The 144,179-nt window shown below is 38.0% G+C and overlaps 9 protein-coding genes, 1 long non-coding RNA gene and 2 other non-coding genes across 21 annotated transcripts in view; 3 read left to right on the top strand and 9 right to left on the bottom strand.

The window, feature by feature from the left end:
- LOC135775678 (N-fatty-acyl-amino acid synthase/hydrolase PM20D1.2-like) overlaps positions 1-1,526 on the top strand; it is a 12,389-nt gene extending 10,863 nt beyond the window's left edge. Inside the window, exon 13 of the mRNA XM_065286079.2 lies at positions 1-1,526. This exon is cut by the window's left edge and continues 1,378 nt beyond it. The gene's annotated coding sequence lies outside the window, so the exon portion shown is untranslated.
- A 500-nt stretch (positions 1,527-2,026) lies between these two features.
- LOC135775680 (acidic mammalian chitinase-like) lies at positions 2,027-12,797 on the bottom strand. The gene is made up of 12 exons (XM_065286081.2): positions 12,646-12,797; positions 9,860-9,927; positions 9,747-9,773; positions 9,457-9,661; positions 9,315-9,371; positions 8,877-9,042; positions 6,373-6,497; positions 6,146-6,269; positions 4,858-5,040; positions 4,629-4,745; positions 4,212-4,344; positions 2,027-2,634 (listed from the first exon to the last, which is right to left on the bottom strand). Exons 2-12 carry the CDS (start codon positions 9,885-9,887, stop codon positions 2,282-2,284), a joined length of 1,518 nt encoding a protein of 505 aa, XP_065142153.1. The 5' UTR covers positions 9,888-9,927; positions 12,646-12,797; the 3' UTR covers positions 2,027-2,281.
- Positions 12,798-18,096: 5,299 nt separating this feature from the next.
- Positions 18,097-40,676, bottom strand: nfascb (neurofascin homolog (chicken) b). Of its 2 annotated transcripts, none has more exons than XM_065286083.1 (28): positions 40,470-40,676; positions 40,299-40,333; positions 39,295-39,415; positions 39,071-39,176; positions 36,599-36,789; positions 36,383-36,505; positions 35,688-35,858; positions 35,282-35,393; positions 32,228-32,412; positions 31,902-32,033; positions 31,679-31,822; positions 31,490-31,601; positions 29,665-29,828; positions 27,987-28,134; positions 27,772-27,896; positions 26,257-26,358; positions 25,953-26,165; positions 25,544-25,620; positions 24,211-24,436; positions 23,898-24,013; positions 23,384-23,594; positions 23,179-23,301; positions 22,219-22,392; positions 22,010-22,141; positions 21,160-21,226; positions 20,735-20,746; positions 19,263-19,298; positions 18,097-18,891 (listed from the first exon to the last, which is right to left on the bottom strand). In XM_065286083.1, exons 1-28 carry the CDS (start codon positions 40,474-40,476, stop codon positions 18,660-18,662), a joined length of 3,597 nt encoding a protein of 1,198 aa, XP_065142155.1. In that variant the 5' UTR covers positions 40,477-40,676; the 3' UTR covers positions 18,097-18,659. The 2 variants fall into 2 exon arrangements, with proteins under 2 accessions (XP_065142155.1, XP_065142156.1); XM_065286084.1 differs by having other exon boundaries at positions 40,299-40,357; positions 40,470-40,675.
- A 259-nt stretch (positions 40,677-40,935) lies between these two features.
- Positions 40,936-50,896, bottom strand: LOC135775683 (calcium-independent phospholipase A2-gamma-like). Its single transcript, XM_065286086.1, has 10 exons — positions 50,781-50,896; positions 48,375-49,801; positions 47,726-47,875; positions 47,479-47,636; positions 46,012-46,106; positions 45,616-45,787; positions 45,474-45,531; positions 44,886-45,080; positions 44,439-44,634; positions 40,936-43,560 (listed from the first exon to the last, which is right to left on the bottom strand). The coding sequence occupies exons 2-10, from the start codon at positions 49,650-49,652 to the stop codon at positions 43,298-43,300; spliced, it is 2,565 nt and encodes an 854-aa protein (XP_065142158.1). The 5' UTR covers positions 49,653-49,801; positions 50,781-50,896; the 3' UTR covers positions 40,936-43,297.
- A 774-nt stretch (positions 50,897-51,670) lies between these two features.
- On the top strand, positions 51,671-53,968 carry LOC135775685 (uncharacterized). Its single transcript, XR_010543917.2, has 3 exons — positions 51,671-51,869; positions 51,975-52,134; positions 52,388-53,968. It is a non-coding gene; the product is annotated as an uncharacterized lncRNA (long non-coding RNA).
- A 154-nt stretch (positions 53,969-54,122) lies between these two features.
- LOC135775684 (uncharacterized) lies at positions 54,123-55,312 on the bottom strand. The gene is made up of 3 exons (XM_065286087.2): positions 54,976-55,312; positions 54,716-54,895; positions 54,123-54,435 (listed from the first exon to the last, which is right to left on the bottom strand). Exons 1-3 carry the CDS (start codon positions 55,093-55,095, stop codon positions 54,250-54,252), a joined length of 486 nt encoding a protein of 161 aa, XP_065142159.1. The 5' UTR covers positions 55,096-55,312; the 3' UTR covers positions 54,123-54,249.
- A 2,361-nt stretch (positions 55,313-57,673) lies between these two features.
- On the bottom strand, positions 57,674-66,626 carry naca (nascent polypeptide associated complex subunit alpha). Of its 8 annotated transcripts, none has more exons than XM_065286090.2 (10): positions 66,538-66,626; positions 65,582-65,657; positions 60,550-61,880; positions 59,886-60,519; positions 59,132-59,217; positions 58,951-59,028; positions 58,658-58,804; positions 58,294-58,422; positions 57,996-58,118; positions 57,674-57,794 (listed from the first exon to the last, which is right to left on the bottom strand). In XM_065286090.2, the coding sequence occupies exons 2-10, from the start codon at positions 65,649-65,651 to the stop codon at positions 57,780-57,782; spliced, it is 2,613 nt and encodes an 870-aa protein (XP_065142162.1). In that variant the 5' UTR covers positions 65,652-65,657; positions 66,538-66,626; the 3' UTR covers positions 57,674-57,779. The 8 variants fall into 8 exon arrangements, with proteins under 8 accessions (XP_065142162.1, XP_065142165.1, XP_065142161.1 ...); XM_065286093.2 differs by having other exon boundaries at positions 59,886-60,801; positions 60,928-61,880; positions 66,538-66,625; XM_065286089.2 differs by having other exon boundaries at positions 59,886-60,801; positions 60,832-61,880; positions 66,538-66,625.
- Positions 57,870-57,946, bottom strand: LOC135776158 (small nucleolar RNA SNORD59). The gene has a single exon (XR_010544084.1). It is a non-coding gene; the product is annotated as a small nucleolar RNA SNORD59 (small nucleolar RNA).
- On the bottom strand, positions 58,501-58,576 carry LOC135776157 (small nucleolar RNA SNORD59). The gene has a single exon (XR_010544083.1). It is a non-coding gene; the product is annotated as a small nucleolar RNA SNORD59 (small nucleolar RNA).
- tfip11 (tuftelin interacting protein 11) lies at positions 66,608-71,951 on the top strand. Its single transcript, XM_065286101.2, has 14 exons — positions 66,608-66,680; positions 67,062-67,280; positions 67,436-67,589; positions 67,667-67,820; positions 67,929-68,056; positions 68,460-68,615; positions 68,695-68,886; positions 69,117-69,431; positions 69,540-69,646; positions 69,739-69,907; positions 69,994-70,237; positions 70,315-70,457; positions 70,823-70,988; positions 71,425-71,951. The coding sequence occupies exons 2-14, from the start codon at positions 67,066-67,068 to the stop codon at positions 71,784-71,786; spliced, it is 2,505 nt and encodes an 834-aa protein (XP_065142173.1). The 5' UTR covers positions 66,608-66,680; positions 67,062-67,065; the 3' UTR covers positions 71,787-71,951.
- A 280-nt stretch (positions 71,952-72,231) lies between these two features.
- prim1 (DNA primase subunit 1) lies at positions 72,232-77,061 on the bottom strand. Its single transcript, XM_065286102.2, has 13 exons — positions 76,856-77,061; positions 76,335-76,492; positions 76,093-76,199; positions 75,911-75,984; positions 75,682-75,818; positions 75,513-75,571; positions 74,405-74,519; positions 73,809-73,895; positions 73,585-73,720; positions 72,869-72,938; positions 72,648-72,754; positions 72,435-72,533; positions 72,232-72,312 (listed from the first exon to the last, which is right to left on the bottom strand). Exons 1-13 carry the CDS (start codon positions 76,962-76,964, stop codon positions 72,293-72,295), a joined length of 1,278 nt encoding a protein of 425 aa, XP_065142174.1. The 5' UTR covers positions 76,965-77,061; the 3' UTR covers positions 72,232-72,292.
- Positions 77,062-88,183: 11,122 nt separating this feature from the next.
- Positions 88,184-100,678, bottom strand: rnd1a (Rho family GTPase 1a). 2 transcript variants are annotated; one of them, XM_065286104.2, is made up of 5 exons: positions 100,387-100,674; positions 100,002-100,089; positions 91,362-91,471; positions 91,149-91,283; positions 88,184-91,060 (listed from the first exon to the last, which is right to left on the bottom strand). In XM_065286104.2, the coding sequence occupies exons 1-5, from the start codon at positions 100,504-100,506 to the stop codon at positions 90,815-90,817; spliced, it is 699 nt and encodes a 232-aa protein (XP_065142176.1). In that variant the 5' UTR covers positions 100,507-100,674; the 3' UTR covers positions 88,184-90,814. The 2 variants fall into 2 exon arrangements, with proteins under 2 accessions (XP_065142176.1, XP_065142175.1); XM_065286103.2 differs by having other exon boundaries at positions 91,149-91,471; positions 100,387-100,678.
- Positions 100,679-144,179: the final 43,501 nt, after the last annotated feature.

Genomic DNA, 144,179 nt, shown 5'->3' on the forward strand with positions numbered 1-144,179 from the left:
TGTAATGACGCCATTTTGGGCTAACAGGAGTTTTAGTGTAGTGAGCATTGGTTGCCATGGGTATGTTGCGCAGTGACTCATGTGAAGCTAGTCGGAAGCTAGTTATTATAGTTTATAAAGTTTAAAATATGGACATTTTTCTTACAATATTGCATTGATAAAAGTATTTTGTGGGTAATCAACCCATTGTAGCTGTTTGGATTATTTCTGACTTTAAAAATGAAAATTCTGTCATCATTTACTCTCATGTTGTTACAAACCTATATCAATATTTTAGTTCTGATGAACCCGAAGGAAGATATTTTGAGAAATGTTTGTAACCAAACCATTTGTGAACCTCATTCACTTCCATATTATTATTTTTTCCTACTATGGAAGTAAATGGGGTCCATTTAAAAAGTGCATGCATCCTTTACAGAAGTTGTTCCCTGATCCCTATTTTCTCCCATTATAAGCTTGGAACTAAAATACTAAAAAAACTCCAAATGTGTTTGTCTGAAAGATGATGGACATATATATCTCGGATTGCTTGAGGGTGAGTAAATCACAGGGTAATTTTGATATTTGGCTGGAGTATCGTTTTAACTCAATTTTGACCTAATGTTTAGTTACTGTGCTTTACCTTTGTAGGGCATAATCAGGATCATCCTTTTGAGGTGTATATGTGTTATAGAAAGGGGTCTTGGGACATATACATTTTGGTGACGTAGATAGATTAAAGTGATAGGTAAACAAAGGGCATCATTTCAGACTATTCATTCATTAACCTGAACTCTTAATGGAGTGATATCATGAACAAGGCATTGCACTGAAAATATTAATGATTGCTATGAGTAACTTGGCTGAAATATAAAACTCCTTTAAAGTGACTGATCACCAATACAGTTGCAAGGGAGTAAATAAAAATGGCCATTATGATGATGGTGCAGAGGAATGTTGGGCTTCTCTGCAGTCAGTATAAAGATAGAAATCACAGCCAGTGTTGGGTATTTTAGGGATACAAGAATGCAGTTTGAAAAAAAATCCTACCAGTTTGAATTGTTTGGATTTTCTTTATATGTTTATTTTTACGGCCTTGCAGATATGCAGTGTTACCGGTTTGGATGAACCCTTTGTCTCAGACATACCCTGAGCACTTCCTAGGTATTCACAAATGTGTTTTGCATTTTTATGGTTGCTTTTCAAATGGTTGCATTGTGGGCCAGCAGGTTTTTGTTAGATTCAAACTTTCTAATAATCATCTGCCTTAAAGACTGCAGTGCTTTATTCCACCCTTAAAGGAAGGTAAATAGTTTTAGTCTGGTGAAAGGTTTAAAGTGTGGGTCAATAAACCCAAATTTGCTTTTGGAGAGCAGTTACATAAAGTTTGGTGTCTGTACTGAGCTAAACAAGAGTGCTTTTGATTTTTGGACGTTAACTTGAATTCTTAATTCTGTTTTGCACTGATCTGTACTGTAATTTTGTAATGTATTGTTTTGATTATCTTAACATTTCATGATAAATAAAAAGTAGTTAAAAAACACAAACATATGTAATATTTTTACTGATTCAGAGGAATTCATCTCTTATACGGTACTGTGCAAAAGTGGCCACCACCACTAGACTTCTTGTTTTAGAAGTTTTAATGTCCATCCATATTTATTTTTCAATCTATTTTATTAAGATACAAACAGAAAATACAGGAAATATGTACAAAAAATACATTTTCAGGACAAAATGTCTTCTTTAGGCATTGTCGGTGTTTAGTGTGACCTCTCTTGGCACTAAACACATATTGAGCGTTTTTGAGCAGAAGACTAATTTCTTTAAAATTATATTTCAGATACGATATATAGATGGTTTCATCGGATGCACATGCCAAAGTGTTTTTTTTTTGTGTGTGTATAGAGTTAGCAGGCTTTTTGGGATGAAACCAGTATTCCACTAACTTCTAGGTTAACCTACAACAATATGTCATCCCTGCAGCAGTCTGTTGCAATCTAAATCACACTATACAGTATGTAAAATCATTAACTGTACAATAATCTTGCAAACTAATTAGCCTTTTTTATTCAGGTTAGTATAATCAAACAAGTTAGACTGTGTAGCATAATATTAGTATAAAGAAGTATTACAACACAATACCTAAAAGCATGTGGTTTCCCCATCCCAATTTAAAGAAAATATTTTAACAAAGCACACGTTTGTGTGACATTGTTACAAGATGCACTGCAACAATAACATTGCACACATTTCTCCTACAGGAGTGTTACAGTACTACACATTAGATTACATGGGGCTGTCACTGCACATTCACAGCCACATTATAAGGCCAGTCACAGCACAAACACTTAATATTAAAGATAGTTCTTGCAGGACATTTCTGAACAAATGTTCTCTCATTGGAACAATGATAAAAGGATGCCTCGTCATCTGGGTTCGTATAAATACCATCTGGCTTGTCTACACAGAATCTTCCTCCAGCTGCACCTGTAGGCAAAACATAAGGTCCTGTAGGCATATTTGTTGGCTGATCATGAGGTGGTATTGTTCCTGTTGGCTGATCATTAGGTCTTGTATTTGTTGGCAGAGCGTAAGGTTTTATCGTTGTCCCGCCAGGCTGATGTGTTGCATTTGAAGAGAGAGGAGGGAATTCTGGAGAACAATTAAAGAGATTTCACACTTTATTTAATTTCATAATTACTTTGGTTTATATGGAAGCCCATTTCCGCCATATACGAAAAAAATCATGTTCTTGTAAAAGTTGAAATTATGACAAAAAGGCATAATTATCAGATAAAAAATTGAAATTAGGACTTTTCGACTTCATAATTTCGACTTTAACCAGAACATGATTTTTTCTCATTTGGCGGAAATAGGTTTATACCATCTTTGTATGTAAAAAGGGATGTCAATCTTTTAAAGGGATAGTTCACTCAAAAATGAAAATTCTCTTATATTAAAGTATATTCTCTAATGAACCTACACTGTAAAAAAAATCCTTGTTGCACTTAATTTTTTAAGTTTAAACACGTTTCTTGACTAGTAAGAATTTGGTATAAATTAAAAACATTAAGTTGAATGGGCTTAAGTTATTACAACTTTATTTTTATAATTTATAGCAACTTCTGAATAGTCAGAAAAGTTTATATTAATTTTAAATTCAAGTTGATTAAACTTATTTTTTACAGTGTATGAGATTTGAAGCTGACATGCCACCATAATTAAATGTTTGCTTTATTTCCAGTTTCACTAAAAAGCTCAAAATATTAATAATTTTCTTTCACAAACCTTTAGGGGCTGTTTACACTTGGTATTAAGATGTTTTCATCGATCGGATCACAAGCGGACGAGAGAGACACATTACGTTTACACCTGGTATCCGTCTCTTTTGTCCACTTTCGAGCGCATCTGTCCTGAATACTGTGAGGGGGTGGTCTGTGAGACGGTGGGCGAGTCTCTCTGTTGTCATTCAAACCCAAGCGGGAGTAATTATGAGTTTATATGGACGCAAACTAATATTATGTCGGAGTCCACTGCTTGTTTAGGAAGTAAACATGCTGCACAGAGTTTTGTTCGTGTGTATGTAAGAGCTTTCTCTGAATTTTCAGCGCAATTGATGAAATAGGATCGCGCAACTTTCACACGCTTTGAAAACGAAACTACGGAGATCCTCCTTTTTAGTTTTATCAATGAAAGGCTAAAAATAGCGCTGTTCACCGTATGTTCACGCCAGAAGTCAAAAAAAGACGTAAAACTTGTGTTTAATACCTCAGATTAGATAAATGGGCGGAGAGAAGGCGGTCGCGTGTGGCTGTTTGAACACATTCAACCACATATGCGTTCCGCAACTCCAAAGCGATCCGATCGAAAGTGGTTTCGACTACCTCTGGATGTGGTTGAAAGTGGTCGAAAGTGGACGAGCTCAAAACGTTTTGAACACCGTTTACACCTGGCATTAACGTCGTCCACTTGTGATCCGATCGACGAAAACGCATGTTAATGCCAAGTGTAAACAGCCTCTTATATTTGGCATTTGGATAACATGAATGATGAATGGATTTGCTTTTTAAAGATTTTCCCAGAAGATGAAAAAATGGCATTTTAGTTTAACCGAATAATAGGAAGGCGTATAGGGGAAAATATGGCATGAGGGTCAATGGTCAAGAGAATTTTCATATTTAGGTAAACTATTTCTTTAATATTCATTATTCGTCCGTTATGAAGATTACCGATGTTTAGAAGTTGATGCAGGTGACCGATGAGAGGGTTTTTGCCCTGCCCGCAGAACTGTCCTGAAAAGTCATCGAGATCCAGAGCCCAGACCATGGCTCCTCCGAACGCATTGTCCTTGAGGTAGCGGACCTGAAGCAGAACCAGATTTCATTTTTTAGCACCTGTATATTGTTTGACAGACATCCAATGTAGTGCAGTGTGTAGGCCAGAGGTCTCGACCCTGTTTTTGGATGGCTACTGTCCTGCAGAGCTCCAACCCTTTTAAAACACACCTAAACCAGCTTATCAAGTTGTTCAGGGCTATCTGAAAATTGCAGGCAGGTGTGTTGGAGCAGGGTGGTAACCAATGTATGCAGGAGAAGAGGTCAGGGTTTATAATCCCGGCTGTAGGCTAACGTCGTATACACAATTACCTTTGTATCAAAGCTGTCCTTGTTGTCAAACCCCACCCATTCTTGTCCTTTTGTTGCATATGGAACTTTTTGGTCATCGATGAGTTGCACAGAGGCACCTTGAAGGAAAGTGCAGACCTGATGGGAAATAAGCAAATTATTATATTGCAATTAAGCTGCATGTATAAAATACTTCAGACAAGAAAATAATGCATTATAATTAAAGCATATGTGAGTTTATAGACGAGACCTCGTAATAGGACCAGAATCCGGCCTCTCTGGTGTACGTTCCAGCTGAAGCCGGACCACCAGCTGGATCTCCCACTCCACTAGCCGAGGACGACAGACGGAACGTTCGTCCATATGTTGCAAACCCCATCCTCAGCTTCTCCACAGGAGCACCCTGATCTTTCCAGTATGTCATTGCAAAATCCTGCGTTGTCATTGTGAGATAATTATTATTACAAGATCGTACTTAAACATACAAATGAGATTGATTGCTAGAATTCATATGAAGTATCCACCTTGTTAAATACAAATTGCTTTGTGAAATTGTGCTGGTATGTCATATATTATTTACATTTTGACATAGGGCACCTATTACGCACAATCCACTTAAAGTGTTTGGACATAAATGTGTGTTGGCAGTGTATGAAGACAACAACCCTAGAATGCAAAAATCCACCCTTTCCTAAATTTTGATTCTCTTTTAAACAAATAAGACATGCTATTTTGATTTGTTTGTTAATGTGACATCACACAGACAAAGCCCCTCCCACGTCTACTGACTGACTGGTATTTTTTTTACCCAAAAAGCTTTTTTATGTGTTTGTTAGCACACTGTAGCGCTAATGCAGATAAATATACTATTGTCTCAGACTGTATTCACAGAAATCAGATCTATTTTTAACTGAAAACACTTATCGTCTGTTAGTAAGGGAGGGAGGAGCAGTAGCTCTTTTGCATTTAAAGGTACAGACACAAAAAAGCGCTATTTTGCTCCAACCCAAATAGGGGCATTTTGGACATGCTGTAACAAATGATCTGTGGGGTATTTTGAGCAGAAACTTCACAAACACATTTAAGGCACACCTGAGACTTATATTACATCTTGTAAAAATGGGCGTAATATGTGACCTTTAAAGGCGCTCTAAGCGAATAATGTGCGACGTCACTTCCTGTTGATGTTTGAACTGTTTTCAAACAGACAGAGCGTAGCTAACTCCTCCCCCTCCCCCTCCCTTCCGTGCTTTCATGAACGCGCCAAACCCCCACCCCCAAATCCTTCTTGTCGTTTATTGGCTGGAATACTTTGTTTTGTTTTGTGCTGGCTAGGTTTGGCCGTTTGTTGATATTGCCGTTTGTGAAGCCTGGGCTGTCTACAGAGATCGCGTTTTTTTACAGTTTGATCAGCGGACAGGCAGCAAGCAGATAGTGAGGAGATGTTTCCGGTATGTAACAAAAAATGTTTTATGGTCTAAAACGCTTCAATTCGCTTAGAGCACCTTTAAATTAGAAATATTGTAAAGTATTCTTACGGTATTAAAGTAGATGTTGTCTCCTGTGTCTTTAGACCCACGATACAAAGGACTGTTGTGTCCGGTGGAACTCTCCCATGAGCCGTGGAAGTCGTAAGTCATGACACTGATGAAGTCCAGATACCTGCATTACAAGTTTATGGTATCATTTTTTACATTCTTTAACAAGTAGATACTCAGGATTCAAATCTGATCTAAATATCTTGTAAACAACACAAAAGACATACTTGGAAATTTCTGCAACTTCATAACCACCATCAATGGTCGCTTTCCCAGCAGCCACTGCAGCAGAGACCATGAGTCTGGGCTTTCCAGTAGCTTGACTCTCTGCCTCATAAGCTTCCAGGAGCTCCTGTTAAGGTCAGAATTATAATGGAAGTTGAAAAGTGTGGATTTAAATCCCTAAATGAACAGAATATACAAGTAAACAGTATGATGCAAGACAAACTGTAACCAATGTTTCTTTATACCTCTGGACAGCTGTTTCAGTCATACAATACCAAGTCCTACATCTACTTGAATGGGGGAAAAGCGAGTGATCTTTCAAAAATTGCTGGCTAAAATTGTAATTAAACAACATATTTCCGACCTTACATCAACTGTACCATTAATTTAATGTTTCTTTACCTCAAATTTGCAATAAAAAATAAACGATTTTTGAGGTTGCTTCAGATACTATGCATATCGATTGATAATCGATTGATAATTGGCTCTTTGTACTTGAGGCGGGACTGATGTCACTAGAGCAGCCATATTGAGAGTTGCAATTCCCCCACTCATAATAATATTTTATACCACGTGGCTGTTGAATGCTTGATTCTGATTGGCCGACAAATGTTCCATGGGTGTGATTATTTTTTCAATAACCCCACACTTAAAGGAATAGTCTACTCATTTTCAATATGTTATTACCTTAACTAAGAATTGTTGATACATCCCTCTGTCATCTGTGTGCGTGCACGTAAGCGCTGGAGCGCGCTGCGACACTTCGATAGCATTTAGCTTAGCCCCATTCATTCAATGGTATCAAACAGAGATAAAGTTAGAAGTGACCAAACACATCAACGTCACTTCAAACTTTATCTCTGAGTGGTACCATTGAATGAATGGGGCTAAGCTAAATGCTATCGAAGTGTAGCAGCGCGCTTACGTGCACGCACACAGATGATAGAGGGATGTATCAACTCTTCTTAGTTAAAGGAATAGTCTACCCTTTTACCATATTAAACTATGTTATTACCTCAACTTAGACGAATTAATACATACCTATCTTTTTTCAATGCGTGCACTGTACACCGTGTTATGAATGTGTTAGCATTTAGCCTAGCCCCATTCATTCCTATGGTACCAAACAGGGAAGCCATCAAACACTTCCATGTTTTCCCTATTTAAAGACTGTTACATGAGGAGTTATACTAGTAAGTATGGTGCCACAAAATAAAACTTTTTTTTGGTACCATAGGAATGAATGGGGCTAGGCTAAATGCTAACACATTCATAACACGCTGTACAGTGCACGCATTGAAAAAAGATATATGTATTAATTCGTCTAGGTTGAGGTAATAACATAGTTTAATATGGCAAAAGAGTAGACTATTCCTTTAAGGTAATAACATAGTTTAATATTGAAAATGAGTAGACTATTCCTTTAACCTTTAAAATGTCTTGGGGGGGAGTTCAATGGTATTTCAAGCATTCTGACTTATTAACACAGTTATAGAGTTGTTTCCTCATGCTAAACGTAGGCAAAGTGTCAAAAAAGCAGTTGGACGTGTTACAGAGTATTTGTACCGAATGCACTTCGCCAGGGTTCGCACAAGTTTCGAAAAGTTTTTTTCGATTACAGGTCCAGCTGACGTTTCAGGGGTTTTCTATAAGGGCACTTCCCCCGGAAAACCCCGCCCACCCGTCAATCAGCGGGAGACGCTAGAACTTGCAAATCTTATCACGTGACAGCTTTGTTTAATTTCAAAACTCAACAATGGCACGAAAGAAGAAGTGTGTTTTTGGATGTAAGGAGAAGAAATCCAGCCTTTTGAAAACAATGGACATAGTTTATTATCCAGGGTAGCAGCGGAGTTTTGCGTGTGTGTTTGATGCGCTGGATTTTCCCAACCGGGTCACGAGTTGCATGCGGTAAGTAAGACTTCTGTCTTATGTTGAAAATAGGCGTGTGCATATTATATAAATGACACGAACATGTATTGAATCATAAGTTATAAGTGTTGTATAGTGTTGCATGACTTGAACTCGCTCCTCCCGCGGAATTAACTCCTTTTTCGTACGTTATCGGAAATATTCCGTAAAGCTAATCTCTCTTTTATAAATCTGATTAAACTAAAGACTCTTTGGAGATATAAAGGATGTAATACTACTCTATAGGTCCTCTACATTAACATCAGAAATACAGAAACAGTGTTACGTGAGCTTTAAAAATAGGCACAAGAGCAATATTTTTAGTAAACGTGGTATAAGCGGAATAATTTACTCCATTCCTTTGAATTATTTGAAAATAATGCACACCCAAGGTGTTAATGCGGCACGCATGTAATTTAAAGGCCCGTCGTTAATTATTCCTTACATGTTTTATCATTTTTATCTTTGTTGGAACCAAATTTAATTTTAATACTATTTCTGAGCTTTTTACACTTACAAAATCGTTATAATGTTTGTGTACAGGTCACAGACAACGTGGTGCCTTGATTGTTTCAAAGAGTAAACGCTGAAGTACCTTGCAGAGCAATGTGAACCTTTGCTTGTCTTCTGGTGGACTTCCACGGGAACCAGGATATTCCCAGTCCAGATCCAAACCATCAAAACCATGTTGCCTCAAAAAACTAATTGTGGACTGAATAAACGTCTGCCTGTTTTGTGGGGTGGACACCATGGCACTGAACCTGAAATAATGGCAACACTATAAAAATTACAGTATTACTGGGTATTACTGGCAACTAGCTGCCAGTAACTTACTGTAGATTTTACATAAATGTTATTTACTGGCAACAGTTTGTTCAAAGTTAAATGAACATGAAACATTTTCAGTCTTTATCTTCTACAGTAAGTTACTGGCAACCAGCTGCATAATTACACATTTTTTACAGTGAAGAATAAATCCTATTCAGTTTGATGAAAACTATTCAGTGTTTCAGTATTTAAGCAAGACACTTACTGAGTTACGCCAAAGTTCCAGCCTCCCACAGCCAAAAGTGTTTTCAAACCAGGGTTTCTGTCGAATATTTATCTCATTATTCAAACATGCCTTTTGGAACGGCAAATAATCACTTTGCTATATGATTTAATTTGACACTTACATTTGTTTCAATCCGTTAAAAGATTGGTAGAGAGTTTCATCGTTCCATTCATAGGTGGTCAGCTGATTTGCCTGATTAATTACTGAAAATGCGTAAATCAAATGGGTGCATAATTGTGGGTCTATGTTTGAAGGCAGGTATTTCCCAACATCAGTCCTGTACTGGGACCAGTTTGTGAAGTAGCATACGAGATCGGAACCCAATGCTGGAATAACAAAAAGGAATTTATATAGTGTGAATTTATTAAAATGAACATAAAATTTTACTTAACATTTTTAAAAGAAACTTACCAAAATGACAGAATGCCAAACAAAACCCTGAAAAGATGGGAAATGTTAAAACATTAAACACTCTATGAAACTCAAAAAAAGTAAATACATCACTAAGGAAACAATACACTCACCAGCTAAACCAATAAATTTAGCCATCATATGGTTGTGGTTGTGTCAGGCACGAGACTGCTTGTTACTGCTGTAAGAAAGACAGTGACATTGGTTATATTTTTCCTCTTATTTCCCAACACACACCCCCGGGATGACACCAATGATTAACCAAAATGCAAATGAACCAAAATGTCCAAATATAGCTGTTGTGTCGTCATCCACTTCAGATAATGTCGCAAATTACATGTTTAGTAAGCAAACGTTGCACAATAGCTGTAGGCTTTAGTTTAGGTTTTTTTTCTGTAACATAATTAAGGGGAACTCTGTTACTGTATTTAAATAAATCTGTAAAGGTCATAAGCAAATTGCTGTTTCCTATCACGCAGTTGATGATCGAATCGATTAAAAAATGACACAGTCAGTGTGGTGTAACTAATGCAATAATTCAGATTTCACCACAGCTTTCCTTAAAAAATACCAGTAAGAGTGATGTATGCTGTTTTCTGCCTCAAGTGCAGGGAGTCATACATTCTTGAAAATAAAAAGTTGTTAATTACGAAATCAAAGTATTCATATTTTGAAAATAAAGTCAAAACATTTGTAGAATTATAAGATTACAGTTTTAATTTTACAAGAATGAGTTAAATAAAATTATTCTAAGAATTAAGTAAAAGTAACACAAATTAAGTCATAGCATAAAAGTTACAAGAATGTACAAAAGTTGTCACATAACTGTACCTTTTCAAAAATATATATACTTTTGTAAATAAAAGGTGCATATTGGTATACAGTATTAGGACCCTTTTAAAAAGTACAGAGTAACTTTTATACCTTTTATTTTTAGATTGAAGTATTGCCAAAATACCAAGGATATCTTATTACTTTTTTCTTAAAATATAATTTAACCAAATTCTCTGCACCAGTGTTTGAATTATGTCAAAGATTATGGGGGGTCTCCTAGCTAAGTTCCCACAGCCAAGCAACCCCTCGCCCTCCATTATAGGGTCGCCGTGATTTCATAAAGTAAGATGTAATCCTGTATTAATGTATTAATCAAAGAATACATTGATACCCTTTAAATAAGTGTGAAATAATAGTTTAAGAAGCCATTTTTAAAAGCCCGTAACTTGGTGTGCGTCCCCCCCTGTGTACGATGCATCTCTTCGTGCCCCCCCAAAGAAAATGTATCACTTAAAACAATCTAAAATGAAACAAAACATATTAAATAATAGCCTTTTTTTAAAGGTTTAATTCACAGAATTTATGATAAATTAATGTATTTTATAAAATGTTTTTTGCATTGTTTTCAAATCAAATATCAAAAAAAAAAAAAAAAAATAAGATGGATTGTCTAGATGAGCAAAATATAGTGTTTAGACAAAAACATTCAATTTAAGTGAATTTTTGCTTAAAACAGGCCAATTAATCTGCCATAAAACTTGGGGTCCCTGCCACAAATTGGGACAAATAATGTACAGTATTGTTTGTGGCATCCCAGCACAAGAATTTTAAATTCATGTAGTATTTTAATTTTAATAAAAACCAGGGGACCCCTCTAATTAATATTTTTGTGCTTTATAGGGGGTCCAGGCCTATTATTATTACTGTTTATTATTACAAGTTTTATATAGCACATTTCATATATGTAATTGATGTAGTAATTAATGTAATTCACCAAATGCTATTCAGAGACGTGAGTTAAAAGAGAAAAATATTAAATAACAAATCACAACAAAAGCCAAATATACAATGATTGCAAGAAGTGAAAAGTTGGATCAACTTAAAAAAATACTTCAGTTGGTAACACTTCAACTTAAATCTTTCACCAGTAAAACTTGAAATAAAAAAAATTACATTTTTTAAGTGTTACCAATTGAAGTAGTTGATCCAACGTTTCACTTTTTACAGTGCCTAAGACTTTAAAATGAAAATAAATAAAATGGATTATAAATGCACATAAAAAGACTGAAGTAAAAATGCAGTATGTGTGAGCAGCCCAGTCCTCAGTCAGTAAATGCACAGATAGAAAAAAAAGTTTTTTTTAAAGTGATACTGTTGATATTATCTCGTAGCGGCTTCCCGCTGCGGGTGGCAAAATGAACAAAACTTCCTTCTTAAAAAGTTATTCTCCAACAATTTTCCATGACATCATCTAAAATAAGTTATACAACTATAAAATGTATAAAGTATCTGATTTAACACAAGTTACAGATTGGTTCAGTATCTGCTTGTGAGTCATGATGTGCTTCATTAGACAGCATTCAAATGGAACAACCAAATCTGAACATTAACAATTAGTCCTTTAGCAGATGCTTTCATCCAAATCAAATCATAAATGAGGAACAACAAACAATAACCTGTTATACATGCAGAACTTTCAGAAGTCTAGAGAAGTAAAAGCATGAGAAAAGAGAAAAAAGATACAATCATATACAATACACAGAAGTGAAAATAGGGTGGCAAAACTATTGTAGCGTTTTAATATGGATGTGAAAGATGCTTTGTTTTGAAGTGACATCATGTTCTTATAAAGGTACCGATACCATTTACTTACATGGGTAATTAAGTAATTACTGTAGATACAAGCCCTGAACCTAACCCTAAACCTAATCTATATTAATCCAAACATGTAGTTACAAGTAATATTTTGTTGGGTAAGTGCGCTATAATTATGCTCATACTATTAAATAAAGTGCCTTTATAAAAGCAATGATGGAAAATTGTTTATTTATATCCTGAATAATAGGCAATTATCTATATATTTTAACCTAATAACAAACAGACCATGCAAATTATAACTACATACCTTTAAAACAGCTGAAAATGGCACCACACTGTAGTCTGATTTTTCGGATTATAAGTCCAAAAACACACTGGTAAAACCGAAAGCTTCGAGACTAAAGCCTGTCAGCACACTGTCAGCTATTTACATGTGCAGACTATACGTGCCTGTGCATTACAAGCTCGTTCTCTTCCTGTATTTATATCCTTAAAACTTACTTTCATGTAAACTCGCCCACATGACAACGTAGGAGATTGTTAACAATGATACCAAACAAGGACAGCTTACGGCAGTTTTGATTTGTGAACTGATATACTGAGACAATGGGAAAATGTATATTTCCTCATTAGATATGGTAGTGGTTTGGTCTCTGTGTTACTTTCCCTCTGGACAATGCACACACCTGACTAATGGACTGGTCTATTGTATTTCATACCAGAAAAAAATTGGCTGTGTTCCAGAAATCAGCTCACTAGAAAAGATTTGACAGTCTTGGGATTTTTGTCAAGCGCTCAAATGATCATTATTTAACAGGAATCTTGCTTTACCAGTTCTGTACTCTTCCTTCTTTGGTAGAAAATACTGTGAAGCACTGAGCCTGGAGCTATAAACATTCACTATTGCACAGAGAGGAGCACAACCTTACACATTTTGATTGGGCTCAGTCATTCAAAATGAATCATATTTGTACACAGACAATATCACATGTTTGATACAAATAAACACTTAAAGTTGGTTACTACAATCTACCGTTCTTGTACGATTACACTGAAAATGACAGAAGTGCAAATCAGTGGCGACCGGTGCCTTTTTTTTGAGGGTGCTCGGTGCGAAGTTCGTCACAACATGTATGTAGCCCGTCATGTGTGTGGTTCGTAATTTCTAAATATGTGTTCTGCGCATCGAGTGAACCTATGTGCATCACGTGTCTTGTCAAAATAAGTCCCTGCTGTAGACGTGTCTAAAGGGTTTATGATAAAAGAGACGCCCATGTTTGCCAGATGCTCGCATAAGCTCATGCATAATCAGAGTTTACTGTTAAGTGAGTGTCTTGCGTGTATTTTGTGAACGTGAGCGTCTCTTTTTATCATAAACGGTTTTGACGCGTGTGCAGCAGGCACTTATTTTGACAAAACACGTAATGCACATGGTTCACATGACGCAACAAACTACGTACATAGGGGCATTGCATATTAAGGGCCCTTTATTGAAGATTTTGAAATGATGCTTATTATTTAACAATAATACTGCGCTTCTGTGCTACTCTGTTCTGCGCTTGTTTGACGCACTTTAGTCGTTTGTAAAGGCACGCAACATGCATTATTTGATTGCTTGTCAATGAATGATGATGAATGGCCATTGTTAATAACATTTATTCTATACAGGACTATTTTTACACTATTACATGTAACTGTATTTGTTACTGATAAATAGTTTGGAAATGTTGTAATGGTTTGGACTATAAAGCTCAATGTCTTTGTTAAGAAAACACACAATTCAAATGAAATATTGCTATATTTATGATACCGATGTGCCCCCTTTATATCCCTAAATATGATTTAGTAGTGAATTATGGATGCAAATTACAATTTATGTTATATTGTGCATCATATACAACATTTTAAAATATGTTGTATTAAATTATATCAGTAACTTACCAGCAATTACTTTGTGAGAGCTACTTTTACAATAATATACATGTGTATATACACTAATATTTAAAAATCTATGATGATTAATGTGGATAGGGGCCCCCACACACCATCTATGCATAGGGCCCAAGATTCTGTGCTACGCCCCTGCATACACTGTAAAAAAAGTTTAAAGTTAATTCAACTTAAAAAAATTATAAGTAATACGTTTTTCTTTTTTCTTTTCACTTATTACAATGTATGGATAAATATTTTAGAAATGGCAGCACAGTTATTAAAAAAATCATAATTGCCACTTAATATTGTTAATACAGTTAACATAAATGGAATTTGTTGCTTCCAAATAGTGCTTTGTTGTTGAAGTGATTAAAATACTAATGTTTTATATTATACTTACACTCACAATTTAGAAATAAAAACAGGACTTAAAATGTACTTTCATGTTCTCAAATTAAGCACAAAACAGGATGGTGTTAAAATTATCCCAGTGTTGGGTTGTGCCCTGCTCACGCCTACTTTTAGTTTTTACTTTATCTTATTATACAATAATGTATATGTACAAAATGAATAACATAAATATGAATGACAGCCATTCAAGTCATGACATGCGTTTTCTGTTTCAAAATGTAAAAACATAATGCTATTAACGTATCATTAGGGCAAATGTCAGTATGCACAAAACAATAATAACAAAACAAAGTAACACCCATTTAACGTAGCACTGATGTCAAGGCTTTGTTGAATTGCATAACATCTGCTAATTTTAATTCCTAACATCAGAAAGAATTGTTAATCCCTTCAATAAATACAACCTTAATGGACAAACAGTATGTCAAAGGACTTTAATAATGATGCTCTTGTTATATAAAAAAATAGAGCATGAAGTTAACTCTTTCCCTGCCAGCATTTAAAAAAGTTGCCAGCCAGCACCAGCATTTTTTATGATTTTCACAAAAATCTAATACCTTCCAGAAAATGTTTTTTTGTAAATATATAAGTATACAATATATATCAAATAAAATAACAGACACTCTGCTTTCAAACAAATATACATTTAAAAGTTTCATCCATCTTTATTTTTTCTGTTTTTATCACCTCTAAAATATGGGTAGGTTTCTTTAAATTTTTGTTAGCGATCAGATTCAAAGTGATAATTCAAAACAAACATGGAGATTTTACTGTTTTTGAATCAGTGGGTGCTTAAAGCTCCACTGTGTAAGATCTACTCCCATCTAGCAGTGAAATTCTATATGACAACCAACTGAATATTACTTTCTAGCCCCCCCATTCGGAACGCGTTTTAACTCGTACGGTGGCCGGCCGTGTCATGACAAGGTTAACATGGCTTCCAGTAGCTACAAAGCAAAAGCAATGAAAAAATGAACAATTTACAATGTCCTTTGCCTGTGATCCGTCAAAGCACACAGATTTATGTTTAACATGGAAAAAGTCTGATTTTCATATGTCCGCTTAAAATCACATACAAAAAGCAACCATAAACGTAGCTTAGACACTCCTTTTTCATCGACACGAGGAAAAATATCCCAGGGGCTGTTACACTTGGTATTAAGATGCGTTTTCGTCGATCGGATCACAATTGGATGAGAGAGGCACATCACGTTTACACTTGGTGTTTAAATCGGTCTCTTTTTGTTCATTTTTGACCGCTTCTCTCCAGATTACTGAGGGGATGGTCTGTGGACGAGTCCCTCTCATGTCATTTAATCTTGAGTGGGAGTAATGACGGGTTTAAATGGACGCAAACTAATATTATGTCAGAGTCCAATGCTTATGTCCACCTAGTGGATAATAGCGGAAATATAGATTGCCGTAAAAACTAGCCAGGAAAACGTCATTGGCCGTGAAAAATTTTCTCTTAAAGGGATTTTTTTTGAAAATATGACATTTTTCAGCTCATTTAAAGTTAAACATTTGATTTTTAGCTTTTTGGAATTCATTCAGCTGATCTCTGGGTCTGGCGCTAGCACTTTTAGCATAGCTTAGCACAATCCATTAAATCTGATTAGAGCATTAGCATCACGCTCAAAAATAACTAAACAGTTTTGATATTTTTATTTTATAAAACTTGACTCTTCTGTAGTTACATCATCTACTAATAAGACCGACAGAAAATTTAAAGTTGCGATTTTCTAGGCAGATATGGCTTGGAACTATACTCTTATTCTGGCGTAATAATCAAGGACTTTGCTGCTGTAACATGGCTGCAGGAGGCGCAATGATATTACGCAGGAGCCGAAAATAGTCCCCTTAGTAACTTTCAATGGAAGGGGACTATTTTCGTCTCTGTCGGTCTTAGAACACGATGTAACTAAAGAAGAGTCAAGATTTAAATAGGAAAAATATTGAAACTCTTTGGTTATTTTTGAGCACGATGCTAATGGTCTAATCAGATTCAACGGATTATGCTAAGCTATGCTAAAAGTGCTACCGCCAGACCCAGAGATCAGATTAATGGATTCCAAAACGGTAGAAATCTAAAGTTTAACTCTAGGGGAGCTGGAAAATGCTTTTTTTTTAAAGTGGAGTGTCCCTTTAATTGACGAGATAACTAATGGCAGGGAAAGAGTTCAAACAACTTGGTTTCGCAAGTTGCAAGTTTCAATTCAACCTACTATTTTAAGTCTTGACTAATAAGTTGACATAACTAATAAAAACAAGTTATGTATTGTTAACTTAATTTGTTAAGTTAAAGTAGCATAAAATATATGTTGATTTTACACCATGTTTTACAGTGTATGTTTATCTATCTTTCAAGGCCTAATTAACTTACAAGACAATCAGATTTTGATTCTTAGTGTAATTATACATTTGTGTTTTACCCTTAAAAAAGTGTACCGCATAATTAGATTTTTGAACGTAATAGGCACAATACCCATACATTTACCCTTTTATTATTTATTAAGTATCTTAAATATAGACCTGGGTAACCAATATTTAAAAAACTGAACATTGTCTGCAAAAGTAAATTCTCAGAACCAAGAGTCGTGTAATGACTAACTTTGTCTTTCATTTTTGAAGATAACTACTTTGCCACGTCAGAGACTATTCATAGCTTTGGATGAATGTGTTACATGACAAACTGACCATATGGTCATAAAACAGTGTGGGGTCATTTATTCCTTTACTCATTCACATGTGTGTTATTGGATCCATTTGGCTTTAACTAAATCGCTCATTTAGTGTTTTAACTCGATGGACCTTTAAACTAATAGCTGCTGGATTAAGTAATGAGGAAGTGTTGCAAGAAAATGACGTGAAATACCCTGTTTAGCACAAGAAACTTGAACAAAAATCATTAAACTTTATCTGGATAATTTCACATTTAAGAATGTAAATCTCATACTTTTTTGATGATTGTTGTAAACCTGTATTGTGATCAAATGAGACATGATACTAGATCAAGGTCTGCCATCTAGTGGAGAGTATCCGGTTAGTTAGTAGTAATAGTTAACTAACAGGAAAATCCTATTAGTTAAAAATAAAACAATGTATTGATTTTGCCGACAAATTGCATTGTCTCTGATGTGTGTGACCAAATGCCATTTAACAAAATACTTAGTTGTTTTAACTCAATATTGAGTGAAATTTCTGATTTAATTTAACCCAACGCCTGGGTTTATCTTTTTTTGACCCAACACTGGGTTGAAAATAACCTTTATAGAGTGTACATATCTATACACAAATGGTACGAAGACCTTTTAAAAGGTTACTTCCCCAGTGACCATTTTTTTTTAAAGTTTTCTTCTGAAAATGTACAATCCAGTATTGCATAAAAAGTCATGACATGCACATGACGCCTATATTGTAGGTCTGCTAGCTTCACGCTGACACAGTCATTTATTCAGCTCATGCATTTTAATGACTAAAGCACTAAAACACCTTTGAAAGATAAACACAATGCACAATAAATTAGTGTACAACAACCAGCAGCTTAGGGGTAGACTGTATCTTATTAATGTCACCAACATTAATAAAGAATTAACGTACAAATACAAATGTATCTTGCAATATAAAATAATCAAGCATTAGTAAGAACTATCAGTGATATTAAATGCTTTTTAAAGGACAAAGCATTGCTGAAGTTCTTGACGCAAGTAAACGTGAACTTTGGTGAACAAACACAGGTTTGTCCAGCTTATCCATCAGTCAAAGTTGCTCTTCTGTCTTCTTATCAACATGATAAAATCATCAGGACATCCTTGTCTCGCTTCCTTGATTTCAATCATAACATGATTTGTGATTTGGAAAATCCCCAGGAACACTGCCTCATTTAGCTTTATGCCCAAATACCTTTGAAAACGCTGTTCGACAGGTCACGTGGAGCATCGTATCACTCTCAGTTCTGTAATTTGACCACCGTGAGCTCTAAGCAAAAGAATAGATGGCCACAGGAGATGTGGGCTCAGAGCTGTCATTGTATGGGCTCCTGTCTATGTTCCTCTTGCTGACGCCCGTGTACTCTCCAATGAAAGAGCCGTCTTCATTAAACTCGATCTCGTCCCCCTCTCCATACTCCATCAGGCTGTCATCACTGTTCGCCCTTCTTCCAATGTGCTCGATTGAACCTTGACTGCGTCCTTGATAGCTTTCCTCCTCTCTGGTTAGGACGATACAAATGTTATTTATAACATATTTTATTAATTTATACATCATTAATAAAATATAACAGCTATTGGGATGCATTTGGGCGATTCATATTTTCAATCAATGCATTTTGTTTATGCAGTAAATGCAAATGTGACGGCACATCGATAACATCAAATCTCATTGGTTCTTGCATGTGACATGATGACTAGTTGTCACATATATGTTTTATCATGTGATATACATCTAGAATGGAATGAGTGCGTGCGTGTACATTGAGAGAATTTTCCACTGAACCATTCCTTTAAGATGACTTTTAACAGGAAATGAGGTAACTATTATTTTAAACAAATTGTGTGAAACAAAGCTTGAAAAGATACGTACCGTCTGGAGTAGGGCAGCGTGGGCATTCGTGATATCCTGCAGTAGATATCAAAGTCAAATGCTTTAATAATGTAATGTCTTAATGGAAGAGCAGCACACAAAGGAATTAAGAAATAAATTGTACGACAAATTCTATAAAATCAGAAAAAATAAAAGCTTAATATTTTATAGATCAAAATATCCCTTGCAGTTATTATGTTAAGTACTAAAGCAAAACAAACAAGACAATTAAAGGGATAGTTCACCCAAAAAGCATCTTTTCTGTTCTGTCATCTTATTTACTCTCATTTCTTTTGTTTTGATGAACACGAATTAAGATATTGTGAGGAATGTCCGTAATCCAACAGTTTGTGAGCCCCATTCACTTCCATATTCTTTTATCCTACTATTAAAGATGCAGTGTGTAAATTTTAGTGGCATCTAGAGGTGAGGTTGCAAATTGCAACCAACAGCTCAGTTCACAGCTCATCGCTCACTTTTGAAACGCATAGATAAGCTACAGTAGCTAACAAAGGACAAACATGTCATCGTTGGAGACAAGCATGCCGCACAAGCCCTGAAAAGTGAAGCCAAAACGTCTCGATCGCCCCCCAGTGACTGGTCCCAGTATAGGTCATAAACCCCGCCTTCCGATGTTATTCAATAGGACTTGAGACCAACTAAAAAAATTAATTACAATTCAATTATCTCTTTTCCGAACCTGGTTTCTTTCATTTATTGTAGTTTTTATCACACTGATGTAAATTCAAATGTTTGTTTTTAAAATAAGTTTGTGTTTAGTTAGTTATTTAATGATATAAAAACGGTGGTGTCACGTCATGATTGACAGCTGTGATATCGTGTGATATGCGCATTCTGCGAGGGCGTGGTTTTGATTTCGCGGCTTCACTTCCTGCTCACTACTCCGCATGACTGGTCCCGAAATCGCTACTGCGCAGACTCAAGACCCAAGATGTCAGCGCCATATCGGGACACTGGCGGCTTCACTTTTCACCAATGGAAGGGAGCGAACAGGCGTCGTCCATCTTTTTTTACAGTCTATGGTTGGAGACAACTTAATAAAAACGTTTGTCCGTTGAGAGCTTCTGTAGAAACATGGCAGCACAAAATGGCGACTTCCATGTAAGGGGACCCTCGGTGTATGTAGATAAAAACATCTTATTCTAAGGTAATAAAAACATAATGGTTCATTATGAAAGGTCTTTATACCCCTGATAATATAGTTTTGTATATTTTTTACACCATTTTACCTTCAAAAAAATTACACACTGCACCTTTAAAGTGAATGGGGCTCATGAGTGGTTTGTTTCAAACATTTTTCAGATGATCTTCCTTTGTTTATCAGAACAAAGACATTTATACAAGTTTGTAACAACACGAGAATACGTAAATGATAACAGAATACAACTTTTGGTTGAACTATCCTTTAAAAACATACGGTTAACACTTGTTATGTATGAAATGTGTCATACCTCTCAAGAGACCTTCAGTGGTCCAATTGCAACACATGGAGTGAAAAATAAAAAGAGGGATGAGAGAAGTAGAGATGATGATGTTGATGAATGAATGGATAAATCAGGAGGGGAAAGAGGGACAATTATTGTGACATACAGTGTGCACTTTAAATCTGTGCTAATATGATATTGTTATGATGTATGTATTTATATGACAGGATTACATTTACACATTTGGTGGACATTTTCATCCAAAGTGTGTGTGTGCACCAAGGGTTTGAACCCGTGACCTTTTGTGGTGCTTATGCAACTCTACCACTGGGTTGTACAGGGGCACAGGATTCATTTTCATCACTAATGCAACCCTTATGCTTGATAGACCAATCACTGAATTTTGACTTTGGTGTTGTTACCTTACAGGCATTATCTTATCAAACACTTACCTGTAGTCAAATGTCCCGTTCTCTCTATCATCCATTGGTTCCAATGCAAAATCTTTCTTGTCTCGCACTATCAATAAACAAAATACCAAAAAAAACAAACATTTGTGACCCTGGACCAGAAGTTTATTTGTGAAATCTTGATTTTTTTAAAATAAGCTTTCCATTTATGTATGCTTTGTTAGTATAGGACAATCTTTGATTGATATACAACTATTTAAAAATCTGGAATCTGAGGGTGCAAAAAAAATCAATATTAAGAAAATCGTCTTTAAAGTTGTCCAAATGAAGTCTTTAGCAACTGCATCCACTCACAAAAATAAAGTTTTGATATATTTACAGTAGAACATTTACAAAATATCATTTTTACATAATATCCTAATGACAATCACAGGTGACATGGTATAGTCTAACATGCATCCGCCCTTCTCCTCATTCTCCATATCCCAAACCTTTCCAGACGAGTGCTGGATAAGAGGGAGATGTTGTAACTTTCAGAGAATCCTAACCCTAACCCTGACCCATACAATGTATATTATTTGGCTATATACCCATGCTACTTAAAGGGGGGATGCAAGATTTTTGAGAAACACTTTGGAAAAGGGAGTCAGGCCGACTAACAAAACACACTTGTAGCCAATCAGCAGTAAGGGGCGTGTCTACTAACCGACATCTTTGCCTGGGTTGCGTATGTGTGGGGCGGGTCTATCTAAAGAAGGACCAGATTCTATTGGGGTAGGGGTGATTTTAAATGTCAACATTGGCTTTCAGAGATCATGCATCCCGCCTTTATCATTGGTTTTGTCTGTATCAGTATAACTGATGATTTTTTTGAGTGACACAATTTCTGTACCTGGGTATTTTCCTCCACGGGTTCTCTTGATGAAAAACACTATAAGCATGATAAGAACCAGTAGGGCAACCGCACACATCAAACCAATGAACCAGCCCTGCGTCACGATGTCCACCTGCTCCCGAGCGTATTCTGTTCATGAACACAAACACGTGATGAGGAGCTTACAATCATTTAAAGAAAGTATCAGTAAAATTGTAGGCTCTTACCCTCAGTTGTAAAATGTGGCGATTCTTCCGTAAACGCCTCCCCGACTCCGACCTGCGTTTGTGCCGCCAATGAAAACTTGTATCGTGTGTATCGGTCAAAGCGGTGGAGAGAGAAGTAGGTGATGTTTGGAGGAATGTCTTCTACCTTGATTCGGTCCCCAAGTGTTACGTTCACTGAAGAAGAAATTTCATCACAATTTTATTCAAAGAGAAGCACGTATGTTCAAGCATGTGTAACATTTCCGGAGCCACGCTGTCAGAAAAAATGGCAGAAAATTGTGCCAAGCTGGTATGCCTATTTACAGTTGATTTTAAAGGGACACAAGGGAGCATTTTTATGTTAATAAATCATCTTTGTAAGTCGGTATATGGTTAAATGACTCATTACCCCACTTGCAAGTTTGCTGTATCCGACCCGGTGTCCTTCAGTCTCGCAAAGTCTCAGATATGGCAATGAAGCAGGATCAGTTTACGGCAAACAACACAGAGGCAGGCGAGCTAAACACGGCTAGCGAATGTTGCAAATGGCAGAGCCGGGGAAGAAGCATCGAAAACCCTTGACGGAAGGGAAACATAACTGGGCTGGAAATAAGCTGATAAACTTGGTTCCGAGGGGGGAGGGACAACAGTTTGTTTTTACGACAGTGTGTTTGAAAGCATTTACTTTCAGACACTAGGGGGAGCTCGTAGAGAAATATTACGCAGACTTGCCTGGTTTCCCTTTAACTTTTTGGAATCTCAATCATATGTTTAGTATGTTCTACTTCATAATATGATCACCCTATTTACCTTAGGGGCGAGGTTTACTGCATTTTTGCCAATAATCATACGTTTTTTTGTGCAATTCACTTTGTACGAATAAAAAAGATCCATCTTGTTAAATGTGAATTTCAGTGAGATCATACAGGGGCCCCAAAATTGTTACCTATATCCCTGCATGTGCGCATAAATAACACTTACAGGTCTGGTATTTAAGAATATATCCGGTCAGAATGCCATTGGGTTCTGCAGGCTCCTCCCAGTCCAGATAGATGGTGTCATAGTGCCGGTGCATTATCCTAAACGATCTGGGAATGGATGGCACTGTGGTGGAACAGAAATATATTTTTGTTCACATTCATGAGTGTGTACAATTAGTCAAAATGTAAGTTTCTGCTGTGAATACCTCCTTCGGGCGTCTGAAACTCAATGGTGTGGCTAGGTGGACCCTCAAAGCGATTATTGGCCACTACAATATACATCTTGTAGTTACTATAAGGGACAAGACCAGTCAATGTTCCAGACAGACGTGGCCCATTCGCTTTAAAACTTTTCGTCTTAATTCTCCTGCTCACAATGTGCGACGTCAGGCGGCTGCTTTCTCGCCAGTAATAAACCTGAAACATCAAACACAGCTTATATTACTTACTGTGTGAACATAGCTTTACATTTAGATTTACACATTTGTCAGATGCTTTTATCCAAAGTGACTTACAGTGCATTCAAGCTATACATTGTTTTTCTTTTTTTTAGTATGTGATTACCCAGATTCAATACCATGACATTTGTGTTGCTAGGGAAATTCTCTACCAATTGAGCTATACAGGAAAACAAAAAATCTCTTCTGCAAGAAAAAAGTAAGAAGTATGTACTAGTCTCATCTCTGACTCATAATGATATCATTGTTTTAAAAGTCTTACCTTGTACTCCTTTATTTCACCCATGATGTCAGCTCGTGCCACTGGTTCCCAATGAACCGTCAGCTTTGTGCTTTCAATGTCATCTACTCTTAGATCAGATGGAGCGGCAATAGGACCTGTTTGAAAAACACAAGTTGAGTAAAGCATTTTTTTCTATAAAAGGCAGTGTGTGTTATTTTCTTTTGAGAATCCCAACTTGCAAGACACAGCAAAGCTGGCCCACCAGCTCATGTGAGTTTAGGGTGGGACTATCCCCTTGTTTGACCAATGGCAAGTCTTTGGAAATGTTAAAGAATTGTGTGAGTCAACGTACGGTCCTCTCCGGAGTAGCCAAGGATGACAGGGGATTCTGGGCCATAGCCGAAGAAGTTGATGGCCTGAACTTTAATCTCATAGGGTGTGAAGGTGTCGGTGTCATAGACGATGTAGCTGCACCACCAATATGTTGTGTAGTTCTTCCACTCCTCCCTTGAATCCCTGCGTCTCCACCAAACCATGTAGCCTAGTTTCGGGCCGTTCCACTCCCTGTATTCCAGTGGCTTCAAACAGGAAAAAAACATCAGGGCCAATATTATGCTCATTTTTACAAAATGTAATATAAGTTTCGGGTGTGTCTGTGAAGTCTTAGCTCAAAATACCATGCAGATAATGATCAAGCCATATCAAGTCCAAAGTGCCCCTATTTAGGCGGAAGCAAAAAAGTGCTGTTTTCATGTGTGCACCTTTAGCTACTGCTTTCGGTTAAAAATAGATCTGATTTCTGTGAATGCAGTCTGGGACAATAATATCATTAACCGCATTAGTGCTACAACGGACTAACAAACACATTTAGAAAAGCTTTTGGGTAAATTAACCAGTTAGTCAAGCAGGGACAATAATGAGACTGTTTCGGTATAATGGGGATTAAAAAAGGAGTTGGTGGATTTTTTCATTGTAGGGTGGTTGTGTTCACACACTGCTGACATACATTTATGTCCAAACACCTTGTAAAAGTGGATTTTGCATAATATGGGCCCTTTAATTTAAATCACAAAATGCAAAAAATTTACTTATGCAGTAGATGTGACTAAAAGAAATGAATACAAACTACATAATAAAAGCTAAAAGAATCAGCCACTGATCTACTACTGTTGATGAATTTCCAATAGTTTTTAATATCAATATGGATTACGTTTTATTATGCATTGCTAATCTTACACATCATGTCAAGATTTGGTCCTGAAACAGGATATCTTTAGGGATGCACCGATACCACTTTTTTGGAATACGAGTACGAGTACGAGTACTTACATTTCAGTACTTGCCGATACCGATACCGAGTACTTAATAAAAAACATGATTTAAATTTACAGGTAACAGCTTTAGTCATATAATTTAACAAGAAAACAAAGGACTAGTTTTCCAGTTTGTGGTAAACTCTGCATCTTTGGACAACACAAGAGGCATTAACCCTTTACACGCCGCTCAAACATAGACATTTCTCAAACCGTGGTATCGATTCCAGGAATCGGGGGACTTTTAACGAGTACGAGTACTTTAGAAAATGTGGTATTGAGGCCGATACCAGTATCGGTATCGGTGCATCCCTAGATATCTTAGAATAAATTACAAAAATTATTGACATTTGTCAATCATCCTTCAATCACCTCCCAGCTGATTTCCATGTTATTTCTGAAAACTCCTGTACCCAGTCCTTGGATGTTCCTTGGAATGGCATCAGGCACTAATGAGAAAGGTTAAATACAAAAATAAAAGTTAAATAAAATAAAATAATGTCACTTTTAGAAAAACGGTAAAAAGCTGTTACTATGATGGTACCATTTCACAAAGTACACCTTACCTAAAAGGTGCATGTTAGTACTTCAAAGGCACATATTGGTACCTCAAAGATACACATTGGTACCTAAATGATATTAGAATCTTAAAGGGTACTGTCCCAATGACAGCTTTTGTATTTTTTTCTGAGAGCATATAACACACGCACTCACACGCACAATATATGTGTGTGTCATAATATGATACCATGGATCTTATAAATGTCAACAGGATCTGTACCTGCTCCACCAGTCTGGTAATACGCAGATGGCCAACTAGGTTTACTGGGTCCGATACCATTTATAGCAATGACCCGGAATCGGTACTCCACAAATGGTGTCAGCTGTAAAACGACAGAGTTTAGGCTGCCAGGATAACTGGTCAGGTTCTTCCAGCCACTGGGGATCAGCCAATAGTCAGCAAGGAGATCTTCAGTATATTGAACCAAGTACTCTACAAAATAATTAATGTTATTGTATAGCTATAGAGTTCTTGACATTTTCCTAAATATTTGAGGATTTGGATGAATCTCAGTATTGTGTACCTTTTATAGGATTGTGGTGGCTCAGTCCTGGTATCCAGGTGAGTCTAACACTCCTCTCTGATGGGTCAGAGATCTCTAAATCAGTGGGGGGATCTGGACGGTCTAAAAGAAAAAGTATACAGTATATGTGACCCTGACGATGAAATCCAGGCTGAAGTCTCATAATCTAATGATAAGATTAGGAGCTTCAATCTTTGACATGACCTTACTCAGTCAAGATATCAAGGTTACATTTTCTGATTTTATGTTAAAAAAATTCCTAAAAAGATTACTTTTAGATAGGTTTTCACAGACTGGGTGACATGTTTATATATTAGAAATATTGTTTGTTTTCACTACTACAGTTGATGTACAGTATATGCAGGGTTTAAATTGGGCCGGAGCCGTCCGGGGCTAAGCCCCGGCACATAGGCTGAAGGTCTCGCTCTGCTCTTGCCAGTGTACCCGCTGCGCTGGTGCGTGTGCACTGACGCGAAGGGAATAATGTGTTTTCATTCATTATGATGCATACTCACCAACGCAAGTTCAACGATTTGCGCGAGCAGATTACATACAAAGTCAATGCAAAGACGCAACCAGGCGCGTCCTCGCACGGGGCGATGAAAATGACGCGAATTGGGCGCCGCAATTGCCGCGAAAACACGCGCTTTTCCCTTTAAATGCGTCTTCGCGCAAGTTATGCAGCTCAAGCGAAAACACTCAGAACTTCAAGAACGCGCTCTCACGCAGGATCATTTGACGAGAGACAGAGAGAGAGAGACAGAGACAGAGAGAGAGAGAGAGACAGAGAGAGAGAGAGACAGAGAGAGAGAGAGAGAGAGAGAGAGAGAGAGAGAGAGAGAGAGAGAGAGGTAAGAATGGTGCCCACGTCGAGAAAACTTCATAGAAGACTAGAAACGTGTAAAGGATTAAAGTATGTATGTCTCTCATCTAATTACATTATGTTAAGGATAACACTGGATATAACTATTGTATAGTTGAATAAAATAATGTATTTTGATTACACAAATCAAACCTAACTATATGATTGTTTTAGCTGCTGACCAGCATAGGGAATCTCTATGGCTCATTTCTAAGACATGTTGATGATACAGTACTGTGTGTTGTACCTCTTCTTGTTAATTGAGTCTTTTGGGGTAGCCTATCTTATGCCTAGAATTATTCAAGGAGGTTGATTCTTTTAACTTCCTTTAAAGTTTGATCAATTGTGCATAATGACATGTGCAACAAATGGATATAGGGTGTCAAACTCATAGATTTGCATCATTTAAAATTCAGAAGCTCTTTTTAAAATATTTTGGGTCAACCTCTGGCACAGCTTTAAAGCTGAAACTTATCAAATCCTATAGAGGTCCAGAATGTCATTGAAACACACCAGTGGCTTTGCTATCATCAGTATTAAACATGTTACCCCTTGAAGTACCCCTCCCCGCAGAGCCCCCCCACATAACAAATCCCAATTTAACCCCTGAGTATATGCATGTAAGTGCATGATGGGAGTAAGTGTGCTGGTACCCATCACAGTAAGTTTGGCTGAGACAGTGACCTCCTCCAGTTCACTTTTAATTCGGCAGGTGTACAAGCCTTCATCCCTTCTGTACACATCAGCAATACTCAGAGTATCTTCATCCTTTGTCATCCTATAACACATACACAATAAGACATACAGTACAAATAACACATCAGTCAGGATAGTTCGATTTAACAGCTCAGGTGGTATTTGTGTTTACCTTCTTCCAAGTATCAAGAACTTCTTGTCCTTAAGCCAAGTAACAGTAATGTCCAGAGTCGGGTCAAAATTAATCTTGCAGTCAAAGCGGGCGAGACTCCCTCTGATGACTGTGGTATTGTGTGGGGCACGAATGATTTTAATGGGCTCTGTGAAATAAACACAGGTTTAGATAGCCAAAGATCCCCAGACAACCTAGTACAAGACTAAAATGCTTGTTTGAGCTGCCTTAACTGAAAAGAGCTTGTACTGACATATCATAAAATAAATGAATGCAAAGGTTTTGTCTTAAGATGCACACCTGTAATGTTATTTTCAAGATATGTTTGTAAAAACAACTTAAATGTCCTTTTATAACTAAGGCCGCGGGCACCTTGTTGGGGACCACTGATCTAAACACTGTCCAAGAAACATAGTGTACAGTATAGAAAATCTCAAATTATATCATAAATCATCTAGGGCCCTATTTTAACGATCTGAAACGCAAGTGCGAAGCGCAACGCGCAAGTGAGTTTGTGGGCGGATCTTGGGCGCTGTTGCTATTTTCCCGGCGTGAGAAATAACTCTTGCGCCGGGCGCAAATCAATAAGGGGTTGGTCTGAAGTAGGTTCATTATTCATAGGTGTGGTTTGGGCGTAACGTCAAATAAACCAATCAGAACGCTAGCCAACATTCCCTTTAAACGCAAGGGCGCAAGTTCCATGGCGTGTTGCTATTATTATGACGGATTTACCAGGCGCACGCCAGGAGCGGTTCACAGCCGAGGAGACCGACGTCCTTGTACGGGGGAATCCCACGCTTGCCAGCATAAATCGGGCACGCCGTGTAACGGGAGGTGGATCTGCCTCAGGACTTGACGCCAGCAGAGGACATCGCTGCGTCCACCCTCACCGCTGAAAGGGTTTGGGGGCTTTGAAATCGGACCCAAGAAACGCAAGCAAGGTCCAACCCCAAAGTACTCTTACAAATCAAGTTCATATACATTAAGGTTTCTTATGAAAACATTTTAATTATTATTTACATAAAATAAACGTAATACAGCCACACAACAAAGTTATGAAAATATTTTAATCGTTATTTGCATGAGAATAAATAAAAACTATCACCACAATGCTCACCACTATGATTCCCCTTATCTCGTGTATTAATATTTTTAAGTGTAACAATTTATGATTTGCAAAAATAACTGTTGCATCTGTGTAGATTAGATAAGCAAAGTGTATGCGCGTTGTGCACCCTATACATTATGGTCAAGCATGCGCCCTTAAAATAGCATAATGAACAACGCGCAACGCGCCACTGACTTTAAACTTTTTTTTTCTGGTCAGTGGCGCAATTGTTTTTTGAAACTGCAAAATAGCATCAGGGATGGTTTGCGCTGGAACACGCCTCTTTTTTTGCGCTGAACCACCCAGGGAGCGCAAGTTCATTCCCTAGTTTGCCGATGTGCTTCTGTGACGGGAAAAACCCGCTGTGCGCCGGGGCAAAATACGAATGATACATGCGTCACGGACAAAGTCAATTGCGCTGGGTGCAAGATAGAGCCCCTAATCTTTTTTCTTTGTATATTTAAAAAAATGATGTATGTAAAAAATGTAATTTCCTCCCTTAATTTTGTCCATATTTATGTATTTATATTAAAATCAAAATATATCTAATATTTTAAAAAGCAAACTAACCTTTGACCTCTAGTTGAACCTCCTTCTGATCTTGTCCAATGACGTTTCTCGCAGCACAAACGTAGGTTCCCTGATCTTGCATCCTTGTGTTTTTGATCTCTAGTGTGCCATTTGGAAGAACCCTATAATTACCTCCTCCTAAGGAACCTATTCCACCTTTTGACCTACACACACACACACACACACACACACACACACACACACACACACACACACAAACACACACATAACATGCTACCATCTCTATCTTAAAGTTTGAAAAATACTGTACATTATACTGCATATGATTTCAATTTGTTTTACTTTAAACAATGTTTAATACCTAGATACATTGTACATACATTAGTGTGTCTGTTATAGTTAAAGGAATATTATTATTATTCACCCTCATGCTATCCCAGATTATGTGTTGTTATCTAGTTGTCTGAAGCAAAACGATACATTGTGAGAGAAAAGTCTGTGTAAAGTCCGATATTAAATGTGTTTTCCTTTTGTGACACCACAGAAAAACATGATATTAACCACCCAGCCAAATGTAAATGATTAAAAAAACTGCAAAATAAATTAAATAAGTAATAAAATCTTGAAAAACAGACAGGATTCCCTGCTGTCTAACATTGGGGGAGTGTCCGCTGTCAACGGTGAAGCCATGCCCACTCACGGGAAAGCTGCTGCCTCTTTCAACTTTGAAACTGTTGTGGCTAGAAGGGATACAGCTATGGCCAAAATCTCATGAAATCTTGCCGGAAGAGTGCTGTTTTCATCCTAATCCTACCCCTAAACCTAACATTGGCTGTTTCTCAATGTCAAGGAAGGATCCTCAAAAGCCAGAAATTTGAGGATGCTACGTCATCGACATCCGTCGAAGGGACTGTTCCAATGTCGAGGATCCTCGGAATTGCAACCAAGGACTGAGTCCTTCCTTCGAGAAATATCCCATATACAGGAAAGAATGCATATGTGTATCCTTTGCGCTCTCAAATCACCCACAATCCTATGCGCGCAGCGCCGAAAGGATTTACGCTGTAGCTGTATCCTAACCTAACCCTAAACCCAGAGGAGCTGTATCCCCTCTAGCCATAACCCTTTGAAACACTGGGTGTTTCTCAATGTCAAGGATACTTCCTTGGCAGGACTGGTCTTTCCAAGTCACTTCCTTTAAAGGCTAGGCGAGGATCCTCTTTAGCATTCAAAGAACACGTAAATGGAACAGGCTAGCAAGTGCACGTCATTGCGTCATTACGTCAGTAAAAATGTGTGCTTTCGGCGCTGCATGCATAGGTTGTGGGTGATTTGAGAGCGCGAAGGATACACATATGCATCCTTTCCTGTATATGGGAAATTTTTCGAATGAAGGACTCAGTCCTTGGTGGAAATTCCGAGGATCCTCGACATTGGAACAGTCCTTCGACGGATGTAGATTTCGTAGCATCCTCGAAATTTTGGCTTCTGAAGATCCTTCCTTGACATTGAGAAACCGCCACTGCTACAATGTGAATGGATGGGGGCCATGCTCGGTTGCTACAGCGTGTCACGGAGCCACAGTTTTAGTCCAGCCTAAATAATCCTCAATACAGAAATGTGGAAAAATTGACAGTGGTACGCCACAATTCAGTACTGCATAGTTCACGGTAAGTTGGCAGATCAATAACCTTAAATCTCCCAACCAATGAGATTCAACACCATTGTCATGTCATTTAAATATAAAATTATTAGTTTGTGAAGAAAGTAAGTCATACATTTGGGATGGCATGATGGTAAATATAATGTGAGAATTTACTTATTCCATTAATGGATAATGACAACAACAACAAAGTATAGTCACCATTGCAGGTCGGGTTTGGGAGAGCCAAAATACGGACAGTCTAAAAGAGTATGATTGCCTTCTGTTGATTTAACAACTTCATCTCTGGGTCCCAACAGACGTGGTCTCATATCTACACACAACAGTCGAATGCATTAGTTTTACATATAGATGATAATATTTTTCTATTCAACCTTTTGTAGCTCTTACCCATCACAGCCAGGAACGCATTGGCCATGATGTAACCATATGGGTTTGAAGCGTTACACTGGAACACTGCAACGCTGTCAGGAACCACAGAGCGAAATGTCAAAGTGTCTCCTAACACCTGTCTGCCAGGGCTCTTAGGGGCTTCTGATGTTAATACAGAAACAAGAGTTAAAGAGCTCTGCTGTTCACCAGGTGATGTTCATGATGATGTTGTCTTTCTCACCATCGATTGGCTCTCCATTAACCATCCACTGGATCTGCGGTCGAGGAATACCATCAGCTCTACACACAATACTGCCACCGTCATCACGCGACAACACCAGACTCTCAGGTTTCTCCACCCAGAAAGGAACCGCTGTAGAAGAAGAGTTTTGATTCAAGAAAACCAAAAAAAATCTTGTTTGCATCTATAAAAATCATTACAGGTTTTCATTTGTAGACAATTTGCGCTGTACGTGAAAAATAACATCAGTTTACTGCTGAACTGTTCCTTAATAAGTCAATAATGATGGACTTGAGCTATAGTAAGAGAGTAATGAAGTATTCTACATTTGACCCTGACAGTGATGGTGTGGTCCAGACTGCCCATTCTGTTGAAAGCGGTGCAGATGTAGTCTCCTCCATCATCCATGACGACCTTCTTTATCCTGAGCGTCTTGTTGAAGTTCTCCAATTTCTTCCCTGTCATGGACAGCTCGCCCCCATTCTTAGTCCATTTGATGGAGGGAGTCGGACTGCAATATATAAGAGAAAATCAGTCATTTTTTCTTCAATGTTGATGTCTAAAATCTTTTTTTTTAAGATTTACAGTTTAGATGATCAGCATCATGTCCTAAAAAATTAAGGAATTTCTTACCTTAATGTGTATATGACTTCCTTTTTTCAGTCAAATACATTTAGGCTGCCTTCAAAACTGCCTACTTCCATACTATATAGTAGGTGAAGAGAAGTAGGCGAGGCGAGTAGAATGTATGAATTCATAGTAGACAAAATGTACCCAGGTGACCGACTACTTCCGACAAGAAGCTGAAGGTCCTGTCCCAAATGGTGCATTTCATCTGGACTTTCGGTCTAGTGGCCTTAAATTGTTTATGCTTGCTTAGTCTACATGTCCGTAGAGTGTCCCATCTGTCATTTTATGCTCCGAAGTGTGCTCATCAGTGCCCCCTTTGCACCCTTGATGCGGTCTTCGGTGAAGCCCGCACTGCAGCAGGCCTCACGCACTTTACCGTCCCAGAAGTCATTGCAAAAGAGCAATCGGAGTCGGACCAATCAGACGATAAAAGGGAGGAGTTCACACTGATGGCATCTTCTCTTCCTATTTCCAGCGTGAAGCTCGAGTCTGACTCAAAATACAAATCCAGTGCACCCTCGTGGACTCAAGGGTCCCTAAGGTGAACTACATGATGTCATCAAAGTGTGGACTCTGACAGTACATTCACACGGAGCGTAAGCGTTGAAGCTTCGCATTCACTTTTAATGGGTAACGTCATGCGTTGCCGAACTGAATTGTGAACAGCCAATCAGATCGCCTTATGCAAATAACATAGGCAGAGGCAGCCAATTACGTTTATGGAAGACCGGAGCATCTGTTGCTGTCACTGTGGTTGGCTGTTGGCCATGCTTCAGACAAGCCTTCGGTAAAGCGATAAAGGTAGGGTAACTGATTTGATCCTGAAACATTTTTAGTTATGATGGTTAAAAGTCTCCTCACATCCTGATAGCAATCACTGTGTTAAGTTGTTTAAATGTATTTGTAGAAATTTATGTCATCTGTGAAAGGCTTAGGACCAAAAAATGTTATCATTGTATCATAGATTTCGGTCCGAACAGACGTTGCCTTTTTTGTCCCCCATACGTAAGCGTAATTTGAATGCCCACCGCGCAGCGAGTCCACGCAGACATCATACGTCATCGGTGCGTTCACGTGCGCTCACCTCCTGTCTGTAAACAGCGCGAACAGCAAACTTTTCTGCTGAATTGACAACCAACACAGGAGGGACAAAACTAAAGGCATCTTTTATAACAACAACAGCAAAAACTGCCTGGATCAGCAAAAAACAAAAACCCAAATTAACATCGGTAACTTTACTGCTTTACCACAAGATGAAAACAGCTGCAGGAGGCAAAGGGTCTGAAAGGGTCGTTGCACTGTTTATTTTGGTAAGGTAGGTACGCGATATGTTTGTATTGAGATGGATTCAGATATTTTACTTTTATGAAACATTGTGTTGCTTATGAAATTTGTGTTCGTTTACGGATTAGCGTATCGATATAGTTACTACGTCTACACAACCGAACGTGTGCTTAAACTAATTCTGATGTAAACCAGTTGTTTATGTTGGTTATTTTGGAAGTGTTATTCGCTTTGTACTGCAAAGTTTTCTCACTGGTGAATGAGACATGAGACGTGACCGTCTGATCTGTGCATGTTCATGTGTTATGAAAGAGGCGTGACTTTGGATGGCGATTTGACTTGAGGGTGGGATCGGGATTTCATTGCTAGGTGGCTACCGTTAGCATTTTTCAAAATGTGTTACCCTCCCTTTAACGCTTCTCTCCCGTGTGAATGTACCGTGAGGAAGTCCACAAGTCCGGAGTGTGCCATTTGGGACAGGGCCAAAGTGTTCATTCGAAGGACACTTTACTATCCCGTAAGGCCCCGGGGAGTTATCCAACAAAGAAGAGGACAAGTGCGGCTCTATTCTCTACTTTCACAGTATGCGATTTTGGATGCAGGGTTAGAGTTATATCAACAAGTTTTTGCGTACTGACGTGGAGTCAACATGCTGCTATTTTTTATCTAGATGTGCTTACATTGAAATACAATGTATCAGTCGCTAAATACGCCAAAATGCAAATTGTTTCCTTTCAAAAATGTATCGTTTCACTTCAAAAGACATATATTAAAGAGATAATTCACCCAAAAATGAAAATTCTCTCATTTACTCATTCTCATGTTGTTATAAACCTGTATAAAATTCTTTGTTCTGATGAACACGAAGGAAGATATTTTGAGGAATGTTTGTAACCAAACAGTTCATGACCCCTATTCACTTAGTATTCTTATTTACTATAGAAGTAAATGGGGCTCAAGATCAGTTTAGTTAGAATTTTTGGGTATACTATCCCTTTAATTCACTGTAGTTGAATTTCTTTATCTGATGATTGATAGGCTTAAAAAAAACAGGTACTCGTCAATGCCACTATAAAGCTAGTAATAGTCATGATTTTATTTAATATAACTCTAAGGGGCAGTTTCCCGAACAGGGATTAGACTAGTCCTAGACTAAAATAATTGTAAGAGCTGTCCAAACTGAAAACAGCTTGCACTGACATATCTTAAAATACATCAGTGCCCTTTGTTTTGCCTTAAAATGCACACAAGTAATGATTTTATTAAGGCATGTTTGTTAAAACTATTTCCTAATTAAACTAAGGTCTAGTCCTGGCTTAGGATAATCACTGTCCGGGAAACCACCCCTAAATGTTTTCAACTGGAGGAGGGAAGTCATATTCACCGAGAATGGCATTAAGGTGAGTAAATTATGAGGCAATTTTCATTTTTGGGTGAACTTTTATCATCATGCTTTTAAAACTCACACTCCAGCAGCAAAACACTCCAAAATGAGTTCTTCGCCCAGCATTGCAATTGTTGTGCTCATAAATCCTTTAGGTTTCAAGAACTTGGGTGCTGCGTTGGCCGCCATTCGAGCTACACAAACATAAAGCAACAAATAAGAGGCATGTATATTAATACCACTCACATACTGCCACAGCAGGCCAAAGCAATGAATTAGTGGTTTAGTAGCGGCGTGTTGAGTGTTTAAAAAAACATAACCATAATAAGACTCCCAACTCACCACTGTATTAGACTGTTAGATGGGTTTAATCATCGTTCTTCACCGACTGAACACGCACAACCACAGACACATAGCAAAATATTAGACCAACTGAGTGAAAAGTCAAATGTGCTGTTATACAGAGAAACCAAATTGAGCTTTCAGACCTGTGAGCACCTGTAGAATAAGTGGTGGCTTCTGATGGATGGTGTTTGTGAAGGGGAAACGAGCAACACAGACGTAATTGGTAAGAGCATCTTCTGCTACGATACTGGAGAAGTACAGATCTCCATTCTCTGCCTTGGAAACTCGCCGATCTTGACGGATTGGAGCCATAGCTATGGAAAAAACATTTGTGTATAAACAACTAAGTAATGTTACGCTAGTAGTGCAAAGGTTATGGGTTCGATTACGCGGGAATAAACATACTGATCGAATGTGTGGCTTCAATATAAGTCATTTTGGATAAAAGCATCTGCCAAATGTATAAATGTAAACTGTAGTTAATATTCAATTTTCCAAAATCTTGGTTTTATGGTAGTAGGCCATTCCAGACCAGCACCAATCCAGCTACCAGCTGTTCATACCAGCTAAAGAGGGCCAAGTTGGCTAATGCACTGTCAGAAAAAATTGTCAAAAAATTTTGCCAGCTGTCACTCCGGTAGTACCCTTTATAAGGTCCTAATACAGTATGTATTTAGGTACAGATATGTATATATTTTGTACCTCGGTGGTACTAATATGAACTCTTTAGATGCAAAGTTGTACCGCCCCAGTGACAGCTAGAGACAAGACCAGACAGTGTGGTAAACTTATGCGAGTAAATAACCAGCTAGTCATAACTATATAACTGAATACTTACTGCTGTTCAACCAGAAGGTATCAGGTTTTGGAGGACCTTCAGGAGGATTACATGGAAGAATAAGAGGAAGTCCAACCACCACTGAGACTGGCTCCAGGTATTCTTTTAACCACGTTCGGGCCTCTATTCACAGGATGGCAAAAACAACAACAACCTCACATTAAAAAAAACATAAACTCTAGTTCAATAACCATTTAAGTGTGAATTCTTGCTTACTAGAGACACGCAGGTGGATGTAACTTGACAAAGCAGAGCCAAACTCATTGGTCGCTGTGCACTGATACACTCCCTCATAGTCTGCAGGACGACCCCAAAAGAAGATCTCCAACGTGCCAGAACGTCTTCTCATGCTGACCTGGGGATCTCGAGCTACGTTCAGGTACACACCATTGCGCGTCCATGTAAAGCTACAGAGGTGAACAAGTGGAAACATTTATTTGTTATGTGTGATAAAAAATGATTGGTCAGAGACAGAGTTTGCTTTTAACTTATAGAAGATTTGATGGAATTCTCAGTTGTTTTTCATTTAAGGATCAACTTAGTCTCGGAGGTTTCTCCTAAAATTGCTTAAAAGGAAATAAAAAACAGAAACAAATGAGACATTGGTGCAGTAAGATAATGTAGACCAGGGGTTCTCAAAGCCTGGACTTGAAGGGAACTTGATCCGGACTCGCGTACATATTGCAAGTGCATTTATTTCTATGTGATTGATTAAATATGTGCATTTGTTACTTTAAAAATGCATATATTTAACTTGTAAACCATTCGTTTAGTTTTTTCTTTTTAGATTTAAGAGTATTCCTGGTCTGAAAATAAAACGAGTTATTTAAAAATTTCCTGCGTGACGCTATAGCCATCACACCCAGCTATTCTGCACAGCTATTTCATGTACTACGGTTTTTGATCAGTAAGTCCTTATCAATCTGAAATCACTGTTGTTTGAGTCGTTTAAAACATGCATTTGAAAAAGCAACACTCGTCAAACATAATCATTATACGTATTCTTTATTATCATGAAATACCTGAAAAGGTTTGAAGAACAGCAATATAAATATATCCTTAAGACATTTCCTGGAGCTGCGTGTGGTGTGTATGGTTCTTCGTCTGCAGCGCATATTGAGTTTCTGCACGAGAGCGCCCTCTGGCTTTTGGATGTAGCGGCATTTCATTGTAATTCATTGTGTCTCCAATCCATCTACCAACCACACCTTTTTTGCCACGGTTTATGCATCTGATGGAAAACAAACTGTGGCATTTCTCTAATTAGGTTGCTCTGTATTTTGGACCTGGTTACTTTTGGCATACTTCTTGTGTTTCATGTATAAAAATGTTTTTACTTTAAATGCAAAATACACTTGTAATGAATGTACTTTAATAGAAAATACTTTTTTCCAAACTATTTGTATTGATATGTTATATAAACAAATTATTTACATAAAGTTATTACCATGCGTGACAATTTTTGTAATAACCAGTTTTCTATACCTATGAAAATGATGAGAATTCAGATTTGAACCTTTGAATGTAAACTTTGAGAACCCCAGAACTGTAGTTAAAATAATTTGGACTAGAGTAAATTAGATAAGAAATATTGACGTTTGCAGACTTGACAAATCTGAGCTCAGTTTGTGACATTGTTGAGACATTCGTAAGATTTCTATCTTTTTCTTGTGAGAAATATCTGAGACGCAAGATACACTGTTAACCCAGAAATTGTCTTTACTCAAACAATCAAGGAAAAATCATTAATATTTTCTGTTTTGAAGCCAAAGCTTAAATTGATTTGTTGATTTAACTGTTAACCTTACAAAATCTATTAAACTAAAACATTCAAGTAAAATGAACTTAAAATTATTAGTTCATGTTGTAAGGAAAACCCATAATCCTTTGCGCCTGAATATTTTGATTATTTTCTGCTTTTTCACAAATTAAAAACTGATAAGAACTTTCTGTACTCAAATATTTGTAAATAAAATGTCATATAGGTTCAAGCTCTTATATTATTGATGTTGTTTTGTTGTAAATTATAATTTTGTGAAGTCACCGTTCAGGTGATCAGTGTTTCCTTACATGAACCCTGTTCAGAACATTTTATTGTATTTTTCTCCACAGTACTGACAATGTATTTCAAAACACATTTTTTGTGTGTTTCTGTGGAGAATCAGGTTTATTCAATGACTGACTTAAAGTCATTTTTTTGTTATAAAACCATTTATAACATCAAATGTAACATAAAGTAATAAAAACTATAAAGTTGTATGCAATGGGTTTCCTCACACATAATGTCATCGAATCTGGGTTAAGAGTGCAGGAATATTGGAAGAAATTAAAACATGAAGTACATTAAACTTAAAATTACTTGTTATTTCAACCAGGCAAAATTAACTTTTTTAGGGCAACGAGTTTCCATAAATGTTTTAGGTTCAATCAACCTGTATGGGTTTACAGTGTACTTAAGCGAAAGTTTATTTTTATTAATTGAGACATTTGGTACCAATGTACCTGTGAGGTATTAACATGACTTCGTTAGGTAGGGTACTTTTAGAAAAGGTACAGACCCAGTAACATCTAGGGACCATTTTTTCAAGTGTGTAAAGCCATATCAGACATTATTATAACAATACACATCTATTACATTATATGCACAGTAAAATCAGATTGAGTATAAGTAAAGTGTTGGATACTTACACTGGAGGAGGGTTGCCTGTTGCTTCACACTCCACTATAATCGGATCAACCGGATCTACGATGTGATCTTGAACACTCTGTTTGAAGATCATTGGAGGTTGTCTGACTGTGGGTTTACACATTTATTAATGTCATGTTTTAACCAATTAAAATGACAATGTATGAGAGTAAAGGATGGCATGCAAAGTGACCTTCAGTCATTAAAATAACAGCAGATCAATTACCATCAGGTGGTATTTCCATAGCTAATATCCATGTTTGCTGTAGAATAAATAATAAGGCTGAAATCCTCCAACATGTCACAGTTCTCATGTCTGCTATAGACAGCATCTGCTGTGTTGTGCTCTGACAACAAACAAAATGTAAACACAATGATGTTTTGAATCATCTTGTTTGAATAAACACAGTGGTGGAATGTTATATTAATCCATATTGCTTTTCTTTAGTGTTTTTAATGTGGTTAATGGTGAGCAACAAAAGAAAAGCATTTCCCAACTGTGATTCTGCCCATAATAGAGGTTTTTGTAATTACACACTCCATCAATAGAGGTGCAAACAATAACAAACACATTTACTTGCATTTATGCCCTGAAAATAATTGAAATGTATTTGTTGACATAGTATTATGGCAGTAAGACAGTACTACAGACTAATTATGTTGCAATATAAGAAACTTGCATTAGTAATTCACACTGTAAAAAAAAGATGTGGTTTCAACTTAAAAAAGTAAGTGTTTGTGCTGCTGCCTTAAAATGTTGGGTTAATTGTACTTAAAAATATGAGTTAACTTAAATTGTTTCCACTTTAAAGGCAGGATAAACACTTACTTTATTAAGTTGAAACTACTAATCTTTTTTACAGTGAATATGCATATCATCGGTTTTTTAACTAGCTTAGTTTTCTGTTTAACGGATTAATAATTTTTGCCTTTTACTGTTAAAGCTTTGATTTCAAATATGTTTCTGAACATAAAAAATGCAGCACTTTTGTAATTTCAACATATATTTGTATGCTACTTTAACTTCAAAAATTAAGTTAAACAACTTCAAGTTATTTATATAAGTTATGTCAACTTATCACAAGTCATAAAATAAAACATAAAATAGTAGGTTAAATTAAATTGCAAAACCAAGTTTTTTTTTAACTTAATGCTGCATTTTCCAGTGTACATAATACAGTTTTATAATACACAGTGTTAGGTTAACACTATATAAAGAAAGTGGCTCACCTGTAGCAGAACAGTAGTATCCAGTTTCACAAATTCTGTGTGCAGGACATTTCACAATGCTAAAAAACAATATTGCATTAGACATTTGATGTCAAAAGAGTACTAAATTATACATTGTTATATAACAAAAACACACATTTTAATTTAAGTAGCACATTTGTATTTGTTTACCTTTCATATCTGGCCTATTTTCTTATTATTGCAATGTTAAGATGTCATAATTTCATTATATTCCAAAGGCAGAATTCCACTCCCAAATAATTTTCCTTTGTATTCATAAACATCCAAAAACAGTGTGATGGCTCAGCAGATGTACTTCATTGTCTTAATCCATTTGTCCACTTCGCCCATTGACCATGAATGATGTTCCACCCCCTCTATCTCTCACTGTCACTCAATCTCTCTCTCTCTCTCTCTCTCTCTCTCTCTCTCTCTCTCTCTCTCTCTCTCTCTCTCTCTCATAATCACATCCTTTAAATCTAACCAGCTCATTTTTTTATAAGAACGCTACGAAGTACAACAGTAGTTGTTGAGAGTGACAAACGCTTTATTATAATAGCAATAATGTAAATTAAGTAAATAATGAAGAAAAAATACAAAAGTCATTGTTTTATTATTTTCTTTTTTATACCCCATATTTGCATTAGCGCAAATCTTTACGCCAGAAATAGCCCATACCGATCTCAAAGATATTTTGCATTCTTTTTGAATATGACATCAATGTGTGGGCCTCATTGTTCAGCCGTGAAAAACTAAGCAAACTGAATGAATGAAATGTTTGTTTCTCCTGCAAAATTTAAATGTGGTCATGCGACCCGTGACTTCACATAAAAAAGATTTACATTGTTTATAGATTATAGCCATTTAATTAAATAAACCCAACTTTGCATTTCTGCTTTGAATACTAGAATGCTTGAAAATGCTGTAATTGTTGTATTATTATGATCCAGATGAGAACAATAACAGGTGATGAATAAGATCTATATCACATCACTTCTAAATGGGGCAGAGCTTGACTAAAGAGATGTGGGTGGAAAAAAAGATCTCATCCACTGACACACATTCCCAACCCACAATGGCACTTAGGCATCCAGGCACACATAAAGTACATTTCACGGCGTACTGTACACTGTACACCGATTAGCTAAATAGACATTGGCTGTCATGAGAAAACAAAAAATCTTCTTTAGTCATCAAGTCAACAGAGACATAAGTATGATCTAATTCTGCTCATGTCCCTATTGCTTTAGTAGAGCAGAGTGTATGACATCACCAGCAAGCGTTGCAGTGCCATGCACCAGACTGTACAGCGCAGGGCACGAGTCTGAATAAAGCTCTTCCTCCGGAGAGAAACAATATAAACCTTTGTCAACATAGACACAGTCAGCTCGTTCTGTTCTTACAGAATATCTTGGACCGTTTTATCAGATCAGCTTGTTTTGCAGATGCTTAAGAGAGCATCTTAGTATACATTAAGAGCACTGTAAGGTAGTGGATCATATGAAGCTCAGTAGCTTGCTTTAAGATGCAATGTTATGTTTAAGGTGGTTGTTCCTCATGAAAATGTAATTTCTTGACTATATATCAAGTAAATTGAAATGATTTGTACAGTTATTTGGTTACAGCATGCGCATTGCATGTAGATGTTTATGTTCATAGCTAACATTCCCCTTTAATAAGGTGCACAAGGTTTTTATTTGTCTGTAGTGACATTGTCTTCACTCACAATTGTAGTTCACATAAAGCAGCTGACTCACTCAACTAAAGTCTGAAAGTAAGATGACATTACAATGTAACACACATTGTTTTACTGACAATGACCTCATTACCACTTTACACACACCCATAGTGATTTCTTACCCAAAATGATATTTCAAAAACCTTAGTGGTCAGTGCAGATAAAATACCCTGTGCAGATTTGATGTTAATTCCAGTTTATATGTGGATCGTTATTGCATGGCCACAACTATGGATGCCCATGCCATTGTAGTCTGTAAAAAAAAACAGAAAAGTCCAATAGTAAAATCTAGATTTAATGTAAAAAGAAAGAATTGCAGTCTGATAAAGAATATTGCACAATTGTAAAAAAAAGAAACTGCAATGCAATGGTCATATGAGTGCTGCTGGCTGTGACTAAACATCACTCATGATCAGCATCTGTTTATTTTATTTCACAAGAGAAATGAATAATACATTATTACTAAATAAATACACCAGTCCATTATTATTAACTTATACCACAGGGCTGTTGAATTCTTTATTCTGATTGGCTGAGAATTCAATATTTTTCTGTAAACTGCACACCTAACCTGTAAAATGTCTTTAAAAAAGACACCAGAGCAATGTTTTTAGTAACCGTGGTATAGACGGTTTCATCGGTCGCACGTGATACACGTCTGGATCCGAACCTTAATTCCGGTTTCGTTTTTTTTAATGGTCTGACTAGTTACTAAACTGATCTCTTGAACGAATGCCTCGACGAAAATAACAAATGTTTTGGTTTCCTAGGTAATCTATGTGTTGTTTTTTTGCTTGTTATATAAATAAACTACGTTTAAAGAACTTCGTTGTTATTTATTCTTAGCGGAGTTTACCGGAAGTTACGTGCGGACCGCGACAGCCGCTTGTTTATGTTGTTACTGCTGAAACGGTCTATAAGAGTAATAATTGACTCTGGTCCGTTGAATTATTTGAAAATAATCCACACTCCGCTTCGCGTCGTGCTGCATTACCACCTTGGGTGTGCATTATTTTCTTATAATTCAACGGTCTGCCATCAATTATTCCTTACATATATATCAGCATTTAAAATCTGCATTACATTGGCACTCCAAGACGAACATTGCCTATCCCTGGTATATAGTATAGTTTGTATGCATTTATTATGGTTTTGCATGCAAAATTATTTTAATTACTGATTATTTATTTTCATATACGTTCACGGACCATGCAAGCTTCATACAGGCAGATTTCTTTTCATCAGGTCATTTAAAATCCATTCAGGCCCAGCGCTGCTGCAGTTCCCACGCTTTCTCACCAATCCAGTCCCGTGTTTTCCAGATGGCTGTACGCTCTGTCATCAGCACTTTGGATAGGCGCTCCAGTTTGGGTTGGTTTCTGTCCAAATACAGCTGTGTGTCTTTTCTCATCTGCTGAAGAACTTCGGGTCTCCTTTCATCCAACGTGACGTCTAAACTCAGCATTGGGTTGAAGCGGAAATACACGTTTGGTGATAAAAGGTCATCTAGGAGAGTGTGTACACCTGAAAATACAATATGAGCAATGTCAACACTTTTAATTTATGCACAATTCATTATTTAAAGGGATAGAATAACCTAAAATTAAAACTTTTGTTCTTGTCTACTGTACTCATTGAAAGGTTTCAAACCTATATGAATTTCTTTCTTATACTGTGAAGGTCATCAGTAAACACTTTGGAAATACCAATTTTTTTTATTATTTTCCAAGCATTCAAAAGTGCTTATTATAAAATGTAATAGTGTACTTATAATCATTTCTATTTCCCAAGCATGTTGTCAATACCAAGCTTTTTGTTATTTTTTAGCTAAAAGTTCACAAGACCTTTTTAAGATGTAAAAAAAATAGTTTGTGTCCCCAGAGTACATATGTGAAGTTTTAGCTCAAAATACCATATAGATATTTATTTATTTATTATAATATGTTCAAATTGCCACTTTGTAGATGTAAGCAAAAATGTTTGATGAAAAAAAGCTGATGAAATGCAAACAATGATCGCCATAATGGTGGTTTGTTAAATTGAAACAGAATTGTGCTGTCAATTTCTCTCTCTCTCTCTCTCGGCCCTAAATGGCAGTGCCATGGTTGTATAGTGAAGTTTAATGGGCGGAATTATTATAATAAGATCCCTCTCTGACATCACAAGGGGAGCCAGATTTCAATGACCTATTTTTTCTACATTCAGGCAGAGAATGGTTTACCAAAACTAAGTTACTTAAACATGGAAAATGCAGATTTTCATGATATGTCCCCTTAAACAACCCATGGCCACAATATACTATCATTGTACAGAAAAAACTACATAGTTGTGTATGCAAACAATGATAACTTTGTTTGGCACCTGTCAGATCCAACACAGATATTCAGGACATCTTCCCTTACCTTCAGTATCAGTGGCGCTCCAAATCAGGTTGCTGATTTTGTCTCTCAGACTTGTGGATGTTGCAGGTCCTCTTCTATCGTCGTCATAGCGACCGGTTCCCAATGACAGCACACACTGAAAGGGCTGATTGGGCCAAAGCAATCGGCTTTCATGGACAGCCAAAGCACAGGGGTTATTGAGGATAAGACCACCATCCTGGAGAGGAAAGATAAAATGGTCTGAATTCAACTAATCTGAGCTTAAAAAAATAAATGAAATGTTTAAATGGTTGATGGGATTTAAATAAAGCCTTTTAAGTGGCATGAAGCAATATTGTGTTATTCACATTTATGCATTTGGCAGACGCTTTTATCCAAAGTGACTAAACAGTGCATTCAAGCTATACATTCCTATCAGTATTTCTGTTCCCTCAGACTCAAACCCATGGCCATGAAGCTTATTTTAACCTGGTGTATGTCCCCATAAAGAGGGAACTCTTGGAAATAGCCTGGAGCAGCAGATGAGGCTCGGACAGCCTGCCACAATCGATAGCCTGATCCTCCAGGATAGCGACTCAGTCTATGTGGAGCATGGTTATAGTTACGAAAGATAAATGCTTTTGGACTTCTTCCCCAATTCACTACTGCACTTACAGCAGAGACCTGTTTAAGATAAAACTGCAGTCAGTCAGACATTCGAGAAAATACACTTTTCAACTCAGATTTACAAGTCATGTCAACTTACTTTTATTTATCTTGACAAGAGATGAGTTGCTAACTTATAAAATGAAGTTGACTTTTTCAACTATATTTTATAAGTTATAACAACTCATCTGTGACTGCTCCAGAAAGTGACCCTGCATCATTGATGATAATATGTGACCCTGCCTGTGAAATCCAGGCTAAAGTCTCATAATCTAATTGTGATTTGAAGCATCAAAGTTTGATTTCACTCATTTACCTCACTCAATATTAAAGATATCAATTTTATATTTTTACAGAATGGTCTTTACATTACATGTATGTAGGATGATTTTATGTATTATGGTAAATTACCTTAGGGCTTAATTCATCTCTTGCCGTTTTAATCAAAATCTCCTCCCCAATTTCCTCCCTATGATGAACACACAGAGAAAGTTACAATACAGTACAGTAGATATGATCTCACTTTTCTTCTTCCACAGTGAGTAAATCCAACCTCAAGATCATTTCCCATGTTTCTGTGTTATAGTAGGAGTGTGTCCAGCCCATCTTCACAGTACCAATGAGAGGGTTCTGTCTAAAAACATCTGACCCGAAACGATGATACATCTCCTCACAGTCATCCAAAGGGATACGAACTAGACCCAGCATGAATGCCAATACAGCTCCTGTACAGCAAACAAACATGAAAGATGATGCAAAATATACAGAAAGATGTAAGCAATAATATATAGCTCCTCAGTCATTATCATAAAATAAACACAGTCATACATAACATTACAATAAGTATTTCATTTACGTTTATGCATTTGGTAGAGATTTTTATCCAAAGCAATTTGAAGTGCATTCAAGCTGTATATTTTATCCGTATGTGTGCTCTATATAATGTTACCTGTGCTCACTCCACAAATATAGTCAAAAAGTTGATAAACCCGTTTTCCAGTTTGAGACTCCAGCTGTTTTAACACTTGCAATGGTACAATGCCTCTGTAATGCATAAAACAGATGTAAGTATGAAAGACATAATCCCATCTCTATTGGTTTAAACCAGGTTTCCCAAAATGGGGTCTGTAATGGTGCGTTCACACCAGACACGGAAGAGGCGGCAAGCGCGAGTGATTTACATGTTAAGTCAATGCAAAGACGCGAATAGGCATCCTGCGGTGCGGTAACCGGGAATGGCGCGGTGCGGATGGCCCGTTCCGCGCGAATTGAGCGGTGACGCATATGACATCACATGTTGAAAAATCTGAAATTTGGCGGATTTGCACTCCGCATTAACCAATCAGGAACTTGATTTAGCAGTGATGTGAGTACAGGAAGACCGGAGGCAGAAAAACAAAACAACAGTTGAGGACAATCATCATCGCTACACGAGACATCTTTGTACTTTTACAGGATTTAAAAGGATCTTGTTTGGAAGAAAGTGTCAATAAAATTTTTTAATTTAAACATAACTAAATAAACACTAAATACACAAAATATATTTTATTTGAATAAAATAGTACTGATAAAAACTTAAAAACAGATAAAAAAATGTTTAAGTTAAACATGCGAATGTGCTAATAAATGATTAAAATATGTAATTAAAGTCTGTGTAAAGTTCGATATTAAATGTGTCCTAGTTTGTCACACCGCAGAAAATTTGTTATTAACCACCCAGCCATATTTGAAAGACGAAAACGTAAACGTAAATGAGCAAGACTACCCAAGAAAATAAGTCTAGTTTTTAGACCAAAAATATCAAATTTAAGTGATTTTGTGAATAAAACAATTGCTCCAATTGGCAGATTTTTTTTTTGCTTGTTTTATTCACAAAATCACTTAAATTTGATATTTTTGCTCTAAAAACTAGACTTATTTTATTGGGTCATTTTGTTCATTAAGAAAAAGCATCTTAATTTAAGATTTTTTTTACATTTTTACTGAAAACAAGACAAAAATACTAAGATTTTTTTTCTTAAAAATCTTTTTTTGCATTGTGCCATCAGTTGTGGTCTTGACCGATCTTGAAATAAAATTTCGAGTCCTCTTTGTCTGAGACAGAGGGAAGACCGAGTAAAAATGCGGTTGATTCCAAGACGAGACCAAGACCTTTAAAAAGTGGTCTTGAGACCGGTCTTGAGACCGAGACCGGTCTCGAGAACTACAACACTAGCAGCAGGGATGACGGATTTTTGTAGGCCGACCTGGAAGTTAGCGGGATTCTCGCCAAAAAGCCCATTCATTTTTCCCATAGACTTTTGACTTAGCTCAAAAAACAGATGAATACAAATTTTATGAATTTTGAAGTGTAAATAAAAAAGCAGAATTAAAAAAACCCTGATTTAAACTATGGTAACTGTTTGAAGATTCCTACTTGGTGCCTCCTCCGTCAATGGACAGAACTCTGATCCCGCAACCTTTGACTGGATCTACATATCCAATCAGAGCAAGAGTTTCCCTAATGGCTTCTTGAAGTTTTTCATTCATCCAAAAGATCCGCCTCCTCCTAAGAAGCTGCAGCACTGCTTTATCCTGGATTTCATGAAAGAAACACAAAAAAGACAGAATTTACAGCATATACTGTAGAGTTTTATATCTGATAAAGGGACGTGAGTCTGTACCTGCCACACTACAGCTTTGCATGCTGGGTGTTTAATGAGGTGAGAGTTCAGTTCCTCCACACAGGAAGTGATGGATGAGGGCACCATGGCTTCCTGCAGGCTGTTCAGAAGATCTTTAGTAATCTCCTCTGCTTTTCTCCTTCCCAAAGTCTAGAAAGAAGTTTTACTGTTACAATGAATTCATTTCGTCACTTCGAAGTGTAGATTCAGCAAAAAAGCAGTCTGTCATTTAACCAAACAACAAATGCACATAGACTAAAGAACCAGAGGTAAATTCAGACATTCCACCCTATGTTAATGTTCGCATATGCACGAAAAAAAATGTATTATCCAAAAGCCAATTACAGTGCATTCAAAGTATACTTTTTGTGTTTTCCGGAGATTAAACCTATGACCTTGCTCTACCAATTGAGACAAATTACACTTTATTGGATTTGATGTATGTTTTTTGCAGACACTTATTTCCAAAGTGATTACACATGCTGTATATTTTATCAATATGTGTGTTACTGAGATCAAGCCCATCACCTTTCCCATTGCTAACGCAATGCTCTACCAGTTGAGCCATAGGAGCATCTCTTAAAACTCATTACAGCGTATAAGTCACTATATAGGACAGAACAGACAAGATTGATAAAGGAAGGCTTACTGTTTTATACATCATGGTCTCTGGGATCCTGGCTTCAGCTGTGGTCTGGTCACTACGGCTGCTCATTCCCAGGTAATTGCCCATAAGACTTGGTATAGCTGATGGTTTCAAAAGGCACTCGAAAAAGGACACTTGTTTCTCCAGAGTCACTGAGCATTCAAGTGAACTTCCAAAGTACTCTGTGTGGATTTCCTCGTCCTCAGTGGCTGTAGATCCTTTGAAGTACCGGTTTATGTGTTTGGCCATATATGTGTAATTTTCTCCGAAGCGTGTTGTGAGGCTACTCATGTGAAACAAGCCTGGGGATTTGGGCTGAGGTGGTGATTTCAAGTCCTGTGTTCTCTCTAGAGAAAATACTGAAGATTTGTGCACCTGTGTCTGTGACTCCTCAGCAGTATCTGCCACTTTCGCCCCAAAATATCTGTTGATGTGTCGGGCAAAGTGAAGATATCCTTCCTCCCATGAACTAGATATATTGTTATTATGAACCTCTGCTGCTGATGTTCTTGTTGGTATGCTTTGGTTTTGCAAGGGTTGCTTATTATCCTGACAAAGAGCATTTTTATTACCCTTAATTCTTCTCTTTCGATTTCTGGACCTTTTGAACACATCCTCTGATGATGCCATCACATGGATTTGTTTTGCTGGACTTCTCGAGAACATAGAGTTAATATGGTTGGCCACATAGGTGTAACTCTCACCAAATCTGGTCGCTAGGGAGCTGATATGAAACAGCTGTGGCCCAGGATAGCTTGAATTCAAAGTAGATCCTCCAGACTGGTTTGAGGAGGCTTGCTTATGGACGGGTGACCCTATAAATCTGGTGTCTCTGAGCACTTGCCTTCGTATTCTTGTAAGGGGTTCATGAATTAACACGTCCTGTTTCGGCTTAAAGTATAGGTTAATATGACTGGAGAGACGACTAAAGGATTCTCCGAATCTCATCTTCCATAAGTTCATCCGAAGGGAAGTCCTGCTATTCTGTAAAACTCCAATCGGAGCCTCCGCTTTGTATTCCTCTCTACTGGAGGTTGAGTATAATCGAAACATCTGAAGGTTTTGTTCATTCTCATATTTCATATTTTTGGCAATTGGTCCAAAGATTCTGATGGGGCTAATGCTAAAATTCCTCTTTTTTGATCTATGAGGTTTTAAAAGGTTTCTCCTTGAGTATTGAGCTGATGAATAGATGCTCAGGTAAGATCTATGAAGCCTCATGGAAAACAAACTTCTTTCAAGGTGAGATAAATGTCTAATGTTTGTAAGTAGATACCTCATCTTTCACAACCACTTAAATCGTCTTGACCACAGAGTCGACAATGTAGGCTACCATCCCACTCCTCATGCACAATTTAAGCAGAAATAAAAAAGACCAAACAAGATGATCTGGATGATCTTTGGTAGCAGAATCAGAATCATGAACATGTCTAAATAAAAACGGTGTAAGAGAATAGTTATTAATACACATGTATAAATAAATTACTCTTAAGGCATTTAAATGCTCATGCAATGCAAATGTTTACAAATATATCTATCTTTTTTGTTATTAGGCTTTTCAACATCGCAAGAACCGCCAAGCGGATGACTTCAAAGGACCGCGAGAGGGATACGCAGTAGTGATTTCGAATTGCTCTCGCGGTACTGTGATGTAAACTGCCTGTCAGTTCTTACACACCTACAATCTAATCTAATAGGATCACATTCACATGACTTTTTGACACACATACTAAAGATTTGTGTTTTGATGCCCCCTTCTGGTCAATTATATAAAATCACAATTTTTTTTCACAATAAAATTTGTTCCGATGTCTGACATAAGACATATTTTACTTTTAATGCATTTAATTCATACAACTTAGTGATTTTTATTTGCAAACTGAATAATTTTTGTAAAACTTTATTAAGTAACTAAATAGGACTGCATGCTGGCAACTTTTGAAATTGGACCCCAATGGGTCAACAGTAGGCTGGAAAACAGCATGTTCAGCAACTTCTTGAATTCCCAGTGCATATTTATAGTTCCCTGTGGGTCATGTGTCATAGAAATGTCAGTCTTTTCTTTGCTTGTCTTTGTTGTGATCTATCAGGACTGGCACATTGTGAACAGACAGTTCCAAAACATGTCCCTATATCCATGTGCCCAGTCACATGGTAACAAGTCCTCTCTTTAGCCCCTAATGATAGGCATAGTGAATACTAATAGACCCAAGTGCCTTTTCTGTAATTTGTTCATTGTGTATATAATGCGTGAAAAAACTTTTAAAGCAATGTTTAAAACTTGTATTATGAAAAAGCATATTATTTCCACATAAACCTGTGGTCACCATTGTGGCAATGAACATTTAACCTTGAGGGTGACTTGAAGTTCTTCAAGTCTTAGAAAAAGAAAATGACATTTTGCCTTACCTGGATCTCTTATCTTCATGAACTTGACTTTGAGGGGGCAAATAAATGCTTTCCTATTGCTTGTCTTGCAGATTACTTCCTATGATGTTTACCTTTGTTGCTGTTGTGGTTAGTAATGTAACCCCACCTTTCCCCTAAGGTTTAATCCTATTGGTCGGTTTAGTTGGTCATTCCTCATTAAAGCAAAATCTGTCTAGTTGATGATGACTAGTCAGGTGGGGGTTCTAAATTTACAAAATGTACCTTCAGAGATATATAACGTGCCAGCACTTTGATTTTAGTTTTGTCACAAATTTAATACTGCAACATTGTTTGTAATGCACTGACACTGCTTTAAAACACAATTACAAAAGTAAATTATCACCCATGTGAAATATTCATTTTGTTATTAAAGAAAGCTTGAATTACTGGCACATGTTATTACTGGACTCAGCATCTGCACATCATGTGCATTAACATTTACAGAGGTAAAGTGGATTTTAACACAAGCGTGCCATCAAACTACTGCTATGTGCACATTTTTATTTTGTGTGTTCTGGGAGGAGTTTAGTTTAGGAGGTTTAACAAATGTAAACTATTTAGTTCATTTTATTTGTGCCACATATTAACCTAAAAAGCATATTATTAATTACACATTATTAATGAATTATTTTTGTCATTGCTTAGGACAACAACACATCATTGTCATATAACAATACCACAAAAAGCAACTAAAAATGTTATTTTTATTTAAGGGTAAACAAACTTACATAAAAAACATTAAACATGCAATATTATCAATTTACATTTGTTGAAAGGCAGACAGAGTTGCAAATAATGAGACTCACTGGTAAAGCTCTATGACACCGGTACTACAGAGAGGAAGTGGCACCATTTCGCACATGCGCAGTACTAATCGTGTTTCCGGTACGGGTCAATACATCGCGCGTTAACTCACCTAGAAACGCAGGAAGAGGATGAATACCGAAATGTTTTTGTCATGGGTCTATAACCACCCAGAACTTTATGACAAAAATCACAGAGAGTACAAAAATAATGACAAAAGAGAAGCTTTGTGGAAAGGACTGGCAGAGCAAATGGGAATCACTGGTGAGTTTTGTGTCATATTTTCAGATAAAGTTATATTATATTTATTGAGTTTACTCTCAGTTTTCTGGTGCATTAACAGTATATTTTATATATAAAAAAAATAAGCTGACGATGTTAAAGCTAAGTGGAAAAACCTACGAGATACCTACACGAGGAGAAAAAGAGAAGATTCAGAGTGTCGTAATGAGCAGGCTGCAAAAAAGAGGAAGCCATGGAAATATATGAAAACATTGGAGTTTCTTGCAGATTTCATAGAAACAAAAAGGTACAAACTGTGCTATATTTGGACTATATACGTAAATTGTAATAGCCGCACGAACACACACACACGCGCGCGTAAATGTAAGTATGTATTAAATTATGTTAATGTTTATGAACTGTAGATGTAAATAGAACAATTAAACCTTTAAACTGCATGTACTGAGGTATAATAAAGATGTATGTGATTAAATGTTACGTATGAGTGTGCATGTAAATAACATATTGTCAAAGTTTTAAATTGTGTCTGTATTTTACAGTGTTCACAACAACATTGAAGAACATAATGATAGTGGAAATGAAGAAGCCACCTCCAGTTCTGGGGCATCAACGAGAAGTTTGGAGAACCTGACTCACGTGTCAGCACAAAAAAAGAGAAAGCAACCAGAGACTTTGGACTTATTGGAGAGATACCTTGAAAATAAGCAACAAAGAGACAGAGAAAGACAGGAACAAAGAGACCTTCGTATGGAGGACGACGTAGGTCTCTTTATGCAAAGCTTGGTTCCAGTCATTCGAAGACTGTCCCATGATACTCGTTCTACACTTAAATTTCAAATTCACACACTTGTACATGAAGCTGAGTGTAGAGAACGGGACATGCGGGCTTCTTCTCAGCAATTATCAATGTCCTACCACAGTTCCCCTCCACAGACACCACCACAGTATACTGTAAAAAATGAAGACTGCTCTATTTAAAAACAATTTACTTCAATTGATTACACCTAAAAAATAAGTTTTATAAACTTACATGTTCTCACTTGGAAGTGAACAATTTAAGGTGAAAAAATTACAATAATTACAAATATTTAAAAAATGTTAACTTCATTTTTTACCTTCACATTTTTCGGCATTACCAATTGGAAGTTGATCCAAGTTTTACTTTTTACAGTGTATGATTGTTCTGCCAGCTAATGGCATTCACTGTATAGATGTACAGTTAATTGTGTACATAGTTTTGTATTGTATGTATGTGAAAGCAATTGTGTTTTCAAATATTTAAGTTGTGTGATGTGGACTTGTCATGTGTTTTCTTAAATGTTATAATCTTAAGTTTTAGAAAGTTATATTTACAGGTTGTGTGCATTTTTATTTACAGTTTATCTGCATGCCCTAATGTTTGACGTTCACAAATAAATGGTATTTGTCCTGTGATTTTGCATTACATTTTCTATTACTTAATTCAATATATAGCTGTAAGGTGCAGTTGATAATACATAAACAACAACCTTTTTAGTGTATGATTATAGTACACATGATTAAATAACCTCACCATAGATACAGTTATAACTGGTAGGGATGAGCAGGACACAAACTAATGCGGGTTTAATTGTAACATGGTTACTCTACATAATACTACAGGGCTGTGCTTTTGGATCAATGTTGGATCCTGACGTCGGATCAATTTGTCCCAAGGCATGTCCATATCCATGTTCCCAGTCACATGGCAACACATCCTCTCTTAAAATGACAAGCATAGTGAAATACTAATAGACCCACGTGCCTTGTCTGTAATTTGTTATTATATCCTTTAACATAAACATGTGGTCAATGAACAATAAACCTTAAGTGACTAGAAGTTCTTAGAAAAAAAGAAAAGGTCATTTTGTCTTACCTGGATTTTTTCTCTACATGAACTTGACTTTGAGGTAATAAATAAATGTTCACTTTCCTATTGCTTGTCTTACAGACTACTTTCTTGTGATGTTTAGATTTTGTTAATAATGTGGTTAGTAATAATACCCCACATTTCCCTTACAGTACGTTTAATCCTATTGGTCAGTTCCTTTACTATTGTCCCAATTTAAATACTGTCACATTGTTTGTAATACAGTTAATCTGAGAGTCTGGGGCGTTTTCACTAACACAAGTATAAAGTATAGAAAATCTGAAACAAATGTAAACCATCGCCCATGTGAAATATTATGTTATTAATGTTTGCTTCCATCTTGCAGCTTCTTAATTTTTTTTTAAACACAATAACATTGATTACAGTTAAGATTCCATGTTTATTTAAGTTATTCTGATCCTTAAACATCAATATCCCAAGGACAATAACAATAATTTAAAAAATGGTTCATCATATATATTTTAGTGCTATATTTTAAAGAGATTATGGCTCTCATTTTTTAATACATCGTCCTGTGGTGCAGTCTTCTCTGCCAGTCCACTTTAGTCTGTTTCTTGCAAACAGTCCATAGGCTCGGTCCATCAGAGGTCTGATCAGTGGAAAAGAGATCAGCATACCGAGCCAACCCAGACCCACTGCACTGTACATCACTGCAAAAGCTGGCACACCACGGTGGACCTGTCATTAGACGATTATTAAACAGCATATTCAATTATTATATATCAATATTACTGTATAACTAAATATTATTATATATTAAATATTGTGCCATTTCTTAATAAACGTCAACGCTGGGCGTGGCTTCCTCCCAACTCCTCGTGAAGGTGCCGCCCATTTTAGAGTTCACGACACGCACCCGTTTTTTGGATCTACGCTCTGCAGCTACCGTATATCTAGTTATCATCAGTAATCCAGTGCACAATACTTTTAAAGTTACACATAGTGAAACTTCACTCGCCTTGTTATTCTCATCAATCACCGTCATTTCCGCCATTGCAGTCTCATAACTGACTCCCTCAAATTTGCTTGCATTGTATTCAGGCAGTGAGATATCCACAAAGTTTACTTTATCTGCCCCGTATCTCTGAAGAAAACGGATTTCCTTAACGCATATGGGGCATTCTCCATCATACAGTACCTATCACACAAATGAAACATTATAACATACTCATTTCGTTATAGGTGAACACCATTATCATCAGATCATTGATCTCTCACCCGTATTGCTTTAGAGGAGCCTCGATCTCTCGGAGTGCACAACAACCTATGTGAAGTAAACTGATTCGACCTAAAACCGAAATTACGCAAAGATCCAACAAAAGCTGCCCGGACGACCATCTCTTATAAACTGAACTGAGCGAGTTAAAGCAGATAAAAAAATCTCCCGCTTTGATCTGGGTGGACCTGACGACTGCTCACTTATGTCAGGCTTGCACAACACGTTTAGGTAACACGCGAACTATTATGCCTTTTATTAACGAGTTTAAGCATTTGTACAAGAGTCCACCTAGCTTTCATTGTTGATTTAAGTTAGGTTAATTATTGTAGTGATTTAATTATCATTGTTATAATCAGTGTTCACACGTGCGATTATGTTTTACAGTTCACATTTGATTTTTCAAAATAAAAGCCCATGAACGTTACATTTCTATCACCTGTTTATTAACTCTTTAATAGTAAAAAATACGTTCTCAAAGCTGATGTGATTCAACAACATCCTTAAGGAACCTGTAACCCCTTTCCGCACTTATAAATATTGTAAAATGAATGTACCTCTAAATTACTAAGTTCAAGTGTTATGACATAACCTTCATTTTAAAGGTCACATATTATTAAGCTTTCTAGAGTTTATTTTAGGTTATGATGTCCTTAAGAATATATATTTGCAGTTTAAGTGATTAAAAATCATCTTTATATATTTTTTTACAGCTCCTTTTTCAGGAGCTCTGCTAAAAAGTGTCATTTTGGCCTGTAATAAATAATATTCATGAGCCTATCTTCTGATAGGTCTGCTGTTTTATGAGTGAAATACACAGTTGAAATAAATTTACCCATGGAATTACACTAAATGTTAGGTTAGTAAACCAACAGACACAGACAAAGATATTTTAACCGTACCATGCTTAACTCAATAAACAACAGACACCAACAGGGCTGGTGTCTGTAACTTAAGAATACAAACAAAGTCTAATTTCCAACACATATTCTATCAAAACCGGTGGCTACCACTGATCTATATAAATGACTGGATTGCGCATAGAACGCTTGACGTAACTGCGTGAGGTGAAGCCAGCGCAGAGTTCGAGCCGCCATCTTTGTATACCCAACCAGCAGAGAACGTCATTGACTTCCATTCAAAATCATGATCAAAAATTTACCCCCTTTACAGCGTATCAGTTACACAAGGTTACTTTTTAGGATATGTGCACATATATATTTGTTAATTCTGGTGTTATTTGCAATGTTTATGTTTTAATCGGGCAGGATAATGGATTTATAAAAAAACGTTAAAGCGTAACTAAACCCCTGGTCAGAGCCTGACTCCGCCCACTGGTAATATTTGAAAAATGCAAGAAAAGTGGGAAGATCCCAACGGAGATAGAGGGGACGAACTAAGCTCGTATCAAGTGTGTGGTGAGATCGTAACAAGGGCGTGGTGAGCTTAAACCTGCTTACGTCACGAGTCATTTTTTGGACCCAATACCCAATAGGAAAATTCAACTGCAGTAGCCACCGTTCAACCTGAAGAGGGCAGCACTCAGACGTTTTTACACCATATATTGCAGTATTGAAACACTTTATATCCAAATGGCAAAAAAGTTACTAAAATCAATGAACAGCACTAATAAAGCATCATTCTTACAGATCATTAACTAAAAAAAGTTGGTTTAGGGTTTAGTTACTCTTTAAGGTGAGTGTGTCTGTTGCATTTGTTAATGACACGGGTATAAATAAAGTTTTTTTTTTTGACATTTAGCTACACTGTGACGGTCAGTGTTATTTCTCTAAATAAGTTTAGGTAACTTGTAAATTTAGATAACATAATTACAAAACTAGCAAATTATTGCATGCACATACGGTACAAAGCATGATTATTTATTTAGATTTCAGAATGAGCACGTTTATTGTCATTAATACTAAATATGCTGCGGTCTGTCTGCTGATCTGATACTGTAATAAAGATGAATGTATAATAACTGATTAAAACGCAAAATGTACAACTTTTAGTAAATACCTATTTACATGCTTAGGACGTTTGTGTTGTAATAATGTACAGGGTAACTTCACATATAAAAACGAAGACGAGTAAAGTGATGTTTTATCATTAAAATCTGATAACGTCCATTGATTTAATAGAACGTTTGGGTATACCAACATGGCGGCGCGGTGGCTTCACAAGTGTGACGTCATGCGCAATCCAGTCATTTATATAGATCAGTGGTGGCTACTAAAGACTTTAAGGTTACAAAACAACCCGTAAGCATCTTAGCAAAATTCTAGCATTGTATAACGGTTTACAATATAATTTCAGTTTTCTCTGGCTCCATAATGTATCTTTAAAAGTTAAGACTGCTGATAAATCGCATGCGATTGTCTCGCGCACCTCTTCAGTAAAGCCGGTTCATTGATTAGTAGTAAATCACCATCAGCTGCTTTCAGAAGCAGAAACCGGCTACTAATCAACGAGATACGCGTAACAATCGTTATCATGAAAAAAGCCACAACATTTCTGACAATATGTGACCTTTAAACTAATTTTAATAAAAATATTTATTCACAGACAAGAATGGGATACTAGTTGAGTTTATTTCCCTTTGCTGTGTGTAATTCATGGTTTCAGGACAATTTTATTGTAAAATGATTAATTTTTTTAATCAATAGTGAAAAAGAAAAGTCACAATAGATACAAAATGCATAATTTCATCAATCCACACCTTTATTTCTCTTGGATATAAATTGTACAAACAATAATGCAGATCAAATCAGCAACATCTTATCGTGACCCAGTCCCTCGCTTCCTTCTACATCGTCAATTCCTGTAAAGACAGACCAAATATTATACTAAGTAAATTGCTCAAAAAATACCCTGACACAATATATAATGCAAGAGCTCCGCTCAGAACAGATAAACTGGCTTCAGAGAAAATTCAGAAGAACGAAAGTCATACTGTTAATTCATCATGGAAGAGTACAGAATAAAATAATAAATCAAATTTTTAAAATGAGCTCAAACTCACCATTATAGCATTGACAATGTCGTTATTGTTATTCTTCAGTGCACGCACAGCCTTTGCCCTAGACACGTTGGCCTGCGACATGACCAGCTCAATGTCCTTAACCTCCACGCCAGTCTCGTCAACCTATTAACAGCAATACAAATATTTCCATATGATGAATTTGTTTATTTTTTACTTGACTTTTCTTGATGCAATCGGAGTGAATAAATCACATTGACATCACTCACTTTCACGAAGATACATGTTCAAATGTTCAATAAAGTAATATTTTGTGATGGCATAACAATAGTGCACACACCTCTTCCTCTTCGCTCTCCTCCTGTACTGTGGGCGTCTGTGTGTTTTCCTGGATGTTTGAAACGGCTTCTCCTTGGACCTTGAACTTCTCGGCAGCAGCCAACTGAGCTTGCTGGGACAGGTCTTCAATCTGGAAGCAACAGAAAACATTAGGACTTTAGATTGCTTAGTGAGGTTTCATTTGCATCTATGTTACTGTGACAGTTTCCTCTATCAGGACAGAAAGTTTGGCTTCATCAGACTCAGAAGAACGAAAGTCAAACTGTTTACATCATCATCAAGAGGGTAACTAGACTAACCAGGTCTAATAGCCATTAAGTGTTAGTTAACCATTTAAAACACTTGATTTCACACCCAATCTTTACCTTTGCCTCGCCGAAGACGATGTAAGTATCTGAAGCTGGACTTTTGTAGACATCTGGTTTAGTGATGACGAAAAGAATGTTCTTGGACTTGCGAATGGTGACCCTGGTAACACCAGCGACTTGTCTCAAACCCAATTTGGACATAGCCTGGCAAAGGAAAAACAAGGTGACTGGTAAATTAACATCATATGCCTGCCTGTCACAGCAAAGAATCAGATGTTATAGTGATGTCACAGCAAAGAATCAGATGTTATAGTGATGTTTTTATGCTTGCAAGCTGTTGAATGACAAACCTTTCTGGCTTTCTTCTCGCTTCTGCTTTGTTTTGCTTTGCTGACAGGTTCCTCGTCGATTTCAGCAGCTGCTGCAAGCTAAGGAAGACAAAAAGAGTTTCAGTTCATTTACAGGATCCAACGTTTTTACTCTCCACAGATCTTATTAAGAGCATTGGGTGATGTTTTGAGGTTTTCCTACCTGTGCCTGCTGTGTCTGTGCCTGTGCAGAGTCCTGCTCCTCCAGGTCGGGAACAGATTCATCACTGTCAGATTCAGTGCCAGACCCTAAAAAACCCAAATATCATCTTAGTTAAAGCCACTGGAGACACCATGCATGAAAATAACTTCTTACTGAAAAGAAAGTTTTTTGGAATAAATATAATGAATATTATACTGCTAATATGCTGCAAGATCTAAAGTAAATGACCATTGTATCTAGATGAGAAATTGAATGATTAGTTTAAATCTGTACTTTCTCCTAACTTACTATCAACTTTGGGTACAAGCCTGAACAAAAAGTCCCATTTCTAAGATGCATCCAACAAATACACTAGCTTCATAAGTATCAGACAAATGGCTGTGATTATAAACAGTCCAGCCACTACTATAGAACATCCAACGGTGCATTTAATGATCTAGGGCAGGGATGGGCAACTTGGGTCCTGGAGGGCCGGTGTCCGTCAGAGTTTAGCTCCAACTTGCCTCAGCACACCTGCCTAAAAGTTTCTAGTATGCCTAGTAAGGCTTTAATTGGCTTCTTCAGGTGTGTTTAATTATGGGTGGAGCTAAACTCTGCAGGACACCGGCCCTCCAGGACCAAAGTTGCCTATCCCTGATCTAGGGTTACCTGCTTTTTCACCAGGGATGACCCTAGAGCGATAAAAAAAAACACACGAATATACACCATACCAACATAGAAAAGGAAATGGACACAAAGAGAGAGAGAGAGATACCCTTGTCGTTCTTGATGACTGGCTCCAGCACAGATGGGGCCTTTACTGGTGGGGGAACAGGGGCAGATTCAACTTTAGGGGCAGCTGCAGCCTCTGCCTTAGGGGCAAGGATAGACTCAGTTTTTGGGGCAGTGTCAGGTTTAGGGGCAACCTCAGCTTTAGCAGCAGGAGTGGCCTCTGCTTTAGGTGCAGGAGTGGGCTCCACCTTAAGAGCAGGTTCAGCTTTAGGGGCAACCTCTGCTTTAGGTGCAGGCTTGGTTTTAGGGGCAGACTTGTCTTTAGGGGCAGCAGCCTCAGCTTTGGGGGCAGACTCAGCTTTAGGGGCAGCTTCAGGTTTAGGGGTGGCTTCAGCTTTTTGGGCAACCTCAACTTTAGGGGCAGCTGCAGGTTTGAGGGCAACCTCAGCTTTAGGGGCGGGGGCGGCTTCAGCTTTTTGGACAACCTCAGATTTAACTTTTTGGACAACCTCAGATTTAACTTTTTGAGCAACCTCAGATTTAACTTTTTGAGCAACCTCAGCCTTAGGGGCAGCCTCAGCTTTAGGGACAGCTTTTTGGGCAACCTCAGCTTTAGGGGCAGGGGCGTCCTCAGCTTTAGCTTTTTGAGCAACCTCAGCCTTAGGGGCTGGGGCAGCCTCCGCTTTAGGGCCAGCTTTTAGGGCAACCTCAGCTTTAGGGGCAGGGGCGGCATCAGCTTTAGCTTTTTGGGCAACCTCAGCCTTAGGGGCTTGGGCAGCCTCCGCTTTAGGGACAGCTTTTTGGGCAACCTCAACTTTAGGGGCAGCCTCAGCTTTAGGGACAGCTTTTTGGGCAACCTCAGCTTTTGGGGCAGAGGCGGCCTCAGCTTTAGCTTTTTGGGCAACCTCAGCCTTAGGGGCTGGGGCAGCCTCCGCTTTAGGGACAGCTTTTTGGGCAACCTCAACTTTAGGGGCAGCTTTTTGGGCAACCTCAGCTTTTGGGGCAGGGGCGGCCTCAGCTTTAGCTTTTTGGGCAACCTCAGCCTTAGGGGCTGCCTCCACTTTAGGGACAGCTTTTTGGGCAACCTCAACTTTAGGGGCAGCCTCAGCTTTTTGGGCAACCTTAGCTTTAGGGACAGCTTCAGCAATTTGGGCAACCTCAACTTTAGGGGCAGCAACCTCAGCTTTAGGGGCAGCAACCTCAGCTTTAGGGGCAGCAACCTCAGCTTTAGGGGCGGCTTTCTGGACAGGCTTAACTTTAGGGGCAGAAGCAGCCTTAGCTTTAGGGGTAGACTCACCTTTACTGACAGGTTTAGCTTCATGAGCTGCTGGGGTGACTACAGGGAATGTGCTAGGTGGCATGGGGGGGAAAATAGGCATTGTAACAGGATTTTCAGGTGGTATGAGAGGTGGGAGATCATCATCCTCTACTGCTGCAGGGAAAACCTGGGGAGAAGGTTTTGGAGGGGAAACGGGAGCAGGGGTTGGCTTATCTTTTAAAGCCTCTGCTTTACTAACAGAAGAGGCTGGGGCTGACTTTGGGGCAGGCTCAGGTTTAGCAGCTGCTTTTGGAAGGGGAGATGGTTTGGATTCTGAAACCGCAGGGGTTTCTACTTTTGCAACTTCAGTTAAAACTTTGGGGGCTTTATTTTCCTGAGCAGGCTTTGAAGTGGAAACGGGCGCAACTTCTTGTTCGGCAGGTTTAAAATGTTTTGCTTTTTGTTGCTTCCCCTGTTTGCCAGCTTTTACAACCTTGGGAGCACTTTGCTCAGCTTTGCCAGTGGCAGGAGAGTCAGCTGGAGGTGAAGCCAGAGGGGAGCAAGGGGTGGTTGCATGGGGGCCAGAGGCAGATTTGGGAGAGATAGGGGAGCTTGAGGAGGCAGATAAAGAGGAGCGTTTCCTGCGTCCAGTAGGAACAGGTTTAGAGGCAGAGGTATGAGGAGATGTGGACAGCTTGGGGTTAGCCTTGCCCTCTTTAGACTTTGCCTTAGAGGAAGCAGGGGCAGCAGCAGCAGGAGGTAGAGGACCAGCAGGTGTGGCTAATGGAAATAAAGCGACTAGAGTGATTTTTTTTATGGTAAACTTGCATGGTGTCAATCTTCACATCCATGCCGGTTAAAAGGGATGCTCTCAATCTCACAAAGATGTTAAATTGCACACTTGAGATGACTGTCCACAAACACAACTGGCAACTAATTATTAAATCAAACCAAACACACAACAGAAAATTGGTTAGGATATGAGAGAATCTGTCAAACCATCACTTAACTCGCATGCATGTACACACCATCTACTGCCATAGAACGACATCTATAGCTAAACACATGGATTAAAGTGAAAAAAATTCTTCTGACTGAAATTTTTTTCAGGCCAAGTCATATTCCTTTAACTAACACTCTATGTAGGCGAGACCAATAGCATTTTAAGGGGAGATTTTTTTGCCATTAATTCCATATTAAAGTCTCCTGTGGCATATATAGGTTGCTGTAGTTTGCATGGCATTTAAGAGATGAAGGCAAAACAGCTAAATAACTGACTATATAAAAAGATAACATGAATATCAACACCTTTAATGAATCTTTTATTAATTATTTATTAATTGTAAATGTATTTATTTTAGCATTTACTAATAATGTTTTAAATCAGAGTTGAAACTGTTAACATTAGTGAATGCACCATGAACAACCATCAATTAATGTAATGACATAAACAAGAATTCATTAATGCTTATATACTCTATATTTCAAATTATTTGTTCATAATGCATTTACTAATGTGAAGAAATACAACTTTTTAATATCATATTATTCAGTACACATAAACGAATAATCCAGGGCCTGTTCTGTTCACACAACAGTTTACAGTCACAGCTATAGCCTACAGTAACGTTATAAATATAAACCCTGAACGAGTAACTCGAGTTAAACTCGTGTACAATTCGCGCACAGGATCACTGTACCTTTATCAACAAAATATTATGTTACAGTAGAGGCAGCGCTGATGTGCTATTTTATGCGCAATGGTTCTGCAGTTTACTTTCTCCTAAGACCTAAATGGTCGTGTTTATATGAGGATACTTGCAAAGACGGGATTTTTGACGCTATTTGTATTTAAGGCCAATAAAGTGGCAAAAATACTCACAAGCTCAATGAAGCGAATGCGCGGCTTATGTGTTCAGCTCTGACACACAAACAGCGGATGCATTTAACGTTAGCACTGTTGTTTGTGTTTGAATGGCTTAATATATCACTTGTTTATAAACTGCGGCGCTTAAATATGTGTGCAAATTTTACGTTTTTTGAGACCACACGCAAATGAAACTGCAAGAACCGACAGGTGGATGACATCAAAGTGACGCGAGAACATCAGAAGCAGTCTCCTCTTATGATTCCTGAAATCGCTCTCACAGGATGTGGATGTCATCTGCCTCCTGGTTCTTGTGGCGCTACATAAAGTTTACCCACGAGTTTAATAAACCCGTTGTATCAGCAACTGGCCTGATGAGCATAGCAGTCAAAAACGGGACGCGGGTAATCACGTAACTTTACGTGAGAAATCATTTACCCCCAAAATACAGGAACCCTAATCGCAAAGACACGTAAATTACCTGGCGGTTTGATTTTCTTATCCCACGAAATGAAAGGCTTGCCAATCTTCATCATTTCGCTAAGCCAAGTCAATCTCCATTGGTCTTTTACACCTTTATCAACCGCCAAAACATCGGAGCCTTTCTGCATTACAAGTTTGTCCATAGCTGAAAAATGTTTTACCTCAGCTTAACGTGATACAGTCAGAAAACCCGGAGTGGATCCTGTGCGTATGATTACAGACCGCTTAGAGTGGAGAGAGGAACGTGATTTGGCTCCACTCCAGGCTTTGATCACATCCAACTTAAAAAAAGGTGAATACACGTCGTCTTTATGAAAAATGAATTTAATAATTTTGCAATTGACGGAAATCCGTCTAGCGACGGAAAACTTTAATCCATGTAAACATTCAAATTAACATTGTTGAACAATTAACACAATCCCTGACACAATCAAGTCCAAATCACTATTACAAATAAATTACTCAAAAGGTACATATTATTGCATATTTCTAATTCACAGAGCAAAAGCTGTAAGCATGCTAAAAATTTACACAAATACTGACACAGTACACACCAAAACTGCCTGTCTCTTTACCAATGGTACGAAAACAATGCAAGTAACAAACTAAACTATTAACATCTTTTTGAATATACGTTGCCATTATGGCATTTTACGTCCAAATTTTTGGGTAACACCATCTTAGGCTGCTCCATATTTGTGAACTGGTTAAACTTGTCCATAATTTGACTAAAATTTGTTTACGAATTTGTCGTTCGTAAAAAGTCTAGTCAAAAATAAATTATTAGGCTACGCAACAAACTCATAAATATTTGATGCTTACAAAACTCACTGTAGATATATGAATGGAAGATTAACTTTAAAATCAAGTTCAAGACAGACTTCTAATCTGCAGATGTCTTTTCCTTTTCTAGCCAATTTGAAGATTACCACAAGTACATAGTCAAACTAAATCAGTCCTTTCAGAAAGCCACAAAAACATAATGCACTGGTGTCACAGACAAGGCTTAGCTAAAGCCAGGACTAGACCTTAGTTAAATCATAGTTTATAATCATGCATTAGAAAAAGATGTTACTGGTGTGTATCTTGAGACAATTCAATTGTACTGACATATTTTAAGGATCTGTCAGGGCAAGCTATTTTCAGTTGAGACAGCTCAAACATGTGTTTTAGCCTAGGCCTTAAGCCTTGTCTGTGAAACCAGGGGAATGCCTTCTAATCTAACTCCCAACATCTAATGTTTCCTTATAAACTTGAATATATATTCAATTCAGTGTAAAAGCTGAGATCTCTCTCTTAAATTTAGGTAATGTGAGGAACATTTTCATGCAGATTTGATTTGTCCATGTTTCATGCACATACACTTACCAATGGCCATGCTTTCAAAATACCACTCCAACTTTAGTACAGCACTTATCAGTACAGACAATCACACAGGGTGGTCCTGGATCACTTGTTGTTTCAAAACCGTACGTTCTCAGTATCATTAGCTCATAAAACTATATGCTACATATTAATTCATTAAAATACAGAAAATTAAAGGTATTTAATGGGTCTTAGTTTAGATCTTTAAATCTAGGGAGGGGCTCAAGCACAATGAACTAATAACTTTAAGTGTATAAAAATTGTGACTCAGCAGCATCCCCACCCCCATAAAACGACAACACCCCAACCAGAGAAACTTGCTTTGAAGCCCCACAACAGTTGGTTAACGTCCAAAAAACATGACCGAAACAGCTGCAAAAACACCATCAATGGTCTGTTCAAATTTTTTATAGCTACTTTACATTAAGAACGCTAATAAAATAATTTAACTGTGAATTTCCAGGACCATGTACACGCATGCCAAATATGTGGCGCTGTCTGTGAAATCCAGGCTGAAGTCTTGTAATCTATTTATGAGATTTGGAGTATCAGAGTGTGATTTCACTCATTAATTTCAATTTTCAATTATAGACTAAGGCCATGTCAATGATGTCCATGTTATATATTCATAGAAAGTTCTTTACATTACATAGAATGGTTTTATCTAAAAAAAAAACAGTAATCACAAAAATGTCTTTAGCTGAGTTTTCACAGACTGGGTCACATAAGATGTTGGGCATGCACATAATTTAAAAACAGAACTAACCTGTCTCTGCTTGAGGCTGCAGCAACTCCTGCTCTGTAACAGGGACAGTTTCTGTGGCTTCGCCTGGCATTGTGGACTGTAACAGAAATGGTAAATGTTTACAAACAAGGAGCACACACGATGTGTAAAGTCTGACACAAGTTTGCATTTATACTTTTACAATCATGTGTCTATCAGACTGCAATCTGAGCATGCGCACTGTCTCTTCACGATAGGCCTGGTCTGTCAGATTTCTCACTACCGGCTGAATTAAACCAGCTAACGTTAGTATCTGAACACGAAATAGTATCGAGCTAAAATAATAACAGGATTCCTGAACTGAGACTAAACACAAACTACGTCACTTTTGAAGTATAGTAACTACACAGAGCGATCGCTTTAGATGTGCGCGAGAACTCACGTGGGTAACAGAGTAGCACTGTCACGCTGTTGCTGCTTTATGACAAAAAGTCTGAAGTAATGATAACAAACCCACGTGGACTAACAATAAAACAAACAACCGCTCTTTATAATATGTAGCTGTCACAGTATTCACACTTCTCTCTTACTGTTAGTGAATGGCTTGTTTTCTGAGCGAGAAAACTTCCAATTCAACCACGAAAGGCAAACAAAGCACACTGCCTTTATCACCATGTAATGTTACAAACTTCAGTTAGTTAAAGTAGTTTATAATATAGCATTTGCAAAAGAAGTCCTACGATTTAAACACTTTGCTAGAAACAAAGCCCACAGCCAGAGAACAAACATACAAAGACAACACGGTGCGTCTCGCTCCCCCATTTTGAACATTCAGCCGGTTGTATTCATTAAATATCTCCTTTAAAAACAAACCGAATAAATAAATGTTTAGAGTTTTGCAACGAAAAATACTAATACATCGACTCTCGCGCTATTTGAAACATAGTAATACCTTAAAGAACGTTGGATTACAGTAGATTTAAAACAGAAGTACTCACAAGTTCGGGGCACAGGATCCAAGATGGCTGTAAGAGAGGATATCTGACCTCAGCGTCGCTGTGATGTCACACTTACACTTCCGGTCTCTACAGGAAGTTGCTCTTGGATACACTACTTTCTGACAGAGTAATCGCATATTTGGGTAAGATATTGTTTTAATTTTGTTTTTAATACGAATCAGTGACGTATATGTCGTAGATGACACACGATAATTGAATGTACTGAATAAAGTTAAATAGCAGAATTGTTAGCAGCAAACCTTGCTGTTGTAATTAGCAGCGCGATGCTAACGAGATTATTTCAGCATTTGAAACGTTTGCATGACGTACTAGCATTATAAAAATGTTTATATAGTAATGTGTCGTGAGAAAACAAAACGTTCTGACGCCACACAAACGTGGGTTTTATTTTGTTATGGGATGACTAATATGTGCATTCATATTTATATATATGCTGTGCGAGCTATTGTGAAATGATCATTTATAAAATAAAAATAAAACATTATTAAATTTCATTCTTACAGAAATATGTCTATGTCCCATTTGTATGGGCGTAGAGGGGATGATGATGATGAGGGTGAGGATGGAGTGGAAATTGAAAAATTTGAGGTGACTGAGTGGGACCTGGCCAACGAGTTCAACCCAGAGAGACGCAGGTTCAGACAGACTAAAGAACAAGCAACATATGGGATTTGGGCAGAACATGACTCTGATGAGGAGAGACCCAGCTTTGGAGGCAAGAGGTATGCTGCTGTTCCTATTCATTTGTTGTGTAACCTGACATTCACCTTAAAAACAATTTCCAGGCACGTGCAACATTCACATATCAATACATTTAGTATTGAGGAGTTACATATGTTGTATTTTAAAATACAGTTTTATATTTGTATCTACATAGAGCAAAGGACTACTCGGCACCTGTTAACTTTATAAGTGCTGGCTTACGAAAGACAGCAGCTGAAGAGAAGGCAGAACATGAAGGTTCAGATGAGTCCAGTCAAGAAGATACACCACCTCCAACCCGCACTGCAGCTTCCAAAAAACTCCAGACGGTACAGTGAGATGCCTACAGGTGCAATAATACCATTATTTTCGGAATCTCGAAATCATTTTTATATATCCATTTTAGGGTGGAAGCTTTAAGACATCCCAGAGATTTGCAGGTGGCATTAAAACAGGGAAAGATCTGGGATCGTGGGAGAAACACACACGAGGCATTGGGCAAAAACTCCTGCAGAAGATGGGCTACGTTCCAGGAAAAGGACTTGGCAAAAATGCTCAGGGTAAAACAAATTGAGGCCATAGCCACAATAGGTTTTATACCCCAGTCAAATACATGCTTTTGTTCATCTAGATGCATTAAACGAAATCTGTCTATGGTCTGTATTTAGGTATTGTGAATCCGATTGAGGCTAAGCTGAGGAAGGGGAAAGGAGCAGTTGGTGCATATGGGAATGAAAGAACCCAGCAGTCTCTGCAGGATTTCCCTGTTGTAGACTCCGAAGAGGAGGAGGAGAAAGTAAGTTGACTCGAAAACAGGATTGGTGTGGAGTTAAGGTTTATTTGGAAATATCTGGCCAATGTACATCTGTATAACACACTGTATTTACAGTCTAAACTAATTATTCAACATTCAATGGTTGTAACAACGTCAAACTCAAACACATTTTTAATTGGGTAAAAACATTAAAGACAGCTAAAATCCTCATCGCTTATTTATTCCAACTGAAAAATATGTATAGATAGACAGCATTATTAAAATCTGAATAAATACAACTGCAAATAAGACTGCTAAATTACAAAATGCCAAAAATAGATCTAATAAAGGACTACAAGACACTAGTTGTTACAAACCTCAGAACACAACCTGCTTACACATTGACTCATCCTCTTACGTTAAATTGTTCACTCCATCTTTACAGGAATTTCAGCAGGCATTGGGCCAGTGGCGTAAGGAGGCGGGAGTGGCCAAGAAAAAGCCCAAATATTCTTATAAGACAGTGGACGAACTAAAAGCTCATGGCAAACTGACCAGCAGGAACATGAGCAGACCAGCTGGGGAGCTGTCACAGGTCAAGGTGAGAGAGGGGCAGGTTTACAACAATGATAAAAAATACTACAGCACAGCTCACCTTACCCATTCCTCCTGTGTTTCAGGTGATAGATATGACAGGCAGAGAGCAGAAGGTGTATCACAGCTACAGTCAAATGAGTCAGAAGCACAGCATCCCCGAAGAGACCCCTTTGAACGTGAGCGTACGGGAACAGAAGAGTTCTGGCTTCGCTCTGCCAGAACTGGAACACAATCTTAAACTGCTCATTGAGCTTACAGAGCAAGATATCCTGCAGGTACAGCACACCACAAACACATCTCTGTCAGCTTTAACTCAATATGAAACTAATCAAGACAAAGTATCATGAAAAAGCCAGTGTAATGCATAATTTATACATCGTTTCATTGATTAATACGTTTTTAAATTCTTACTTGAAAATGAAGTACGACCAAAGTACGACGTTTTACAAAGCCCTGTTATATGTATAAGGTCTTACACATGACTGGGTTTGTGTTGTCTTTATAGAGTGCACGTCGTCTTCAGCACGAGAAAGACACAGTGGTCACTCTGACCCATGAGGGCGATGCCCTACAGAGCAGATTGGCCGAGGAGGATGAAGCTCTTGGGAGGCTGGAGAATGTCCTGGAACTGGTGGAGCGTTTTGAGGCGGGTGATATGGATGGCAGTCCTACGCTCAGCCTTCAGGAATGTGCCATGGTTTTCCAGCAGCTGCAGACAGAATTTTATCAGGAGTATAAGACCTTGGGATTGGGCGATCTAGCTGTGTCTGTCGTGCATCCTCTACTTAAAGAGAAACTTCGCAGTTGGGAGCCACTCAAGGTTAAAACTTCACATCCACTGTTAAAAATTTTGTCATGATGTCCCCAATTCACCTTGTGTACACTGTAGGTTCTGAACAAATTTTCACAATCTGTCTTGTATACTTAGGACTGTTCAGATGGTTTGGAGGAAGTCGGTCAGTGGAGGGCCATTCTTGAAAACCCACAGTCTCTTCACAGCGGACCAGACAGTTCTCAGATGGACCCTTATCACAGGTAAACCAAATCCTCTTTTAAGTCCTTTGTATATGGTGTGTCTGTATATATACAAGTAGGATTGTTAAGCAGGTGTTTCTGTGCGAGTGCAGGTTAATATGGGAGGTGTGGATTCCTGTCATGAGGACCTGTGTGTCTCAGTGGCAACCCAGAAATGTGGGGCCAATGGTGGACTGTGTGGAATGCTGGGCCCCTGTGTTACCAATGTGGATTCTGGACCATGTTGCTGAGCAGCTCATTTTCCCACGACTGCAGAGAGAGGTTTGTGTTCAGGAAATGAATCAATTGAATACTTCAAAATGTGTCTCACATTTACATTCAATGTTTAAGTCCTATGTTTTTGATAGGTGGACAACTGGAACCCACTGACAGATACGGTCCCCATTCATTCATGGATTCATCCTTGGCTGCCCTTGATGCAAACCCGCCTCGAGCCCCTGTACGCACCAATTCGAAGTAAACTTGCCCATGCTTTGCAGCGTTGGCACCCTAGCGATTCTTCCGCCAGACTTATTCTACAACCCTGGAAAGATGTCTTTACACCTGGTGCATGGGAGGCCTTCATGGTGAAAAATATTGTCCCAAAGCTTGGTATGTGCCCATTCACCAGACTGTTAGTTTTAACTTTGTCTGGGAAAGTGTCTTAACTTTGTGCTGGTGTTTTGCAGCTCTGTGTTTAGGAGAGCTGGTGGTAAATCCTCATCAGCAGCTGTTGGAGCCGTTTAACTGGGTGATGGACTGGGAGGGCATGTTGTCGGTCTCTACCATGGTGGGACTGCTGGATAAGAATTTCTTTCCCAAATGGCTGCAGGTCAGCATGTTGTTTTATGTCATTCATGTTTTATGTTATATATTAAAAGCGGGGTGCATGATCTTTGAAAGCCAATGTTGACATTTGAAATCACCTAAACAAACACGCCCCTACCCCAATAGAATCCGGACCCTTTTTTGATGGACTGCAACCAACATGCGCAACCAAGGCAACAATGTCATTTTGTAGACACGCCCCTTACTGCTGCTTGGCTACAAGTGTGTTTTGGTAGTCTGCCCGACTCACTTTTCCAAAGTGTTTTTCAAAAATCATGCACCCCTCCTTTAATGCAAAGTGATGTACATGTTCAATCACTTTATAAAATATAGTATTTTTAAGAACCATTTACAATTTTTATGTTGCAGGTGTTGTGTTCCTGGCTCAGTAACAACCCGAATTATGAAGAAATCACTAAGTGGTATCTGGGCTGGAAGAGCTTGCTGTCAGAGAACCTTCTCAGTCACCCAGTGATCAAAGACAAACTGAACGAGGCTCTTGACATCATGAACCGTGCCGTTGCTTCTGGACTGGGTGAGTCATATAGTTTTGTTTTGTAGTCATACATGTCTTATTCTACTTTCCTTTGTCTTAGGCTGGCCACAGACTTAAAGATTTTAAGCACGATTTGCCCCCTCGGCGATCAAAAGGGGCCATTACCCCATTAATGTTTTATCCCAGCCGAGAAAAACTCGCATATGTGGTGTTGTGATTATTTTGCTGCTTGCGATCGCGTTGGAGCGTCCAAATAATCACGCTCTCTGGTCTAATGATCCAATGTGTGCGCGATAAGGATTATGTTGTTAAAAATCACTTCAAACTGTCCTCACATCTGTGGCTGCCCATCGATTTAAGATGCAAAAATCATCCAGTGTCAAAGGCATTATTCTACTTTCTTCAACACTGAGGTGTAAAGACACAAACTCACTGATAATAATAAAAATAATATTAATCTTATCTGTTCTTATAGGTGGGTACATGCAACCTGGAGCAAGGGAGAACATCGCATACTTGATTCAGACGGAGAGAAGGAAAGATTTCCAGTGCGAGCCTCAGCCAGAACGCCGTGAAATTGAGAATTCTGTCCCACGTCCCCCAGGCACCAGCCAAATACCAACATCGGTACCCACCAACTTTAAAGACCTAGTCCAAGCTAAGGCTGAGGAGAATGGCATTGTCTTCATGCCACTTGTGGCCAAACGACACATGGGCAAACAGTTATTTACATTTGGCAGAATAGTCATCTACATCGAGCGTGGAGTGGTCTTCGTCCAAGGAGAGAAAACCTGGGTTCCAACGTCATTACAAAGCTTGGTTGACATGGCTAAATGAGACTGATGATTAATCGAATGTAATTCAGAGAAAGTGTTTAAATTTCCTACTTCCCACTTCTACTTTCCTACTGGTCCCCTTCTGCCTCGACTCCGATTTGTTGATCATAATGTTGTTTTATACTGACAAAGAACTGGTTTTGAAATAAATAAGTGCTAAGAAAAATGCTTGAATCATGTTTCTAGCTACCAAGCAGTTTTTTTTAATCTAATATTACAAGTTTTGTAATATTGGACTTTTGGTTATTGAAATATAAAAATGTTTATTGAAAAAAAGTGTACCAAGTTGGTCGAAAATTCATTTACAGAATTACAAGAAAATCCAAACATTTCAAATACAGGAACAATGACATAAACTCAACCTTATTTTATACATTTGACAGCTTGTAATGTGCATCCAATGGAACTTTTAAGAGCAAAATGGCATTAGTTGTTTGTATGTCATAAAGTGTCCATATCTTCTGAAGAAAGGGGTGTATGTGTGTTCTTGTGAGCTGCAGGTTCAATTCAAAACTCCTTTTGAAGATCTGTAAAAGTCACATTTTATTGATTACAACACACCAACATCATTCGACTCTGATGTCGAGCTGAAAGTGTATTTCAATTGATAAGCCAAAGAAACAGCTAAGTGACTTATTTACAAACTCACCACTCTGCTTCAGCATCTCTCCTTTCCAAGATCGAGCCAACGTGTCCAAAAAACGATCAAAGACCCTTATGTACTTCGCAAGGCTGGTGCGCTTATAGTCTGGATTGTTATAAAATGCATTTACACATAATTAGAAATGTGTTTATAGCATTGCCGGATTTAGTATCAGACCTCAGTGCAGACTAGATAGAGAACAGTTTACATTTCACTTACCTCTGATTCTCCGGCGCTCTCCTGCATCTTGCTCATTCTCCTTGTCCTTCATTTCATCTTCCTCTCCATCATCTGCTTTGGATCTCTCTAGCTCCTCACAGATCAGACTACAAAACACAAAGTAGTTTAGTGTGTTTTTCAGTATTTATAGCAGATGTAAAAGTGTCTGTGTAGGAAATGCCTATATAGGAAATACGTACACTGATTTAATTAGGATTTACCTTATTGTAGGGACATCGAAAGGATCAAACGTGTCTAGTTCTTTCAGATCTATTGGCACAGAGATTCGACCTAAAGACCATTTCAAACACAAAGAAGTGACTGGATTGTTTAAGTCAACACAAAATAACATTCACCACTGTGGTGGCTCGTGACTGCTCATCCGAGGGGCGCAAATTCAAAATAAGTGTTGGGAGTGTCGCGTGTTGCTTGTGTTTTTAAAATATATGTTTGTTGCGTGAACCATGTGCATCACTTATTTTGTCAAAATATGTGCCGTCAAAACCGTTTATGATAAAAGAGACGCTCACGTTCACAAAATGCACTCCCTTAACAGTAAACTTTGATTAAACATGAGATTATGCGAGTATCTGGCAAACGTGAGAATCTTTTATCATAAACCCTTTAGACGCATCTGCAGCAGGCACTTATTTTGACAAGACACGTGATGCACATAGGATCACTCGACGCACAAATTTGGAATTTACGAACCACACACATGATGGGCTACATACATGTTATGAAGAACTTCGCATCGAGCGCCCTCAAAAAAAAAAAGAAGTCACCAGCCGCCGCTGACATCCACAATCCATATTTCTCTTATGACATGTTTTTCAAGGTGTTGACTCAATTTGTTTTTATTATTTTTCCCAATGTTATTTTTTTAGCATGTAGTAAAAAATTTTTGTGCTCTTCTATTCAGTCTTGTGGGTCTTACCTGTCTTAGGGTGCACGCTAAAGGGACTCTTCAGTAAATGATTGACTCCCTTACTGACATTGACGTCCAGACGTGGGTAACAGTACTGCAGCATGATCTCCTTATCGAAGTACTGACCACCTTTCTTACTGCTCGACTTCACATGCACAGACAAACTAAAATTATTCTGGAAACTGAACATTGAGTCACTTGTATGAAAGTAAAACTGTTTGAGTGGGATTTACCTTTCTATGTTCAACCAGAGCGCAAAGTCTGTCCCATCGCTTCATTGGGTTCTTCTCGCTCTGATAAAAATCTGTCAACTCCTTTCTGATATGTGCGGTTAGACTTAAAGAAAAAAATGGACTTCAGATATATGAGGATGAATTCACAGTTCCCACTCTAAGTCAAATTCCCTGACTTTAACTGACTAAAAAGCTGAATTTCCATGACCTATGTGCGGGACGCCGTGAGCCTTGGTAATGTAGTGTACAGCGTGAGTTTAAAAAAATTTAACTCAAATGTGTAAACAGTGCCAATAAACAGCTGTTTAAATTGTAGTCAGTGGAGGCTTAGGCCGGAAATAATATTCCTTACATCACAAGTTAACAAGCGGATTACATTTTATAAATGGAAAATAAATTTTAAAGCAACAAACACAAATCCCTGTTATTCCATGACTTGGACAAATAAAATCTAAAATTCCCTGACTTTTAATGTCTGGAAAAGACTTTTTGTAATTCCATGACCTGTGGGAACGCTGTGAATTTCACTAATTGCATCCTTATTTACAATACTGATCGCAAAAGAACCTGGCACAATGCTGAACAACATGTGAAAGGATATCATCAGGTAGCAGACCGAGCACTTTTTCGATGCTCTCCTTACTGCCCAGTATGTCCTGTCCAACAATGGCATACTGTGGGAAATAGCGTTCGACGACAGCTAGAGATTGACTGAGAGAGGCAAAGATTATTTACATTTATGTATTTGTCAGATGCTTTAATCCAAAGCAATTTACAGGAACTTAAACTTTGTAGGAATAATCACAATCAAACCCATAACCCACCATCAGCAATAACTACATTATCACAAACCATCTAATAACACATGATATCTATACACTACAACTGCATATCTAAAGCTAGGTACACACCAAGCCAGCGGTCAGGCAGATTTTCAGCATCGTCTGACTTAATTTTTTCACTGTGTTTTGCACTGTCCGCTAAAGTATATCACGTCTCCTTTTTTGGGTCGATTCACAAAGGTGCTCATCTGGAAGTCGGATCTTTCTGATTGGCTGTGAGGCATAGCCAACTGTAACACACTTGAAGGAAATAGCAAGCGTGTGATTTGGTTGGGTTCTTTTATTCAGCCAGCATCATTTGCTACAGCTCCGTATCACACAGTACAACAAAACATAACACTGCCAGTCTCATCAACAACTCTCACTCTTCGGGTTTTTCCCCGGGGATTTTCTCTGGCTTACTGCCACACACTGGACAACCATTGCATTGCTGCATACTACAAATATACATGCATGTGCTGAATAATTAACTAACCAATTTTTAATCAAATAACTATCAAATAGAAATGACAAAACTATTATGGGGGGGGTCTAACTTTTAACTACAAATTATATTTAATAGTTTTTCCCACACAACCAGTGCACAAGAAGAAAAACGGAAGTGACGAAGCAAGCAAACGACAAAATCAAGTGTGAACGCACAGAACACTCGTCTCATTTTTTCCATCTCTCGTTCAAATACGTGAATATTTTTAAAAGAGATGGCTCATAGGTCATTACAGATATATCACAAATCCGTCTGTGGTTAGTGGGATTTGTATGAAACTGGTGACATATGAGCTGAAATCACAGTCTGCGCTAGTTTTTGCCGTCGGTTTGGTGTGTCCTAGGCTTAAGGAGGTGTGTGATTAATTTTCCCTACCTGATGAAAGGATGGATTGGATCTGAGAGTATAACTTTCCTTACTGTATCCTCACCCCCCTAAATTGAACACATAGCACACGATTATTAAAATCCTGACTTTTGGAATAAAGAAGTGATTTAGATCAATATACAGATCTTCGTTATAAAAAAACAGTGTTCAGTGATACCTTAACTAAACTGAGGTACTCTGCTACAGCAGACCGTGCAGCCACTGAAAGCTTCCTAGCAGCATCATCACAAACCCAGCAATGCACTCCTCTTCTACCAGAGTACACCCACAGAAGATGCTGGAAGCCAAAGTCATCTGAAGCACAGCACACAAACAGTTGAGTAAACACATAAAACATTGTGTTCATGATGTTACACCTTTCTTTGGGGATTATCAGTTTCACTCACCTCGCAGTGCCCGGTCCAGAATACGAATAGCGATTGTCATTAAAGTCCAACACTTGGAACAGATATCAGCAGCACTGAAAAAACATATATAAAACATTATTAAAAAGGGCTGCATGCTATATATATATATATATAATATGCAGAAATGGAGCGAGGAAGTATGTGAAAGGGAATCTGTATACCTGCAGCACCCTCTGACATCATCATAGTCTGTCATATCGATATCAAACACCAACTCTTTCTCCAGGGCCTGGAAAGTTCCAGACTTCACAGTGTTGTGTTGACTGGGCTGTTACAGAACCAGAACATTATTAACTATGCAATAATACAGAGCAGAAACATTATTAAATATTTATTTCACCTATATTTGTTACATTACTATTTTAATACTACATATTATTTAATTAATGATCAGACATATTACCCGGTGGCTGTACACTGCTCCAATATCAATCTTGTAGGGAACCATTTTCTGCATCTCTTTCTCCAGCTCATTCTGTGTGCTGAACGACTGATATCTCACATATATGTCATCTTTCAATGTGAAGGAAAACTCACGGTTGTGGAAATAGTTTTTAGACACTGCAACAGACAAAATGCAGAGATCAAGTATAGTAAAAAAAATCCAGCGTTTGTTTTGTTGATGTAAGGACATGCATGCTATGTGAATGTTGTTGAATGGTTTTATTAAAAAGTAACTTAGCTGTACTTATTAAAATAAAAAGATATGTTAGTACTTTGTGTTTGTTTTGTTGATGTAAGGACATGCATGCTATGTGAATGTTGTTGAATGGTTTTATTAAAAAGTAACTTAGCTGTACTTATTAAAATAAAAAGATATGTTAGTACTTTGTATTCTAAACATACACACATAAAGATAACACGAGTGAAGTAACAGACTCTTCATGCTAGCGTAGTCTTTAACTTAGTGTGTTGTTTACTTACCCCCGCCATAACTTAACCAGCGGTAGTATTGTGGAAATGGGAATAGTCGGCGATAATAAAGCGGTAACAGGTCAGGTAAACAAGCTGGATCGTAATCCGAGGACGTCATGTTTAAAACGATCAGTGTTGCTTGCTTCTCAATGACAGCCGACTTCTCCCGCTGAACCTGTGAGCAGCGCGGGAAAATCAACGTCAACAGGAAATGACGCACTCCCGGTTTTTCGTTGGTAACGCACGCTCGATATGTTTCATTACACTGCTGCCACCTTAAGACCCGGAGAAAGGTTGCTTTTCAACGGTATGTAATGTACATTTACCTTGATTCACTCAGTTGACTATTTTATCCAAATCTGAGCCAACAAAAGTGTAGCACATAGACGGGTGCCCCTTCAATTTAGTTGCTAACCGCCAAAAAACTCCAACAGAAAACTAAAGAAGAAGAAACTTCAGCATGACATGTTAGAGGAATTAACTTCTCTTCGCCCTAAAGATTTAGATGCAAAAATTCAAAACCTTGCCAAGTGACACAGAGTGGAATAAAACAAGGGCGACGAACATTAATAGCAATAACTTACGTGGATCTTCAGCAACTAAAAGCCAAACTTCCACATTTCTTCTCGACAGGTAAACTCCTTTTACAAACAAGATAGTGTCGTGATCCAAATAAATTGGTAAACACTCGGGAAGTTTGTTTGAACAAGAGTGTTTGTGAGAGAGTGATATGAGTAAACTTTTGAAAACACACTTTTAAACAAATCCGTTTTGTGCGACTGCCACAGAAAATAGTTATCTGAAGAGATTTTAGATATCAAAATATCAGTAACTTATTTTCACAGAATGTTATGTACATTATTTTATGTAGAAAATGGTAAATTGCAAAAAAATTGTTTAGCTGAGTTCTCATAGACTGGGTTACAAATTATTTCCACAGGAGGGCAGACATTCCTCAGATACTGCATGGCTAAACTTCAACACCTGACCCTGACCCATATGTTGTCTGCATGCATACAGTTTGCAGTTTATGTTCAGTTGGATCTGCTGAATTTTCAAGCACTGCAGAAAACAGATCAAGGTAAATGTTTGTGTGAGATGCCTGTGTGTGTGTGTGTGTGTGTGTGTGTGTGTGTGAGAGAGAGAGAGAGAGAGAGAGAGAGAGAGAGAGAGAGAGAGAGAGAGAGAGAGAGAGAGAGAGAGAGAGAGAGAGAGATTGTCATAAAATGAAAATAAAAACACGTCACAGTGCACAAAGTTTACAATGTTTGCTAAAATCTAATGGAGTTCTGCTAACAGGAGCTCTTGAACAAATAAGAGACATGTCATAGACATAAGCGGCAGTGTGTTTTTCATTCATTTTAAGTCAATTCAGGCAAGGCAAAGCCCCTGTATTCACTCTGCATGGTATTAGAGGATATTACATTGTCACAGAGCATATCAGTTTACTATCATCCTCCTGAGTGTCTCAATAAAACATTGCTATCCAGAATCTCCTCAAAGCTGTTTAAACCATAACACTCTTCGCACTTTTCCTGTTCTCTTTCACATCTAGCCATTATTAGCACTTTGATTATACAAAAGTGTACAAAATATTTTATCACCTTCTCCTAACACAGTGAATATCAAACTTTTCGATGCATTGCCCCTGTGTAGGGTGTGCCCCTTCGTGGCCCCCAAAGCAACATCTTAAACTTTGAATTTTAACTAAACAAAACAGTGTGGTTTCAAACACGTTTCATTGACATATTTTAACATATATCAGTGCCATTGATGTTTTGTCTGTATATATGCACACCAGTTTTGTTTATTTTGTAACGTTTGTTTGTCATTTATCATAGGCATTTGGCAGACACTTTTATCCAAAGCGACTTACAGTGCTTTACAAGGTACACATTTTTTTTATCAGTATGTGTGTTGCCTGGGTTCGAACCCTTAACCTGTCCTTTTGCACTGCTAATGTACCACTGTACCACTGAGCTCTGCAGGAGCACATAGCTTTGTAAGAACTACTTCAATGTCCTAATATAACTAAGGCCTAGTGCTGAATTAATCTAAACCCTGTCCGGGTAACCGACCCATAGTATATTTAATAATCAGTTTTAATCATGTGCGTGGGTTAAGGCCCACCATGTATAAAAACTGGGGTTGCAAAGGGGTGGAAAGGGTCCGGTAAATTTCCATGGGAACTTAATCTGGGAAATTTTGGAAAATTTCAAAGTGGAAACGTAACGGGAATTTATGGAAATTTACGGGAATTATTTGGAAATGTATTTAAACTATATCATGTACAAACATAAATAAACATTTTGTTTGGTCATAAGCAGAAATGCATGCAAGGCAATACGAAGTCTATTTTGTTTGCGGTGACGAAATTTACAGTCAAGTTCCCGGATGTGCCGGTAGTCCATATGGAGGTATTTTTTTAAAGGGAATTTGTGTGTGTGGGGTGGGGGATAATTTTTAGACAAATTTTTGTAAATATTTTACCTAAATGTTTTCTTAGTCAGTGTATTTGTCTTATCAATGGTATAATGCTGTTGCACACTAGCTTACACAAAGCACCAGGAAGTTTAATTTAACAAATGTATGTAATTTCTTTGAATACATGCAAAGATGGACATTTTGATATTATTTTGTGTCCAAGATTTAAGAAATTATCTGTGCATGTTCTGGAAGAATACAAGTACATGCGAGGGGTGTGGCCTCAACGCCCTTTCAGTAAGCAGCTGTGTGCGTGTGACTTAAGTGTAGGGGCGAAACAAAATTATGCTGCAAGATTTGTTTTAAACTACATTTAAGTTCCCTGTTATAGGCAACTCTGCCATTTTATTTTTTCAAATTCACAGTTTATTCCTATATATTCCTGTTAATTCCCTTGGAAAGTTTCCAGCCTTTAAAATTCCCAGAATTTTGCAACCCTAATAAAAACCTGTACGCACACAGGCACATATAAGGCATGTATGCATTGTTTTCCTACTCTTTTAAAAATGTTCCTCTGACCTAATCAAAAATCCATTATTCAGCTATTATTGAACCTTTAACCCTTTGATAACATAGTCATGCACATTTAAAATGTGACTGCTGTCCAACAATAACCGTATTATTCTGCAAAATCACAATAAAAGCAAGTCCAAATGGACAGTTGGCAAAGTTTGACTACTACATTGTGTGCAACAGTCAGAAATGTATTTCTAGCCAAGTTTTAGTCATGTTGTTCACACTTTGTGATCTGATATTTCAATGTTAAGTCTTTAAACTTCTTATTTATTCAAGGACAAAACACAAAGGCTAAGCAGATTAAATTGTAATTTATCCATATACTTACACACATTGATTTTAGTAACATTGTTGTGGTTTATATGAGTTTGCTTGTTTGTTTTTCCAAATCTTGGCCGTCTCTGTGGTGAGAAAAGTAAAATAAGGTTGGCGGTGTAAGTTCAGCACCGCCTTGTTTGCTTGATCAGTCGTGACAGAAATAGATTTAACGTTTGTTAAATAACAATGGCTGTCGGATGAGAGGCTGGTAGAGGCACGAGAGAGAGGAAAGGGTGTTATCTGGGCGACAGGGTAAGGCATATCAGGGCTTGAACAGAGGAACTCCTCCGACAGATGAGTCTCTATTGTTCAGTTCATATCCTCCTCCAGACCCGGTGTTCTCCATGTGTGGGTGGAAGTGACTTTTCCCTCTGTTGAAAATCTCAAAGCTGGGCTTTTCTTTATAAGCCCAAGCTTCCTTCTGAGAAGAAAAAGAACTTCCTTCAAAGCAGGTGCTGAAGCATGCAGACTGTTGATGATGGTTTGCGCAGTCGAGACTGGCTCTGACATACTTACAGAGATCTGAGGAGGATCTGCCTGCTTTGTTGTCGACTGAGACTGAGTTTTGAGTTTGAAATGTGATATTGCAGGTGACATCAGTTGATGATGGTACGTCAGCCAGCGACAGCTGTCTTGGATTATTATTAACAATACAATAGTGATCCAGTGATCACCATTTGTGTTCATTTAAATCAAGTAAATTGCTAATGTGGTCACTGAAGAGTTTGCATGGGTACGGCATAGATTAATAATAAAGTGGGGCACAGGTGTTCATTAAAATGCACCTGTTGATCAGCACCTGCATGCAGTTGCCATTTTCATACAAAGAATATAAGTGTGTGCGAATGAGAGCCGTTTCTGTTAAATAATTAATCTTGTACAGTTTTCTCTTTCACAAGGGTGACAAGCAAATCTGGATTCATTCACACAGAGGTGCATACAAACGCTAACCTACACAGACACGCTCTCTAAGACTTACTGCTGTTGCTATGACTACATTTCCTCTGCAGTAAATGTATTGTCTGACACAGTAAAGTCAAAGAATACTCCTGCTTTTACATCTACTCTCACTACTCTCTCCTTTCTCCACACACACAAGGCTTTATGGGTTTTTTTCATTAAGGCTTTATAAGACTTTAGTTTGAAGCCTGTCTCTTTAAGAGCTGCACACAATCAAAACAATACAGGTACACTGAAAAAACAAACTTTTTGGTGTAGTAAAAATTATAAGATTAACCCCCATAATTTCTACATGGTAATATTTTTTTGAGAACTAGATTTTCTTAAGTAAAATGATAATAAATACACAATTAGTTCATGTACAAAATAAACTGCGTTGGAATAGTAAGTTGTATTATATATTTTCTTGTATTATTTAACTGTTTTATAGTCACTGGACATAGTCCTAAAATTATTAAGTAAATCAAAAACTTTAGCACGTTCAAGTCAAAAATTGTCGTTAATTTAACTCAAGCATATAAAATCCATTAAACTAAAACATTCACGTGAAATAACCATACATTTCTTTGCACATGGTGTAAGGAATACCCACAATCCTTTGCACCTAAATATTTTGATTATTTAAGCTTTTCTTCAGAATAAGAACTGATAGGAACTTTTAATATTTGTTAAAGGTCCCGTTCTTTCTGTGTTTTTGAAGCTTTGTGTTTACAGTGCGCAATATAACGTGTTCATATTTCACGTGTAAAAAAACACATTATTTTTCACACAATTTACTTATTTTTATTGCGCTGTTTTCATTGTCCTCAAAACGGGCTGATGTCTTGTTGTATGAAGTCCCTCCTTCAGCAATACGTATTGAGTTCTGATTGTGTAGCTTGTTTAGTGTGTTGTGATTCAATAGCAGCTTAGCTTGCTGTTAGCTTAGCTTGCGACTGACGTATTCCTGAGAGAGGAGTTTAGTAAAAAAAAAACTGTTCTGCTGACGTCATTTAAACAGGAAGTAGAGGGCTGTAGTCCAAACCGGACGTTCACTGTAGGCTTTGAAAGGCGAATTCTGTTTGTGAAAATAAATCGCCTGGCAGTGAACTTTTAGCTTAATCATTTTACAGGTATTATTTATGCTATTATAGCAACATTACACACTAACTAGGATTAAAAATGGGATCAGAAAGAATGTGACCTTTAATGAAATGTCATTAAGGTTTACGCTCTTATATTATTGATGTTGTTTTGTTGTAAATGATAATTTTGTAAAGTCACCGTTCAGGTAATCAGTGTTTATTTGCATGAACCCTGTTCAGCACATTTTATTTTATTTCTGTGCACATGTCTGAAAATGCATGTCAAAAACCCAGTTTGTGTGCGTTTTATGTGGAAAATCAAGTTTATTTAATGAACTAAGTACATACAACTATGTTAAAGAAAATAACAAACAGTAAATACAATCTACCATACAACAGTAAATAAGATTTATTTTAAATTTTTAGGTCAGCAATGCTTCAATATTCAAAAAAAGTAATACACTTTACCTAAACGATATAAATAAATCTAAAAAAATAAATGGTAACACTTTACAACTTTTATGGGGTGGTGATGGTGCAGTGGATAAGACACACGCCTTTGGCGTGAGAGACCCAGGTTCGAATCCACTGTGATTGTGTCCCTGAGCCAGACACTTAACCACTTGTTGCTCCAGAGGCGTGCGACCTCTGACATTAATAACAATTGCAAGTCGCTTTGGATAAAAGCGTCAGCTAAATGAATAAGTAAGTAAGGTACATTAACGTGAACTAATAATGAACTGCACTTATACAGCATGTATTAACCTTTGTTAATTTCAACAATTACTGATACTTTATTAAAATCTTTTAACATTAGTTAATGCACTGTGAACTAATATGAACAAACAATTAAAAGCTTTATTTCCATAACTAACATTAACAAAGATTAATAAATACTGTAACAATTGTATTGCTCATGGTTTGTTGATGTTAGTTAATACATTAACTAATGAACCGTATTGTAAAGTGTTACCAAATAAATAAATCTAACTTCTAAAATAAAAATTATTAAATGACACTTATTTAATTAATTAACAAATGTTTCATGCATTATTAAGTAGATTTTATTTTAGTAGGTAAGTTGTACTTTAAAAATCTGTCAAATTTCCTTGAAAAAATCCTTGTAACAATTTGCACAAACTTTCTAAAGTAAATTTAGTTGTTTTTCTTTCAGTATACGATAATGGCTTTAATAGCTTCTATCTCTTTCTTCTTTCTTTCTTTCTTTCTTTCTTTCGTTCATTCTTTTGTAGAACCTTGTATCTTTGGTGCAACCGAAATGTGCATTTGACTTTCTAAGTGGTCATTCTTCCAGAAGTATTTTTCCATTTTTTCCACAGTGGGACTTAGTCACCATGAAATGAAAGTATCTGTTGGCTTCTGTTCTGTTTCATGACTGATTCTGTTCTGTGTCAAGAACTGGTTGTATCGTTAGGAGTTGGGCCATTTTGCTCATTGCCATTTTTTCTCGGGCAGAAACAAGTCTGCGATAGCCCTGCCCCACCCTCACGGCATTCCTTGTGACAGGAAGTGAAGAGACGTCTTTTTGAGGAGGGGAGGTAGTTAACGTATTGATTTAAAGATTATAAGGGCACATAAATAAAAACAATTAAACGCACGGATAAATCATTTATAAAAAAAACTGCTCGGAAAATGCGACTGCACCCTTTTTCCCCATTTTGGACATTTTTGATGCAGCATTTTGAAAAGTTGAAGCATTTTTTATTCGCTGCGGCATCTGGAGCAAAGCTTTGAGTGCGCTTGCCGGGAGGCTACATTCAATATAATGTAGTGACATATAGTGATCTATTGATTTTAAGTTATTGATTAAAAACCAATATATTTAAGTTCACTGATGGTTGGTTTGAAGGGAAAAACCCAACCTTTGTTTTTTGTTCTGTAGGCTACTTTATCTAGTCTATAATAAATGTATGCTGAATCATGTTTTTAAGGAGAAAATACATTATTTAGTAGGGATGCACCGATAGGATTTTTTTGGCCCGATACCGATTTAAACAGACAACTTCTGTCCGATACCGATACCGATATTAAACACTTGTATACAATACTATACAGTTTGTCTATTAGCTAGTTTATTTCTGCATCAAATAATTTTTTACCTGAACATGGATTGGATCTAATTAACATTCAACTGACCAACATAATAAAAGAAGCACAAATTAAGCTAAAACAAATATAATAAGACAACATGACAACCTTCAAAGGTGGTGTTTGCTATTCAGTATTTATTTTATTAACAACATTAACTCATTTTTTTACATATAATGGATATCTTTATGCAGTTAATTAATAAACAATCGGTATCGGCCTTTCTTGTGCTATTGCCGATATGCCAATGGTTTCAAATTAATCAAAAATCGGCCGATAAATATCGGCGGCCGATACATCGGTGCATCACTATTATTTAAACTGTTATTTTGTTGTTTACAGACTAAACACAGGGCAATCCAAAGTCAAAACACCTGAGCCCAAGCGAGGGACATCTGTACAGTTAACATCCCTTAAACTAGGTCAGATTTCTAAAGCATGTTCCCCGACCTAAATATTCAGCTGTAACCAGCAAAAACCTGGTTTGTGATTTAACTGTAGGCTAAAGCTCCAGACACACAGAGCCATCCTGACCTGTCTAAACACACACACCCTTTCCCCTTTTCCCTGTCTGGCTCAGGGACGCAGATGCCATAAAACCATGGTTGGCTAATTAAACAGCCAAATATGCTCATTCATTATCAACACACCTCTGGGGCTCATCATGACACACTGTACATGTGCTATTGGGGGTGGGGGGTGGGGTGTACCTCATGGGTTTTGGAAGAGCCTAGGGGATCCCCACGGCAAGAAGAATCCTGCAGCAAAGCGAGAGAGATGTATGTGCATGCGAGGGCACATTTGTGCAGTTCGTTTACAAGGGCTGCATAAACAAGCTGTGCAAGTTTTGCAACACAACACTACTTAGATCACACTCTGCTTTAACACAGGGAGTAAATCATGCAATTACACTTGCAATATAGTTTATCTTATAGTAAATGAAAGACTTCTACTCAACTAAACCAGAACTTATAAAATGATGCATGTTAAATGTCCCACATAATTTATGCTAATATCTGAATTTATTTATTATGCTAATTATGTACATAATTTTTTCTTAAGGCCACAAAGCCTGCAGTTGCATTAGAGATTGTGTGTGTGTGTGTGTGTGTGTGTGTGTGTGTGTGTGTGTGTGTTTGTGTGTGTGTAAACAGACATTCATTTAACAAGGGTTGACTGGACGAAATACATGTGTAAACCCCCTTCCAAATCACATGTGAAAATGTATATATAATATTAGTGCTGCACAATTAATCGCATCGCAATCGCGATGTCAGCCTGTGCAATTATATGACAGCAAAATGTTGCAATTATATTAAATAAATAAATGTGTGGACTTGTTAACACAAACTTTCTGATAACAGTTTGATGATTTTCCTTGCTGTTTAAAAAAAGAAAGAAAAATGAACAAAAAAGGCAGTGCACGTGTGGCATGCACGTCTGTGGTGTGTGTCGTCACTTATACCAGAGCGAAGATGGATGCAGAGGAGGTTGACAGTGATCTGGTAGCTAAAAAAAAACTCTATGTCTGTTGTATGGTGGTATTTTGGATTTAGGATTACTGACACTGAGCAGTTACTACATCACGTGGCAATACGAAAACATTTCTAGTTTTACAAATACACATTTTAGCTAAACTGTGTGTGGATTTTCCTTAGAACCCATCAAGTTGACTCATGATACTATTTAGTATAATCGCAATCGCACATCGCAATTTTAGCATCAATAACCGCAATGGGAAAAATTACCCAAATCGTGCAGCCCTATATAATATGAATAATATGACACTTTTAAAGGTTGGAACGCGCATAGCAAATGCACTACGTTAAACGTACATCTGTGTGTAATGATCCCGCATTGTTATAGCCGTACTACATCTATGGCATTGTTAGCACTGAAGCTGTGCATGTGTTTCTTTTTCTGCTTGTATCTATGGCGAACTAGGAAAGCTCATTAGTAATTGGAGGCATAAGACTTCACATTATTCCATTCCTTTCTTTAGTGCTGGCCCTCTATCCGATAAGTTTAACATTTTGCCAAAGACATTTGCTTTTTGAGAGATGTGTGACCCTCTCTGTAAAATCCCAGCTAAAGTCATGTTTATGTGATTTATTGTTTTCTACATAAAATGATTCATTTTGAATCATGTCAAAGATTGAAATTAATGTGAAATAAAAATGATGCTACTGTAATCTAATAATTAGATTGAGTTTTTAGCCTGGATTTCACAGACAGGGTCACTTACTGGATGGGACAAATTCAAGCATTCTCAGTCTCATGCAGTTGTTTTCTTTCTTTTCCACATTAATTCCTTAATTTCTTCTCAATCTCTTCTGGTATGACTCTTTCATATCAGTGTTCTCCACAGTCACATTTCTCGTTGAATGTCTCGCCTTTTAAGACGTGGTTGATCAAGGTTGTCTCAATTTAATGCTTACAATGAAAGCGCTGAACATGGCGTATGGTATGAAGGCACTTTTAGTTTTACCATAAATATTCTATAACAAGAGTATGTATGCTACTAGATAACAGACTCAGGAACATGATGTAGAGGAATCTGGAATATTATAGATCAGGGGTGGGCATCGAGGGCCACAGTCCTGAAGAGTTTAGCTTCAACCTTAATCTAACACACCTGAATGTCATTTCCAAACAGTCCTCAGCCTGTGTTTGATTAGGATTGGAGCTAAACTCTGCAGGGCTGTGGCCCTCAAGACCAGGAATTGCCCACCCCTGTTATAGATCATAGTTTACAGGTCTTCATAAAAATGTGTTAGTCCCTCTGTTGTCAAGAATTGTATTATTTCAAACGCATGATTGAGCATTATAAAAATTACCTGATACAGTAATTTCTTCACAATTTAAAACATAGGGTTCCCACGGGTCCTTGAAATTCTTGAAAGTTTGTTAATCTGGGGGAAAAAATTCAGGGCCCTGGGAAGTTTTTGAAAATATATACACATAGATACAGGTCATTGAAAGTGCTTGAATCTAGTTTATACAATAAGTTTTCTGGAAAAAAAACATATTATTCTCTGTGTAGTGTATATATAATCAAAATTCTAGACTTTTTAAGCACACGTGCTAAACTGTTCGCTTTAAATGCTTATATCTTCTGTATGCGAATGTTGATTCATACCGAAATACTTTTTTGCATAGTTGTGTTTGACACATGAAAACGTCTCTGAAACTGTTGTTCCCTGAGAAGGGAACGAGACGCTGCGTCTCCCTTGCCATACTTCCTGCATCCCTGTAACGCAGTCTTTGGCAATATTTCAGATTGCGATATACTTCCTGGCTCCCTCGTCACCCTGTCTTTGTAGTTAAGCCTCACCGTTGGTTGAATTTGATATACACATTCAGACACACTTATCCCTCGAGGCGTCCCCAAAGTCGCGAGTTACCTTGAAAGGGAACTGTAACAATTTATATTTAAAGGTAACACAATGTAACCTTGCTCTACCTTGAAATGTGTCCCCACATTTAGTCCTTGAATTTGAGGGTATTGGACCTGAAAAGTCCTTGAAAGGTCCTTGTATTTAATGTTAATTAAGGTGTGGGAACCCATAAAAACAGCTTTAATGTGACTCTACAACCTTATTAAAAAATCACATAAACAATAATAAAAACCTGATTTTCCCCACAGTGGGACTTAAAGAATGATACATAAAAATATAGGCTATAACTCTTTGAGACAAATTTGTCACTGCTAAGAATGCACATACATTAGATATATGAAAAATGTTGACCTTGACCTGATTGTAGATCAGTGGTAGTCAGAAATGTGGGAGAGAAATGTGTTTAAGGAAACAAATTTGACTATAGAGATTGTACTAGAACACTTTAGAATTTCATACCGCATCAAAAATGAATACAAACAGTTGCATTTATTGAACAAATCCAGGTTTTAATTATTTTCAGACATGAGACAAGGAACAAAACCTTTAAGCAATATTTAATATAAAATAGACTGTCTGAAACTAAGGAAATAAACAAAAATCCACCAATAATTACTTTTTCATTAATAAGTTACACATAACATTTCATACACAGTCATACCGTCTGTTGTTAAATGTTTTGATCCACAGACATTATTTTAAAGGGCTACAAAATTATGCACACCATTAACGTTTAGACTTAAGGAAGATGGTGGAGGTTCACCACAGCAAACATATATAAGAGTGCTACCAAATAAGACAACAATAACACATTTATATCAAGATAATGGCCTGTGAGATGCATCACATATTAAACTATAAACTAATTATAGATTATCATGATGACCTTATCTGTGCAGCCATTTGTTATGCTACAGTAAGAGAACTTGTCCATATTTTCACTTTTTCATCAAATTCTCGAGTGGTTTACAGACATACAATTCACCTTAACTTGCTAAGCAATAGTAGTATTAAGGATCTGTATTATGTAGCATGTGATGTAGATTCAAACTTTTCATGTGAACTGGAATCTGAATTAATGCAAATGATATAATACTGACAAAGTTCAGAGGTGCAGTTAAGGCAAAACCAGTTTGTATGTTCACTGTTTCTCCTAAGGCCAGTGTATCGTCCATTTCTTAAATGTACGTGGGGGTCCAATATTTTTGTCATCAGAAGCATGTGCGGGTACTGTACGCGCACTGCCGGATTTTGGAAACCCTGGTACATTGTACGCGTAGGTCGTGTATGCGCCTAATGGAGAATGTAGTGTGTAGCCCAGGAGATGCATTGCAAACGCTTGTGTACACGTACGAGTCAAATAAACTATGCAAGGCTGTGCGTTCGACCATGTTCGTACAATATCCAATATACAATTGACAGATTCCCACTACCAAATCTTTGGGATGGCGTTTAGTGAAAGGTTTACCCAGAGTTATTAATATAATTCATGATCAGATTTAATCCTGTAGACGTACATCTACACCAACCCTCAAAACCCACAGCATGCTTACTGTCATAATTCTGATGCATTTATTAAATTTATTTGGCCTTCTCTTCGACACGGTCATCTTGTGTTGTCCAGTTTACACAATAAGCTGATTGTTAAAGGTTGTAAACACACTCACCCTTAAATAACCGTCCGTAAGGCAACAATAACAAACCCCAAGGGTTTCAGTTTATGTTAATGAATGGGAAAAGCAGTTAATCTTACAAATGGGAGACTTGCATAATTTATTTACCAAACTGTCCACTTGATGAATTAAAATATAAGCTACAGTTCTGACCGATTCCCCGTAATCCCCATCTAAACTCACAATTCATGTCTACATGGCCATTTATAAAGCCAAAGCGAGGATTTAGTCATTTTATGATTAAGCATTACACAACCAGGGATAGTGGGATTTAAAACAGAGATTACTACCATGAGGTTTAGGTTGAGAGATAAGTCGCCATTGATAGTGAGCTGACCGAATGCATCACAATACAAACTTTTCATAATGAATATTAATGTAGCATCACATGTAACCTTTCAGGGGTCAGGACAGAGTTTTTAGATGAAAGTCCTGTTTTTAAGGATACGTAAACAGGCACATCCAAATTCTTATGTAACATTGATCAATTTTGGTGGATTGACGTATCTGTCAGTCCTTTAGTAATCTCCCATCCTGTTTCTTTCTGATCTTTTCAACCCATGTTCAAAATTACTTTTAAGAAAGATCTTATCCCCAAAAAACCCTCAACAGCTGGGACAAGTCTTTGTAGCAATCTCATATGCATTTGTTTGGCTATGTAGGGCAGTGCAGGACCTCACCCAATTTATGACCAACTCTTTAGTAGCATGAATGACTACAGTAAAGAAAGAGAGAGTAAACAATGTGCGTCAGCATCTCCAACACATTTGGATTCGATCAGTATCTTCGTATAGATATCTAAGCTAGCATCCTTATTTGATCTAGAGGAAATATTCTTGTTTAGCTCCTCTACTTACTCTTTCATGACTTCAAATCATGTCGCTTGTGTCATTGTAGATTATTCCCTTCCCTAATACACTTTTAAAACCTTAAAAGAGTGTAAACAAACTTGAGTGGTATTGAAATGGCAACTAATGCCAACCTGTATTTATTTATCTGCTCCTGCCTGACATGTCCCAACATTTAATCTCTCACATCCACTAAAGTGCAGACTGTGCAACAGAATGGCACCCTCTTGCTTTGAATATCAGCTTGCGTTCACAGTTCATACCTTATTCTTTTACACAAATGCAAGCTAACAAATTAGACCACAAATATTTTTGATGCACTTCACGTCCAATATTCCCTCTTTGTCCGACTGATCATTAATACAAAATGCAGTCCATGTAAAGCCATACGCTGGTAAAGGGAAATTAATTGATATTTTTAAGCATCTGCTCTTTGACGTAGAGATGAGTGTGTTTGTAGGTAGGGTGTCAGAATGGAAGAAGAACATAAGTATATAGAGAGTGGGTGGGATCATGAAAGTTTATGCCCTCCCCTCTTCTCAAAGCCCCTAACCAACCCTCTCATAGAGCACAGATGTGGATAGCGGCAAATGTGGGCTCACATGATAGAGCAGCTCTTGGTTCTCTTCTTGCTGAAGCTGGAACTCAGAAGCTCCGCCTTGCTGGGCAGGTGAAGGAGGCGTTTAGAGAGTCGTCGAGTTGGACTTTGCTTAATGGGTGGCTGCAGTTTGTTGAGACACATGAGCGCGGCTGAGCGAAACACACTGTGGATGCTTTTCTCTGATGTGAACGCAGAACATTCCAGGTACACCTCTGCTCCGACCTGCTTTGCTAGCAATGTTCCCTATAGGTGAAAAAAAGACAGGAGGACGTATAGCGTCAGGAAATAAACACAAGAAGGGTGTAGGAAAAGGAGGGTGTGATCGACTAACCTGCTCATGGGAAATGGGTGTCAGTCTCTGATTGGACAGCTCCATCAATGTGCAAACGTCTGTGCGCAGGTCCGTCTTGCAGCCGACCAGAATTATGCGCGTACTGGGACAGAAATCCATAATTTCTGCCTTCCACTGCAGAGGGATGCACATTGTTACACTACCATACCTGGCAATAAAGTATTTTGAAAACATCAATGTAAGGTGCATCACCTTTTTTAGGGCACTTTCAACGGTGTCAGGGCGACTTATATCGAAGCAGAGCAAAACGGCATCTGCGTCACTATAGCACAGAGGCCTGACGTTGTCATAATAAGGTGAACCTGCAATGGCAAACACAACAAAGATCAATAACACACACTTACTTAATGAATCCAAATACTAAGCATACTGCAATTTTGAGATTTGTTTTTATTCCATAAAAGTTCATACTATAATTGAAGTGAGTCTGACATGATTTTTTGTAAATTAGCATTTTTTATCAGACTCTTAATGGATTCTGCCAAAAAAGTGGTATTTCTGAATGGCCTGAGGCCGGGATTAAGCAAATTTAAAGGATTAGTCCATTTTCTTAAAAAAAATCCAGATAATTTACTCACCACCATGTCATCCAAAATGTTGATGTCTTTATTTGTTTAGTTAAGAAGAAATTATGTTTTTTAAGGAAACATTCCAGGATTTTTCTCATTTTACTGGACCCCAACACTAAACAGTTTTAATGCAGTTTAAAATTTCAGTTTCAATGGACTCTAAAAGATAACAAACGAGGCATAAGGGTCTTATCTAGTGAAACGATTGTCATTTTTCGCATTCTGTCCTGTGACGCGCCAATGCGACCTCACGTAATACGTCATCACGCCAAGAGGTCACGGATGACGTATGCGAAACTACGCCCCAGTGTTTACAAGTGTGAAGAAAGAGGACCGTTCAAATGATACTAATTAATGTATTTGTGTCAGTTTATTGTTTAAAATGGTCCGCAAATGTTCGTTTCATATATGTAACATGTGACCTTTCGACGTCATTGCGCAATTACGTGAGGTTGCGCTGGCTCGTCACATAGCCGGATGAAGAAGAGAAGTTGGGGTTTAAAAGTAGGCCTGGGGCGGTAACCGAATTACCGCCATACCGCGGTCACGTGACCCATGCTGCGGGTCTGAGCTCCTTACCGTCATAACCGCAAAAAAAAAAACACTTGAAACATTGGTCTGCACTTGTGTGTATATGTGGGGATGTTATACACGGAGCTTGTTAACAACCGCAACTTGTTAACTGAACATAAACTGATATGATTTTAATATTAAATTGTCATTGAGTAGAAATACAGGTGACGTTGTCTGCTATACTCAAGCACGGACACATATGCAGTACAAGTGATTTCTCATACAAATGGTTATTTTACCAGACCATCAGGGCAGCAATAATTTGCGTAATTTACAGGCTATTCAAAAATTAAGGATAGAAAAGTGGCGAAATGTCTGTAGGACAATGCATTAAAAAAATTTTTTTAACTGATAATATTAATCGTTCAAGTTGTTGAATGTTGAAATTGAAGAAATGTGGAAGGAAATAATATTCACTTTACATGTTCCTTAAGTAATTTGCACGTGTTTTGTATTGAAGATAAATAAATCATGTTATTTAACTCGTTGTCTTGCCAATAAACCGCAATGATTACCGACCGCGGTATAAAAAAATACAAACCGGCCCACCCCTATTTAAAAGTGCATATTTTTTATTTTTCTTGCCAAGAATGACAATCGTTTCACTAGATAAGACCCTTATGCCTCGTTTGGGATCGTTTAGAGACCTTTGAAGCTTTATTGAAACGGCAATTTTAAACTGCATTAAAACTGTTAAGTGTTGGGGTCCATTGAAGTCCATTAAAATGAGAGAAATCCTAGAATGTTTTCCTGAAAAAACGTAATTTCTTCTCGACTGAACAAAGAAAGACGTCAAAATTTTGGATGACATGGTGGTGAGTAAATTATCTGGATTTTTTTTAAAGAAAATGGACTTTTAACCGAAAGTATTTGATGAACGTATAACACGTGCCGAGAGCATTGGGTTAATATCATGATCTTATTTTTTACGAAGGTGCCATGTATCGGCTTTTGCATCTCTAAGCTCCTCAATTTCATAGGATGTAAATGGCATTATGTTAGGCATGTGCGTGTATGTGGGTAAATCTGAGAGATTCCTTTATTGACAAAGCGAGTTGCTGAGGAGGTCTCGTCCCCTGTGCACATTAAACCTCATCTTACTCTGTAACCATGGCAACGGCATTGAAAGATGTGCACATAAACACACTCGTATGGCTCTTGTATGTTGATAGAAAATAATGCAAGTCCATTAAAGATGCCTTAGATCCCAATATTTAGTTCTATTAGGTGTTTTCTGCTTATTAGAGAGTCTAGACTCAGATGGTTGGGGTTTAGTAAGTTTCTCTGGGTCACATACTTCTGTTATAAATGTAGACACTGAATATACTGAGAATGCACTATTGTACTCAAGCTGCCACTGGGGCTGTACCCTTTCAAAAAGTACACCTTTGCACCTTAAAGATGAAGTACAGTCAATTTTTTCATGTACGTGAGGGTGCGTGTACGTGAGTACACGTGATGCAATTTTCGCACGTAAAAAAACAGACTATACCCTGGGCTTAAAGATTTCATATTACTGCCTCAGAGGTACATATTGGTACCAAATATATTAATCATATTAGGAACTTTTTAAAGCTCAGGTACATGTTTATACAATTTTTTCACATGAAAGTGACATGTTTTGTAAAAAAGTGTGACACCTTTACTACTGATTGGGATGGGTTAAATGCACTTACACACCCGGAGCAGTGGGCAGCTATTACTGGCTGTAAGACGACTGACCTGTGACAGGTTTTTAGTTTCACTCTCTAACCACTAGGCTACAACTGACCAGGGGCGTCATGCACCAATATTTTTTAAGGGGGCAGAGTGTGCACACTTCACAGAAATTTGTGCATACACATACATCAAACGAATTATATTATATAGCTTTCAGTCTTTTCCATGCCACTTACATTTCTAACAATATGAGCGCCCCTGCCTTCATGCAAAAAACTCCAAAATAAAAGTGTTGACTCACTTTCATATCAAAATACTATTCAATCGGAATAATGACATGATATTGGTATCATATTTAAAACAGATACAACATGTTTTATTTATTTAAGTTTTGTTTAATGACTTGTTTAATTGTGTCATTAATGCATTTTGCAGAACAACTGCATTATGAAATTAATGTAATTTTAAATCCATAAAGTATATAAGCAACGAAAATGACATAAGCTATAGCAACGTGATTGATTTTAATGTTCAATAATGATTTAAAAAAATATGTTTAGATAAAATGATTGGAGGAACGAATTTTTGCATTAAATTTTACCTCATATGTGAGCATGTGTGATCCCGCGCCCAAGTGAACTCTGGCGAACTTTGGCGTTGTGTTTAGTAAAAGTAGAAATTTCTACTAATATAACGTCGAGACGGTCAGATTTTAAACCATACATTTTCTACACAGAGGAGGTTAACTGTACATTACCGTACAGGGGTTTGAAAATGTTGTGAGGGTTTCTTGCACGTTTTAATTCCTCAGATAGCCAAATGCAGCAGCAACATGAAAGCTCGTGAGCGCCATCACGCTGATGACGTCTGCGGCTGCTCTGACTGCAGCGCCTGCCGCCAGAAAGTAATGTAACATGTTGAAAACACTATCATAACGGCAAAAATCTCTGAAAAGTGACAAGGATGCAGCACAGAATTCATAATATTGTGCATATTAAACAGATTAAAAGACAAGTTACCGATTGATGGACGCTTGTTTGATTTTCAGGTTGCATGCAAAATCCATTTGGCTCAAAAAACCAAGGGGGCACGTGCCCCCTCAGTTTGAATGGGCATGACGCCTCTGCAACTGACCCATGTCATATCGCATCATATGTAAGACTTAACTGCATGATATAGATGTGTGAGAGGATATATATATGTGAACTCATTGGTAAAATATCTCTGTCATTGTGTTCTAATAATTGCCAATTGCTCTTCACACCTGGCTTTTTTCTGTTCGATCAACTTATTCGAAATGTTCTATTCCTCTTATCACATATCAATTGATAAGAGCTGTAGAAATGGTCCATACCAGAGTCTGACAAAAGCTTGGTTGTAACCTCTCATGGCTGTCTGCTCTTTGATCTAGAGAGCGAGTGAAGAGATGCCTGAAGCAGCAGAGAACCAGATGAGCAAATTCAATTACAGCTTGTGTAATTAGTTGTGATTAGAGTGTGTTTGTTCACGTATGCTGATGAGTGTTTGTGTGTGGGTGCTTGAGCCTCTACCGCTTTGCCAACGTTCCTCCCGCACGCCGCCACCTAACCAAGCCGGGCGAATTTAACAAAGCATAATGAGGGAATAGATTGGAGGTGCTTGATAAGCGCTGATTGGCTTTATAAATTATTTTCTCAAACTCTAAAATCTTGCAGAAAAAAATGCAATTTTCCTTCTTAATTCTAATATGGACTCAAGGTTAGGAAATTTAACTTTAATGATGAGCTAGTTTAGCTAAATCTGTAGCAGGAAAGCCTTGAGCTAAAATGGGTATGGACAGGAAGTATTCCTAAATTCCATTTTTTTTTTTAAAGAAAACTTACTAGTTCCTGAAAATTTAGGTTTTTTTTGTTAAATGTAAACATCTTGTCTCAATTTCACTAATATTTTAGTACCAATGCACAATTATATACTTGGTAAGAACAGATTAAACTTAGGCCAACAAATTTTGAAGATTTGATACAAACTGTAGTCAGTTTTATAAATATTTATTTTTTACAATACATTTTTAGTTAACACTTTACGGTTGTATTTGTTAATCCGTTAGTGATGTTACGTTCGTGAACGAATCGTTCTTTTTGAACGAATCTTTTATGTGAACGAATCGTTCTCGTTCACGCCATCCATTGACTCATATTTCTCGTTCACTGAAATTTCCCTCCCTTCTTGAGGAGCACGGACAAATGATGCGCGGCTTTCTTTCCGCCTTCAAAGAGTGACAAAACTACGAGCCAATGGCAATCGAGTATAAGCTGTGGCCGAGCATATGATTGGCTCAACGTACTGAATGAATACGCCCTTCACTGACCGAGCCGCTGTTTTGAGTCTGAACGAACGAGAGAGAGATAGAGAGATCGCGTTCTTAAACAAACTGAATGACTGGTACAGGTTACAACCTAATGAATGAGAGAGATCGTATAGATAGCGAGTGCAACATAAACAATCTTGTGAAAGAATCATGTGGTTTTATTTTAATAAAGTTATAGTAACCATGTGGTTTTATTTTAATAAAGTTATAGTAACCATGTTTAGCCGGACTATTTACCTTAATACAAATGATAAGCAAGGTAATTACTGTTGAAAAAATTGGTATTTCTGTTTAATATAGTTTTATATGTCTATATAGTTTAATCCACCCTTTCACCGAACTTAAATCAGTCATCTGCGTCTGAACGAAGTCTTGAACGACATGACCGAAATTATATGATTCGTGAACGAGGATCTGATGACTGACTGAACCAGAGGAGGCATGCACAGGAGTCTTTTTTTACAACAAATCCAGATTAGATGTACTATGAATGTACGTGTGTCTTAATATATTCAGTAACTTGATAAAATTATGCTTAGTATTTCACAATTTGAGCTTTATTAAAAACTAATGAGTTTTTGCAAAAAGTCATTCATTGTCTTATAACACATAATGACACACATCTTCGCCACCTATTGGCGTATTTTTGTAAAATTAAGAAATGGTCACTGAACGAATCAGTGAACGAGTCTGAACGAATCATTTTGGTGAACGAACTGAAAATGAACGAGTCACCTAAATGAACGAAAATTTCCATCACTATAATCCGTTAGCTAACATTTAATAATGAACAATACTTCTGCATTTTTTTAATCTTAGTTTTAGAAGTAGAAGTATTGTTCATTATTAAATGTTAGCTAATGGATTAACAAATAAAACATGATAAATGCCAGTCCTCCATCTCTGTGATAAATCTGCTCAACAAATCACAGTGCACCATTCCACGCACTGTAAACAACAATGGTGGTGCGTTGAATACACACAGAATCATAGTTTTCTTCATCTGCTTTGTACTTCATGATCAACAAACAAACAAAAACAAAATAATACTTTTGATGGCATTAATAAACTTGTAGTGGTTTTCTGTGACGGGGAAAAAGCATAAACCACTCGGGCACTCTGAAAAATGCTGGCTGTTGCTTGTTCTCACACGACAGCATCAAGCTTCTGTCAAGCTACATTGACCCCAGGGGATCTTATTAAAAGCTTTCCTTATTTTAAGTAAATGAAAATCGAGCAGGACCAACACATTTTACAGCTGATCGCTGTCAAAAAGTTCAGTGACGACGTCCCAAGGATGACAGCAGCAATGACAGTGTTATTAATATGACAAAGTAAGTGATTTGATTAATGCCATTAATGTTTATTTTTTAATCCGTGTATACCACTAGTCAACTAAATGAATATAACATGACAAAGATGAATGCACATTAAACTCTTCATTTACTAATACATTTTAAAATTAAAAGTTGTAACTGTTAACATGCACAATGAACTAACATGAACAACTGCATTGCTATAAACTAACTTTAACAAAGATTATTTCATGCTGAAAACTATATTGTTATTGTTAGTAAGCTAATTTATTTACTGATGTTAATAAATACTTGATGTAAAGTGTTCCAAATGTTTTTTTAAACCAAATTCCGCATAAATTTCTCAAGTGGAAAATTTTCATAAAGATTTAATTTTATTTATTTATTTTATTTTCGTAATTAATAATGATCATGACGTGTTACAGAGAAAAATGAAAAAGCTTAATGAATGGTGCCCTTTTCAAACAGTATCCATTCACGTATGCTAGCAAGTGCATCTTAAAGGGAAAGTTCAGAGAAAAATTAAACTTCTGTCATCATTTACTCTTAAGTTGTTCCAAACCTGTATAAATGTCTTTGTTCTGCTGATCACAAATGAAGATATTTTGAAAAATGTTAATAACCAAATAGATCTGGGGCACCATATTATTTTTCCTACTATGGAAGTCAGTGGTGCCCCACAAACATTCTACAAAATATCTTCTTTTTATGATCAGCAGAACAAAGAAATGTATACAGTTTTGGAACAACTTGAGGGTAAGAGCTATTCATTTAATTCAAGCAGCCAGACTTGGCGTCATTATTAAGCGTCACTGATACATTGCGTAGTACATAATCTAACACAACATGACCTTAAAGAACCCTGAATGCAATATGAGAGCCGTTGTGGGATTTAAAAGTGGTAAACCGATACACTTACAAAGATTCGTCTTTATAAGCGTGGGAAGGCTCAATGCAAAAAACTTCTTACTCTAGAAAAAAAATTGAATAATACTGGAATGGTTCAAATTAAAAAGAAAATATGGAATAAAGTAAAAGCTAGAGAGACTACATACTTTCTTCTGTAGTATGAAAACAATAATACCATTTTTTTATCATCTAACTTGTTAAACCCAAATATTAAGACCACATTCCACAGCTTTATTTCAGATAACCTAGCCTAAAAACTTCAGCTATCTCCTTTACTACCAGTCTAATCCTAATGGTGCTCATAATCAGCAGCTTACACAAACACAGACTAAACATTCCTTAGACAAAAGGCTCTAATCTAAGAGACCACAGCAATTGAGCTTCACTTTTCTATTTCCAAAAAGACAGTATCACTAAAAAGCCTACCACGTCATCATAGGCTTCAACCTTGAATCATAATCTTGAATATATCTCATAATGACACATTCCACTAAATGTTTAAACCAAAAAATGATCAGATCTTTTCTCTGACCATGTGACAGGCAAAATGTGAAGATGGCACACTGCCTACATCCAATGCTTGATATTGAGTCTCAGCTTGCATTTCTTGCCCCCCATCCTGACTCAGGGCTCAGGTGCTGATAGTGTGTCTGTCCAATATTGTTCAACTAACCTACTACCCAACATCTGTCATTACAGTAATGAATGCCCAAGTGACTGCACACATATAAACTTACTCAAAAAGTAAGACTGGAGGGTATTTGTTACATCACCATATGGATGATCTACAATGAGGTCAAAACCAGGCATGTGTCTGTTATTGCCAAAGATTCACTCGAAAAACAAAAATAAAACAAACAGGAGTACAAATCTTAAAATAACTAACTTGTTTACATTTTAAACAAGATTGTATGTTGCCAGCAATTGTCTACGAATAAAATGAGGTTCAAATGAAAATGCAAGTACGTCAAATTGATGTGTGATAAATTATTTATTTGGAAGACACGGAAACGAGAACAATTATATTTCAGACATCATAGAACAATATAAAGTCGAGAAACTTCAGGCTTATCTAAACCTGAATTATTTCATTGGTGAATAAGTTTTAAGATTTGATTTAAACTCACCATGCTTTTCTTTAGATAAATGTTTATCACATCATGTATCATTATTATCGTATCATACTGAATGGTATTTGATATGTTTATCCATGTTCATGTTTTTTAAATTATTTAATACTAAAATAGAGCAATTAAAGTAAAAAACAATTGTGCTCTTCCGGGTACAAGTTCCTACGAAGGAGTCTGAGATAAGTCATGACGTCATTCTTCAGCAACAGATATTTTATATTTTATCGTTCAGCACGATAACAAGCCTGGCGGTATTCATAACTCGTTTATCAATCTATTTAAAATGCCAATATGTAGTGAAGCTGTTATTTTAGGCGAGTATCACTCACCTGACGTGTCCCATAAACTCAGCTCCACACGCTGCTCTTCTAACTCCAGCCCAGCTGTGTAATTTTCAAACACTGTCGGGACGTATGTCTGAAAACGACATCAAACCAATTATACATCTTTAAACAGCAACAAAAACCGAAAAACATTTCGCTTATTATAAAGCAATGGTTGTTTGTTACAGAGGTGTTGATTTTCCAGATTCAGCACGTGCACAGTCGTATAGCGTCGTTATATTAGACATGCGTAGTGTGTATAATTAAGCCGTTTAAATCTTCACCACACTGCATTACATTCTCACATAAAATCTTCATTTGAAGCACATATCAACCTAACACAACTCGTAGATTCAATAACCAGTCTGTGAATACGAGAAAAATGACATACCTCAGGATAACAGTCTTTGGCCAACACTTGCAACATTGCGGTTTTCCCGCACTGAACGTCTCCTACTAAAACCAGCTTGCAACGCATTACCAAAGGCTGGCTGATTCTCCTCTCCTTCATTTTCAGTAGTACGGTGAACAGTGACACTAAACCTGTCCTGTATACGATGACAGTCCTGTATAACGGCACTGTTCAGTTTGTGACCGCATTCGGGTATAAACTAAATAGCAACGAAAGAGAGAAATACGGCACTGCGGAAATTTATACAGCTCTGGTATCCAATCAGCGCTGCGCTTTCCTACACGCGCCTCAGTTTCACTGCCCACCCACCCGGAGTCTGTACATTGATTTAGCAAATATTATGCGCTAGGTCTTCAACATCCAATAATAAACTCTAACAAAACAAGCTTTAAAATTTCAATACTTGTTTAATTTGCTAAAAAAATCTTTGAAAAAAAAACTGTTACTCGGTTTTTGTGTATGTAAATAGTTTACATAATGAATTAAGTATAAAGTTGGACTGTAAACATTCTTGAGACCTGTCATCCTTTAATAACAACCTCTAAAACTGATAACACAACTCTCATCCAGGCACTGCAGGTCTCTTTTTTTATGCCAGGTTTGAATTTTTTTTTACCAACGAGCTTATAAAATTGTTTACTTGTGCAGGTAGCAGTGTAATAAGCAAGATAATGTACATCCAGAATTTTAAGTGCAAAAATCATGAAATTAACCATATTTTTACCACAGTTAAAACCAAAATCCATGCTTACAAAACTAAAACCATTGCTAATAACCATAGTTTTGCTACAAAATATGGTTAAACCATGGACAGTAAAACTATTTTCCCAATGGTATCAATACACCAAAAACCATGCTCAATTTTCGTATGTGCAGCCCAGTGACCTTCTTATGCTGTCGAGATTCACTTTGCGATATCAACCAACTAGAGGTTTAAGCAACATGTTAAATTTTAGAAACTGATATATAGCCTACAAAAAATCCTCACATTTTCTTCTGACGTAATGATCCAAAACACGCGGATAAGCTTTATTGACAGTGAGTTGTGTAAATAAATGATAGCCTCCGAGGCATTATTGACTGTGTGTTAAGCAACACTTTGAGTCTTTTTCTGATTTCTCATTGGTTTGTTTGGCTTTGACCACAGAGAACTTAATCGAACGAGTGCATGTCAGGGGACACAATAAATCTATGATCCAATCCCACTGTTTGTGTGGGGTAATGTTACTGTAATTAAGCTCCTCTCCTGTGCATTGACGCTAATTACATGATATGAAGATTATAAGGCGCTGTGATGCTATATTTATTTCAGGGACTGTCGCACATAGTGTTCCATTTAAATTGAGACTCTTTGTATATGCTCCTGGGTGTAAAATGATTATGTAACTATTGGTGGTTTCTTTGTTAGCGCTTTACTTTCTCGCTTTGTCTCTGTCTCAAAGTTTAAATAAAGGACTTGTGCTCCAAACAAGGAAGACCTACTAACAGATAAAAAACTTAAAAGTGAAAATTATAATGTGTTGTTTATGAATCGTACCCCTCATGGACAGTACTAGTGTATAGTATAAGCAGTACATTAATGACTGATCTAAAATGCATTTGCACATTACACCTTACTCTCTGTTGTTGTTATTTTTAATTGTGTTTTATATTAATGTGTTTCAACATGCAAAAGCGCAGCATGTTAGTATGTGTATGTGTCCCAGCCCAGACCATAGACAGATGGTCTGGTCTTCCCCAAACTGAGACAGGAAACACAGCAATGACATCTCAGCTGGGGAGAAGCATCAAGCAAATCCTGCAAGCCTAAATACCATGACTGTACACAGTGTAACTCCTATACCTGATATAGTTGGTTATGCTAAGTATGCAGTTACATTTAATATGAAATTGCTTATTGTATAAACTTAAATTAATTGTACGTATAATTGAGAAGTAATGGTTAGATATTAAGGCCACTGTACAGTCACTGTCATTGTAATTCCACATTTATTTCTCCATATTTTTTTTCTTACACAATGAAGATTTTTTTTCTCTTTTTCCTGTCTCCAACCCACTAAAGTTGGCAGTCAGGTATTGCATAATATTCCTAGGACCTTGACTGTAAGCAGATTCTCTCATCCTGGATGAAATGCATCATTGTTACAAAAGCAAATCTTTTCATTTGATGCTGGAAACTGATCCACCAGAGCTATGGAGAATTTTTTTTTTTAAAACAAGTTGTTTGACAAAAATAATATTTTGCTTTGGCTACTGATATTTTAGTGCAGAAATAATAAAAGGATGCTGAAAAGGGAACATGTCTTTGGCTTGTTCCAGTGGCTTTGTGATTTAACTTTGTGCACAATTTATTAGATCCCAAATGTTTAAACCCATTTGTAATGTTAAATGCTTTACGATTATATTAAATTAACACATCTAAAATCACCCAACCATACAGAGATTTTGAGTACATGTGTATATTTTAAAAGCGAGATCCTATTCATTCCTTCATTTGACTCCTTTCAGAATAAATGTAATTTATTATGCGCACTTGTTTACTGCATTCCATATGACGATGCTGGAAATTCACAAAAAAAATCCAACTAGGTTATTTTAAACTAACATAAGAAATCACTCCTAGTGAAAACATGCATGGGCAATATACAACATTATTCAAAATTTTAGGTCACTTGACAAAAAAAAGAGTCTGATGCTTCTCATACATAAGCCAATCTTTGTTTTAAGAGCAATGCTGACCTCAGGTGGCTGATGCCTGTAACATAAAGATCTACTGCTTCATAGGACATGCCAGCATACCTTTGTAATAGAGGAGTTTTGTCTATTAAGTCTTTAACATAGGCGTATTTCTGTTTGATGAGTTTTAATCTGTCACGTTCACTTCAGTGGCTCTGCATTGATCTGAGAGCAGACATTAAAACAAAAAACAAAAACAAAAAAAGTGTTATTTTCAGTACCTCATAATATGAACTTGACTTAAAATATGCAGGGTTAATTACTCATTGTAAAATTTATGACACCAACAAAACAGTTATTGTTAGCATGCATTTTACTTCTTAAAAGAACAGTCTGTGTGTGTGTGTTGGTTTGGGAAATAGTGAATGCGTTTCTCCTTGCAATGTTGTAAACAAATGATCATTTAAAAATAAAATAAATAACTATTGTACTGTAAATTAAAATAATCATAAGAGATTAATTTGCAATTAAACTCGGACTTCATCACGTAACGTCTAGCAACAGTCTGCTGTCTCATTATTTGGTATTGCAGTTCAAATATTGGTCAGTTGGTGGCAGTGTTGTTATGAACTCAGAAAGCGATTGTGTAGTCGACCAGACGACGAACTGACACAAATGCGATCAGAGGCTGACACAGATAAAGGTTTAACTTTATTTAAACCTTTTGGGGCGGTTTCCCGGACAGGGATTAAACTAGTCCTCGACTAAAATAAATGTAAGAGCTGTCCAAACTGACAACAACTTGCACGGACATATCTTTAAATACATCAGTGCCATTTGTTTTGCCTCAGAATGCACAAGTAATATTTTGGTAAGGTATGTTTGTTGAAACTATAGTTATATTTCCCAATTAAACTCAGGTCTAGTCCTAGTTTAAGCTAATCCCTGTACGGGAAACCGCCTCACAATCTTATAAACACAACTAATGCACACATAATACAGCAAGGTACGATTTGTATCACGTAAATGTTTTTTTTACGCTTGCACAAAGGTCAAACATTGTAGTGCATTTATAGAGTGTCTTCGAGGTCTAAGTGTATCTACATTAATATTTAAATAAAGTAGTTCGCTACTTACAGTGCCGATGCATAAAGTCATATAGTTGTGCTATTTTGGTTGGATGAAACCCTTCAAAAGAAACTATTTAAAAATAGTTTCAATTAATTAAAATATTACTGGTCCAGATCCTATTCAAAGCCTACTTACTGGCAGTACCATCAAATAAATTAACACAGATGTGCTATTACTAAAGTGCAACTTTATAAATACTGAGCATGTACAAAATACCTTTTATTTATAATACCAAAATACCATTTTAATTTATAAAATGAAATGCTTGTTTTTGATGTAACATTGGTATATTTGTGTTTGCCTTTCCATATTAAGAAAGTTTGCTGATAGGCAAAGTTAAACCCATGTTGTCATTTTCTGTCATTTTGTGCAAGGTTTGCAGAGTTAAAACAAAAAAGATAGGGCCCGTGGGCGATCACACTGGGAGCTCTCCATGGTCCTGATTCTGTGTTGCACTCTCATTGAGCCGCAGTTTGTTATATTTTCTAATGCGCCCTTTTGTGTTATTGTAAATAAAAACAAACGTTAAAAATGCTCGTTCCTTTGGTAAATCTTCTAACATGAACGCACGAGAATGTTAGACATTATAAATCGTGTTAATTGACCTGAGAGGTAAAGTAATTCTTTACAATTTCAACCTTTCTACGTATCATTTTTACGTAATTCAAGAATTTGTGCAGAACGATCTATCGCTTAATTTACACTTTTTTTTCAGCTGCCTGCTTCATTTTTTCATTTTGTCAAATTTGTCTGGGTCTAAGTGCACGGAGAGACAGTATACATATAGGGACCACTGAGGCCCTGACAGGTCATTGATAGCCAATGACAAAGTATAACCATACACCGTTTTGGCAGAAGTTTTAGGGAATGCGCAATAAAGGCACAACTGACAGCAATGCTGCACAACATCGTGGTGCAGTCTAGCCCTGTAGGTTTTGCAGAGAAAGGAGAGATTGTAGAAGATGGCGCATAAATGAATGACTAACTAATATAACAACTTCACACCTTGTTTTGTTTATAAAGTTGTCTGCAACAGTCCTGCAAGCTTAGTCTACCAAATTAGACTTTCAAAAAAAAAAAACATTATGGAATGTACACTTGCAGCCTTAAGAATAATGTAGCAGATTTATAGCGTATTAAATACGCATCATTCTGAACACCTGCCCCCTGGATATGTATTTTAAAACAACAATAATTCAGTAATAATGTAGAAAAGCTTTTAAGAAAGAGGCAATAAAACAAAAAGTGATTATTGCATATTTATTTATTGACGTGTCGTGAACCACAATGAACCATGAACACACTACATCTTGTTCTGCATAAAGCTGCTACTTACCTCTTCACAGAATCAATGGCATAAATAGATTTCAGAATATCGAGAGATTTAAGTGAAATGTACACAAATGTAATCTAATTTTGTTAAGTTATATCATGCATATCTTGGACCATACTTGGCAATAATGTCAACTGTCCCCTCCTAGCCTTGTAAACTGTGTTAAATAATCAGAAATTCTTGATGTGCACACTTTTCACATTATTAATTCAGAAATATTTGACACTACAATGCGAACTAATATAAATAAAATAGTGATTTTAAGTTTCATTAAATAAATTAACTTTTAGGTGAACAATTATAAAAGTACTTAATGGTTCTACCTTATTATTTGTGCTATTTTAATTATTTAAAATGTTTGTAAATTCACTTCTTGATTTAACAGATTAAGCCGTTTAAATTCAATTATTTTAATTGACCATAGACTGCGCTGATCAAATGCTGTATGGATAAAGTTTTCTTGCATTTATGCAAAGGCTTTTTGAAAGGTATATAGGGCCAAAAACAAAATTGTTCATAAATTACCTGCCCCTAATTTGAGTTGCGTTGAGAATAAATTACAAATGTAATTGTTCTCAGGTGAAAGGAAAGGACAGCTTCCAAAGAATCAAAATACCCCAATAATATAAAATATTTTTAGCAGGCCTTCTTCTCGAAGCATTTGTACACATGCACACCGACATAAGTTAGATTTCGTATCTCTGTTTAGAAAGAACTGTGTATTAAAAACAGCTAATAACTTTATCTGCTCTTTCTGCGGTTTATGGCAAAATAACGTAGCAATTAAAATTGTGCGATCAGCTCGATTGTGTTTATTTGTAAGATACGTTGCTAAACCCAGTAGATGGCGCACTCATACAGCAAAATATATAGGTAAATTCACGACACTTTGCAGCTTGAATCCGGTTGGGTGAGAGTATAAAAATCATCCACTTTATCCACGGTTTGCGGTTTTTTATTGTCAAACATCATCGTCGGCAGGATTAAACTATCGACGCTAAGTGACAGTCAGTGACTGCGCAAAGAGATTTCATAATAACACTCAAAACGTGAAGCTATACAACGTGAATCCGAAAACTACTCTAACGGTGAATACAAAACGATTTAACAACGTTATCATGTCTATCATCAACTTCAATGTACTATTTTGAAAGCACGTAATCTAGTTCTTGTGTCTCCAAATAATGTCCACCGCCGCGAGGAGGCCCTCAACGCATCTATTTAGGCTATTTGATACTGGGAATTCAATCAATCAACATTTGGAAGTAATAAAAAATGAAATATATTCATCATATGAAATAAAGACTACGAGTATGCATAAAATAAAACTTGGATATAACATTAATTCAGTTAAAATGTTTTTTTAGTTCTAAACCTAATTTCGTATGGATCTCACTTTAGTGTTGTCATCGATTAGCTTATACCCGCGCAATTCTCGATGCTTGAGATATTCTTCTCTTGGCATTCACCGCGTGCCTTAATTGTATGGACATTAAATCAAGGTCCGCTGTGAACACGCAGAGTAAGAACTCTAGAACGCGCGCATGGCAGTCACGAGCAAAGCCCCGTTAGTCGAGCCCAGTATGACACTCAAATTTCGCGCCCTGACATGCACACTTAGACGCGAACTTGCGAAAAAGATTGAGATTTGAACATAAAACGAACACTTTTACTTAAACCTGCTTACCTACCTAATATTGTGCATTTAAAACACATTTTAGATCAACCAACACCCTAATAAACGATATAGCACACACCATGCTAAATTTGCACTAGACGACCCACTGAACATCGTTCCGTCCAGCACTTTAGTGATGTGGTCCATGTGTGATAAGGTTGTTACCGCACTCTCTTTGCTGCAGTTTGAAGAGAGATTAATGACGTGCACCATGCCTAAGCTCACACAATGGAAAATAAGTCAATCGATACATAGAGTGTACACTTGCGCTCAATACCGTTTTCCTCTTGGGTAAGAAAAACGAGAAAATACATATTTGCTTTGTGTCCATGGGTTTCTTCATTCGGTGTTTAAGTAGGCGCTCTTGTCCCTTTGTTCTTGATGTATTTGAAGAAATGAGCAATTGAGCCATCACGTGAGAAAGACTACTGTGTCACATCAAAAATTGTGGACAAAAACCCTTGCTGTACGTGCGTGCTTATATATAAAAGCGCACTTTCCTGATGTTTCCACAGCTGAGATGCTGCATCTCCTCTTCTCTATGCAAATACGCCCTCCTTCGCGGTTTAGCGCCGATGCACAATAGCGTTCCTCTTTTCGTTCGGTCGTATTGCGAAGAAACGTTAACAAAACGAAGAAATACATCAAAGCAAAACGTGCATTTCAATGAAATCCCTATTATTCGTGTGCTCTTTTCGGTTTCTGTTCTGTCCAATGACTTTGCGGAAGCTATGACGCTGGAGGTCTGTTCTTGACGATGACTTGCTTTTTCCCTCCATTCAAAACACTCTGCATCCCTCGGTAAATTTCATCCCCAGACGAGCATGCAGTCACCTCCGGCAAGCAATGGAGCCGGTTCCCCCCGACCTATCCCTTTTAATCTCGATCGTCCTCAGGCAGCGGTTTTTCGGTCCTGCCCTGTGTGTTTTTTCAGCCTCTCTGATCCAGTCTCGCGGATTAGAGGTCCTCTCTTCCCGTCCCAGACACGCGCAGCCTTCTGCTGATTGGGCTCAACGCAAGCGGATTACATTGGGACATAATGACGTCATGGCCCGGGCCCAAGTTCTCTCCCATTAGCCAAAGCCTCATCAACGAGATGTCCTTGAAATAGCGCGCGACTGACATTCTGCAAGGAAGAGCAGGACGTGCATTATGGACAGTTTTATTGCTTTGACCCTGCAAACGTGCTTTCATTCATATTTATAACGGAAATATTTAATGTAAAACAGTTGAACTGTCATCAACTGTAAAAAGTACATACCTGTACACATAAAAAAGGGTTCTTTAGAAAATAACATTTTAGGATACAGTATAGTGTTTTCGATATAATGTTTCAGGAATGTGCCTTTCTGTACTTAGCGAGGAAAAATCATCAGGGATGTACAATATTTTGAGTGCCAAGTGGGTGCAAATGTATTCGTTTGACAACTAAATAATGTCAACAAACACGATTTTGTTTCCGAATATGTTGCGTTTTAGCATACACTAAAGCTTTAAGAGTTTTGCTTCACTAATGTCCACTCAAAAATAATTTCTTAGGTTGCACCATGGAAAGTGGACCATTTCGCTGTTGGCGTAATTGTAGTTCTCGAATGCAGATGTTTTATGTCTGCGTTTTCGTTATACATTTCTGTCAGCTATTAAACTTACAGTGTTGTGTTTATTTATGTGTACTATCCTGCTACATTTTTTTTCGATCTTTTTTACTATTTTATCTGATTCTATTATTTTAAGTTATGTTTGTTTGTTTGTTTGCTTTGAGGATGTTTTAATAAAAAAATTATTGTAGAATTGTTGATATTTTTAGTCACAAAGGTCCCCCTTGTTCTCATATGAAGGATTTAATATTTTTAAACTTATTTGAGCTATTAGATACTATTTCATAGACATTTATTTTTTGACTTGTGTTGTATGTATAGCTTATTTTTACCCCTCCATTCGCTCTTATCTCAGCAAGACATTGAATACTGCATTAAAGAGAAAGCTAAGCAGTGAAAAGATTACAATTATATTTCTATTCGTGTAATTTGGTTGTTTAAAGATTTCCCCTTATTAATATTTTTTAATGAATTATTTTTAATTGTCTTGTGAAAGATAAAAATCCTAAGTATGTTTTATAAACAATACGAGTTTCGTTGACTTTATTTATTTATTTATTTATTATTACTGTTTGTCGTTTTAACCCAAAGTACAGCATCTTTTAAGCGTCTTTGACCTCAGTGACATTGGCACTAAATTAAATTATTGTTACCAATGTTATTTTTATAAATGAAAAAATAAATAAACGCACAAGAAATATTTAGCATATTACTTTAAAGTTCCTGAGCATTGGATTTTAAGAGCTTTTTAACCCACATCTCCTAAGAGAAAAGCTATAAGTCCCATGGTTTTTAAGATATATTCGAAAAAAAATAGTCTACACGGATACTTTTTACTGAAGACAATGCTCCGTATTTTTTTTTTTTTTTTTTTTTGCATTAGCTTACCACAATGATTTTGTCCGTATTTTGTTGTCATATTGCTGTCATATTATTAAGCCAAATCTAAACGAAAACCAAGATTCCAGCACAGAAATGCGGTCCAGTTGTGATGGGCCTATAAGCTTCAAAAGCAAGAAGTATTTCCTTCAAACGAAAAATTTGAGGTGATTTTAAACGCATGTTTTGCTTCTTTTCTCGTTTAGTGGTTTCAGATTTTTTGCCACGCAAATCCTGACTCTGAAGGCCTTCCTGGCTCCAGAGGTTAACGATGGCCACCCGTCCATAGCTGATGGTGAGAGGAGGACTAAAGGAAGAGAAAAGACAGAAACTGCGCGCAGAACTCCGTCAGTAGGTAATTTCTCTTCGGCCGAGCGGCCTCCTCGTCTTAATGCGTGAAGGAGGAGCCGTTCAGTTGCATTACAATGACATTCAGTCCCAATTCATTCAGGCGCTGTCTAACGGTCTTTGGATAGAAAATCCACCCCATCGGGGGCACCCTCTCATTACGCCCCCAATCCCAACACACACTCACTACAATAGGCTCAACAAAGGGCTAGGGAGCGGGCCTCAGTGCTGCGCGGCCCGGGCACTGAACTCTGGGTTCCAGCGAGAAAATACGTCCTTCAGTGTTGATGTTACGAACAACGTGTTAAAGTGTTTTGTTGTTTCAAAAGGCCCATACTCAAACGATTTAAGAAAAAAGACGTCACACGCGTTAGTTTCATTAGGGTAATAAAGGTGAACAAGCCTAGCCATAGTGCTGTGTGTGTGTACAAATATTGCACGTCAGTTGGGGTTGCTATTTGCCTATTTTGTCCACGTGGTTAAAGCATTCGTCATCTTGGTAGCAAGCAGTACAGGAATTGTTGATATGATTGATTTGGACTACTGTGGTGGAGCTTGTGGGAGCACAAAAATGCACGTAAACAATAAGAGAGAATGCAAAGTGAAAGTTATGTTTACCTTTTTTACAACCTCTTATATACTTTATTATTATATACTTGCATCAGCCTCTTAGAGAAATAATGATTTAATGTCAAAACTAATTGTTGTAGGCTAATAGGTTTGTAATAAATGACCAAAAAAGTTACTTTAATAGGCTATTTGTAGAAAAAATAATAAATATGACAATTTGTCACATTCAAATTCTTTTATTATTAGGCATAATTGTATTATTATTATTATATTTATTAATTTTATTAATTCATTTATTTTGTAGTGGAAAAAAGTTTTTTTTTTTAGAAATGAGAAAATGTTATAAACAACAAGACGAACGAAGAGGTAATACAATGTGCGTCGTTTTTATCTTTACGCTTTTCGCCCTGTGTGTCTCTCTTGTAGAATTGTAAAAACAACAACACGGAACGTCTCAAATTTATTATTATTATTATTATTATTAAGTATCGTTTTTGCTGTCTATAATGCATTTTCAGAGTTTTTCCCAGAGAAATCATACCGATTTTCGAATTGACGTTGAAGGCGTAGACAGGCACAGCTGGGCGCTTTACTTATGCTGCTATTCAAGCAGAGGACGGAAAGGTCATTTCTCCGGACCGGTGCGCCTGGGAAACGCGCTGAACACGACCCCTGCGTGTCCACTCATTCTAACGTATACACGCATGATCTCCATACTTTGCTTTTTAATTATCAGAGATCATTCTCTGCCGTTTAAAATGACATATACCTGTTGGAAGTCCATTGGTTAGATTTTAAATCAATGCACGATTACGGTAAAGTCATAAAACCTCTCTTATAGTGGTTATTTTGCGAAAGGAAAAAGGTATAATGCCTACTTGTTTAGAGAGGTATGGTAAGGTGTAACTTTGCAAACATTTCCTGAGAGCAGAAGCAGAAGGACCCTCAAGTATTGTCTGAAGAAATAAAGAGAAACACCCTCACAAAAGAATCCATTGTCAAGCCTGAACAATCTGCGGGGCCTCATAAGCTGTCCTCCACAATCAAGATGGTGGCCAATGATTTCAATGCAAGTGGGGCCTGCACTTTCCAAATGATAATCATATAGCGCACACACATCCATATAGTACACTACTGTACTCAATTTCAGACAGTTGAGGTGTGGAGTTTTTTATTATGAAAATAGTCAGAAATAGCGAGAAAATAATAATGTAAATGTATATAAAATTGCGAAATTTTTAATAGCCTACTTAAATATATAGCCTATGTTACATCGAAAACGTAACAAAATTCGTTTGCACGGGATTTTGACCAATTTTCTCCGATTAAAAGTTTAGACCAAATTGTCTTTTGTTCTTGTCCGTCGATTGTCAAGTCTGATCATTACATCGGTAAAATTCTGGAAATATTATGATTCTCTGTAAAACGAAAACATTTGTAAATGAAAATGTTTTAGCATTAAAAATACAATAATAAAAAATAAATGAGTAAATGCAAAAAATGTAAAAGCCCGTTTTTTTATTTCGAGCGCTAGTTTAAAAACCTCATTGTTGACATGCTCGTGCTAGATCTCTTTTATGGTTTACTTCATTCTGAAATACTATATTTGTTAACATTTTTCTTTAGCTGCTAATTAGGCAGACACCTTGTTACACACACACACACACACACACACACACACACACACACACACACACACACACACACACACACACACACACACACACACACACACACACACACACACACGCACACACACGCACACACACACACATTCTGGTTTCCATGTTTTGTGGGGACATTCCATAGACGTAATGTATTTTATACCACACAAACTGTAGATTCTATTCCCCTTACCTACCCCAATCCCTAACCCCAACCATCACACAAAACTTTCTGATACTTCACACTCTCAATAAACATCATTCTGTTTGATTTATAAGCATGTTTCCTCATGGGGACATCAAAATGTCCCCACAAGGTCACAAAAACACTGGTATTCCTATCTTTATGGGGACAATTGGTCCCCCAACGTGATAATTACCAGGCACACACACACACACACACACACACACACACACACACACACACACACACACACACACACACACTTTATTTTTAAAAATTACTAAGCTTCAAGCTGTAAAAAACAAAGCAAAAAATCTTCCTCAGTTTAAGCAAAAAAATGTTTTACTACAATACAATTTTTTTGTGTGACCTTCCAGCTTTAGCATCACAAAAGATACAACAGTCACAAAGGCAGTTACATTTTCTCATCTCTGTAAAAACCAAAAACGTAATCGAGGACCGTTTCCTTCCCTTCTTCCTCTTTGGCTCTTTTATTGTAACATGTCTCTGACCTGAGCAGACTGCATGACATAGAATATGACACAAGAATACATTCTAGCTGGCTGCATCTCTTAAAGGATTTCCTAGTTTTTTTTAACCAACCGTATGGGTGTGAGACTCAAAAGAGTCATGTAAATATATAAAATAAATGAAATCAGTGTGTTGTATGCATTCGGTCATAATGCTCCTCAGAATTATCGACACTTTGCCTCTCGAGGTACTCTGAGTGTCGATATCAATGCAGGAACTTCACTCCAGCTAATAAATGTCAACATCAGCAGCGATTGATCCGTTTGCACCACGGCTGGGACGGTATGACAGTGTTTGCCTGATCTAGCTGCTATCCGCTGCACCTTGAGTGCACCAAACTCATCCATCCGAATCTCTGATATATCCTGCAGGATGATGTTTTAACAAGCATGCAGATGTTTTTGCTGAGGCTGAGCGTGGTGGTCAAAATCCTCACCGTGTATAATTATTTATGTTTACACGAAAATGTCTCAGTCTTCTAAAATGGATGTGTATTCGTGCCTGTACACTGTAACTCCTGCATTTAATGCTTCTTTCTGCACATCCCACCTTGCCATTGCCACAATGAATTGATAGCCACTATGCTCATTTGTAAAGCCCTCATGCTCATCTGGAAGTTACATGACGTATTGAATAAATCAGTGATGGCTTCTTGGTTAACACTGTGCATTCCCAGTTTTACACAAACAGAATGCTGTCCTCCTTACAGTTGCCGGTTGTCAGAGCCATTAGCTCGTATACTGCGATGTCCAAAGATGGCTGAAATAATTCCCCTGTACTTAACTCTTTTTTTTACCTCTCTTTTTCTTGACTTCCCTCATAAAGCCATGTCTGGGTTATAAGTCTTATTGTAACTATAACCAACAGCCTGAAGTAACAGTACAATATACATGGTATGCACAACATGTTATATTTTTAATAAGAAAATAGCCAAATGATTTATTTGAAGTAGTATTTCAATAAGCAAATTCATCAAAGATGTTTCTTTTAAAATTATTCAAAATATTTCTATGCACACATACACATATGCACATACATTTTTAGCTACCATCAGTGCTGCTTGCTTTGCTGTGTTTTAATGAGGGATGCAGTTGTGCAGGGTTTAACACGCAGCTCTTTTAGCTTCGCCTCTGCTCTGTTGTCTCCAATCCCACTGTGCTATAACCACCGTATGGTGACTGTAGCAAGGTTAAAAATACTACCATGAGCATTACAGTGAATGTGCATATGCCTAGTTGTGTTTATTGTATGAATTTATGTAATTATTTAAACCGACCGAAAAAATTTTTAAACTGGTAAGGATTAGTAGTCTTTAAAGTCTAACCAGAATTGACTGCAGTGGTCACTGAAGCATAATTTACTATCAGGCCAGAATAGGTTGTAGTCGGCAGTCATTAATTTATAGTCACCGTAGTCCATCCTAAATTACTAGAATGATGCAAAGGTCACCTCCATTCTTAATATTCATAATTCATAGCTCCTCAAATAGGAGGAAAGAAAGCAGTGAGAGAGTTCATGTACCATGTCTCTAACAAATGCATTCATAATTATTATTTTATATCATTCTGTCGTAATCTCTTCTGGTACCGAAGCGATGATCTCATAACACTCATTATCTGTCAGGTAGTAGTCCCAGCTGAAGCTCCTCATACATTTGTAGGAAAAATGTTGCAGGATTTTGGTTAGAAATGGTGTCATCTCTCTCGTTCCCAAGGTCTCGGAGAGAAAGGATGAAGAACGTAAAGGGGGGAGGGGAAGCCTGAGGGGATGAAAACTGACATCTTCAGAAAGGTCAGGTTTTGCCATGTTCTGTTTTTCCAGATCAGGTCCTATAGGGTTGACAGACATTTTTGAACACATCACAAAGATGACTGACTGATCAGGTAGCCCTGTTTCCTTTAAAGTACAATTGGAGAGAAAGGTGTAATACAATAAAATATACATCTGTGTTTCTGTCACTTACATTTAGCGTATAAACACTTAGAATCCACTTGACATTTATGCACACCTAAAGTGCTTCGGATGTGCGTGCACACACAACTTCTCCCACAATTCATGCATTCTCTTTGACATGAAATTGGCAAGGCTTGGTTTACAATCTGTACCAGGTGATGTTCATGTTGGCCATGGACCATCGGACAGCACCATTTCTGGCTAGGCCTGGCCCTGCAACATCACTGGAATACTGTCCACTGTTGTAGCTCAGGGCATTGGGAGGGGGAGACGGTGGGACAGAGTCGGACACTCTAAGCACATTAAGAGGGGTTGTCTTTATTGGACGTGATTGGTCTTAGTGATTTTATTGGCTTCATTGACTGTCTCTCCAGTATTTATCGGCCCTCTACACGCGCTGTGTCTAGCTAGGCGCATAGCGGCATAACGGAGAGCAGATATGAATCTGATGTGACAATAAAAGGGCAATTATGTACAGTGAGTAACAGAGCTGCTTCTTTTCACCTGGTAGAGGAAAAGGGAAGGGTGAGATAGAGAATGATTTTCTTCTTCCCATTCAGGGCAGTGTCATTGTTAAACATGGTGTTCTCAATACACAATAGATATATATGGAAATGCAGCATGCTCTTTGTGATGTATATGAATGACCGGTGAATGCATCTTTAACAGCAGGTCACATATAAACTGTTTCAGCTGTTTTTATTTCACTGAGGAATTAAGAGTCATATAGTTTTATTTAAGGGATCGTTTTGCATGTAGAAAAGGTTCTGCATTTAAATATAAAGGTTATTTTGCACCCTGCATCTGAAATCGACTACCATTCTGTATTTTATTTATATATATATATATATATATATATATATATATATATATATATATATATATATATATATATATATATATATATATATATATATATATATATATATATATATATATAATATAGTATGCGAAAATCAGTATGCAAAAGCCTATGTCCGAAAGCTCAGCATGCAAAAAACAGTATGCGAAGAATACTGCAGAGATTTCTCAGTGTGCATCTGATGAGAGCCTTCGGAGCCACTAAAATTAAAAAAGTTATTTTATTTTAAATACAGGAAAACGATCAGCCTAGTGGCTCTTTTACAACTGTATGTGATGTAGACGGTTTCATCGGATGCACATGCTTTTTCACGGTTACACGCCTGGCTCGATGTTAGTTTATCAGTATGGCTAGTGGCTAAACTGACCTCTGGAACAAATACCTTGTTGAAAATAAAAATATTTCAGTTTACCAAAGGGAGATGGCAAGCATGGATCACAGGCAGGCTCGGCAGCCAGTCAAAAATTCAAAGATCTGTCGCTAATATTTTATACATTTATTTTACGAAGTAACGTTAGCGCTCATTAGTAGTTAATACACTTTTAGCTTTGAACTAAAGTAATTTACTTATTTATTTACTCTACAAAGAATCTGTTGTTGTTGATTCTTTGAGAAAGTCTAGAGAAGTTATGTTTGGGCCACAAAAGCTGTTTGTTTATGTTGTTAACGCTGTCTATAGGTGCCAATACATTTATTTGTTGATATTAAATTGTACCGTTTTAAGAAAACCTGAGTAAATAAATGTCTCTGTTGTTGTTACTATGTCATAGATGATTGAACTATGTCTTACATGACAATGAAAGTAGGGTTGAATGCATTGCAACTATACATACATTTTGGAACATACCATTTTAATGGTCAAATCCTTGATTCGATTACATTTTTGATTCTAATGTCACAATTCGATTCTTGATTTTTACAAAAAAAATTTGAAAGCACAATAAATGCTATGCCATTTTTAGACTAGACTTTTATGAAAGTATCTGACGTTAAACCTGGAGATGCCCTGCCATGTTAGTCGTGCTGCCAGTGGAAAAGTATGGTACACGCACATACCTGATAAAACCAATCTTCCTGTCAGATGAACATTCCTGTCAGTACTTTGCACCTTAAAGGAGCACGCCCACATTTTGGGAATTTCGCTTATTCACAGTATCCCCCAGAGTTAGATAAGTCCATACATACCTTTCACATCTCCGTGCATGCTGTAACTCTGTCTGACGCAGCACTCGCTAGCTTAGCTTAGCACAAAGAGTGGAAGTGAATGGCTCCAACTAGCAAACTGCTCCCAATAAGTGACAAAATGACGCGAACATTTTCCTATTTATATGTTGTGATTTGTATACTTGGGCGGAGTGATTTGCTCACAGCACCAGAGAAGCCCCTTGGTGAGGAGCAGAGAGTTCGGTCAGAGTTGTGCAAATCACTCCGCCCAAGCAGCAGTGCTTCACCTTCTGAAAAATAGTTCCCAGTATATAGCTATACTATTGTTAAAAGATGGCTGTGTCTCATATGACCTTGTTATTTGTACACGGTGTGACTATACAAATCACAACACATAAATAGGAAAATGTTCGCGTTATTTTGTCACTTATTGGGAGCAGTTTGCTAGCTGGAGCCATTCACTTTCAGTCTTTGTGCTAAGCTAAGCTAGCGGTGTCAGAGTTACAGCACGCATGGAGATGAGAAAGGTATGTAAGGACTTATCTAACTCTGGGGGATAAGCTGAATAAGCTAAATTCCCAAAATGTGGGCGTGTTCCTTTAAAAACGCGCTTTAATTACCGTCAGACAAGACAGATCTCAGTTCAGAGAAACGACTGTCACAGAAGCCGCTCTGCTGTGCACGCGTGTGTGCTCTGATTGTGTTGAGCTGAAGGCGGGAGGTGCATGCTTTTTTGTATCCGATGTAAAGAGCAGCGTGTGTGGTGTCTCCTGCATCTGTCATGCTATCTTTTGACTGGTTGTAGCTCGCTAAGTTACAGGAGGTTGACTCACAGCACTCAACACATATTTTTTTCCCGCTTGGCAAGCCGAGCGGACATGACATGGGGGCGTGGCAGCATCGACGATTCCATTTTTTAATTCGAAGTTCAAGGTTGTGACTTAATTGCGATCGATTTCGATTTAAAAACAAAATCGTGACACTCTTATGTATGATGGGATTGTTTCATTAGACAAATCTGAGCATAACGCATTAATCCGAACCTGATTTTGTGCGCTCTGATTGGCCCAAATATGGAGGTGGTGAAACCTGAATTGGAAAACTGAGCATTTATTCATGGTATGAGATTTTATTATTTTTAAACATACAAACAACATCCTAATAAACTGTAACTCAGTAGAGAATTGTTCTAGTTCGGTCATGGGTTCGATCCCAGGATCACGCATACTAATAATATACACTTAGAAATCAAAGATCAGTTTCAACCCAGCGTTAGATCAGAAAAGGACAGAAACAGTTTTTGGGTTAAGTTAACCAAGAAAATATTTGACCCAACCCAGCATTCTGAATTGAAACAATAGTTTACTGATGTGCAACTTTAGTAAGATCTCTTGACAGAAATGCAATGCAATGCAGAATAATATACATAACTTAAAAAAAATGCTTGGTTATTTTCAACACAGCGTTGGGTCAAAAAGGGTCAAGCCCACAGGCTGATTTGTTCCTTTTTGACCCAACGCTGGATTGAATATAACCCAGGATTTGTATGAGTAAGGGTTAAACAAATTTTCGCCTTTGTTAAAAGCATCTGTCGAATGCATAAATGTAAACATCCTTACATGCCCCCTTTAAATGTCAAAACATGAAATTTATGTAAAGCTATAAATATTGACTTTAGTGATGCTTACCGTATATTGCCCAATCTTGAGCAACACTATGTCCTCTTTGGTTTAGGGTAAATACAATTCTCAGAACATGACCCTTGAGAAAATAACTACATGTGTCCTGGTATTAACCAGGCTATTTAAGGAGGATTTGTGTTTGATGATGCTCTTTGGTCCGCACTGCAGGACTCTATGTGAAATGCTGTTGTGGTGACACTGGGGTACGTGTGGCTCTGCGAAAGCACAGCACTCATTGTGCCTAAAATCTTAAGTGATATCTCTCTTTTCACTTCTTGTCTTTCTCCTTTGTTCTCAAATATTCCCATTCTTGCTATTTCTCACTCACTGTTCTCACAAGAAAATGTAAGAGGCACATTTACTGCCAACAATGGATGGAAATATTTTCAGGTTATTGCGTGTGTTGGTGTACTGTATATGTTTGCAAACGTGTGGTACCGGGAAGTGTCTTGGTAATTGGCAAAACAGGCTGATAAATAATTTCCACTTTTTCCTTCTGTATGTGTGAGAAGGTGGTGTAAAATGATCAGAATTATTTATGCCCATTATATCCAATTAAAGCCTGTGAGTGCTGTTGTGCTGTTTTATTGTGCTATAAACTGCTCCTGCATGTGCTTCAGTAACCAAACACAATTGAGCTCCGATGCAGGCCATCTCACTGGCAGGATCTCAGTCAGAAGGTCGGGAGGGTGGGTGGGGGTTCGAGCCCAGAGGAGAAGGAACAGAGGAAGACGTTAGGGGGTGGTTTTGGCTGTGGCCTTATGGCATTAGGGTCTTTGTTAGTTTTGGAGAGAATCCTAGTTGTAGTGTTTAACAGGTCATTCTTCCACTTTAGGCCTATTAAAGTCTTGGCTAAAGAGTCATGTAAACTTAAAACAGTTCATATAGCCTCCAACTCCCTGTCATACTATGCCAATCTAATGGCTGCACCCATTATCCAACTCTGTTGTCATGGAGAGCTGCTGGTTTGTCTCCGTGGAAACCTTGATTGGCCAAGATGTGCTGATATGGTCAACTGAGGAGGACTAATATCATTCAGTCTGACATGCTCGATGATTTAACCTTCGTATGTTATGACTGAAATCAATTTACGTTAAAAACAAAACGGACAGATTTGTGTTTGTATGGTCACATTTTTGGGAAAAGTATTCAGAGCCCTTTTTCCGATCAAGGCCAGCTTGTTCCAAATGAGACTGACCGTATGCAGTGAGGTTTCAGAAACTCGCCCGGGGTCCAAACACATACAGTAGCGCCTGCAAGGTTTTCATCATTCCAAACTCATCACTGACTCATGATCTCCTCTAGCTGCCGCTCTTCTGTTTTAAATCTAAGATCATTTAAGACCCTTAGCATTCAACTACAGGTTCATAGGTTTATATGATGAATGTTTTCACGTATTTTTCTCATCATTTTATAACATGTAGAAATTTTACTGTTTTTGCTTCTGTAAAATAGGAATAACATGTAACTCCTTAGATGCACAAAATAGATATAAAGAGAGAATGCATACTCTTTGTGTCAACTCTAGCACGCTTGTATTGTAGTGTATTTGCAATAGATTTTATATGCGGCTTGTTTTATCTTTTGTTTTAAAATGCATTTCTCTGGTCGTTAGAGATACCATAATTTGTGATAATTTTAAAATTGTAATTTTTTGCTAACTGTATAAAGAAAACTAAAATGTCAAAATATAATGACACATGCTCATGCTTTATTTTATCACTTTTGGACAGTTTTGTACTAATGAGGAAGTCTAGAGATCAGTATACATTCCAGGATGCTAAATTCTGGTTACTGTACTTAAAATTTGTACAGTACTGTTTTGCTGCACTCTTTTTTTATATTTGTGTACTTGTAATTTATGTTTCCTTCTATTTAGTTTACTTGAAATCTCCTTTTTGATGGATTTCATTGTACAGGAAACAGCATTTGACAAAAGATCTTATAAAGACCCAAATATGTAATAACAATTGGAAAAACGCACATGGCCCTTCCCTTAACACAATCAAGAGTGTCCATTCAGGTTACAACAGTTTTTGAAAGTTGAGAGAGATGGCAGCTTTCCAGCAAGTGGGTGTGGTTTCAGCTCCGACATCAGACACACCCCCACCATTTGAGAGCAGAAAATGGTGCAAATTTTTTCAAGATTTTGATAACTTATTTTAGTTACTTGCCATTTTTTCCATCATTCAGATTTGGTTGGGTGGTTAATAACACATTTATCTGTGATTGTCGCAAACTCAAAAACACATTTAATATCTGACTTTACAGTGACTTTAAAGAAGTTTAATTTTCTTGATATTTTTTAAATATACTTTCGGTAACACTTTACAATAAGGTTGTTTTTGTTAAAATTAGTAAATGCATTAGCTAACATGGAATAATAATAAACAACACGTCTACAGGATTTAATTATTTTAGTTCTTATTTTAATTTTCAGCATTTACTAATATATTAATGTGAAAAGTTGTATGTTAACATTAGATAATGCACCATGAACTTACATGAATAACTGTGTTGGAATTAACCAACATTAACAAAAAAATGGATAAATGATTTTAATCTACATTAGTAAATGCCTTAGTACTGTACATGAACTAACAATGTTATACAACCTTTTTTTTTAAAGTGTTACTATATACTTTTATGTATAGTAGTGATATGTTTAAATGTATATATGTCCTTTCTTGCATCTTTAATGTATGGTGTCAGAATATGAAGATCTCAGATGCAAAATCCTATAAGTACATTTGAAATTAGCTTTTTTATCAGATTCTGCCAACCAACTGGTATTTCTGAATGACCCGAGGTCGGGATTAAGTGGATTTTAAGTGAAAGTATTTGATGAATGTATACATGTCATAAGCATTCTGCTAATATTATTATTTCATTTTTGGACCATGGTGGCTTTTAGAGGCTTTTGCATCTGAGCTGTTCATATACAGACAAACTGCATCTTCTACTATTTTTATTGTTGCACTGTTTTGTTTTAATGTTGATGCAGTGAACTCTTCTTTATGTTGAGCATGCAGCCTCACTGTGTTGTGTGTTGTTTCTGTGCTGACAACCAAGACATTTGTGTAAAGGAATTCTGAGTGTGCTATTGGTTTATTGACTCTTAAAGTTTATGCTAACGCTTTTATTAAAAGTGGATTAATAGGGTTTGGTACAGAGATGAAGTTTGACTTCCTTGTCCTTTCCAAAATTTCATGCTGTTCTCCTCACATCCTCTCCTTCTCCACTCACTTATCTGTTTTTCCATGTTGGCTTTTCATTCGTCTTCTGGTTCTTTTTTTCTATCTCACATCCTCTTCCCGCCTTTCTTTTTTTCTTCTTCTCCTCTCTCATCCCTCTCACTATCCTGCATGCTTCAGCACCCCCCCCCCCCATATCTCTCTGGCTCTGCCTTTGCTTGCCCGCAATTTATGCTGATTGGACCAGCTGTTCCACTTAAAGTTGCCATGGCAACCACAACCGGTCACCTAGCAACCGTGCCCATCTCTCCGAGCTCTCCACAGGCAGAGAGGGAGGGTGAGAGAGAGAAAGGGTTGGGGGGCATTTGGAAGATGGCAGTAGTTGTGAAAATTCCTTTGGATTTATTTTCAGCGAGCACGTATTTATTTTTATTTTGTTTTGGGTTCAATTTCCATCCATTCTCTCCAGGAGATGCCATAAAGGAAGTGTTTTGGGTCTTTTTAGTCAAATAAATTGTCAATTAACTTCGAATCTTATCTATATTGCAGTGTAGATGCTCATAAAACTTGACAAAATTAATCTTTAGCAGATGCACGCATTTAAAATTGCCAGTCTCTTTTGGGAAAATGGATCAAAAATAAATAATTAATTGTGCACTACACAGATTTTTGCTTTCTAGAGTTGCTAGATTTTTCTCCGTAATACCACTAGCCATTAACTACAAAGTCGCAGATCACCCTTCATGACTGTAATAAAAGGCATGAATCCTATGGTTTGTTCTGTTTTAGAGAGAATATGTCAGCACAAGATTAAAAACAATTTCTTAGTTTTAAACAATCATTTTTTAAGTTGAAAAAATAAGACATTGCTTTCATTGTGTTACTTACAATGTACAATTTGTATTTATTATTTTAATGCTTTGTTATTTTCACTACATTTACAATTTTGAGACACTTTTATTCAAAAATAACAATGGCCCATGTCATAGTGACTCTATGACTTGACTATATTTTGATAACAAATTTGTACCCAAATGTGAGCCAAACCTCCCTTTGGGGATGATCTCATCTGTATAACGCTATAAAAATATAGTAAATAAAAGTTGTTTTAATTGTGAAAATGCAAAAAGTTTTCTTTTAGGGTTAGGTTATAGTATTTATAACTAGTGCTCTATAAAAACAATAGTAGTCTATGGAATTTCCTCATTTAAACATATAAGTAAGTGTGTGTGTGTGTGTGTGTGTGTGTGTGTGTGTGTGTGTGTGTGTGTGTGTGTGTGTGTGTGTGTGTGTGTGTGTGTGTGTGTGTGTGTGTGTGTGTGTGTGTGTGTGTGTGTGTGTGTGTGTGTGTGTGTGTGTGTGTGTTATTGTAGCACTGTCTCTCTTAACTTTTCTCTGGCAGCTTTTTTTATGCAGTGGATCCTCTTGCGCTGCTTATTATCTAACATGTTAAAGTGGAGCGGCTTACACACTGCTTAGAGGTAATTGTGTTTCCTGCTGACCGTTGACCCTCACATCTCACTTTAATCTTACTTTAATCTTGCCTCACTCTTACCTGATCTCAGTCCAGCACATTCTGATGGCGTTTGGGGACAGATTCTGAGTAATGAAAAAAAATCTAGAGATGCTGCCCTAATGTGTTGACCAAATAATCTAGAACGCTTGTTTCAGAAGACACAACTACCTAGACCTCAATAAGATTAAAGGAACAGTATGTAAGAAATGTATATCAATGAATCATAAAATGGCCCTAATATGTCACTAGACATTAAGAAATCATTTTCTTTTCAAATAGACAGCAGTGGTCTGGTCAGGATTTTGTCATTTAAAAAGTGGAGTTGCAGCCCTCAACTGATGTTTATGTTGTCATTTTGTGTATTGGCCACCAGTTGTGTGATTGCAGTACCAGTTTTGCCCACAATCCTACATACTGTTCCTTTAAATGGAGAGAAAAATATTTCTCTTGAGAAAACGAAAAAAGAGCGCAAGAAATATTACAAAACATCTCCATCATAAGTTGCGTTTCTATTATTGCGCAAATTGAAATGGCAAATTGAAAAACTGCAATTTCCCCAAACATCGCATATATCGCAAAAAAAATTGTGAGATGTTTTTTTTAGGCAAGTCAATGAAGGAATATATTGCTAAACTGCGATGGAAACTTTTTTGCATTTACAGGTCAACTGACGTGCGTAAAATTAACATAATCATTCTTTAAAAATGGCGCAATATGTTTGATAAGAGGACAAGGCTTAAGAGGTGTGATCAACTTCATGTGGCGTCACAAGAACCGTCAAGTGCATGACATCAAAATACAGTATTTTGATGTCATCCGTATGAAGTCGAACACACCTCACACACAACATCGCCATGTTGTTGTTGTTGTTTTTTTGGAATGACTTATTGCTAGACCTGTAAATTGCATTTAAGTCACATAACATCATGGTAACGTGAGTTATTTTGCAATAGTTTTTCTTGACATTTTGAAAATAACGGTAAAGTTTTGCGCAAATCTTTAATGGAAATGCAGCTATAGTTTAAGAAGAAATCTTATCTGTTACAAACTGATTTAGGATTTGCCAAGTCTGCATTCAAAAGTCACTATTATTGAAAATTTCAATATGAACCCCAAGTTAACATTACAATCACTCTAAAAACAAACGGTGCTATGTAGCACCAAAAGTGGTTCTTTGCTTGTAATCATAGTAGAACCGTTTTTAGTGCCATATAGCACCAGTGAAGCACCTGTGTAGAACCAAATAGGGGCCATATAGCACCACATATGGTTCTACATAGCACTATATGGATACACAGGTGCTTCACCGGTGCTATATGGCATTAAAAACGGTTCTTCTATGATTACGAGCAAAGAACCACTTTTGGTGCTATATAGCACCATTTGTTTTTAGAGTGTACATAAAGTTTACAACTCCTTATTGCATTTTAATGCATTTTTAACAGTTGTCTCATTTGTTTTTATTTTTATTTCTCCTAAGTAATTTGAGGAGAAACATCTGAATTTAAGTTGACACTTGAATGAAATACAGCTGAGAACTCAACGATGAGAAAGCTAAACCTGAGCAATAAAAATGTCCTCTTAATAAATCACAGGAACATCTAAGGTCCTTGTTATCAGCAGATATCTGTCTCAGCATCTAATGTTTTTGTGTGAATATTGTACGGATGTTAAAGCAAGTGTTTGAGTTTGCTCTTGTGTGAACCCATCCGTGTTGATATGTGATGATGGCGTGTCAAGATGTGAGTGCGTTTTCTGTGCACGTGTATCACTGTATTGTGCTCTCACTTTCCTCCATGAAGTCCTACGCGTAATACCAGGCAGCTTTTCACTTAAAGGTGAGATGTGCTTTCGACTCTCTCTGTTGGACTGAAGAGCTCATGTTTATTCATGTTTTTAAGAGCACTCTTGTTTGATTTAGCTGAACAGGCCAGTTTTCCTGGCTTTCTTACTCTTCTGTACTTTAGAAACACATTCATATGGAAATGACCACCTACTTACCTGTTCAGTATTTGTCTCTCTTTACCCATAGAGGTCAGTCTTCCTGGAAAACTGTCTGTGCTTATTTTATTGCTATTCTGCTATCCTCCTTTCTCCCATCGCTTTTTCCCTTATTTTCTCTGCAGGGTGAAAGTGATAAAACGATTCTGCCAAAAAATTTTTTTATAGACAACCAAAAGGGTGTAAGTGCTTGTATGTGTGAATTTATTTATGTGTTGAGTTTGAATGTATGCGTGTTTATGTTTCTCGCTCTCTCTTTCGTTGATCTGTCCTCCTTTGACTCACATTGTAGAGGCTTGCTTCAAGGTGTCATAGCAATATGACAGTACAGGATTTGGGCTGCACGGTTCAAGTCAGGGCGTCAGTTCTGTCTATTGGCATTCTAACACTCTTGAGCTCTCTGTGTTATAAATACATCCACCTGTGGGGGAGTGAGTGAGTCAGATGTCCCTCCTGAACAAGGCTGCCCAATATTGAGTACCAGTTGTACATTTTTCTGAAGATAACTCACTAGCACGATGCCCAACTATGCAGTTGGTGTTGTTTTCTGAGTAGTCGTATTGTAATGCAATGCAGTTTTTAGGGTATGCTGAATAGTTGTTAGGTAGTTGCTAATGTAAGGCGTTCTGGGTAGTTGAAAGGTGATTAGATACACTAAACTATAATCTACTTAGTAGATAAATGGCTTTGTAAATCCACTCGCTTAGAAATGTATCACCAAGTTGCAGAGTTTGTCTCTTTTTTGTGATCTATTACTGGTTCAAATGTGTTGTAGACCGCATGTCAACTGATAAAAATCAATTCATTAATTCTCTAAATCTGCATTTTTTTCTGCAGGGTCGTGGGGGCTGCTATCTCAGCTTCTTAGGCTAGCAGGGTATACCTTGATGGTCAGTACATTGCAAGGCAAATCATTGAACCATAAATACTAATATTGTTTGTGTTTTCATAAAAACAACAGCGATTTTCGATTTATTTGGAAATTTTTGTTTGCTTGCTCGTTTTCGTCAGCTCTGATTCCACTCACCCTCCCACGTTTTGTTATCATCTCTTCGTTCGCTTGTCATTTTGGATCCCACTGGCTTGTCTGTTTGTCTCCCTTCACATTTGCTTTCTGCTTCAGATTTCTCTCATGATGTTTGAGTGAGAGAGCAGAACACAGAGCACTGATTGGATCATAATTATGTGTTTATATACTAGAATATTACATCTTAGCTGTGAATGTCACCGCAGCACACATGCGTGCCTGCACCACACATGCGTGCCTGCACCACATGCATATGCACAATAAAAGTGATTTGTTTGTTGATAAAGGTGTATTAAATAATGTCACTATAAAACTGGGGGCTGTGTAATAGTCCCAAGTTTTATGGCATTTTAAAAAATAGATTAATTTAAATTCTGTGTGATTAAACTTAAGAAATATAAGGCCACCGACCCACAGCACTACATTGCATGATTTAATCTGTTTTGTTTTAATTCAAATTCTTTGAGAGTTTGAGATGATTTTATGGCATGAATTTTCTTTGGGAGGCGGTGAAGTGGATGCATGCACTGTAAAAAGTAAAAGTTGCTATATTTAAAAAATCTTACTTCGATTGGTAAAAACATTTTCTAACTTAAAGTAAAAATGTTGTGAATAAAAAAAACTACTTTAGTTGGTTACACCTAAAATATTAAATCATTTTCAACTTAAATTTTTCACTAAACCTCCTAAGACCTGGTGTGTCCACATACATGGACATCACATTTTTTGTTGTTTGCACCATAATACTTAATTCTGTGTAACTGGAACCTGTTGTACACAAATGTGAACAATTACACTGCTTCATGTTCTAAGAAAATATTTGGTTATTATATTTATTGGTTCTTCCTAAGCCCAAATAGCTGGAAGAAATCTAAAATGCAACCAAACCAAAGCTCGGGTCTTATGAGGTTAAAGTGAAAAAAGTGAACAGACAGGAATTTATCTACAAAGTAACATTCCTGATATCTATCATAAATAAACGTGTGTGCATGTGATGATGGCTGAACCCACTGAGGTGACATCATCTGTAACACTGAGCCGTAATCTTGCTGTTAGGAAAACCCAGACCTTAATTATCTTACATAAAGGCTTGTCGAAGCCTCGGCTGGACGAAGAGGTTGAAGGTCAGGTCAGAACTGCCATCTGCATTTCCCTGTTTTCACCTCCCCCCAACATTTCCAAATGTCACATTTCACCCCAATGTAGAGACACCTGCCTTCCTCTATTTTGGTGCTTTTCTGTGCTGCTAGTGATTAAGTCTTTATTGTAATGATAAATAAAATTCTAAATATTAGTCAAGCGGAACATTAAAACATTTTCTCAAAAAATTTAAAATAAATAAATGGCATGGAAATAATGGGTTTAGTTTTTACATTTTATTTTTTTAAATACTAGTATTTTATTTATTTATTTTTACTTTTTTGTCAGCTAAAATCAAACTTCTAAATTCAAGCTCATAAGCTTCCAGTTAAAGTGTCCATTTAGAGCAGGGGTTTTCAAAAGAATTTGTCAGAAGAGACTTTATTCTCTCTTTATTAACTAAATTATTTACTTGAAGTAACCTACCCCCTAAAATTTAAAGTAAATATTTTAATAATTGAGCATATTTAACTTCAAAAACATTTATTTTATTTTTAAAGTTTTTATCAGTAGTATTTTACATAGTTATTGTTATACACATAGTATTTTCCTACCTGTTATTGGACCTTCATCTGGTAATTTTATTTTTACATAAAACATACAGTATTTGTCCATTTTGCATTAATTCTCCGTTTTCTGATATTTTATATGTTGTGTAATAATGATCACATGGCATGCGGATTAAACAAATAAAATGTATTTGTTAATATGCGTTTATTACAGTGCATTGAAAATGCGCTGTACTGTTCTTACTGGGCTTTTTATTATTATTATTATTATTATTATTAGTGGTGCTTGCATTTATGCAAGGCATCACTATTACTATCTTGCATACTTATTATTATTATTATTATTATTATTAGTGACTCGGAGTGTAATCACTGGGCACATCATTGGCCACTCCCAAGCCACGCCCCTAGCAACCAAATACAGTACCTTAGCAACAGAGTAAACAAAGCCTTATATCTCCACATCAGAACATCGTAGAGACACGGGGGTTGGACCGTTTGACTCATGACTCGGAGGGTAATCACTAGTGGATGCAATTTTTTTCCCTAGCAACCAAATACAGTACCCTAGCAACAGAGTAAACAAAGCCTTATATCTCCGCATCAGAACATCGTAGAGACACGGGGGTTGGACCGTTTGACTCGTGACTCGGAGGGTAATCACTAGTGGATGCCATTTTTTTCCCTAGCAACCAAATACAGTACCCTAGCAACAGAGTAAACAAAGCCTTATATCTCCGCATCAGAACATCGTAGAGACACGGGGTTTGGACCGTTTGACTCGTGACTCGGAGGGTAATCACTAGTGGATGCCATTTTTTTCCCTAGCAACCAAATACAGTACCCTAGCAACAGAGTAAACAAAGCCTTATATCTCCGCATCAGAACATCGTAGAGACACGGGGTTTGGACCGTTTGACTCGTGACTCGGAGGGTAATCACTAGTGGATGCCATTGTTTCCCCTAGCAACCAAATACAGTACCCTAGCAACAGAGTAAACAAAGCCTTATATCTCCGCATCAGAACATCGTAGAGACACGGGGTTTGGACCGTTTGACTCGTGACTCAAAGGGTAATCACTAGTGGATGCCATTTTTTTCCCTAGCAACCAAATACAGTACCCTAGCAACAGAGTAAACAAAGCCTTATATCTCTGCATCAGAACATCGTAGAGACATGGGGGTTGGACCGTTTGACTCGTGACTGGAAGTGTAATCACTAGTGGATGCCAATTTTTTCCCTAGCAACCATATACAGTACCCTAGCAACAGAGTAAACAAAGCCTTATATCTCCGCATCAGAACATCGTAGAGACACGGGGGTTGGATCGTTTGACTTTTGGCTTGGAGTATAATCATAAATTGTCCCTTGAAACATGCCACGGCAAGCACCACTCACATTTTCTTCAGGAAATGTACCTATCTAGTTAGTGGTGCTTGCATTAATGCAAAGCATCACTATTACTATCTTGCATACTTATTATTAGTGGTGCTTGCATTTATGCAAAGCATCACTATTACTATCTTGCATACTTATTATTATTATTATTATTATTATTATTATTCTTTTTCTGGACACTTTTTCGGCGCGTAACTCGTCCCGCACGCTTTGTCGTAGACCCATAAATTAGGGCTCAAATCGACCGGCTTATTGAGGAGAGGTGTGCTATGACTTTTATAAGCGATCGGGTGCAGGATTTCCGAAAGGGGGGCGAAAAACCACCCAAAAAATCCCATTGACTTAACATTGCGCCCAACTTTGACGAGTCATAGCTCCGCTCGAGGATTTTGTAGAAACATGTGGGTTACAACATTTGAAGAGGGTGGTAGGCTCTGTAAGAACATGGATCACAATGGGGTGTAAGTTGTACCCCTGGGGTGTAAGAGGTGCCCAAAAGTGCCCCAATGAAAAGTCAATGGGGCAAAATCCCATAGACTTACCATTGCAAAAATTTTGACGGGTCATAGGTCCGAGCCAGGATTTCATAGAAACATGTGGGTTACTAAATTTGAAGAGGGTGCTAGACTCTGTCAGGACGTCCCCCACAATGGGTGTAAGGTTACCATAGCAACCATTTTGGGCACCCTAGCAACCTATACCATAGACTGCCATTATAAAATGCCCGGATGGATATCTTTGCACCACAGTGTCATAGAGACATGGGGGTGGGCTCATTTTACTCAGGCATCCAATCAGTCTCTCAGGATCCTTACAGACTTACTAAGCCACGCCCCTAGCAACCACTTTTGAGCACCCTAGCAACATAAAATACAAACAGTTATATCTCGGCATCAGAACATCGTAGAGACACGGGGGTTGGACCGTTTTACTTGTGACTAGGGGTGTAATCACTGGGCACATCATTGGCCACTCCCAAGCCACGCCCCTAGCAACCAAATACAGTACCCTAGCAACAGAGTAAACAAAGCCTTATATCTCCGCATCAGAACATCGTAGAGACACGGGGTTTGGACCGTTTTACTTGTGACTCGGAGTGTAATCACTGGGCACATCATTGGCCACTCCCAAGCCACGCCCCTAGCAACCAAATACAGTACCCTAGCAACAGAGTAAACAAAGCCTTATATCTCTGCATCAGAACATCGTAGAGACACGGGGTTTGGACCGTTTGAGTCGTGACTCGGAGGGTAATCACTAGTGGATGCCATTTTTTCCCCTAGCAACCAAATACAGTACCCTAGCAACAGAGTAAACAAAGCCTTATATCTCCGCATCAGAACATCGTAGAGACACGGGGGTTGGACCGTTTTACTTGTGACTCGGAGTGTAATCACTGGGCACATCATTGGCCACTCCCAAGCCACGCCCCTAGCAACCAAATACAGTACCCTAGCAACAGAGTAAACAAAGCCTTATATCTCCGCATCAGAACATCGTAGAGACACGGGGGTTGGACCGTTTGACTCATGACTCGGAGGGTAATCACTAGTGGATGCCATTTTTTTCCCTAGCAACCAAATACAGTACCCTAGCAACAGAGTAAACAAAGCCTTATATCTCCGCATCAGAACATCGTAGAGACATGGGGTTTGGACCGTTTGACTCGTGACTCGGAGGGTAATCACTAGTGGATGCCATTTTTTTCCCTAGCAACCAAATACAGTACCCTAGCAACAGAGTAAACAAAGCCTTATATCTCCGCATCAGAACATCGTAGAGACACAGGAGTTGGATCGTTTTACTTTTGGCTTGGAGTATAATCATATTTGTTCCCCAGAATTTTGCCACGGCAAGCACCACTCACATTTTCTTCAGGAAATGTACCTATCTAGTTATTATTATTATTATTATTATTATTATTCTTCTTTTTCTGGACACTTTTTCGGCGCGTAACTCGTCCCGCACGCTTTGTCGTAGACCCATAAATTAGGGCTCAAATCGACCGGCTTATTGAGGAGAGGTGTGCTATGACTTTTATAAGCGATCGGGTGCAGGATTTCCGAAAGGGGGGCGAAAAACCACCCAAAAAATCCCATTGACTTAACATTGCGCCCAACTTTGACGAGTCATAGCTCCGCTCGAGGATTTTGTAGAAACATGTGGGTTACAACATTTGAAGAGGGTGGTAGGCTCTGTAAGAACATGGATCACAATGGGGTGTAAGTTATACCCCTGGGGTGTAAGAGGTGCCCAAAAGTGCCCCAATGAAAAGTCAATGGGGCAAAATCCCATAGACTTACCATTGAAAAAATTTTGACGGGTCATAGGTCCGAGCCAGGATTTCATAGAAACATGTGGGTTACTAAATTTGAAGAGGGTGCTAGACTCTGTCAGGACGTACCCCACAATGGGGTGTAAGGTTACCATAGCAACCATTTTGGGCACCCTAGCAACCTATACCATAGACTGCCATTATAAAATGCCCGGATGGATATCTTTGCACCACAGTGTCATAGAGACATGGGGGTGGGCTCATTTTACTCAGGCATCCAATCAGTCTCTCAGGATCCTTACAGACTTACTAAGCCACGCCCCTAGCAACCACTTTTGAGCACCCTAGCAACATAAAATACAAACAGTTATATCTCGGCATCAGAACATCGTAGAGACACGGGGGTTGGACCGTTTTACTTGTGACTAGGGGTGTAACAATTGGGCACATCATTGGCCACTCCCAAGCCACGCCCCTAGCAACCAAATTTGAGCACCCTAGCAACCGAATAAACAAAGCCTTATATCTCCGCATCAGAACATCATAGAGACACGGGGTTTGGACCGTTTTACTTGTGACTCGGAGTGTAATCACTGGGCACATCATTGGCCACTCCCAAGCCACGCCCCTAGCAACCAAATACAGTACCCTAGCAACAGAGTAAACAAAGCCTTATATCTCCGCATCAGAACATCGTAGAGACACGGGGGTTGGACCGTTTTACTTGTGACTCGGAGTGTAATCACTGGGCACATAATTGGCCACTCCCAAGCCACGCCCCTAGCAACCAAATACAGTACCCTAGCAACAGAGTAAACAAAGCCTTATATCTCCGCATCAGAACATCGTAGAGACACGGGGGTTGGACCGTTTTACTTGTGACTCGGAGTGTAATCACTGGGCACATCATTGGCCACTCCCAAGCCACGCCCCTAGCAACCAAATACAGTACCCTAGCAACAGAGTAAACAAAGCCTTATAACTCCGCATCAGAACATCGTAAAGACATGGGGGTTGGACCGTTTGACTCGTGACTCGGAGGGTAATCACTAGTGGATGCCATTTTTTCCCCTAGCAACCAAATACAGTACCCTAGCAACAGAGTAAACAAAGCTTTATATCTCTGCTTCAGAACATCGTAGAGACACGGGGGTTGGACCATTTTCCTTTTGGCTTGGAGTATAATCATAAATTGTCCCCTGAAATTTGCCACGGCAAGCACCACTCACATTTTCTTCAGGAAATGTACCTATCTAGTTATTATTATTATTCTTCTTTTTCTGGACACTTTTTCGGCGCGTAACTCGTCCCGCACGCTTTGTCGTAGACCCATAAATTAGGGCTCAAATCGACCAGCTTATTGAGGAGAGGTGTGCTATGACTTTTATAAGCGATCGGGTGCAGGATTTCCGAAAGGGGGGCGAAAAACCACCCAAAAAATCCCATTGACTTAACATTGCGCCCAACTTTGACGAGTCATAGCTCCGCTCGAGGATTTTGTAGAAACATGTGGGTTACAACATTTGAAGAGGGTGGTAGGCTCTGTAAGAGCATGGATCACAATGGGGTGTAAGTTGTACCCCTGGGGTGTAAGAGGTGCCCAAAAGTGCCCCAATGAAAAGTCAATGGGGCAAAATCCCATAGACTTACCATTGCAAAAATTTTGACGGGTCATAGGTCCGAGCCAGGATTTCATAGAAACATGTGGGTTACTAAATTTGAAGAGGGTGCTAGACTCTGTCAGGACGTCCCCCACAATGGGGTGTAAGGTTACCATAGCAACCATTTTGGGCACCCTAGCAACCTATACCATAGACTGCCATTATAAAATGCCCGGATGGATATCTTTGCACCACAGTGTCATAGAGACATGGGGGTGGGCTCATTTTACTCAGGCATCCAATCAGTCTCTCAGGATCCTTACAGACTTACTAAGCCACGCCCCTAGCAACCACTTTTGAGCACCCTAGCAACATAAAATACAAACAGTTATATCTCGGCATCAGAACATCGTAGAGACACGGGGGTTGGACCGTTTTACTTGTGACTAGGGGTGTAACAATTGGGCACATCATTGGCCACTCCCAAGCCACGCCCCTAGCAACCAAATTTGAGCACCCTAGCAACGGAATAAACAAAGCCTTATATCTCCGTATCAGAACATCGTAGAGACACGGGGTTTGGACCGTTTTACTTGTGACTCGGAGTGTAATCACTGGGCACATCATTGGCCACTCCCAAGCCACGCCCCTAGCAACCAAATACAGTACCCTAGCAACAGAGTAAACAAAGCCTTATATCTCCGCATCAGAACATCGTAGAGACACGGGGGTTGGACCGTTTTACTTGTGACTCAGAGTGTAATCACTGGGCACATAATTGGCCACTCCCAAGCCACGCCCCTAGCAACCAAATACAGTACCCTAGCAACAGAGTAAACAAAGCCTTATATCTCCGCATCAGAACATCGTAGAGACACGGGGGTTGGACCGTTTTACTTGTGACTCGGAGTGTAATCACTGGGCACATCATTGGCCACTCCCAAGCCACGCCCCTAGCAACCAAATACAGTACCCTAGCAACAGAGTAAACAAAGCCTTATATTTCCACATCAGAACATCGTAGAGACATGGGGGTTGGACCGTTTGACTCATGACTCGGAGGGTAATCACTAGTGGATAACATTTTTTTCCCTAGCAACCAAATACAGTACCCTAGCAACAGAGTAAACAAAGCCTTATATCTCCGCATCAGAACATCGTAGAGACATGGGGTTTGGACCGTTTGACTCGTGACTCGGAGGGTAATCACTAGTGGATGCCATTTTTTTCCCTAGCAACCAATTACAGTACCCTAGCAACAGAGTAAACAAAGCCTTATATCTCCGCATCAGAACATCGTAGAGACACGGGGGTTGGACCGTTTGACTCATGACTCGGAGGGTAATCACTAGTGGATGCAATTTTTTTCCCTAGCAACCAAATACAGTACCCTAGCAACAGAGTAAACAAAGCCTTATATCTCCGCATCAGAACATCGTAGAGACACGGGGTTTGGACCGTTTGAGTCGTGACTCGGAGGGTAATCACTAGTGGATGCCATTTTTTTCCCTAGCAACCAAATACAGTACCCTAGCAACAGAGTAAACAAAGCCTTATATCTCCGCATCAGAACATCGTAGAGACACGGGGGTTTGACCGTTTGACTCGTGACTCGGAGGGTAATCACTAGTGGATGCCAATTTTCTCCCTAGCAACCAAATACAGTACCCTAGCAACCGAATAAACAAAGCCTTATATCTTCGCATCAGAATATCGTAGAGACATGTGGGTTGAATTGTTTTACTTTTGGCTTGGAGTATAATCATATATTGTCCCCCGAAATTTGCCACGGCAAGCACCACTTCACATTTTCTTCAGGAAATGTACCTATCTAGTTAGTGGTGCTTGCATTTATGCAAAGCATCACTATTACTATCTTGCATACTTATTATTATTATTATTATTATTATTATTCTTCTTTTTCTGGACACTTTTTCGGCGCGTAACTCGTCCCGCACGCTTTGTCGTAGACCCATAAATTAGGGCTCAAATCGACCGGCTTATTGAGGAGAGGTGTGCTATGACTTTTATAAGCGATCGGGTGCAGGATTTCCGAAAGGGGGGCGAAAAACCACCCAAAAAATCCCATTGACTTAACATTGCGCCCAACTTTGACGAGTCATAGCTCCGCTCGAGGATTTTGTAGAAACATGTGGGTTACAACATTTGAAGAGGGTGGTAGGCTCTGTAAGAACATGGATCACAATGGGGTGTAAGTTGTACCCCTGGGGTGTAAGAGGTGCCCAAAAGTGCCCCAATGAAATGTCAATGGGGCAAAATCCCATAGACTTACCATTGCAAAAATTTTGACGGGTCATAGGTCCGAGCCAGGATTTCATAGAAACATGTGGGTTACTAAATTTGAAGAGGGTGCTAGACTCTGTCAGGACGTCCCCCACAATGGGGTGTAAGGTTACCATAGCAACCATTTTGGGCACCCTAGCAACCTATACCATAGACTGCCATTATAAAATGCCCGGATGGATATCTTTGCACCACAGTGTCATAGAGACATGGGGGTGGGCTCATTTTACTCAGGCATCCAATCAGTCTCTCAGGATCCTTACAGACTTACTAAGCCACGCCCCTAGCAACCACTTTTGAGCACCCTAGCAACATAAAATACAAACAGTTATATCTCGGCATCAGAACATCGTAGAGACACGGGGGTTGGACCGTTTTACTTGTGACTCGGAGTGTAATCACTGGGCACATAATTGGCCACTCCCAAGCCACGCCCCTAGCAACCAAATTTGAGCACCCTAGCAACCGAATAAACAAAGCCTTATATCTCCGCATCAGAACATCGTAGAGACACGGGGTTTGGACCGTTTTACTTGTGACTCGGAGTGTAATCACTGGGCACATAATTGGCCACTCCCAAGCCACGCCCCTAGCAACCAAATACAGTACCCTAGCAACAGAGTAAACAAAGCCTTATATCTCCGCATCAGAACATCGTAGAGACACGGGGGTTGGACCGTTTTACTTGTGACTCGGAGTGTAATCACTGGGCACATCATTGGCCACTCCCAAGCCACGCCCCTAGCAACCAAATACAGTACCTTAGCAACAGAGTAAACAAAGCCTTATATCTCCACATCAGAACATCGTAGAGACACGGGGGTTGGACCGTTTGACTCATGACTCGGAGGGTAATCACTAGTGGATGCAATTTTTTTCCCTAGCAACCAAATACAGTACCCTAGCAACAGAGTAAACAAAGCCTTATATCTCCGCATCAGAACATCGTAGAGACACGGGGGTTGGACCGTTTGACTCGTGACTCGGAGGGTAATCACTAGTGGATGCCATTTTTTTCCCTAGCAACCAAATACAGTACCCTAGCAACAGAGTAAACAAAGCCTTATATCTCCGCATCAGAACATCGTAGAGACACGGGGTTTGGACCGTTTGACTCGTGACTCGGAGGGTAATCACTAGTGGATGCCATTTTTTTCCCTAGCAACCAAATACAGTACCCTAGCAACAGAGTAAACAAAGCCTTATATCTCCGCATCAGAACATCGTAGAGACACGGGGTTTGGACCGTTTGACTCGTGACTCGGAGGGTAATCACTAGTGGATGCCATTGTTTCCCCTAGCAACCAAATACAGTACCCTAGCAACAGAGTAAACAAAGCCTTATATCTCCGCATCAGAACATCGTAGAGACACGGGGTTTGGACCGTTTGACTCGTGACTCAAAGGGTAATCACTAGTGGATGCCATTTTTTTCCCTAGCAACCAAATACAGTACCCTAGCAACAGAGTAAACAAAGCCTTATATCTCTGCATCAGAACATCGTAGAGACATGGGGGTTGGACCGTTTGACTCGTGACTGGAAGTGTAATCACGAGTGGATGCCAATTTTTTCCCTAGCAACCATATACAGTACCCTAGCAACAGAGTAAACAAAGCCTTATATCTCCGCATCAGAACATCGTAGAGACACGGGGGTTGGATCGTTTGACTTTTGGCTTGGAGTATAATCATAAATTGTCCCTTGAAACATGCCACGGCAAGCACCACTCACATTTTCTTCAGGAAATGTACCTATCTAGTTATTATTATTATTCTTCTTTTTCTGGACACTTTTTCGGCGCGTAACTCGTCCCGCACGGTTTAACGTAGTCCCATGAAAGAGGGCTCAAATCGACCGGATTATTGAGGAGAGGTGTGCTATGACTTTTATAAGCGATCGGGTGCAGGATTTCTGAAAGGGGGGCGAAAAACCACCCGAAAAATCCCATTGACTTAACATTGCGCCCAACTTTGACGAGTCATAGCTCCTCTCAAGGATTTTGTTGAAACATGTGGGTTACAACTTTTGAAGAGGGTGGTAGGCTCTGTAAAAACATTGATCACAGTGGGGTGTAAGTTGTACCCCTGGGGTGTAAGAGGTGCCCAAAAATGCCCAATGAAAAGTCAATGGGGCAAAATCCCATAGACTTACCATTGCAAAAATTTTGACGGGTTATAGGTACGAGTGAGGATTCCTTAGAAACATGTGGGTTACTAAATTTGAAGAGGGTGGTAGACTCTGTAAGAACATGGATCACAATGGGGTGTAAGATGTACCCCTGGGGTGTAAGAGGCCCCCAAAATTTCCCATTGACTTATAATGGGGCAGGGAACACGCCCATATAAGGGAATAAAACCGTTCCAGATGGGATATCTTTGCTTTACAGTGTCGTAGAGATAAGTGGGTGGGCTCATTTTACTCGGGCATCCAATCAGTCTCTCAGGATCATCCCAGAGCTATTAAGCCACGCCCCTAGCAACAATTTTGGGCACCCTAGCAACATCTCCCATAGAGTGCCATTATAAAATGCCCAGATGGATATCTTTGCACCACAGTGTCATAGAGACATGGGGGTGGGCTCATTTTACTCAAGCATCCAATCAGTCTCTCAGGATCCTTAAAGACTTACTAAGCCACGCCCCTAGCAACCACTTTTGAGCACCCTAGCAACATAAAATTCAAACAGTTATATCTCGGCATCAGAACATCGTAGAGACACGGGGGTTGGACCGTTTTACTTGTGACTAGGCGTGTAACAATTGGGCACATCATTGGCCACTCCCAAGCCACGCCCCTAGCAACCAAATTTGAGCACCCTAGCAACTGAATAAACAAAGCCTTATATCTCCGCATCAGAACATCGTAGAGACACGGGGGTTGGACCGTTTTATTCGTGACTCGAAGGGTAATCACTAGTTAATGCCAAGAGGTGTTAAGCCACGCCCCTAGCAACCAAATATGAACACCCTAGCAACGGAATAAACAAAGCCTTATATCTCTGGATCCGAACATCATAGAGACATGGGGGTTGGGTGTTTGGGTCATGTTAGCTTCATGCTAGCTTCATGCTAGGTCATACTAGCTTCATGCTAGTTTCATGCTAGCTTTATGCTAATTTCATAATATATCTTGCTAACTTCATGCTAAATAATGTTAGCATCATGCTAGCTTGATGCTTATTTATGTTAGCATCATGCTAGCTTCATGCTAATTTATGTTAGCATCATGCTAGCTTCATGCTAATTCATGTTAACATAATGCTAGCTTCATGCTTCTTCATTTTAGCATTGTGCTAGCTTCATGCTAATTCATGTTAACATCGTGCTAGCTTCATGCTAATTCATGTTAGCATCGTGCTAGCTTCATGCTAATTCATGTTAGCATCGTGCTAGCTTCATGCTAATTCATGTTAACATCATGCTAGCTTTATGCTAATTCATGTTAGCTTCATGCTAGCTTTATGTTAATTCATGTTAGCATCATGCTAACTTCATGCTAATTCATGTTAGCTTCATGCTAATTCATGTTAGCATAATGGTAGCTTTATGCTAATTCATGCTAGCTTCATGCTAATTCATGTTAGCATCATGTTAGCTTCATGTTAGCATCATGCTAATCATGCTAGCTTCATGTTAATCATGCTAACATCATGCTAGCTTCATGCTAATCATTCTAGCTTCATGCTAGCTTCATGCTAATCATGCTAGCTTCATGCTAATCATGCTAGCATCATGCTAGCTTCATGCAAATCATGCTAGCTTCATGCTAGCTTCATGCTAATCATGTTACCATCATGCTAGCTTCATGCTAATTCATGTTAGCTTCATGCTAGCTTTATGTTAATTCATGTTAGCATCATGCTAACTTCATGCTAATTCATGTTAGCATAATGGTAGCTTTATGCTAATTCATGCTAGCTTCATGCTAATTCATGTTAGCATCATGTTAGCTTGATGTTAGCATCATGCTAATCATGCTAGCTTCATGTTAATCATGCTAACATCATGCTAGCTTCATGCTAATCATGTTAGCTTCATGTTAATCATGCTAACATCATGCTAGCTTCATGCTAATCATGTTAGCTTCATGTTAATCATTCTAGCTTCATACTAGCTTCATGCTAATCATGCTAGCTTCATGCTAATCATGCTAGCATCATGCTAGCTTCATGCAAATCATGCTAGCTTCATGCTAGCTTCATGCTAATCATGTTACCATCATGCTAGCTTCATGCTAATCATGCTAGCATCATGCTAACTTCATGCTAATCATGTTAGCTTCATGCTAATCATGCTAGCATCATGCTAGCTTCATGATAATCATGCTAGCATCATGCTAGCTTCATGCTAATCATGCTAGCATCATGCTAGCTTCATGCTAATCATGCTAGCATCATGCTAGCTTCATGCAAATCATGCTAGCTTCATGCTAGCTTCATGTTAATCATGCTACCATCATGCTAGCTTCATGCTAATCATGCTAGCATCATGCTAGCTTCATGCTAATCATGTTAGCTTCATGCTAATCATGCTAGCTTCATGTTAGCATCATGCTAATCATGCTAGCTTCATGCTAATCATACTAGCATCATGCTAGCTTCATGCTAATCATGTTAGCTTCATGCTAATAATGCTAACTTCATGTTAGCATCATGCTAACTTCATGCTAATCATGCTAGCTTCATGCTAATCATGCTAGCTTCATGCTAGCATCATGCTAGCTTCATGCTAATCATGTTAGCATCATGCTAGCTTCATGCTAATCATGCTAGCTTCATGCTAACTTCATGCTAATCATGGTAGCTTCATGCTAACTTCATGCTAATCATGGTAGCTTCATGCTAGCTTCATGCTAATCGTGGTAGCATCATGCAAATCATGCTAGCATCATGCTAGCTTCATGCTAACTTCATGCTAATCATGTTAGCATCATGCTAGCTTCATGCTAGCTTCATGCTAATCATGCTAGCTTCATGTTAACTTCATGGTAATCATGTTAGCTTCATGCTAACTTCATGGTAATCATGCTAATGTTAATCATGCTTAATGTTAATCATGCTAGCTTCATGTTAGCTTCATGGTAATCATGCTAACTTCATGCTAATCATGCTCGCTTCATGCTAATCATGCTAGCTTCATTATCTCCGCATCAGAACATCGTAGAGACACGGGGGTTGGACCGTTTGACTCGTGACTCGGAGTGTAATCATTATGGGATGCCTATTTTTTCCCTAGCAACCAAATACAGTACCCTAGCAACAGAGTAAACAAAGCCTTATATCTCCGCATCAGAACATCGTAGAGACACGGGGGTTGGATCGTTTGACTCGTGACTCGGAGGGTAATCACTAGTGGATGCCATTTTTTTCCTTAGCAACCAAATACAGTACCCTAGCAACAGAGTAAACAAAGCCTTATATCTCCGCATCAGAACATCGTAGAGACACGGGGGTTGGACCGTTTGACTCATGACTCGGAGGGTAATCACTAGTGGATGCCATTTTTTCCCTAGCAACCAAATACAGTACCCTAGCAACAGAGTAAACAAACCCTTATATCTCCGCATCAGAACATCGTAGAGACACGGGGTTTGGACCGTTTGACTCGTGACTCGGAGTGTAATCACTAGTGGATGCCAATTTTCTCCCTAGCAACCAAATACAGTACCCTAGCAACCGAATAAACAAAGCCTTATATCTTCGCATTAGAATATCGTAGAGACATGTGGGTTGAATTGTTTTACTTTTGGCTTGGAGTATAATCATATATTCTCCCCCGAAATTTGCCACGGCAAGCACCACTTCACATTTTCTTCAGGAAATGTACCTATCTAGTTATTATTATTATTCTTCCAACCAAATTTCCGCAATTAATACGGCTCGAACCGTTTAACTTAGAAACTTCATTCAAACTCTCAAACGTGCGGACTATTCGGGAATAGTGTGCTATGACTTTTATAAGCAATCGGGGGTACGGTCTACGCCCCAGGGGCGAAAAAGCAGCCGAAAAATCCCATAGACTTAACATTGCGACAAACTTTGACGAGTCGTAGCTCAGACCTAGGATTTCACAGAAACTTGTGACTTGCCACATTTGAAGAGGCTGGCAGGCTCTGTAAGAACATAACTCACAATGGGGTGTAAGTTGTACCCCTGGGGTGTAAGAGGTCCACAAATTTCCCCATAGACTTATAATGGGGCAGGAATCATGCCCATATAAGGAACTAAAAACGTCCCGAATGGGATATCTTTGCAGCGCAGTGTCATAGAGACATGGGGGTGGGCTCATTTTACTCAGGCATCCAATCAGTCCCTTAGGATCCTTATTGAGCTATCAAGCCACGCCCCTAGCAACCATTTTGGGCACCCTAGCAACATCTCCCATAGACTGCCATTATAAAATGCCCAGATGGATATCTTTGCAGCACAGTGTCACAGAGACATGGGGGTGGGCTCATTTTACTCAAGCATCCAATCAGTCTCTCACCATCCTTATTGAAGTATTAAGCCACGCCCCTAGCAACCAAATATGAGCAGCCTAGCAACATAATAAACAAAGCCTTATATCTCTGGATCCGGACATCATAGAGACATGGGGGTTGGGTCTTTGGGTCATATTAGCTTCATGCTAGCTTCATGCTAAGTCATACTAGCTTTGTGCTAGTTTCATGCTAGCTTTATGCTAATTTCATAATAAATCTTGCTAACTTAATGCTAAATCATGCTAGCATCATGCTAACTTCATGCTAGCTTCATGCTAGCTTCATGCTAATCATGCTAGCATCATCTTAATCATGCTAGCATCATGCTAATAATGCTAGGATCATGCTAATTTCATGCTAACTTCATGCTAATCATGCTAGCATCATGCTAGCTTCATGCTAATCATGCTAGCATCATGCTAGCTTCATGCTAATCATGCTAACATCATGCTAGCTTCATGCTAATCATGCTAACATCATGCTAGCTTCATGCTAATCATGCTAGCATCATGCTAACATCATGCTAGCATCATCTTAATCATGCTAACATCATGCTAATAATGCTAGGATCATGCTAATTTCATGCTAAATTCATGTTAGCTTCATGCTAATCATGCTAGCATCATGCTAGCTTCATGCTAATCATGCTAGCATCATGCTAGCTTCATGCTAATCATGCAAACATCATGCTAGCTTCATGCTAATCATGCTAACATCATGTTAGCTTCATGCTAATCACGCTAGCATCATGCTAACATCATGCTAGTTTCATGCTAATCGTGCTAGCATCATGCTAGCTTCATGCTAATCATGCTAGCTTCATGCTAATCATGTTAGCATCATGCTAGCTTCATGCTAATCATGTTAGCATCATGCTAGCTTCCTGCTAATCATGCTAACATCATGCTAGCTTCATGCTAATCATGCTAGCATCATGCTAGCTTCATGCTAATCATGCTAGCATGATGCTAGCTTCATGCTAATCATGCTAGCATGATGCTAGCTTCATGCTAATCATGCTAGCATCATGCTAACCTCATGTTAATCATGCTAGCATCATGCTAGCTTCATGCTAATCATACTAGCATCATGCTTGCTTCAATGCTAATCATGTTAGCTTCATGCTAATCATGCTAACATCATGCTAGCTTCATGTTCATCATGCTAGCATCATGCTAGCTTCTTGCTAATCATGCTAGCATCATGCTAGCTTCGTGCTAATCATGCTAGCATCATGCTAGCTTCAATGCTAATCATGTTAGCTTCATGCTAATAATGCGAACATCTTGCTAGCTTCATGCTAATCATGCTAGCATCATGTTAGCTTCATGCTAATCATGCTAACATCATGCTAGCTTCATGCTAATCATGCTAGCATCATGCTAGCTTCATGCTTATCATGCTAACATCTTGCTAGCTTCATGCTAATCATGCTAGCATCATGCTAGCTTCATGCTAATCATGCTTACATCATGCTAGCTTCATGCTGATCATGCTAGCTTCATGCTAATCATGCTAGCATCATGCTAGCTTCATGCTAATCATGCTAGCTTCATGCTAGCTTCATGCTAATCATGCTAGCATCATGCTAACGTCATGCTGAATCATGCTAATCATGCTAGCATCATATTTCATCATGATAACTTTTTTAAATCATGCTAGCTTCACACTAAAACATGTCAACAGCCAGGTAAACTACTAGACTAAATTTCTTTTACATTTCTGTCAATCAACTTTTTGCATTTTCATGCACTGGTAATTCCTTGGGAATTGCATATCTAGTTTCAGTTTTTTATTTTAAAATGATATAATTACATTTTATGATTTAATTGTATATGATGATTTTTTATCAACTCATCAACCCACCATGGGTTTGCGAACCCCAGTTTGGGAAATCCTGTTATTGACAGGAAGCCCTGCAAATGATCTGTCCTGCTGTTCCTTGTATCTTGAATGGCTTGCTTACCTCTAGCTATCTATCTATTTTATCTGGTTAGTGTCACTTTAAGGGAACCAAGTAGAAATCAGAACCCTTTGCAACACTTCACAATAAAGGTGCTAAAAAGGCAGT

This window comes from Paramisgurnus dabryanus, chromosome 21 (genome assembly GCF_030506205.2).
Source record: "Paramisgurnus dabryanus chromosome 21, PD_genome_1.1, whole genome shotgun sequence".
Classification (NCBI taxonomy): Eukaryota; Metazoa; Chordata; class Actinopteri; order Cypriniformes; family Cobitidae; genus Paramisgurnus; species Paramisgurnus dabryanus.

Bases quoted from the DNA above. Each gene is read 5' to 3' on its own strand.
- naca (XM_065286088.2), bottom strand. From the start codon at position 65,651: ATGCCAGGCGAAGCCACAGAAACTGTCCCTGTTACAGAGCAGGAGTTG. The intron at 59,218-59,885 runs GTATCTCTCTCT...TGGGTTTTTTAG, and splicing joins AGTCATCAAGAACGACAAGG to GGTCTGGCACTGAATCTGAC. The intron at 58,423-58,657 runs GTAAAGATTGGG...TGTTGCTTCCAG, and splicing joins TCGTCTTCGGCGAGGCAAAG to ATTGAAGACCTGTCCCAGCA.
- LOC135775684 (XM_065286087.2), bottom strand. From the start codon at position 55,095: ATGGTCGTCCGGGCAGCTTTTGTTGGATCTTTGCGTAATTTCGGTTTT. The intron at 54,896-54,975 runs GTGAGAGATCAA...TTTGTGTGATAG, and splicing joins GCTCCTCTAAAGCAATACGG to GTACTGTATGATGGAGAATG. The intron at 54,436-54,715 runs GCGAGTGAAGTT...GTCTAATGACAG, and splicing joins TGATTGATGAGAATAACAAG to GTCCACCGTGGTGTGCCAGC.
- tfip11 (XM_065286101.2), top strand. From the start codon at position 67,066: ATGTCTATGTCCCATTTGTATGGGCGTAGAGGGGATGATGATGATGAG. The intron at 69,432-69,539 runs GTTAAAACTTCA...TTGTATACTTAG, and splicing joins GCAGTTGGGAGCCACTCAAG to GACTGTTCAGATGGTTTGGA. The intron at 69,908-69,993 runs GTTTGTGTTCAG...TGTTTTTGATAG, and splicing joins TCCCACGACTGCAGAGAGAG to GTGGACAACTGGAACCCACT.
- LOC135775680 (XM_065286081.2), bottom strand. From the start codon at position 9,887: ATGATGGCTAAATTTATTGGTTTAGCTG. The intron at 9,662-9,746 runs GTAAGTTTCTTT...TTGTTATTCCAG, and splicing joins TTTGGCATTCTGTCATTTTG to CATTGGGTTCCGATCTCGTA. The intron at 4,746-4,857 runs GTCTCGTCTATA...ATTTCCCATCAG, and splicing joins GATTCTGGTCCTATTACGAG to GTCTGCACTTTCCTTCAAGG.
- LOC135775683 (XM_065286086.1), bottom strand. From the start codon at position 49,652: ATGAGGTATCTACTTACAAACATTAGACATTTATCTCACCTTGAAAGA. The intron at 47,637-47,725 runs GTACAGACTCAC...CATGAAATCCAG, and splicing joins GCAAAGCTGTAGTGTGGCAG to GATAAAGCAGTGCTGCAGCT. The intron at 45,788-46,011 runs GTAACATTATAT...TTTGCTGTACAG, and splicing joins TATTTGTGGAGTGAGCACAG to GAGCTGTATTGGCATTCATG.
- rnd1a (XM_065286103.2), bottom strand. From the start codon at position 100,506: ATGAAGGAGAGGAGAATCAGCCAGCCTTTGGTAATGCGTTGCAAGCTG. The intron at 100,090-100,386 runs GTATGTCATTTT...TGTCGTTTTCAG, and splicing joins CCAAAGACTGTTATCCTGAG to ACATACGTCCCGACAGTGTT. The intron at 91,061-91,148 runs GTTAGTCGATCA...TTTCACCTATAG, and splicing joins CACCCATTTCCCATGAGCAG to GGAACATTGCTAGCAAAGCA.
- prim1 (XM_065286102.2), bottom strand. From the start codon at position 76,964: ATGACGTCCTCGGATTACGATCCAGCTTGTTTACCTGACCTGTTACCG. The intron at 76,493-76,855 runs GTAAGTAAACAA...TGTCTGTTGCAG, and splicing joins CTGGTTAAGTTATGGCGGGG to TGTCTAAAAACTATTTCCAC. The intron at 72,534-72,647 runs GTAAGTGAAATG...ATAACAATCCAG, and splicing joins AGAGCGCCGGAGAATCAGAG to ACTATAAGCGCACCAGCCTT.
- nfascb (XM_065286083.1), bottom strand. The intron at 31,823-31,901 runs GTGAGAAAGACA...TATTAACATCAG, and splicing joins TAATGGAGAGCCAATCGATG to AAGCCCCTAAGAGCCCTGGC. The intron at 29,829-31,489 runs GTGACTATACTT...GTGTGTGTGTAG, and splicing joins CCCAAACCCGACCTGCAATG to GTCAAAAGGTGGAATAGGTT.